The sequence below is a fragment of the Calonectris borealis genome, chromosome 21 (assembly GCF_964195595.1).
Source record: "Calonectris borealis chromosome 21, bCalBor7.hap1.2, whole genome shotgun sequence".
NCBI lineage: Eukaryota > Metazoa > Chordata > Aves > Procellariiformes > Procellariidae > Calonectris > Calonectris borealis.
The window spans coordinates 1752598-1888348 of NC_134332.1; the positions used below are offsets into that span (position 1 = coordinate 1752598).

Here is a 135751-nt window from a genome sequence, read left to right on the forward strand (position 1 = left end):
GGCCATGACACACTGAGAAAACTGCTCAGGCTCCCTTCTAGAAACCTGGAACAGCTCAATGAAACTTCAGGTACCTCCCTTGCCAGTTACTTTCATCGCAAAGGTAGTCATGAACAGTCATGAGACAAACTCGGCTGAAACTGGGTAAATGAAACATGAAGTCTTTGTAAGCAGAGACTGAAAGGAGCAGGCGCCCTCCTCTGAACGAGCGCAGTACGACTTGGTGGACTTGGGCTACCGAAGCTCGCGGCTGCTCAGAAGCATCTGTCGCTGCAAGGCCTCTCGGCAGCAGGAAGTTTGGAATTTTTTTTCTTTTTTTTAAATTTTTCTCTTTCTTCATTAACACCGTACGCTCCCTGGAAGCTGTCAGAGCCTCTGGCCACGCACAGCAGGCAGCAAGTCATGCAACTTGTTGAATGCACATGTATTTATTGTAACACCTTTTCATCACAAAGTATAACACTTAAGCACAGGAGTGTTATTACAATCTGTACAGCATCCTCTGAACGGCACGGACAACACAGACATGCAGCCCTACAGGCTCTGCAGCAGATTTTAAGGTGGCTGCAGTGGCTAACGACAGCTTAAAACAATGAGAAATCCCAACAGTGGCTCATTCTCTGACCTCCCCTCGGGCCTGGCTGGGTACATACAAGCATCCAATAAACAGGATAGTAAAATGAACATGCTGAACCATTTACAGACACCTTTTTAAAGAAGAAGTTGCTGTTTGCAGCAAACATTTGGTCTAAAAAAAAAATCTGAAGGCCACATTTTTCTTTCCAAATTCTCCTGTCCTACACCTTTTTCCACTTTCTATCATCTCTTAAGTCTAAGAGTAGTCCTTCCCTTCCCCCTCCTTTACATGAGGAGCCCCATGCTGAGCCTGGTACCGCCGAGGCCAGACCTGATGCTGTGGAATCATTCAGGTTCCAGCACCATGAACACACAGGTTGGTTCCCCAGCCCATGAGAAGCCACCTCTGCCTCGCTCTGCTTCCATTCAGTTGCAGTGAAACGCTTGCAAAGTTGCACAAGATTTCACTATTGTCTTTCTGGCTTACGAGATGAACAAAGAACTTTTAAGAATAGCCCTGCTGCGAAAAGTAGTGTTTACTGTTTTTTGTCTTCTCCACTGCCTGCTATCGGATGCTCCCTGGCTGCAAGTTGTTTCTGTTCATTAAATCAGCCACTGTGTACGCAAATGACACCTGAGAAGCTGGAATGACCTCAGCACGCAGGTGGGGGCTTGGCTGCAGAAAGCAGCTCATTCCTAAGAAGCTGCTTCAACAGCCCGGGGGCTGCTCAGCCAGGCCCCTTCCCCAGCACTGAATTACCGCCCTGTCCAAGGGTGACCCCTCTGAGCAGGCTCTGTGCGCACAATCGGGCTCCTCCTCGTCCTTCACGCACCCTTTGCTTCTCGTGACAGATGAGGGGACAGATCGAGGCTTACAGCAGGGTCAGTCTGAGAATGGGGTTATGAACGCTGCATCAGAGCTGCTCTCTGTGTCCCGCTCCAGCGAAGCCTGCCCAATAACAGCTCTGAGTTTAAGCTGCTCGTGTACCACCCCTGTGAGCTAAACACCTGGAAGGCTGCATCCCATAGCTAAAAGCTGCCAGGAGCTTTAGCGGAAAGAGTACAGTGGGAAGCCTTTGGGAGGAGGACTCATCTTCTCCCTTTGTTCTCTGAAAACGTGCTGAACACATGACATCAGATACAAGGAGAAAAAAATTCTGCAGGACCATGAAGGTGTGGCTTTAGGGGCTAGGAGAGAAAGAAACGGCCTCTTTCAAAATTTCTTAATTGATTGCGACTGAATTTGCAAGAAGTAGATAAAGAGCAAAACTAGGAAGTTGTGACAGCTGTGCACCACCAGCACAAAACTACTGGGAGACCTTGTGGCTTTAGTCAGCTTCAAATAACAGGTTTCTCTAGTTGCACCACTGCCCGCTGGAAACATAAGTAATGTTTCATTATCTTTACACATTTGATTTAAAAAGAAAAGTGCCAAAAGCAAAACCTGCGAAGGAGCAGAGACTCAGTTCACTGGGAGCAAGCTGGGTGTGCTGGTTTCTTGTAAGCAAACAAAAGGGAGAGGGCTCAGGTCAAAACATATCCTAGTGAAGTCTGGCTGCAGTCTCAGACCACAGCTTTACCCAGATACGAATTACAGAGAAGCTGGTTGTCTCCCAGTCTTGCCCAGCACCACCCCTACATTCAAAGCCACACGAAAGGACGGCGGAGGAAACCTGCCTTCCCCGGCAGTGGTGGTGGGAGCTGCACGCGCCTTTGAGTACTAGACAATGAAGAGGTTTGACTCCTCAGGATTCCCCAGCCTTCCATCCCCACATGGACGTATCTGTGCCATACTTTCCCTGCCCCATCCTGCGCAGATCACACAGCCCGCGTCTCTGCTTCAATCTTCTGCTCCCCATGTAGGTTTTCCAGTTCTTGGACCTGGGCCACATTCTGTCTGATAGCAATCTCTGGGCCCCCTCCGTACAGTGTGCTTAAATAAATCCACGTCTCCTCGGAAATCTGCCCATAGTCAGCACCTGAAAGGGACGACAGCAGTCATCAGACGTGCAGCCAGTAGGCCCTTGGGCTGCGCAGCCGTTGGAGGGAAGGGTTGGCGCACCACAACACGAGGATGTCCTCTCCAGCCACCTCCCCCCTGCACAGGCCCACCCCTAGGAAAAGCGAGGCATGAGTGGTTCCTACAGCGGCACGGTCCAGACCCACCGAAGCCCCCGCCCCGCTGGCAGCTCTGCATTGCACAGCCGTAGCCACACCGGTCCCCACCAGCCCTCCGCAGTGCCGCGTGCTGCTGGAAGCCACCAGGGCTCCAGGGCAGCGTAGCCGACCGCTGTGGGGTCGCTTCTTCCTTTCCCCGAGAAGAAACGAGCAGCGACAGCCCACGTACCAGGGCCTGCCTGACCCCCTCTCATGCACGGCAGTGAATGAGCTCTGAGAGCCCCGGAGGCCACAAACACGCGCAGGACACACCAGTCCCAGGCAGTTGGGGTTGCGCTGCCTGGGAGAGACTGAAAATACTCCTCCAAGCTGTCCTAGCAGGGACGACTTAAGGCCGTCAAAGCACAAAGCAGGAAAAGCAGAGAACTTTGCCATAAAGGTTACGGAGGAGGAATGCAAAACGGGTTGCTTTGAGAGATACGCAAGATACAAATGCAATCTTTATCTGCTTGGCAGGAGAGCCCAGCGAGGGCAGCACAAGCACTCTTATTGCACAAGCTGGACCACAGCAGATGCTGAGTAAAGACAAATCGGGAGCAAGACAAGATCAAAGCTACAAGCTGGGCAAAGGCGAGTGGTGGAAGGGGTCTGGGGAACAGCAGGAGATGAGGGACCGCAGGCAAGTCACATCAGCAAGCTGGTCATGCAGGAGCTGCCAATGGAGAACTGAGATGGCTCACGCAGGGCAGTCAGCACAGGGACGTGCAGAGAACTGTCATCCTCTGCAACACCATCTTGCTCTGTGACTGCTCCACTACGGACAGCTAGATCCAGTGGAACATTCTCCTTCACCTTCTAGGAACACTACGAGACAGCAAGCGCAAGCCTTACCCTGCTTAACTTGCACGTGGCCACCTGCTTTTGTGAGTGCAATCTTGCTGTTGTCAATTGGTCCAGGAGGCTCTGTAAGAGGAGACCAAACACGTCAAAACCCATTCTGCTTTCCGTGTTGCCACCAGATTCAGCTTCTTTCCCGAGCTAGTTCTCTTATTTCTGCCCTGCCCTTGGGGACCTCGGGCAGTCTGCGTGGCTGGCTCAGCCTCAAGCCATACAGTCAGGTGCAGTGCCCACTGAGGAGGTGCACCTAGCAAACAGACTTGTTTCCATTCTACCTCTCACTCCTGACAGGCTCCAGAGGTCTCTGGCTTCTTACCGTTGTCCTTCCCCTTGACAAAGGCTTCCCACTCACGGAACCACTGCATGCTGATACAGTAGATGACACTTGGAGACTCCTCTGCCTGGAAAGCCTTGTTCAGCTGGGAGAGCAGAGAACAGAGACATGCAGGAAGGATTCAGTCACTCCTGAGATCTGGGGGAGCCCCTTCCATTAATTGTAAGGCAGCCTTGCCATTCTTCAGAAGAACCCCACGTAATTCCACCACCTTCCTCACAACCTGTTCCTGCTCACTAGAGCAGGCAAGAGTCTATGATGGTTTCAACCTTTGTGTCTGCAGGCAGCCACACACAGCATTATCATGTTCCTGCTGCCCCTCCCTGTGCTGCTAGCTCTGGGGAACCCCACGATCAATCTCCTGGCCACGCTGTAGATCATGTTCTGGAAAACAGGGGCAAGAGTTTTCCACTAACTGTCTGTGACAGGTCTCCATTTCCCACCTCTGCCCTTTGTCGTTGCTTCCAGATGCTTCCCATACGAACCTTGATGAAGGTGTCGATTTCAATTCTCCTGCGTTTGGCAAGCGCTTCAATCTCCACTTGGCAAATTGAGCACACGTACAGATGGTTCACAGCAGGGCCACCCCCAAACCTGAGCACAGGACGAGAGGGAAGGGAATGGAGAACTGCAGGAGAACAGAAGTGCTTCCCAGCCCTGAATCCCACAGAGATGGATTTTTATACTACTCCAGACGCTGGTGAAGGAGGTGCAACTGCAGCCCTTTTCTGAATGGAGAGTACTGCCTTTACGCAACACAGTGAGGGTCACGATATGGCTCTGGGACAACGGCATTGATACAGCTCGTTTTGGTTTAGATGAGGAGACTCCACCAGATACAAGTCTTTGCCAGTCCACACCAAGTACTGCATGGCCTGGGAAGGGACTGGTCACTGCCCAAGGTGTGAAACAAAAAACGAAACTCATTGGGAGGAAGAATGAAGTGGCCATATTCACCTGTTATAGAGGTATTCCCACACGTTCTGGGGCAGAATCACAACCAGGTCATCGATGTAGTGGTACTTATTAGGAGGGATCCCTGTGGAGGAAAGGCAAGAGGGAGAGTTAACCAGGGAACTCATTATTGCTGGGTAAAGACACGAATGAAAAAAGGCAGATCTTCCTTGCTGAAAACTCCCTGATTCCAGAATCTGCCCCCTCTGCTAATGGAAGACAGTCAAGAGTTCATTAATTGTGGAGGTTTCTCAATTCATGGCCTCAATTTCTAATCAAGTGCTTCATTTCCAATTGGTGATTTATAAACACAAGGGCTCCCAAACACGACAGATAAAGAAGCAGAGCGGTAAAATGCAGTATCAGCTCTCTTCAGTAGCACGTGCCCCATTCTCCAAACAAACACTGAAGGCCAACCTTGCTGATAGGGTAACACTGATAAATGCTGCCTTATCTGCTTTCTACAGGTTTGTTTTTAAAAACAAACAGAGAACTGAAAACTGTTGTTTCCAGCAGTACACATCCCTCCGGGCCTCTGATCAGCAGGACAATGGGGCAATTGTCTCATCTCTCCCTGAGCAGGCTGGAGTTTCTGCCAAAGAAGCGGATCCTACTGCAGCGTACGCTGTATCGGGACGACAGCTGGAGCTTTTTTTCTGAAGCATAAAAGGTATAGCTGGGAGTTGCTATTCCCAGGTCCAGCGGCACTGCCTTACCTCCATGAGAGCACAGAAAGGTGTGATTGGTGATGGGACCAGGCTCAGCAAAGGTGTTGAATTTATTGAGCCACTCTCGAGAGATGTAGAACTGCAGTAAACTGTGCTCCTTCATGCTGGCAAGGGACACAACTTTCTGCCGCTCTCGCACAGCCTCTTCGCTGCTTTTCCTTAAGTAGGGAAAGGAAGAGAAAATAAGCGATTCCTGAAAACTTAGTTTTCCAAACACATTTCTAGGTATTCTGCAACTAGCAAGGGACCGCTGCATCCAGGGCACTGCTCACCTGTAGAACAAGACATAGGCTTCTGCATTCTGTACCACGGTCTCGTGGACTTCAGTGACATACTGGTCATCAAACTCGTACCACTGGCCGTTGATCACGTTCTGGCAGTAGGCTATGTAATGCCCACCTGTAACAGAGAAAACACGGCACTGCTGGGGTTCGGAATGCAGACAGAAGTCAGGCCTGGGCTAACATCACCAGCACAAACAGGATTAGCTTCTGGCAGAGAATGGAGAGACAGAAAAAAAAAGGCATAATTCCTGTTCAGGCAAGCTTTGCAGGGGAGCCCAGCACCGTCACCCTGATTTGCCTTCCTTGGAAAGGGCCTCTCAGTGAGACTGAACATCGGGAAAGGGTTTGAGCCAACCCAGTGGTGAGGCTGAAATAGCTGCTGGGTTCACTTTTCAAAGGGCAGAGGCTGAGGAGGCCTGGGAATGGAGGGGGCAGGTCTTACACTGCACTTCACCCCAGAAGAGGTTTGGCTAGCCCTGGAACACGCTTCTGCTTTGCTCGTGCTCATCTTCTTCCTGTTCACCTCTGTACTCACAGAAGAAGGACTTACTGCCTGCTGTGCCATGGTGACAGATGACCGACAGGAGATCGTAGGTGGTGATCTGGGAGACACACTCCTTGGCTAGGAAAGGTCGCAGATCCAGCCCTTCCAAGGGGAAGGAGACATGACTGTTGATCTTGAAGGAATACATCACCTCATGCCGGAACCGTTTCAAGTGGATGCAAAGAATCTGAAAGACCAAAGACAGATAACACCAAAGTGCAGTTTTGCCGTGGGTATTCTGATCTGACAGCACATCTCTGTGCATCTGATCTTTGCAAGAGTTCTTTGTCTGTTAGCCATGAATCCTGGTGGCTCATCACCTTAGAATGGGGAAGTGTCTTCTGGTCCAGATACAGAAGAATTTCTGTTCTACCTCTAGCCTCCTTACCTTCTCAGTGGCTGCTGAAAGAAAACTAGGAAACAAGGTGCTTTTACTCACCTCTGGTAGCCGGAGGACTTTGCAGTACTTTACTCCATTCCGCAGTCTGAGGAAGAAAAAGAAACTAGCTGTGAGAAATCTCTAACACAAAGGGGATGCCAAAATGCAAGACAGGGTCTTGCTCACTTTGAAATTCAAGACAAATCCTGAATTCCAGCAGCAACAAATTCAGGCTCTTTGCAGCATCCTTCCCAAATGAAGCACAGCATGAGCAGTTTGTCATGCCTCTTCTTTCTAATACAATTGTTCCATTACTGCCATGCCACATCCCTGTTCATATCCTTCTTCCCTTCTTTTCCCCGCAGAGCCAGCACTTTTCCTATCTGCGATCAGTGACCTCTCAAGACCAGAACTCTAATTTAAGGCAAGGCAGATTTTACATGCCACTCAGCAGAAGAAATGTCCAGGCAGAGGGCATAGCAAAATGTTTGACAGCAGTGCAGAGAAATAAAGTTCCAGAAATACAACAGAATACAGATAATGCAAACTTACTTTTTACACCGTTCACAACTGTACATGTTGTCCCCTGTAGACGAAGAGAAGAAAGCCATTATGCAGTTACCCAGAGCACACAACGCTGATATGGCTACATTTCCATCCAGTGCAGAGAAACCAAGTTAAGTGACCTCTTGGGGAAGCCAGGGTGAGAACAGATCAAAAACAGCACTTCTCTCAGTGAGCGTAGGCAAAAAGAGAATGCAGTCAACTAGCAGAAAAGTATATAATTGCCCACCGCCACAGGTGAATACAGCAAATTGTTTAAGTCCTCTAGAGCTTACGGAGTGAATGGAGAAAGCGAAGAAACTAAGAAGGCTAAGGAGCCACCAGCACTCACAAACAACCAACATCCACGTCTGCTCCTCGCTGAAGACACTCTCACCCAGACTCAGAATGAGAAAGCAGCACCCCTGAGCAGGTGGGAACACCCGCTTCTGCTCAGAGATGCTGAACTGCCAACTTTTGGTACTGCCAGTCTCTAAGTGAAATACTGAGGCAGGATTTCCAGGAGATTTAATCCGCCTCCAAAATGCACGTGAAATACTCCTCCATGCGGTTTTTCTTGTTTTGTACTGTCAGACCCCACTGAGGAAAACTCACCTTTCAACTCATCTGCTGCAAAAAAGGCAGCAAGGCAATCCTCCAGCGTCACAACAGGACCCCAAAACCAGCTAGGGATACAGGATACCACAAATCTGCAGAAGAGAGGGGATTAAGAGAAAGAGTTATACATAAAATAGCTGGACGCTTTGGCGTACAAAACCCCAATGGATGATGGTTTTCCTTGTAGCTGTAGGTCCTAAGCTCATCACACATCCCAGAGGAACAGAGAAAGCATGATTTCTCTCAGCTGATGTTCCTACTGCGATTGCTCAAACTGGAAATTACTTGGAAAACTACGCCAGGAATTAATTTGCTCTGGAGGGCAAGACTGAGCTAAAGGCAGAATTGAGGGATCACCAGCTGCATAAGAGATCTCAAGGTGTATGACAGAACTAGAGGAACAGTAGCAACTGGTTTACATTAAAAGGCTCAAAGACCTGTGAGGTACCACATACTGTCGTCCAAGGAATGGTTACAATTGACGTTCTCCTGTAAACACCACTGGTTAAAGACAGCTGCCTTCCAGCACTGCAGGGCAAATCACAGAAAAAAAGAGGTTCTGCATAGGGAACACACCTCCGGATATACTCCATGATGAAAGCAATCCAGCCTTGTGAGGCATAGTTGTCCCCACATGCCCCTGTCTTAGCTGGCACGTTTTGGTAGATGGCAGAGTGCAGCTTGGCCAAGTCCTCCTTCCCTGGGATCGGGAGTGACAGGTCCTGGAATGTCTCCACTGTCGTAGAAACCTGGAAATATCCAAGAGGAAGAGGTCTGAGTTTCCTGTGGATGTAATGGAGCTGGGACCTGACCTTCATCACCTTTTATCACTGCTTGGATTTTGTCTAGGCTAGAAACCTGAGCTGGCAGTAAGAGCAACTCGCTCTGGCTAATTATTCTTCATTGCTGTCAGCAGGATGACTTTTGTCATGGTTTTTGTAGCACTGGAATCAGTTTTCTAATGTGAATATGATATTGCTAGACCAACTCCGTAACACGGATAAGCAAACAGACCCCTACAGAGAAATACGACTTCTTGGCATGGCAGGTTTCTCACACTTCCCCCACCATCCACCTACTGCCATTTTAGCAGGCCCACTGCATCCCACAGTGTTTGGAAATAGGAGCACCGTTTCCTAAGAGGAGATCTACAAGCCAGAAGACTCTGCTCTTTGACTGACAGCCACCAGAAGACTCACTCTGTCGCAGGTGAGGCACTGCACCAGGCTGAGAATGGAGCCATCGAAGATGTCAGAAATCACACTGCGATAACGAAGTTCTTTCTTCTTTTTCCCAGAAGCCTGCATCTGGGCTGAAAGACAGACAAAGAAGCCTCATCATGTAGCAACTCCTTCCCAGTCTCTTACCATGCAGCCACACAAGAACAGAGGACAAGTGCTGTCCTGCATGTCCAGATGCCACTTGCATGCCAGTGAGATAGTGGAGCCCCTTGTAAACTGACATGAAGAACACTGCTGCTTTGGGTGGTACAAGAAAGGGGGAGGTAGCCAACTGAACCAACACAAACGTGCCAGCTCTCAGCAGGCAGAAATTGTCTTACTGGAAATCCTGTTTCCATCCTCTTACTGCATGTTTAGAAGCCTCCCCCTGCCACAGAGAGTCCCTGCTTTTCTGAGGTCTTGCAACATTTTGCTCTAAGCTTGACGCTGTACTTCCTCTCCCCCCTCACCTGCCTGTACTTTGTCCTTTGTTTTCCCTCTGACATTTACCATGTGTTCCCCAGGTGTCTTGCATTGGAGAGGACTCTCCACAGCAGGGACTGGCCAAACACACAGTTTTGTTTAATAACAAACCCTTTTCCCCACGCACACGTGCATGGAGACAGAGTGCTTTTTATCCGGCCAGAACATCTGTGGCTGTGCTGACCTCAGCCAAGGGGCTGGGACACAGTTGAGGAAAGAATGCCTTTATTGAACAGCTGTAGGGACAGTGGTATAAGCACATGCCATTGTGTTTTCAGACTATGCAATGCTGAGGGATTTCGATTTGCAATTTGCTTGGGATGAAGAGACCAGTTTGATAACAACAGAAGCCAGGCTCCATTCTGAAGCCTAACAATGCTTCCAGCACTGGATTGACATCTGCAGCCTTAATTCTGTTATTGTGAGGCCAAGATGTCTAAGAGGCAGGAAGCTCTCTCTCGGTAACATCATCTTACAGTGCTTTGGCCCACATGCTATGAAATTCAAGTCTGGCAGACAAATGTTAACGCATCTCTACACTCCCCTAAAGGGACAGAGCTTGTGCCTGGGACTTCATAGCCATTTTATTAATAACAAACACAGCATGCAGATGCAAACATGGAAATCATTTCAGGCTCCAATATAAGAGCCTACTAGAACATCTGTTGCGCCCAGAGCTTGACTTTACCTGCAGGTTTACTGTAGTCTTTGCCTAGTACTATTTTAGAAAGCACTGATGTCCATGGGAATTAGCACTTTTTACAACTGTTAATCAAGAATCATGATGGATTCCTTCTCTCTTCTGTAAATGAACCCCTCCTCCTCTACATGCCCTTTGCCCTTGCCTCCCAGCATACACGCTTTGCACTACCTTTCTTGAGTACATAGGAAGGTCCAAGCCTGGCAGGACTGGAGCGAGGAGGACTGCTAGAGAGCTTGGAGTGCATTTCATGATGGACTGGACTGCAGGGGCGTGAAGAGCAGCGCACGTAGGCATCATTGTCAGGTTCTGTTTGGGAAAATGGAGAGGGGGAAGAGCACTGCTGAAAACCCCAGTTATGAAAGGCAACCCTACTGCAGTCAGTGTCAGCCCAGCTCTGTGTTCCAGCACAGAATCTTTCCCAATATGCACAGTTCAGTGTCTATTAATTGTCCTGCTTGCACAGGTTGGCAGATAGAGCTTCCTCAGTGCATGGATAAGAGTGCACACAGAGCTATACTGAACAGTTAATAATTATATATTAAAAAAACAACCCAACCCACCATTTTTTCACACTTATGACTAATTAGGTTTTACAGCTTGCTCCTGTATCCCTAATCCACATAAACAGCATTGCTGTCTTCAGTGCCAGTTGGCAGAGTAAGACACTTATATAAAGAAGTGTTGAAAGATCGGATATGTTCAGTTTGAGGTGACTCCACACCTACGTCTTAACTGCTGCTCTTTTCTTTTCCCTAAGACACAAAAATGCACAAACTGTGCATCTCCCTTTTCTCTCCCCAAAGCCCACAGTCCAACATTAACAAACACCTTCTTCCACGCCTTTTCCACAGCTAATATTTCCCCAGGCCAGCCTATCAGATAAAGCAACGTACACACAAAAAACCTTTTTCTTAAGTTAGGAAAAGGCAAAGTACAGCGTTTGTAGGTTTGGCAGAGGCAGCTATCACTGCCTTCAGGATGTAGTTTTTACTCAGTTCCGTAGCACTTTAGCCTGGCTAAGCACCTCTCTGGCTCACACATTACTTTTCTTACAGAAGCAATTGTGCACAAAGACAGAACTACTGCCAGGGACACTGAAGAAAGTCTTGGATGCAAAACCTTTTGAAACCCATAGAAGGAAGAGTCACCTTATGTTTTGTTTGCCACTGCACTACAACACTGTCCCTGCATAGGATGATAACATGTCTTCTCACAAATAACACAACTGGAAGAGGTTTATACCTGGTGTCCTACATGGGCTGGCAGGACGGGGAGCTGGCAGCATCTCAGGTGAGGCTCTACCATCAACTGCCATCATAGTAGTATCAACATCTGCATCCTCATCCACCTGCTCCGAGTTGCTGCGCCGATGGCCACAGGAGAACTTTCTGTCTTTCATCCTCTCTTTCTCAGAGATTCCTCTCCCTGCTTCATCCTGGATCAACAACTCTGTTTCTGCCAAGGAGCTGCTGCCCATGCCCCCTGTGGTCCGACTCTGACCGTCTCCTTCACCCCTGTCACTGCTTGAGTCACAGGAGAGGAACTCATCCTCCGAAGGACTTCGGTCACCCTCTCGCTTGTCGTCCTGGTCACTGGTATCCAAATCCCTCGTCTCTGCAACAATTGGTTCCTTCAGTTCTTCATGAAGCTGATCCATCAGGCACCGCAGGAACTCCTGAGTGTCCTGAAAACCAGCAATAATTCCATGTTAGTATCCATCCAGAAATGGGGCAAATGAGAGGGACAAAAGAGGAGATAGCTCCATTCACAGCCTCTTTCAATGCTGCCCACAAAGATCAGCCACCTCTGCAGCACAAGGAGATCCTACTAAAGCAGAGGGAGTACCGTGGCAATGTACCAAGAAGCCTGTCTGCTACATAAATGTTTTTAACTCCCAAATGATAAAAGGCCCAATTTTTATCTGAACATCTTCAGCTGAAAGACACTGAAAAGCCAGAGAGCAGCCGTAAATGCAAACCATGAGCTTATTTATCAGAGGTTTACCACTGATAAGAGGGGAGAGACAAGGAGAAACCTAATGAAGACAGCAGGCCATAGAGAATAGACTCTTACCCACAAAACAAATTTCATGAACACTGACTTCTGCTCATGGCAATCCCTCTCTTAGAGAGGGCAGATTAAAATCTTTAATAAATAGAGAATGGAACCAGAAACCAAAGACTATGCAGTCGAGGTGCAAGCTCCTACATTCATAATACATGGTAAAAGAGCTGATTCATTGGCTTCAAAGGACCTGCTGGAAAACGACTTGGTATTTTGACAACTCCAGAAAGTTAATTATGATGTTTCTGTTATTTTATGGAAGTTTGGCTTTTAGCGTGCCCTGTCTTCCTTTTAACTTTATCTCCTTACAGCTGAGAGTCTTCCAATCCAATGTACTTCACATCAAAGATAAATACAGAAGTTCTTTCACTAATCATTATTTTTATCCTCTGTTTTGATTTCCTGTCAGTATCACAGTTTAGATGTACTGTCACTTCTCTTGTAAATTTTCTAATCATAGTTTGATATTTACATTTTATTCTGAAGAATAAACACAAGAGACATACTGATAAAAACTTCAAAGAAAAAAAAGGATACTATCTTTAAATAAGATTTAGTTTGCTGTAATTCCCCAGAAAAAGAATATAGAGCATTCATATCGAACTTTTTAGTACAGATTTATCCAGGTTTCTCTGCTCTGACATGAATAAATAATACCTTACTCTCATATAGCATGTATCAATAGATCTCAAAGCCCTTTATAAAAGAGGTGACCATCATAATTTCAGAGTTGAGAAAGCTGACACAGGAGATGCACTGATTTGGTACCAGCAAGCCAGAGGCAGGGCCTGGAAGAGAACCCAGGTCTCCTAAATCCCATCCAAGGGCTCTATCAGATCACCAATACTGACACAAAATGGGCATGACCCCTGAGCTCAAGCTCTTCCTTCTGAACACAAGCACCACCACTGCAGGAAAAAAAATCCCACCATCTTTGGAATAATGGCATGTTATTCCCCACCTGCTGTGCATAGCCTCGGAACATGGGATTGACGAGTTTAATTCCATGGGATAGACTGCTTGGAACAACATAACTCGGGCTGTTTAGATATGAAGGGGGGGAAAAAAAAAAGTTAGTTTGCTTATCAGGCCTGGAGCCAGTTTGTCTAATAAGCCATAGAACAGGGTGTGGTAACTAGTTACAGAGGACAAAAGATAATTATTTACCTGCAAAGCCTGGGCATATATTTCTCTATTAGCTGGATGACATACAAATTAAGAGACAGAAAACATCTCGCAGTCATTTCAGTCTATCATTCCAGAGAGACTCTTCCCTAGAGCACATTTAACTTAAAGCTCTGTCCACACTTTGAATTATCTCAAGTGCTTCTTTCCAGAGCAGGGTTTTGCAATTAGTTACTTGGTTTGATTTTGCAGCACCATGTCTGTCTCAAAATCTGGGTGGGCTGGCCACCCAGTAAATGAGGTAAATCAAAACCAATAATAAAATGACATTATATTGCTTCAAAGTCTACAGCCTTCTATTCCAGACACAGTTCACTTTTGCTCTGTATTTTACTTATCCCTTGTTAACAACTAACATGAAACAAACATGCAATGCCATTTAAATTCCTAGTTTGATTTTTTTCAATTGATTGCACAGAGCAGACATCTTCAGATTTAAACAGGGCTGCATTATTTTACACTGTCCTTTGAACTGGTCTAGAATTTGAACCAATATTGAACATTTCCCAAAACATCACCTGCATTTTCCACTCTCTTCGGTAAAAATCTCTGTATCACTTTTTCCATCCAAATCATCAATCCCTCTGCTAATCAAGAACCGTGCAATTAAGTGCTGGTCAGACCATGCAAAATACTAAAAAATGGCCAAAAGTATTCCCTTACTCCATCATTTTTTCTTCACTGCCAACAGAGAAGCTATATAAAAAAAGTCTCTTCCTTTTAAATGTTATGACATTAAGTATGTATCTTTTCAGTGACATCAATATGCCCATTTTATCACCACTATCAGGATATGGGATCTCCTCGATATGGGAATCCTCAAACCCATCTACGTAGGGTTTGAACTGACTGCCTTAGACAATGCACTTATTCCTGAAGATCAGATTTCCTCTTTGCTGATGCCAGACTTCAGAACTAACATAACTATGAAACCTGCCCAGATTAGATTAGGGAGTAACCACTCACCGTTTTTTATGCCAAACCTCAGACACCAACTTCTGGTAACTTTTGCACAGTGCTGGTTTCTTATCTGTACGGACCAGTCCACCACATTCCAGAAAAAACTGTGTGAGAGGTGGGCTACAAGAAGAAAAGAGAAGAATTCAGTGCACAGAAATTTCTCCTCTGCTTCTATTTAGGGGTTTATCAAAACTTAAATGCATGCCTTTTCAAAAGCATGCTTAAGATACTGGTTTTTAAATCGAGGGAAGAAGTGATTCCAGATGCAGACTTGTCTCCTAACTTGAAACAAATGAAAAAGGCTGATCTGAATCTGTTGCCAGTATAGAGAAGAGATCCTGGAATTAGTTCTCAGCAGGATGGCTAGAGAATATTTTAGGATATGGGTTGTTAGAAAGATATCACTGGGGAGAATAAAGAGATGTGATGTGCCTTCCCATGTGATAAATACATTTCTGTCGCAATAGAAATTATGAAGTTTTACTTCCAGCACTCATCTAAACATGAGTCTTGTATATAGCCACAAGTTGGCTATTCGCTCAGTTTCCTACTGTAAAACTTGTTGCCCTAAACCAACACTAATGTTTTCTGCACCTAGCCTGTCTGATTTCTCTTTGCAAGACCCATGAAGATCTCAGATCAGAGGCGCCACTTTTGATATTTAGTGAAGTCTAGTAAAGACCCTACTGAAAAGCCCTAATGCCTACCAGTTAGAGAGAGCCTGAAGTGCTGCATTCATGTAGCAGGAGTTCCCAAGATTTTTCATTCCAGTAAGGCCTAAAGCACAAACAAGAGAGGCATGAAACACTTTCCAGACGTGCTGCTTTCTACATTCCTCCCCAAAGGAGAGGGAATTCAGCCCCTTCTAGGCAGTCTCCACACTCTGCTCCTAGGAACCTCTCAGTGCAGGTCCTACAGATTGCAGAGTTACCCTCACAGCCCTTTCATCAACAAGATGCAGAGCTACCTCTTGGTTTCAAATCATCATCCTCTGACTCAGATTCGCCTTCATCAGCCACTGCAATTGGAACAGCTTTCAAAGGGTGAGCAGGCAATGGAGAATCCTAGATTAAAGACAGAGAAATAAGCATCAGTGAGAGGCCTGCTTTAAAAGATGAGTTGTGAGAGATATTATCTTACACATAAATCGAGCCAGCCTTTAAAAAAAGCACACTGGAGAGAGAAGAACCAGTTGCACTGTCTGCCCTTCTCACTAATGCAAGGAGGGAGTGGAAATAGTACCATTACTGCTTCCAATACACATGGTAAGAGAGGCATCAGGAATATGAAGCAGTGTCACAAGTACATGTGTTTCTGGTCTGACAGCTAAAATTCCCATGGGCCGTACATTGAAAATGTAGATGTGACAGCTGTTGTGGTTCCTCCCAGAAACAGACGCCCCATGGAAGAGGCTAGGAAAGGTTAAAAATAAAGTCAGAATGGATATTCAAGTCATCTGGAAGTCTTTGCTGGCAAAGTCCTCTAGCTACAGGTAGCCACTTTCAGTGAAAGAGTTCCTATCACAACAAAAGCCTGGACAACAGTGGAAACCTCTTGGCTAATTGTACAACAGATAAACAAAAACCCTGCCACGTTGTGACACAGACCCACCGGTTCAGTGAACTTTACTGGCAGTGACTGCGTGTGCGTTGCCAGCCGCTGGTCTAAGAACACCTCCTTTTCACAAGCGTAACACCAGACGCGGAAAGTGGTCAGATTCACCGTCAGATTGTGCTTTTTGGCCTAAAAATTAAAAGGTGAAATAATGAATCTGATTTGACAGCTGGCTCAAGTTGAAACACTGGACTACCAGAATAGGGTAGAGGAGGATTAGGTAATGGGAAAAATCCAACTCTGTCTGTCTTAAGATGGACAACAGAGAAAAGCTCACCTGTGCATGAAGTGTGCTGTGGTCAGCAAAGGACTCCCCACAACCAACATAAGGACAACCAATCTAGTGAGAGAAAAGAGCAAAAGTACAATGGGCACACCAAATTAGACCCTTCACAAAATAGCCTGCAACTCCAGTCCCACCAGCAGCTGCAACTTCAGAATTGATCTTGCCAGTTTTCTAACCCGCTTTTTATTCAGGGCCCAGAATAAGACAGAAAATTGGAATTGTTTGATTTAAGAAAGAAAACTTGCAACCAGGTTTGCACCCATGTAAAGGCTCCATTCCAAGGCAACTGCTCCAATGGGCAGCTCATTTGAGCAGTGTCAAAACGTCTGGGCATTCCAGTGTAAAAATAAACTGCCCCTGCCTGCCCGCATGCCCCTTGTCATTCCTTTCCACCTCGCTGCCCTGAGCAACGTCTTCTGAGGTCTCACACTTGCAGCCTCCCTTCCCAGTTGCCAGCAGAGGCGGGACCCAGCCAACAGTCAATGCTGGGCATTTTACTCATTCCTATTGGGACTACCAGGGGGCAATCACCTCTGAGGAGTGAACTGTTACATCCTGGCATATTCTGACAGCGTTAGCCTTTAGTCTAGGGAGTCTTTTCCTTGGAATCCATCAAAAAACAGTGGATAGTTCTACTGAGAACCCCCTCTTTGCTTCCTGCTCTTTTTTTTTCAGTACAATACTTTCTTTTTTTTTTTAATTATATTAAAGAGAAGTCCCACCATATCATGCACACAAATAGCAAGCCATTTTTACCTGAAGACAAGCCCAGAGATTTGGTCCCACAGCTCCACAAGACTGGCAAGTTCCCTGCATATTCATGATAAAAGAAGGTTTGTTTGCTTGTTTGATTTTTAAGTAACCTAGTCCTTCAAGAGTGGGAAACTTCTCTATTAAGACAGGCCTCGCCCACCTGCAGCTCACAGTATTTCATTTCTTAATATCACACTTCCAATTAAATACACGCTTTGCAGTGTTTTAGCTAAGTGACACATCTGAGCAGGATAAAATGACAGTGAGAAACAGATCAGATGGGGCCGGCAAAGGCTTACTTTATGGGACCTGTGCAGGGTACATCAGCATTGGAAGAAGAGTTTCTGCCTCTCCTCTATGCAGATAGGCAGCATTTTCTTTGAAAAGCAAACATGCTAACTCATGCACAATAGCTACAAGGGAAAGGACTGACAACCAGAACACCCTGTACCTTGGATTTGAGCAGCAGATCATCCCTGGTCACCTCTCCTATGGAATCCAGGTGAGGACAAATGTCTCTTGTATCCCCCATTTTCACCAGCGCTCACCTGCAGGGGGGTGCTTTCCTAGGATAAGAAAGGATAGCTCCTTTCAGCTACATGTCAGATTTGCTGTCACAGTAAGACGATAAATTAGCATGTTTTGTATACTAGAGATTACGATATCCACCTTTAAGGTTCAGAGATCAAAAATGTAAATCTGGAGTCAGTCATATTAGCTAGCACAGTTCTGACCCTTGTTGAGTGGCTGCATTGTGGTATCGTAGGTAAGCAAGCAAGGCAATGGGGAGGAGAAGGAAACATGTAAATAAAGCTAATAATCTGTACAATGAGAAATGTGCATTCAGAAATGTAGGGAGGTGCCCAGTACACAGGCATAGCTTCAGCAGCACAGCTGCCGACTCGGTTTCAGGTATGGGGGTGGATTTGCTGTAGCCTCACAATGAAAACAGCAGTACAGTGACCTGCTGACCACCCTCTTAAACTCCCAGACTGCCTGGATCACATAGCATCTCTGAATGATGCAGTGTCCTATAGCAATAAAAACACCCATTAACTCATATATGCTTCACATACATTACATAACTGGTCTTACATACCATGAATACTCTGTACCCCATGAACCTGACCAGACTGATAAGCTACGCTTTCCCCCCTAGAAACTGGGTATTATGTGCTAGCTGAGCAGGTAGGGTGGGAAAACAAATGTGGTGATCTGAACTGACTTCCTCTTGCCAAACACAAACACGGAGCATGAAAAGATACAAATCTAATTAGCTTGTTTGCATGAAACTTAGATTAAAAGTGAAAGGGCGCTGCAGCCCAAGACACGAGTATTTAGCATATGGTGTCTAGGGTCTTCACACTCCCCATGCTGTGCTGATCTGAAGCTAACATTTAGTTATTATACTACTTTATCAAACATTAAAAATATGATTACTGTTGTAAACGAAGCTGGGCAAGAGGGAATTAGACTTAAATGATCTGTAACATAGATAACCAGTCTTCAGTCTCTGAGGAATTTACCATTTCATAGCTAGATTTTTAACCATGTGAGCCACATAACTCTCAAAGACTGTACAAAATGTAACAACACACTGTTCCACCCAGCTTATACATCCAAGCACCACAAGTACAGAGGATTTCATAGCTGCATGCTATGAAAGAGCACAAGAAACACTTTCATGGTGGTCCATGGATATGTAAAAGACTTGAAACTTGTCTTGGTAACATGCAGCTATAAAAAAAAAAAGAAAAGAGTTTGTGTTTCTTAAGCGTAGTTTAAGTAACCTCACTTGTAGCTGTTAAAGAAAAAAGACGACAAGTGATACTAATAACACAGATCAGGATCCAAAATATTATTATTGGCTGGAAACGAAGCAGATATGAAAAGCCCACATCATTACAAAAAAGAAGTGGAAAAATCTGATGAACTTGAAGTTAACGACTCCAGCAGCATGGTTGCTACACTCTGTTGTTTTCACATTTTGAGGACATTTGAAAGAATTCCCAGTGCTATCTGGTTTGCATCACTGACAGTGGAGAGAAAAGAAAAAAAAAGAAAAAGAAGATAAACAAATAAGCCATATCAGCAACACTTATCTTGGGAGCTGAAAAGCTTGCCTAGCAGCTTGCCTTGGCAGAAAACAAACATCAAGGATAATTTTATAACAATGGTTTTCCAGCACTTTTTGGAACTGAATAAACTGAACTGGAGGAGCAAAGCAAAACTGGAGAGGGAAGGAATCATATTTGTATGCCGGAAAACGCAACCGTGGTTGTAACCAGGATCTCAGTAATCTGTGAAGAGATGCTTAACAAACAATTGAGCAATTTCATGCAGCTTCACCAAGAAGCAAAATAGTATCATGTAACATATGTTGATTTAAAAAACAAGTGACAAGAACGCAGCATCTTTGACTAACACATTCACGCTCTGAGTTCCTTCCCCAAAACCGACCCCTTTTCCCAAATGCATCGGCTGGTCCAATTTTAAAAAAAAAAAAAAGTATCAATGCCATGTTTGCTAGTTCACTTTCCTTGATCTCTTATCCCTTTCCCAGAAAACTAATGAACAAAATATTGTTTTAAAATTAACTCCAGACCCCTCCATCTTCAGCTAACTGGGAACTGGTTTTGGAGCACACTATGTTAAGTACAGTCTTGTGGCTGTGGATGGTTTTAGCGCATTCCATGGGACCACCCCTCTACTCAAAATTAAAACCATGCCTTTAACTTTTCTGGCACGGGGATGCTGATCTTCCCACCTAGAGCTTCCCTTTTGAACAAAATAGGGAAAACCTCATTTTCGCCTCTCAGCCCTGACTGAACGCATCAGAAAAGGTTCGAGTCCTAACTGTTCAGAAGGAAGTATTCAATCCCTGCCCTCCCACAATTCTGCCCTAGGAGCTTTAGCTGGCGCACACAGCTCCCTAATGCTGCTCAGGAATTTAATAAAAGCACTGCCAGAAAGCTTAACTGCGCTTGTCAAAATGTACTGTGTATGATGGGAAAAGAAGTTACCTTAAAACAAGTCCTTCAGCCTGTCTTTCTCAAGCACCACTGTAGAAGAACAGTACACGAACATGTCAGAACAATTCCACGGTAACTGCAGCCTACTTTCAGTTGCTTAAATTCCTGCCAAACCTAGTGCCTCTGCCTTCTACAGTAACACATTTCTCAGGGTTGGGTTTTTTTTTTTGCTTAAAACAACTATGTGGTTTTGTACCAAAGCTAGAGCCAGCTGTCAGAATTTCAGATACATGCAGATTCACGGTCTGCGGAGTAACTATTTGTACAAATAAAAGAAATCCTAGCACTGTTCATCCACAAAACAACTACTAATTCCGCTCACTAATCTTGCATAACCTACCAAGATAAAGGCGTATCTATAGTTGTTCTTAGCGACATTTTATACTTGAAATACTGAAGAAAGAAATATTTACTGAACTACCCTACTGACAAGGAAGAACCACAAACCAGGCGCTTCTGACTCTTGGCTGAACGTTTGCATCACAACACATATTGGAAAGCCAGGTATTTTATGTAGAACAGGCAAAGGAGACCAGGTTTTAACACAGATTTATTACTGGAGGTCACAATACGACGGCGCACTTCGAGATTTAGCTTTTAAGAAAAAATCACCTTCGGGAACTCCCCTCCCTCACCCCACTACATCGCTCCTCAAGCGCAGCAGACCCCCAAAATACTAGTGCTCTCCTAACAGACGCTGCAGCTGTTAAGCATGAGTTAAGTTTAATATAAATATCCCTGCACGCCGCTGGATTCGGGCAGGACGAGCCACCGGCAGAGCCCCGCAGGGTCCCACTCCGAGGGTCGCGGGGGCGCAGAGGCCGCTGTCGCGCCGGGGAAGGCACCAGGCCCTGGGGGCTGCAGGGCCGCCCCGCAGCCCGGGCACCGCAGGACCTCGGGGGGGCCGGGCCGGAGCCGCCGGGCCGGAGCCCCCCCCGGCCGCTGCTGCTGCTGCATCATCCCGGCGCGGCGCGGCCGTCCTCCCCGCCACACCGCGGCCGAGGCAGAGCGGCCGCGACGGGCCCCGGCCCGAGGCCCAACCGCCCCCCGGTCCCGCCACCGCCCCCAGCCCGCGGCCCCTCTCACCTGCGGGATGCTCGGGGCGCCGCCGCCCCCGCCCCGCCGCGGGGCTGCGCCTCAGGCCGGGCCGGCGGGTAGGCCGCGCCCTGCGGCCCGGCGCGGGGAAGGGCCGCGGCGCCCCGAGCAGCGCGGGGAGGCGGCGGCGGAGCGGCGGGCGCCGCGCAGGCCGGGGGAGGGGCGGGGGCCGGGCCGCGGCGGGGCGGGGAGGAGGCGGGCCGCGGGGAGCCGTTCCCGAGGGCTCCCCAAGCAGAGGGCGCGGCCGCCGCCCGCGTTACCCGAGCGGTCGGAGCTCGACGCCGGCCGCAGCCCGTGGCAGGGCGTCTGCTGCGGCAGGTGCTTCTGGAGGGGCGAGGCCTGGCTCCCCTCAGCCGGGGGACCCTCGTGCTGGGTCCCAGCTGGACGTGGTGCAGCCGGGCGCGGAGCAGCCACGTCCTGCTCGAAAGGACGGGTTTTAAAACACGAGTGTGAGACAAGCGCTTCCGAAGGCACCTTTTCCCTTCGGCGCCCCTGACAGACGCCCGCGCACGGGCTCTGCGGGACTGCGATAAACAAAGCGACCCTCGTGACTTACGCGGGATCTCCTCGGTAAAGACAATCCGTGGCCTATTTCCCCGTTTTTTCCACGGAGCTCCCCCGGTACGCCTCCCACCGTGCCCCGCGGAGGCTGACGGTGCGTGGGAGGTGGCAGAGCCACCAGAGAAGCTCCAGCATTTCACCAGAACCGCGTTGCTCGGCACACCTCACGCGAACTGCCCCACCGCAGGGCAGGCGGCAGGACGGCGGCTTCGGAAATAAGCCCCGGGGTGCATTTGGGGGCCGTAAGGGTGGCACTGGCGGCAGAGACAGCCCGGCAGGGCACGGAGGGGTCTCAGCCCAACCGGCGGAGCGAAGGACGCGCTGCTGCAGCCGCGAGCCCCGCTCCCGCCTGTCCCGGCGAGCGGCGTCTCGTCCCGCGGCTCCTGCCCGGCCGCGGTGCTGGCGACGGGTGGCGCCGCCCGGCTTCGTCGCGGGGCTGTGGCGTCATTGCCGCGCGACGCGCCCGGCGCGGAGTTGCGGGGTGGGGGGGGCGGCGGGCACTGTGGCGGCCGTTCCGGAGCGCAGCAGCCGGTGCCATGCCGGCCAAGAAGTCGTTCCGCCGGCGGAGGGAGGACTCCGAGGAGGAGGAGGAGGACGAGCAGGTCGCTGAGGAGGTCAGGTGGGTTGGGAGCCGGCGGAGAGCCCAGCTGGGCCCAGCGGTCCCGGGCCGTACGGGCCCGCCCGGCCCCGCGACGGTCGGGGTCGGGGTCGGGGACGGGACCCCGGCCCTGCGTTAGTCCGGCAGTGCTGTGTCCGGTCGTGTCATGCCATCGTGTCATGTCGTCATATCGTCACGTAACTCTGTCGCGTTGCAGCGTTGCGTCACATCACATCGTCGTGTTGCACCACTATGTTATGGCTTCGTCGCGTCACACCGTCATGTCACAGCAGCGCGTCACACCGTTATGTTGTCACGTTGCCGTTGCTGCGTTGCTGCGTCACGTTGCCTCCTATTGTGACGTCCCCCCGTCATAGGCTGCACCGCCGTGCCCGGCCGCAGCCTCACGCAGGCCCGTGGCACAGCCGCCCGAGCGGAGCCCTCTGCTGCGGCCATGGGGGGGTCGCCACCCGGGTACGGGGGCGGGCGGGGGCGGTTGGGAAGCTGGCTCGTCCCCGCGGGTGTGGCGGGGGTGTCTGACCCTGCCGGGAGCTCCGGCCGCGCTGGGAAGGCGGGGGGGTCTGTTCCACGGGGACTTCTCGTCCGACGCCTGCCTTCCTCCGGGACGTGCCGGCCGGAGGAGCCGGGGCAGCCCGAGGAGCCGTGCGCTGAAGGACCGGGAGCCACCGAGAGCAGCACTCGGTCACAGCGGACCCACGCAGGCCCTCTCTTCCTGCGTGGCACCAGCCCTCTTGCTGGCGTCACACGCGATTCCTAACGTTTACTGCTCCTCCACTTCTGCCTTTTGGGAATCGGCACTCGCAGATGCTCTGTGTTGTTTTCAGCTCCTTGCTTTCCAAGCAAGATCTTTCTTGTTATCATTTTATCTCTGAAAAATATTTTATGATGCATCGTTCATGGCAGATATTGAAAGACGTGCATAATTAGGAAAAGTCCAAGAAATTAAGAGTGCATGTCAGTCTGTATAAGGAGACTTGATATTGCAATTTTGCAGTTTATTGCAATAAACCTTCTCCCGAGTCACTCGTGCACTGATGTATCTTGACAACCATTCAGCTGTGTTACATTCACTTGAGAGCTGCTGCTAATTTTGCTGTAAATCGAGTGCTTTGTTAATTCCCCCTTCTCCTGAGAAGTGACTGTATTATTTTATTATCTAGTGTCAACTGTTGAAGGAGTAAAGGTGCCCCGCATTAGTTCATGTTACTTAGTGACCCCCTATTTTACTGCATGGAGAATATTGTCTGGAGATCTTAATGAACTAGAACCAGTGATCCCTGGCTCATTCTTCCCATACTGGTTCTTATCAAAGCCTTTCAACGTTTGGGTGCTTCTTTCCTCAGCTGAGGGAAGACTTGTTGAAGGGGCATATCCAGCAGATGCCATCCAGGCTTTTGCTGATTGCTTAAATAAATGGAATTGCTTAAATAAAGTAAAATAGAAAATACCTATCTAATCTGTAACCAGAAAAGTGGACACTGATATGCAGAAGCTTAGGGCAAAGTCTGTCTAGAAGATTCCATGTTAACTGCAGAAAATCAAATTAAGTTAATTAATTAATTAAAACCAAAGCATCAAGTACTAAGTCAAATGTTTTTTTCTTCAGATTAAAAGTCGAGGAAGCCAAAGAAGTTCAGAGCCTCAGAAAGCGACCCAATGGGGTGAGGTAAGGGATGTAGCACCAAGGATGTGAAGTTGTGCTTTGTTTGACGGTGTAACGTAAGAGTAAATTTCTCCCTTGTCATGTGCCTCCTTTCAGTAGAAACCGTTCCATGTCAGATAGTGCCAAAACCATGTTCTTGATAGGGGAGTTTCTACATTAAAACCCGAGGATGGAAAAGGGGGCAGCCGCACAGTGTCAGTTCACAGCGAGCAAAGTCTGTTCGGTATCCCAGCCATGAAGAAAAAGATTAAGATTGGGATTTACCGCGAAATGTATTTTCACCAAAATACTTTTGTACTGCACACGTGGTTTAAACTGGGCACTTTCACACCTTCTCCATCTTAATTCCCCTCTCCCCTCTCATCTAGTGCTGTTGATTAGCTGATGAGCTAGTTGAAATGTGCACCAGCAATGAACTGTATTCCTTATTTTGGTGACTCACTGTAAGGCACTAAAATCTGCCTTAACTTTCCATCTCCCCAAAGCAGTAATAGTTCCTCTACCCATGTGGAGGGATTAAGAAGATTGACAATTTACTGTTAATACAGTGTGTGAGGCCATCTACTAGATTTAGAGAAGGATAAAGAAATGCAGTGTTGTTGGTAATATGGTTCGTTCCACTGAATTTTATTTACTTTCTTTATCTGCTTGACTAGCGCTGTAGCTCTGCTTGTGGGAGAGAAGTTGCAAGAAGAAGCAACACTTGTGGTAAGTGCTAGACATTTTCATCACCTCGGCGCTAAGAGGTAAAGATGTGAACACATCACTGTGGTCCAGCGGATCACTGCGGGAGTCTGGCCTGGGGTAGGACTGATGTCACAGCGCAATCCTTGAATGTTCTCTGTGTTTTTATCCAGATTTCGAAGACTAGCATTAAACTAGAGGAAAGCTTCAGGGTTTCTCATTATTTCTTATTTTACAGGATGACCCATTTAAGATAAAATCTGGGGGAATGGTGGACATGAAGAAGCTGAAAGAAAGAGGCAAGGACAGGTGGGTGCATATGAGCTCTGAAGATCTCCCCCTGGACTAGTTTGAAATGACTGCTAGTAATGAAGTAACCAGATGTTGTGTTGCTTTGAAGAGCTTAATATAATGCAGTTTGGCCAGTTACTGTTACCCTAACTTCTCAAATTAGTTTTAAAAAAAAAAAAAAAAAAAGAAACAACCACCCCAAAACCGTAAACATTGTGGTTTCCATTTAGGATTAATGAAGAGGAAGATCTAAACTTGGGAACTTCCTTCTCAGCTGAAACCAACAGGCGGGATGAAGATGCTGACATGTAAGTTGTGCTGTGTTGTGTCTGGGATGTTGAATTTGAGGTTGGGTGTACCCTCACAATTTATTTTTTTCCTGTCTTGTGTACTGAGTAGTCCCAGAACATCTTCCCAGTTCTCACTGAAACTTTGACTTGCTCTTTCACCTTCTGGCTGCCAGACTTGAGAAGGCTTTTTCATGGACAAAGATGGGAGGTGCCAACCAATAGCTTGGCATTAAGTACCAGTGGGAGCCTTCCCTGCTGGTTGTGAAAAAGCTTGGAGGATCTGATCATTTCCCGGACGATTGCTTCTTGCAACTGATGTTGGCTGAGTTGTTTTGGAGAGACTATTCATTCCTCTCTCCTAGCTGTAGGGACAGTGATGCAGCTGTGCTCATCAGTGCTGGGACAGAGTACAGAAAACAGAATTAAATACTGTGTGTCCCTCGTGTGCTGCTGTTTAGGATGAAGTACATTGAGACTGAGCTGAAGAAGAGAAAGGGGATTGTGGAGAACGAGGAGCAGAAGGTGAAGCTTAAGAATGCCGAGGACTCTCTGTACGAGCTGCCAGAGAACATCCGTGTCTCCTCTGCCAAGAAAACTGAGGAGATGCTGTCCAACCAGATGCTGAGCGGCATTCCTGAAGTGGACCTGGGAATTGAGTATGTTGTTCGCAGATCTGTTGGTTATGGCCTGAATTGCCAGAATGAGCAACTGTTGATTGGCAGAGCAGCAGTATGGCTGGATTATACAGCCCCGGTTTGGCTCTCGATGGGATTGAGCCTTGTTCTGGATTAGCGCTGGATCTAGCACAGCATGTTGTACACAGTGATAGGGCTCCAGTGCAGCTCCATCGTATGACTTCTGGGAAAAGGCTCTTAATTTTTGTGACTTGAATCTAGCAGCTTTCTGGAGGATCAGTTTATGCCCTGCACTGAAAGAGAATGCACTAAAGATGCGAGCTTCCCTTTTGCCTTTGAAACAAAGCGCCTGTTTCTGTAGCGCTGCCTCCTCTCTCAAAAAACGCATCGAATACCACAGCAGTGCTATTACTCTCCCCAAAATTCATCCACTTAGCACTTCTATGCCTACTACCCTTTTTAAATATGAATTAGTATTTTTTTCTTTGTTTTTCTTCTAGTGCAAAAATAAAAAACATCATCTCAACTGAAGAGGCCAAGGCCAAGCTGCTGGCAGAGCAGCAGAACAAGAAGAAAGACAGTGAAACTTCCTTTGTTCCCACCAACATGGCTGTTAACTATGTCCAGCACAACAGATGTAAGTCTCGCGTAGGTCTCCTGACCCAGGTGTGACCCTCTGCTGAAGAAAAGCAGTCTGTTGGGACAGAGCCTGATGCAGGAGAAATTAGTTCATGTGTCAGCACAATCAGCTGTCTGATTCCTTTTTCTGGGATGTTCATACAGACCCCGTCTGGCTTGGTCCTTTTTTTCCATCTGTCAGCAAGGAGAGGGACGTATTACTCATGGCTTGACTTTCTGCTCTTGAATTCCCAGCTGACACTGCCTCATAAATTTCCAAACTTTTTCTTTAAGTTGTGTCTTGAGCGTGTGCTGGAAATGCCTGCATCGTCTGCGATTATAAATGATGGTTTGTAATTGAGAGAATCCAGTTTGTAGGCTGCCAAAGCAGACAGGTGGTCAAGCAAACATAGACCTTACTAGACAGGAGATGGGAATTAATTTCCGGGGGAGCCTCTCATGCTGCAGCCATCTGGAGGACAGGCAGCCTTCTGCTGTGTGTAACCATGCTTACAGGGGTGATTTGGAGTCAGTTTTGTGTGTTCCGAAGGAAATGAAGAGTCTTTGGGCCACTTTTGATGAAACAGTGCTACTGAAATTTGCTGTATCCCATCTTACGTGTATTGATTATCCATCGAAACCAATTACAAGAATGCTTGTTCTGAGGTTCTGTTGGTTCTGCTAAAGATCAGTTGTAACAAATGCCATAGAAATATGTTCGTCTGAATAACACTGCTCCAGATAATATTCCTTATCTGATGTTTTCCTTCTTTCAGTTTATCACGAGGAGCTAAATGCACCAGTGCGAAGGAACAAAGAAGAGCCAAAGCCCCGACCGCTGAGAGTGGGGGATACGGAGAGGCCAGAACCTGAGCGTAAGTTCCTCATCTGAAATCTCATAAGGCGAGACACCGAAACTCTTCAGGGGTCTTGCAGAGAAATGATCGAGCTCTTCTTACCTCCTCTTCTCTGGGTGCCCTGAGGGAGTGGGGAAATGGAGCAATCTAAGTCCATGAGAGGCTATTGCACTTGATGTACCCCTACTAGGTCACACATGAAGCGCTCTGGGTGGGGGATGTCTTCAGAGATGCCCAAGGGTGGAGTAGCAAAGGTCACAACTGCCAAAGCTGTCTGACAAGGGTTTGATAAAAGCTGGAATAGCAAGGGGTGCAAGGCTGGGGAGCACTGACAGCTAAAGCAATAACCTTTCACATAGCAAGGGGCTCTATAAGGGAAGTGGTGGAGTTAAGGAAATGTCTCCTGAAAAAGGGCAGTGAAATAGTATTTCCTTCTCTTTCTTTTGAAGGGTCTCCTCCAAATCGCAAACGACCACTCAACGAAAAAGCAACAGATGATTATCACTATGAGAAATTCAAGAAGATGAATAGGCGATACTGATGAACGTGGACTGAAGTCTTTGCAGTTGTTCTTATTTTCCAATAATAAAAGGATTTTGTGTCAGTGACCTGAAATGGAGTTGGGGAGAGTCACTACCTTCACATGCTGGTGTTACCTACAAAGCTTTTCTTGTGATCTTGTAGTGAATCAGTTTGCAGTGAACTCTTTGGTCGGTGTGATTGTGAACTCTTTGGTCGGTAAAATCTTGTATATAACTTATTTTCAGTTATAAAACTTCTTTTATATGAACATGAGCTTTCATGGTTGGCATTTTTTGGTGAGAAAACAAACTTGCTTTTACAGATTCTTTCACCCTCTTAAAAAATACGAAAAAAAGAGATCCTTTATAAAAGCAGCAGTGCTGTTTGCCTTGTAAATATAAAGGGAAGGTTTAAAGCCTGTTTGCTTGAATGTAACTTTGTAAGAGACTTCTTGTTTGTTCCCAAAGGCCTGGAGCGTGTAAGGCTGAGATCCTGCAGCAGCGTGTTCGGTGCCGCTGCTCCTCAGAAGTGCTCCGGGAGAAACCACAGTGCTGACTGTGCCTGGTGCTGCCTCACTGGGTCTGTCATCAGCGCAAGAAATGACAGCAGATACACAGCACCGGGGATTTTATATCAGATCCGTGTTGTTTTGTATCTTTCCCTGTAGAGTTCTTTCTGTAGCAGTTCACTGCATTTTATTTTAGCTGCAAAGAAGAAAATTGGACCAGGTTGTGACTGTTGAATTGGAGGAAAATCTCGTTTTCAGCCCTTAGGACAGGGTTGATATGGCAGCAGGTGAAGAAGCCAGAGGCCCCACAGCTACAGCCTGTCAGCCACGTCTTCCCCAGATGTGACGTGCGGGTACTCGAAGCCAAGATTTGGAACTCGGAAATAATGGAAGTGTGTTTAAGTGATCGTAAATGACATTTTTCCTTCTGGGATACAAGCTGATGGTTTGCGGGTGCTGGTGGTCTTGATGGCCAGGGTGTCCCATGGCTGTGCAGGTGTCCATGTCCCATCACTCAGGAGCAGAAAGTCCAGGGAGGGATGGGGGACAGGCACAGATTTTACTTTTTTTCAGAAAAGCGGAGGAGTCTCTGGGCCAGATAACTCTGCGAGCTTGTCTCTGAGCCTGTGCCCCCGTGCAGGTCTGGGGTGGCATCTCCCTTGAATACCTGCGAACACAGCACTGCTAATCTAACGTTCGAGCGTGAGCGCGGTATTTCACCCAGTGTACCACGCGAGGCCGCCATTTAGCTACTTACAGCCGCGGGCGGCGCCGCGGGCGCCCATCCAACATGGCGGCCGCCCTCAGCGCCAGCCCCGCCTCTGCCCGCACCCAAGATGGCGGCGGCGGAAGCGGCGTTGTGGGGCGGAAGCGGCAGCGGCGGCGGCGGCGGCGGGGCCGGGCCGGGCCGGGCGGGCCATGAAGCTGCGGCGGGACGCGCTGCGGGCGGCCCTGGGGCTGGCGCTGCTGCCGCTCCTCAGGCCAGCGAGCGCCGTGGAGCCCATCAGCCTGGGGTTGGCGATCGCGGGCGCCGCCGCCTCGGCCCTTACCGGCTTCATCTCCTACCCGCGGCTCTACTGCTACTTCAGGGAGTGCTGCCTCCAGCGGCACGACCAGCGCGCCGCCGCCGGTGCGGGGCCGGGGCGGGCGGAGGGGGCGCGGGGGGCCGGGGCGGGCTGAGGGGACATTGCGGGGGCGGCAGGCAGGCGTTGGGGGGTGCAGAGGCCCCGGGAGCCGGGCAGGGCCTCCCCGTGGGGCCTGCGTGGGCCGCAGGGCGCTGCTCCAGCTCGGCCGGCCCTTTGCTCCCGGCCTGGGGCTCGCAGCCTTCCCGCCGGGGTGGGCGCTGCACCCTCCTCGAAGGAGGCAGAGGCCGGCGGGACCCCGTGCCCGTCTGCCTCCTCGCCGTTGACGGTGTGGTCTCTCCGTCCAGCTCTGCAGGAGAATTTGGACAGGAAACTGTTTGGGCAGCACCTGGTGAACAAGGTGATTGTAAAGGCCGTGAAGGGCTTCTTGAACAACGCCAACGCCAAAAAGCCCCTTGCCCTTTCCTTGCACGGGTGGACTGGAACTGGCAAAAACTTTGTCAGTAAGTTAGTCGCCGAAAGCATTTATAAAAGAGGTCTGCAGAGTGAATACGTCCATCAGTTCGTGGCAACTTTACACTTTCCTCACGCTCACGACATCGATCTCTACAAGGTAAGAGTGTGCTGTGGAGGCTGTGGTGGTGGGGCACGGCTCTGCTGCAGTGACTGCTGGATTGAATTACAAATGTTATGGCACAGTCGGTACTAGAGACCTCGATGTTAGTTTATGCAGTAAAATGTAGCCTGTGCCAGTGTGGAATCTTCTGTACAGGACTGGTTAAATCCTAACATCCATCAGGACTGGTTTTCCCATGAATGTAAAGTTTTTTGCATGTGTTTTGAGCCTCTCTTGGGGAAGAATGAGATGGTTAATTTTTGTTCTATACTTTGCTTGGAGATGTGACTGACCTAAGGATAAGCGTGATTCAGCAGGTTCCGTGATTAGGTGATATGCTGGTGGGTGCTGCAGGTTATATAGTTTTTCTATGCATCCATTTCCCAGCTCTAAAACAAAATCACAGACTAGTCTGTTGTCAGAAAGGTACAAATAAATGTATTTGGAATTGTTCTGCCAGTCTGCTAAGTGTCAATGCAGTTCTGTAGGTAGGTGGGTATCATGTGGAGCGGTAGCTCAGATGCATGTTTTCTGGGGTTTTTTTGTTCTAACCAACTTTGTTAACAGCAGAGTTTGAATGAGTACCACTGTCTTTTGAGGTACTGAATGTTTACATTCAGTCTGCATGTGTTAAAAATGGGAATGGGATGGTCTGCAACTCTGATTTCTAAATGGAGGAAATACCTGCTTCCTCTTTTACAGCTTACTTTTGCCCCTTCTTGCAACTGAGCTGTTTTAAAATAAAATGGACCCTTTTCTGCTTTTGTTTCGAGGTGAATACACTTTGGAAACTTGCTGCCCAAGGCAGTAGGAGGAACTATCGCTTCTTATCCACAATACACCCAATGCTACCTTCTTGCGCTGCCTCTGCAGTTCAGGGACTGAGTAAACAGTGAATATAAAAAAAATGATGAATCATTGCAAATGGTCAGAACAGTTACTTCTCATTCATCTGCCAGCAGATCAACCCTTTTTTTTCCAATTACTTCATTATTGATCTCAAATGTAGCACTTAAGTGAGAGAAAAATGCAACACTGAAGAGAGAGAATCTTTAAATCCAGTAAAGCGTTAGTCCTTCTGAACAATATTGTGTTTTCCGAAGGGCTTGTAATTGTCTTCATTTAACTTCTGAGTGATTAAAACACAGGGCTGAGAATTGAATTCTCTTTCTACTTCTGCCGGTGACTGCAGGTGCAATTTGTCACGGGTGCTGTTCAGGTAGCAAATATACTATTGTTCATAGCTTTGACACCTAAGGATGTTTAGACCGAAGTGCTGCCGAAAGTAATCATCTTGCTTGTCAGGGCTTTGCCTGGTGTTGCTGTTCCTTGGTGGTACCCGTCCTTTGTCCTACCGTGCGCTTTCATTTTTGCTACGTTTACAGGAATATCTGTCTCACGAGGAGTTTTCCCGTTTGTCCTATCCTGTCTCTTGGAGTCTTAAAATTTTTCAGAACCACCAGAAGATTGTGTTAAAATTTTATTTACAGCTTTTAACCATGTTTTAGTCAAGAAGCCAAAGCTATTAAATGACACAATTGATATGACTCTTTCAGGACAAAGGTCAATAAGCAGAAATGCTATTTTCTGTCTTTTCAACACAAACTCTTTCAGCATCTTTTATTTTTATGCCACTCAGGACCAGTTGCAGTCGTGGATTCGGGGAAACGTGAGCATCTGTCCCAGATCACTCTTCATATTTGATGAAATGGATAAAATGCATGCAGGACTCATTGACTCCATCAAGCCATTCCTGGACTACTATGAGCTTCTGGATGGGGTGTCTTACCGACAAGCCATCTTCATATTCCTCAGGTAAGAAGTGGCTCCTCAGGTTTGCTGTTCTGTACACTCGATGCCTTTTAAAACTACCTCCATCTACAATCTTTGTTTTCTCTTTACTTAGCAATGCAGGAGCTGAAAAGATAACAGAGGTGGCACTAGATTTCTGGAGAAACGGGAGGACAAGGGAAGATATACAGCTCACAGATATCCAAAATTCACTGTCTGTGTCCGTCTTCAATAACAAAAATAGTGAGTAAAACTGTGATTGCTTTTGAGGTGGTAAAAGTTCCACAGAAGGGATGGGCTGCATTTAGCTGCATTTTTACAGCTATGGTTTCTACTTGATGTGGCCTCCAGTTTTCGGCTAGCAAGGAGCCACGATGCAGTTTTGGGACCTACGGTCGGTTCTTGAGATGAAATGAAGGTTAAGGAGCTCTGTGTGCACCATGGCTCCCAGCATGTTTGCTGTCCATTGAATTGCGTACGTTGGGGGAAGTCTACACTGTGCATTTATTGACATACTAATGGGCTAAAGGGAAAGCAAACAGAAATCCTGACAGTAAGGCTAGATATTGCAGTAACCAATAAAACCAACAAACTGTTTTATTAAAACCAATAAAATGTTTTATTATGGGGAAGCACTCCCTTGGCCCCCAACCCACTTGGCCTGTCTTGCCTATTAAAAGCCTCCAGGCAGCTGTTGAGGAGAACAAGCTGACATGCCAGTCCTGCTGTGGGCAGTCCAGTGCTTCCTAGTTTCCTCGCCCAGGACTTCTGGTGAAAAGGGGTTTTAACATAACTGTGCTCTAAAATGAGCATTGGAAGCAAACTCACTGTACTTTTTAAAAAGGTTAGATGCAAGCTCCAAAAAAAGGAGCAAGCAAGCTGGTCTGGGAGAGCTGATGAGAGAGAAAATCTGTTCTTCTCTAGGTGAGAGAGGGGAAGCTATGAGACTAGCACCTGGGGAGCAAGGCTTAAACTCATTCAGTCAGAATTCATTTATTCTGCTCCAATGGACCACATTTATGTGTCTGTCCAAAACTTTATGCACAAAGTACCATGAGACGGGGCTTAGATTTGGACTCACTTATACGCCCCTTATAGGGCCCCTTATAGGGCCCTAAAAGCACAGGTGAATTCTTACTGGTATGTAGCAGAGGGCTGTGATATGCCTCTTGCTCCCGTTCAGCCCAAGGTAGTGTTTAACTAGAGGAGCAGTAACAAACCCCTTCTCTTTCCCTCTGTAGGTGGATTTTGGCACAGCACCTTGATTGATAGGAATCTCATTGATTACTTTGTTCCCTTCCTGCCTCTGGAATACAAACATGTGAAAATGTGTGTCAGGGTTGAGATTGAATCACGTGGCTATGCTGTGGATGAAGACATTTTAACCAGAATAGCCGACGAGATGACCTACTTCCCCAGAGAGGAGAGAATTTATTCAGATAAAGGATGTAAAACTGTGGATGCAAAGCTGGATTATTACTATGACTTCTAACGCTTTATTGCTACAACCTGCAAAGAAGCAAATTTAACTTAATCACAAAGTGGAGAACCCGAGACATTTCATTTTTAAGCACTTTTTAAGGAAAGGACATTTTTTTTAACTGGTGTGTAAATAAGCGGCAGTGCCTCTGCATTTTTGTTCTGTCACTAGTCATGGCTCCCAAGTACTTCGGCCTTGTGTTGCCAAGGTAAGAACGAACTGCGTTGTGAATGCGGAGGTTTGTGTCTGACAGTGCCGAAGACTCCTCTCCGATCGCGTGTCGATCGTCAGAACCGTTTGGCAGACTGTTGGCCCGTATAGAAGGACTGAGACTACGACCTAGTTTTAATTGGATTGTGGTTTGATGGGGATGATCTCTAGATAATATTGGGAATTTTAATCAAAGTTCCTATGTCTGTGAAAGCCTTCATGGCGCTTATGTAGGAATATTCCTATAACTGTATTAAAGTAGGATATGTGTCTTTTCCCCTTTAACAGCTTCGTTCCAGTAGAGATAAGGAGGGGATTCTGTAATTAAAAAAAAATCCAGAGTCTTCTATCCAACATTGTGCAGTACCGTTGTCTTTCTCAAAACAGTGGTATGAACTGGCCTCCTGCGTGTCAAACCAACAATATGAAACTTTTTGGTATGAATAATGTTCAAAGGGTGGACTTAATATTACAAGGACGTGAGTTAAAATCCTTGACTACCACTTCAGTGTAGTTGGTTCCTATTTTTGGTTATTTTTTATGTATAAAGTTGCCCACAGTGTGCTCTCCCAGGAGCGATCTTCTCAGGAAAGAGAAAAGTGTGCTTTCTGGCTGGTGAGTCAGCTTCATGGAAAGAGTGTAACTTAATGGGAAACATACACAGGTTAAATTTTACGCCAAGGAAATGGAAAAGACTTTTCTCCTCTTCACCTACGTGTAGAATTCAGGAGCCAGCTTGCAGGGTTTCCCTTTTTCATCTTCTCACAATACTGTATGCCTTTGAGGCAGGGATGAAGACAGATCCAAAGGCATTTGAAAAAAAATGTGAAATGTGTCAACTGAAGTTACTGCGAAGAGTGTCAGACTTGTTTCTGAATGTGAGTACTGCAGAGGCTTTTTTTCACTCCAGTTTTTCTATTCAAAATAAACTTTTCTCATCGGAAATGTATTTCTTAGCTACCTTCTGGTGTTCTTTGCGTTGAGCCATTTGGTGTTAATTTTGCACAAACTTACTACTTGTTGAGGAAGAGCATACTACGTTTCTGGCTGAAGTGTTCACCTGTGCGTGAATACAAGTATCTCCCTTCCTGAGTTCAAAGGGAATAGAGATGAGGAGGAGCTGTGAAAGGGACACAAATAGGGTTGGGAGTGGAAACTGCACTTCTAGACTGTCGGTACTAATTACACTCGCATAGTTTTTGTTGAGGCAGACTTTCTAGATGTGTACGTGCTCAACAGTATCATAAGGATGGACTTGTCTTCAGAGACTAGTTAAAACCCTGCTTCTCGTCTCCTCCTCTTACTGTGGTACTACTGACTGAACACCCTGCAGGCTCTCATTGAAGCCACCCACGATTTCAGTGGCAGCATCTTGGAAGTTTTTGCTACAAGGGGAAAAAAAGGGCCAGTAAGACTTAGCTGTCCAGTTCTGCTCTGAAGTTGTGTAATGTACAAATTATGGGTCCTAGTATTTGTCGGCAAAAGAGTGCTTTGAACTCGGGTATTCACCTGTTTCTTTGACCTCCCGATTATAGCAAATGACTGGCTAATGGAAAAAAGCAGACGTGAAAATGATAAACTTTTACTACTGTCTGATACCTTCTCAACAAAAGCAGCAGTTCAAACCAAGCAGTAGTGTGGCTCTCCCAGCATCAAATACACTCTTAGTTCTGCTTTGTGTGCTTTGCACCATCAGTACTAGCATTTGACATACATTGGTAGCAAGTATTTCATTATATCATAGCCTAGATGGCTTAGGGTAGATGGAAGCTTCCTTGAGAGCATGTAGAAATGATGTTCAAAGGGTGGAGACTGCCTCTGTTAGTCTCTCTTCTGTTCTTGAAAACAGCAGACCTGGCTAGGTCATCTCCTGCATCTGGGTGAAAGAAATGCATGTGCCCGAAATCGCTGCCAGACTTCACCCTTACAATCCTGTCGTCATTCCTCCCCTTTAGACTGCATGGTTTCAAAGCTGAGATCCTCACTCTGTCTTTCCTGCTGTGACTGGGTAACTTTGGCCATTAATCTTTTTAATAGGCCACTTGAAACTGGATCAGACAACTGAAGGGAAAATGTCAAATGGGGGGAAAGGTCTGATCCCCAGAGAAACAGTCCGTTGGCCAGGTGAGGGGAGCTGAGCAGCCACCGAGACTGAATTTTGTTTGCTCTTACCAAAGTCCAGTACAAGCAACTGCTACTTTAATTCAACCTGCAGGGAATGTTCCAAGATCTCATGCTGTGCTCATAAAATTAGAGGCTATGGTTAAAATTCAGCAATGTTTTAAGTGCTGCTTTTGATAGAAAGAGGCAGCCTAGCCCTAGAGCTCCGTCTGCCTGATGCCCGGGGCCAAACAGCCAAGCTTTTGTGTGTGCAGAGCGGCGCAGGCATAGTGCAAAGTCCTGGTGAAGAAGACAGCTTACGCTTCCCATATATGCTCCGTAATGAGTTTCCTTGTGCATCCTTACAGCACAACACATGGTTCACAACAGTGTGAACAACTGACTGTTCAGTGAGGTGCGAGTTGTTGCCAAGAGCTGTACCTCAGTTGAATTAGGCCGTTAGTTACACACTGGCTTTTTTTCCAGGCTAGAGAGGCCGCAGATGCTCTGGCCCATGGAGATATGACGAAAGCCTGTAGTACTGTCATGCCTTTGTCAGCTAGAGGAGAAGTGAAAAGCTGCCTTGAATGACAGCTTTCCAGGTACAGCACAGAGAGGAGGAAGAGTTAAACAAGCTACCTGAGCCTTGTTTGTCCTGCAGTGCCTGGCAGCGTGGTAGGAGATAGCTGTTGTTAACCATGAAGCAGAGCAGGCAGACTTTAAGGCTTTTTCATAGGTGTTTGTTTCTACTGAGCTGTATTTAACTGTTGAATGCCTTACTGTGCTGTTGGATGACTCAACATGTTTTAATATCAACAGGCTACTTAATCTGCTTATCTATTGTTATAAACAAATTTTTAAGAGTAAAGGAAGCTTAATAGAAAGCTGCAGTGCAGCTGGTTCAAATCTACATAAACTAGTACTTTCCTATAGCTGAAAATTATTAAACCAAGAGAGAAAAGTGACTTCAGATTTATTCTAACTGCAGTACAGTAGTAATATTTAGTGTTTTGAAATTGCACAAGCATTTTGTATTTGGAGTAGCTGAAACTGGATGCAGCATTTACACCTGTGAATCAGTCAGTCAATAGGCATAAAAACATATATATAGATGACAAGCAACAATCCAGTGTCCCAAGATTAATGGTTAGCTAGCATTTGGCTCTGGAGATTGCATCAGCATGAACAGTTTGCTAACATTTGACAAATTCCACATGCGGTTGTAAAAGACAATTGACACTTTTAGTTTAGAACTTAACATAGATGCTAAGCTCTCTGTTATAATTTGAATTAACATAATAGTGTTGAGACCTATAAGTTTTGCTTCACATCTTAAAGCAAGTTTAAGTACAAGTGAAGGAGTAGATGGTGCAGCACAAAAATAGCCCAATCCCTCTGTTGCAAATGAGTGGTTCAGAGGCCGCTTACAGAATCTCTGTCAAAGGTCTTAGCAGAAAGTGATTTTAATAGAAATTTATAAAAGCGCGACTTAACAGAGTTCAATGGCAAGGTTCACTCTACCACTTACTACACGGATGAAGCACACAAAGGAAAAGAGCTTGGGGAGCTGTAAAGTCCTTGACTAGTGTAAACACTACGTAGCAACAACTAAAACATCAGTGTGTTAGCAACATTCTTCTCATACTAAATCCAAAACACAGCACTATACCAGCTACTAGGAAGAAAATTGACTCTATCCCAGCTGAAACCAGAACATCGTGTTAGAACATTGAGTTGGAATGATTTATGCAGAAGCTGAGGACAAAAGGTTAAGGGAGACCCTTCTGTTGATTCATGAGGTTCAGAGAAGACCCAACGGGTCTAGATCCAATCTTAGTCTCAGACTTGGACAACGGTTTATGTCTAAAGGATTACATGCGTTTAGCAGTAGTCTAAGGTTCATTCCCAATCTTAAGACAGATCATAAGATTTTAGCAGACTACATTTGCTAGCGGGTACCTCCATCAATTCACACACACACGCACTCAGACAAGAAAAATAGACAACTATACAAAGGTATAGCTGTTAAAAATTCCCCTCCAGTGAAATACTCACATCAGATGTCTTGGCATTTCTCAACAGGCAAAGGGCTGAGCCTCGAGGAGTGTTTCGGTTGTGGAGTGTTGTATCCCAGGTCCCGTGCCAGTCAGCGACGGTCCTCCAAACATCGCAAACTCAAGAGTTCGCGGACTCTGAGAAGTGTTCCACTCAGAGGGAGATTCTGGGCGCAGCCTGCTGTGGTCCAGGAGAGCTCAAAGGGCCTCGCTTGGGACCGCTGTTTATAGGGTCGCAAGATGATTGACTTTAGTCATCTGTCAAAACTCTCAAGATTTCAGTAACAATGGCATCGTTCCACTTGAGTTACAACTCAGATAAGAGTATCAGGGGATGACAATTATCCCCGCTCTCGTCCTCCACTGGGGCCAGGCAGCGGAAGTTTCTGGTGCGATCGGTACATTCTCCAACGTCAGCTACTCAAGAGTTCCTGATACGGTAAAGGGACGCTTCACCGCCTGACTCGATACACCAAGGCCAAGGTTTAACGGGAGTTTCTGAGATCGTGGAGTGACCCAGTAGCATGGAGGGGGGCGGATGCACCACCACACCCTCATACCAGTTTAAAAAACACACTGCAGTCAAGCAAGTGATAGGCATTTCTGTCTTGCACTACAGTATGTGAGCCACAAGTGATGGATGATGGAATTAAAGCTTGTAAGAGAGTTTTAAACCACAGCCTTACCAAGTGGGTGAAGGTAAATCCCAGCTTCTGAACTACTCATTCACCCTTCCACGCAGACATTCTTTAATGTTAAGAGCTACTATGAGACATACTTACCTAGTGAGGTACGGGGTTGTTGTTGATTGCTCCCATTTCCCATACTCCCTAGTATTAACTAGTATTAACTAGTATTAACTAGTTAATCTGTTGATATCTCAACCCTTCATGCCCCACATTGGGTGCCAATAAAGGACAATTGTGGTTTAACCCCAGCCAGCAACTGAACCCCACGCAGCTGCTCGCTCAACCCCCCATCTCCGGTAGGATGGGGGACAGAGTCGGGAAGGCACAAGTAGGAAAACTCACAGGTTGAGATAAAAACAGTTTAATAATGGAAATAAAGTAGAATAGTAATAACAACGTACTTTTACAACCAAGTTCTCTACCGGGGCAGCGGTATCTTGCCACAATGCAGCAGCCCAGATGGGTTTACCTCTGCGCTGCCAGTTCTGCTTCCACTGCTGCAACCACCCCCACAGGACATTTGCCACCATCCATGAGTCAGTATAGAGAGAAAGTACTGGCCATTTTTCTCGTTCAGCAATGTCCAAGGCCAGCTGGATGGCTTTCACTTCCACAAACTGACTCGATTCACCTTCTCCTTCAGCAATTTCTGCAACTTGGTGTATATATGTCATGAATGTATTGCAGGTGTTCCAGCACCTCACCCTGTTGCAGTGTGGTGTGGATCAGTCCGGAGCCTCTGGGCCAGTCACAATGGGGTGCTTCTGCCACTCATTCCCGGTTAGGCTCACTTCGGCCTCCAACAGAATTAGCTCTTGGGATCCCCCTGTCACTCCAGAAATACAAATGGGTTCTGCCCCTTTATATCCTGATGGCATCAGGGTACACTGTGCACCGGTGTCTGCGAGAGCCTTATACTCCTGTGGGTCTGATGTGCCAGGCCATCAAATCCACACAGTCCAGTAAACCCGGTTGTCCCTTTCCTCCACCTGGCTGGAGGCAGGGCCCCTCTAGTCCTGGTCATCGTAGTTGCTACCCACTTCTTGTAAGTACGAGTCAGAAGTCCCTTTATTAAGATTGGAAGTGGAATCAGCCCTTCTACTCTGTCTGGGGAACTGCTCACTGGAGACTGGAGCAGCGGTTTTCCTGGAAGAACCCCCTTTTGTGGTTGTTTTTCCTTGCAACTCATGTACCCGTGCCTGTAGGGCTTAGGTAGATTTTCCATCCCACTTCCTCATGTCCTCTCCGTGGTCATGCAGGTAAAACCACAGGGTGCCCCGGGGTGTGTACCCACGATGTCTCCTCTCTTGAGCAGAGGGACGCTTGCTCCTAATGGCTGAGACACTGGCCCATGCAGGTGGGGAGCAGGACATATCCTCTTTGAGTTGCTGGACCTCCCAAGACAGTTTCTCCACAGCAGGCCCGTAGGGAGGAAGAGAGACTTTCTTCATATTGCCAGAGTTGGCCAGCCAATTCATTCACCGTTTGTTCCTCTCCATCTCTCCAGGTCATTACTGCCAATGAGTTTGCATGTGACGCTGGTGCGCTCCGTACAAACTTCCACCACATGGGTCAGGTGCATTTGACCTCATCTGGGTCTTTGGATAACTGCTCGTTGTTCAGGTCATCATAAATCACTTCCAGCACGGCTAATTCCCTCAGGTACTGGATACCTCTCTCCATGGTGGTCCACTTGCCTGGGTGGCATATAACATCTTCCTTGAAGGGATACCTTTCCTTCACGCCTGACAGGAGTCACCTCCAGAGGCTGAGGACTTGTGCCCCTTGTCCAATCGCTTTGTCAATGCCCCCTTCCCTAGAAAGGGATCCCAGCTGCTTGGCTTCCCTACCCTCTAATTCCAGGCTACTGGCCCCGTTATCCCAGCATCCGAGCAGCCAGGTGACGATGCGCTCGCCTGGACGAGGACTGAAATCTTTTCGCATATCTCGCAGCTCACCCAGAGATAGGGATCGGGTGGTCACCATCTTATTTACGGGTTCTGCCTCCTCCTCCTCCTGTTCTTGTGATGGCCCTCGTTCATTTTCATCCCTTACTAAACGAGCTGATTTTCTTGTGTATTTTCTTTCTTGTATAGGGGCGACTGGTACCGGCATGGGTTGGTTCTCTGTCGCAGGGGGCGGAGTAGCTGCTGTGCCTGCCATAGGAGTTGGGGTAGCCGCAGGGCCTGTTGTTTTGTCATCGCCTGCAGAGACCTTTTCTTCCCCTTGGGGGTTCTGGGTGGTGTTAAACAGGGCTTGGTAGGCATGGGCCAGGCCCCAGCACATTGCAGTGATTTGTGTCTCCCTAGAATTGCCAGGGTGACAGCATACTTTTTCCAAATATTCAACTTTTTCAGGATTCTGCACTTGTTCAGGAGTGAAGTTCCAAAACCCGGGGTGCCCACCATCCTAGGCGTTTGCCTATGCTGTCCCACTCACCCTGCCACTCATAACTATCCAGCCTTGGGGCAGATCTCTGGATGATATTCTTAAATTGCTTATTAACCTTGGACAAAATTGAAACAATATTCTCAAGGAATACCAATAGATGTATCTTAACTACCCAGGGATGTTCCAGGTACTGACAAGTTACTTTAACAAAGACGATGACATCATAGAGAAAGGTATTGAAGGTGCCATTCTCTATTTCATCCATATAAAACCTCTCAGAGTAAGGGGTATAATTGCTAATCGTCTCCATGAGGTGGTATCCAAAATACAGTAATGGCTTCATTACAAATCCCAAGTACCAAATAACCCCCAATGCCAGCGTTTTAATAACAAATCTACCAGGCAAAACATCATTAATCACTGTGGAGCACAGCAGACTACAAAACCCAACACCAATCTTTAACAGGTACAGCAAAAACAAGAGCGTGGTGCAGATCAGATAAATTAATATCGAGAACAGATGAATCAATATTGTGACTGGCAACTGTTAACGGATATAAATTCCTATATATTAACTAGTTAATCTGTTGATATCTCAACCCTTCATGCCCCACATTGGGTGCCAAAAAAGGACAATTGTGGTTTAGCCCCAGCCAGCAACTGAACCCCACGCAGCTGCTCGCTCAACCCCCCATCTCCGGTAGGATGGGGGACAGAGTCGGGAAGGCACAAGTAGGAAAACTCACAGGTTGAGATAAAAACAGTTTAATAATGGAAATAAAACAAAGTAGAATAGTAATAACAACAATGATAACAACAACAATAATAGAATATACAAAGCAGGCGATACACAATGCAACCGCTCACCAACTTGACCACCGCATGTCGCGAACGGGGGGAGAACCCCATTTTTTATACTGAGCATGACGTCACATGGTATAGAATACCCCATTGGTCAGCTGGGTCAACCACCCCGGCTATGCTCCCGCCCCCCGGTTCCCCTGCACTTGGCAGAGTATGGAGGGCCGAAAGGTCCCCGGTGCAAGCACCACCCAGCAACAACCAAAACAATGGGCCATCAACACTCCTCTCATACCAAACCCAAAACACAGCACCCCTGACCCCAGCTACTGGGAAGAAAGTTAACTCCGTCCCACCTAGAACCAGGACGGACGCCACAGCTCAGACATAAACTATAACCATGCCCTTCTGTCCCCGAACAGCTGACGCTCGCCTGTAGAGGCCACAACAGCATCAATCTGCTGTGAAGGGCAGGAAGCCTTCCACCATACCATCTTCTTTCTTATTCTTGAATACAAAGGTATTCACCCTTGCAGACACTATCACAGTCCCGGACACACCACACATTTCACTAGCCCAGGAACGAGACCGTGTACAAGGAAGGGAATGTGACCGCCTGGAAGAATTCTTCTGATCTCCTTTGCTCTAGTCTAGTTTTTGTGGAAAGAAGAATTAAAAGAATTAAATACTTAATAATCCCAGCACCTGGAAGAATAAAGCAGGAGACTATATATGTCACACTCAGAAATCCTCTACAGGTTAAAAGAAAAATAAAGGGGGCAACATGTGGATACCAGCCAGTTAGAGATGAACAATGGGATAAGTTTAAAAACCAAAAAAAAGTTAAAAAGGCCACACAGCTCACTGGTATTTTCACCATATTCCCTGCAACAGTAAAAAAGCTTAACTGCAAATACTCAGATTTCCAAAAGCTCTGAAAGTGCTTTGGAGACCTGAAGGGTAATCAACCCTTGGCTTTCGTATCTCTCATCGCAACGTCTTGGTGAAAATCCAGCTTGGCCTGTACAGTCTTGCAGCCTTTGTCAGAGTAGATTTGCTGCTCTCTTGGGAAGAACGTCATCTCATCAGCCACTGCTTGAACCACCTTCTCATCGACGGCGTAGCCCCGGGCTACCATTTCAGCCCTGACGCACATCTTCACGTGCTTGTGCTCCAGGGGTAGGAAGGGGACAAAGTAGTCAATGAGGTTCCTGTCGATGAGGCTGCTGTGCCACAGTCCACCTGGAGGAGTTGGGAGACAGGGAAAAGCAGGGCAGGGTCAAGAGCTGAACCCTGCATTATGAAGCAAAAGGCATTTCCCATTTTCTGGGGAAAGTGACTTACTATTCTTGTTATTGAAGACGCCTACAGATAGCATGGGCTCCAGGTCTTTCAGCTGAATCTCTTCCCTGCGCTTTCCACTTGTCCAGAAGTCAAGAGCTGCTTTATTAATTAAGTCACCACCTGCATTGCTGTTCGTAAAAGAAAAATGTACAGTGGTGAATACGGACACAGCTGAACCAGAATTTCTTTTCTAGCTGGTTACACGTATTGCTAATCTTCTTGATGGCAAACAGATCACCAAAACAGAAACCTGTAAGCCAAAATGTAGGGAAAGTCTCCAGTTCTTTAAATAGCCATCAGTGTGTGGTGGGTTGACCCCGGCCAGCAGCCAAGCACCTACGCAGCCGCTCACTTACTGCCTCCCGCCTCAGCGGGATGGAAAGAGAAAACAGGAAGAACAAAAGAGAGAAGACTTGTGGGTCAAGATAAAGACAGTTTAACAGGTAATGAAAAGAGGAGAAAAAAACCCCGAGGAAGGCTAAGGAAATCACTCACCACCCCCACCGTCAGACCAACGCCCAGGCAGTCTCCGAAGAACCATCACCTTGGAAGCTGAAACCCCCCCTTCTTTCTCTACCCCAGGTTTTATGGCTGAGCATGACATTACATGGTACTGAATACTCCCCTGGCCAGTTCGGGTCAGCTGTCCCAGCTGTGTCCCCTCCCATCCCATTGCCCACCCCAGCCTTCTCGCTGGGGGTAGCGTGGGAAAAAGAGAAAGCCTTGGGGCTTTGCAAGCACCGTCCCGAAACAGCCAAAACATCAGTGTGTTACCAACACTGTTTTGGCCACCAATCCAAAACACGGCACCAAACCGGCTGCTGTGAAGACAGTTAATTCCATCCCAGCCAGAGCCAGTACACGGTGCACCCATGCCAGACAGCTTCCCCAACGTGTGAACTCGCATGCGATCTGTGCTCTGGGCCAGGCTCGTGAGCTCAGCACGCTGCAGTGGTCTGCTGCACGGCATCAGACCTGCTCCACTACAGCCACAGGCCACGTGAGAGCTCATAGTGCTCCCCTCTGTCTTTAGAGAGGATCTTCCCTCCAGAGAGGTGTTCTTTGCTGTTCTTTGAATGAGGTCCCATAGGAACATCGTTATCACCATAAACACAAATTTATCTCAGTATCTCAAAATGACTGAAATAGGTGCTACAGACCTGAGGAAGATGAAGATGGCTCTCCTGTAGGACACCCCATCAACCTGCTCGTAATAGTCTAAGAACGGCTTGATGGCATCAATGAGACCCGGGTGCATTTTGTCCATCTCATCAAAAATGAAGACGGAGTGGGGACAGGCACTGACGTTGCCCCGAATCCAGTTCTGCAGCTGTTCCTGGAACAAGAGGTTGAAAAACGCTGGAAAACTAGGTCTCTTGGGGACGTACGGCAAGATATTTGTATGTGGCAGCCTCTGGGGACACCCTCTCAAATGCCAGCATCCCACACTCACTGGTTATACTTTTTCCTGAAGACAGGACCATAAACACTGTGGCTGATCCCTTTAACATGTGACACTGAATTGAAATGTGAATTCTTTTCCTGCTCACAGATGAGAGACTTTCTCATTCTTTCTGCTTAGTCTACAGATAAGGCACAAAAAACAGGCTGAGATGGGAAGTCTCGGTGAAGAGAGCGCTTCTTTTTGTTTGTTTTTTAAAAAAAAAAAAAATCAGTGTTTCCTCTTTCATACAGAAACCACATCTATCAGAACATGAGTTCTGGGTACCTTCAAACATTAAAACATGAAGATCAGAATTCTGCAATGTCACGGAATGAAGTCGCTTGAAAAATCTCTCACGTAGGCTACACTTTCTCATTGCATAGTGCATGGTGGGTTGACTTGGCCAGCAGCCAAGCACCCCAGCAGGATGGGGGAGAGAGGACAAAGAATAAAAGTGAGAAAAGTAATGGGTCAAGATAAAGACAGTTTGATAGAAAATGGAAAGAGGAAAAAACCAAGGAAAGGGGATCACTCACCCCCCCGACACATGCAGACCAACGCCCAGCCAGTGTTAGAGCAACAACCACCTTGGAAGCCAACACCCCCCACTTTTTCCTTCTTCTGCCCCCATTTTTATGGTTGAGCATGACATCATATGGTACGGAATATCCCTGTGGCCGATTGGGGTCAGCTGTCCCGGCTGTGTCCCCCCCCAATCTCTTGCCCACCCCAGCCTGCTCACTATGAGTCGGGGAAAAAAAGCACGTTTTGAGGCTGTGCGAGCACTGCTCAGTAACAGCCAAAACACTGGTGCGTTACCAACACTGGTTTAGCCACAAATGCAAAACCCGGCACCGCAGGCGCCGCTATGGAGAAAGTTACCTCCATCCCAGCCAACCAGCAAGCGCAGTTTTAATGACGGGATTCTTTCCTAACAGCAAGCACCGCAGGAATCAGCAGATGGCATCAGTGAGAGGACAGCACTAGGAAGTTACTCTCACTTTACGTTTCTTGCCGTTTTGGCGCCTTTCTCTTTCACTTTCTGCGTGCGTTTCCCCCTCCCTCTCTCCTAAGCACCAACTTTGAAGGCACCCAGCTGCACACCTCCAGTTGCCAGGTATCTGGGGGACACGCGCAGCACGAACAGCCAAACCCCCGTAATAGGGGGTTGAGGGACTCGCGGTAACTGGATCGCCTTGTGTCCCTCCTCACCTTGTAGAGCCTGACTTGGTCGTGGTGGGGGAAGTGCAGGGTGGCCAGGAAGAGATGGACGAACTTGCTGCGCAGGCCGGCGGGGTGGACCTGCTCCGCCAGGATCTGGCTGAGGAAGTTCTTGCCGGTGCCGGCCCAGCCGTGGAGCGAGAGCGTCAGCGGCTTCTTGGGGCTGGCGTTGCTGCTGAAGCCCATCACCGCCTTCAGCACCATGTCCTTGGCCAGGTGCTGCCCAAAGAGCTTGGCGTCCAGCTGCACCTTCAGCGCTGCGGGGAGAGGGAGAGGGAGAGCTCAGCATCGCACGGCCACCAACGGGTGCTGCTCACCGGCCACGCGCCATGCATGCTGGTCACCAGCCACGCTCCAGGCAAGCTTGGCATGGTTAGCATGGCCACCCATGGGTGCTGGCCACCGGCCACCACCGGGCGAGCTCAGTGTGGCCACTACTGAGTGCCAGTCACTGGCCACGTACTGGGTGAGCTCAGCGTAGCCACCCATGGGTGCCGGCCACCGGCCACCACCGGGCGAGCTCCGTGTGGCCACTGCCAGGCACGGGGCTCAGCATGGCACGGCCACTGCCGGGCCCACCGGGGGCTGCCCCGGGTAGTGACCGGCTACCGGCCGAGCCCCGGGGCAGGCTTGGGGAGCCCAGCGCGGCCCGCGCCCCCCCGGCCCCGCCGTACCGGTGGCGTTGAGGCGTTGCCCGGCGCTGGGGCAGCACTCCACGTAGCTGCAGTAGAAGCTGGGGTGCGACAGGTAGCCGCTGAGGGCCCAGGCGACGCCGATGGCCAGGCCCACGCTGAGCGGCTCCAGCGCCGCCAGCCCCGGCAGCAGCAGCCAGAGCAGCGCGGCCGCCCGCGGCATGGCGGCTCCCCAACGGGCAACGGGCAACGGGCCCCGCCTCCGCGCGCCGCCGGCTGCGGGCGGGCACACCGCCGCCCCGCCCCGCCCCGCCCCGCCCCGCCCGTAGCCGCCGCCGCCGCCGCCGCCATCTTCGTGAAGGGCACGGGCGGCGTTCGGTGCCGTGCTGATGACGTCGGCGGGCCGGGACGTGCCGGCGGGGGGCTGACGCTGGGGGCGCTGCGAGGCAGCGTTGGCGGCCGCGGGCAGGGAGGTGGAGAGGGGCGGGGGAGCTCGGGCGCCCTCACGGCCTCCACCGCCTCGGGGCGAGCTGGGCGCCCCCGCTCCCCTCAGAGAGAGCCAGGCCGCGTCCCTGGCGCCACCGCTCAGAGCGGCCCAGGCGCCATCGTCTGCCACCGGCCCTGCCCTCCGCCCCACGGGGTTTCGCTGCCGCACACGCGTGCGGATGCCGCTTCCCATCCCGCCCCACAAGCATGAGCCTCCTCTCCCTCTTTCCCCTCCGGCGGTTGGGGTTGATGCGCCAGCGCGGCGGCCGGGAGCGCACCGCTAAGCGTGGGTGGTTGCGTTGGACCGAGCAAACGGCGGAGGAGCTGCCCACAGCCTGCAGGAGAAGCGGTGCGGGGACATGGTGTGGCGAGAAGGAGGGCTCTTCTGTCTCCTTTTCGTTTGCCGGCTGGCGCACAGCGTTCCCCAACGCAAAGAGTTCGGCCAGGATGGGGCAACCGCGTCGGCGCGAGGCGGCAGTGCCGCGCGATGGGCTGCTGAACCAGGACAATCTGGAAAACTCGGTCTCCTGCTTCGGGCTTGGGTTTCCACGCCTGTAAAGCAGGAACCGTGGTGCTGATCTCCTGTGTGATTTCTGTGAGGTACGCGGGCGGCAGCCAGTATGAAACAGACTGATACTAGTACTGAGAATGTTATTTATTAATAGATTTTATTAATTAGGGCAGTGCTAGGACTGAAGGTGCAAACACCCTTCCCACAAAAGTGGGAGATGTTCCTCTTCAAAATACTTTTGTGTGGGAGTGTTTCTGTGGCAAGGAGAGCAAACCTCATCATCCACGTATGTCCCTCTTCTGCTTACTCTATACCACGATTGTTGTTGTGTGCTGTGTGTTTATTCAAGAGCTCTACAAAAGGTGCCCCTGGTATGGGACAGCCTGAATCCCTTCAAGGAAGAGTGTGTAGACTGAGCTGCAGGGAGAGGAAAGGGAGTTACTGGTTCTCCCATCTGCTGTGGTCTCATAACCAGAAGACGAGTCATTTGGCCTTGTAGTGCCCAGATGCTCAGAGTCACTCCAGAGGCTGCAGTCTTCCAGCCTTTGCTGGAGAAGTGTCTTTCTTTGCTGGGGTGGTCCATCATTGCCAAGGCAATCTCTGCGATGAGGTCTTCATCCTCGGGATGCCGTTGCACACGCAGCTCCTCCTGGACATAATCTCTCTCACATGTTTATAGAGAGGAAGGAAAGGGATGAAATAGTCGATCAGGTTCTTCTGGATCAGTTGACTGTGAAAGAGCCTGGAAGAGAGAATAGGGAGCTCTACCATCAGAGTGCTGCAGAGACCAGTGTGTTGCTGCATGCTTCATGGATCATTTTGCAGAAGACATCAGCAGTCCTGGGCCTGAGCCCTGAGCCCAGAGGTACTCACTGTTTCTGTTCCTGAAGATTTCCTCAGAGCAGAAACTGGAGCTGCATCACAGGAATGTCTTCTCTTCTCTTCAGCCTTCTCCAGTAATCAAGAGCAATGTCTGTTATCTTATCTCCGCTTGCATTGCTGCTAGGAAAGAGATTCACTGGCTCATTAGAGCTGTATCTTTGCCACCTGTATTGCTCAGATCGAGGCAGTGGTTTAAGTCACTCGTGTGAATGTGCACTGGAGTGGAGGTGAGATGTCCCACACATATGGGTGTTGCCCAGAGATGGGGAGTGACAAGTACCACACTATCTCCCAAATGACAGCAGTGTCTGATGTGATGAGCACTCCGCTGGCACAGTGGCCTGAACTACTGCATTTGTCATTGCAGCAGAGCAGGGGGATTGGTCATACTGGCAGGTGTTACTGAGAGGCTGTTCTGGTTCTGGCTGGGACAGAGTTAACTTTCTTCCCAGTAGCTGGCAGAGGGGTGGGGGGGGTGTGTGTGCTGTGATTTGGGTTTGGTATGAGAAGAACGTTGATGGCCCATTGATGTTTTGGTTGTTGCTGGGTGGTGCTTGCTCCGGGGACTTTTCAGCTTCCCATGCTCTGCCAGGTGCATGGGAAGCTGGCCGGGGGGAGCATAGCCAGGGCGGCTGACCCAGCTGGCCAATGGGGTATTCCATAACATGTGACATCATGCTCGGTATATAATTAGAAGGCGTGGTCCAGGAAAAGGGGGCCTCTCATGGTTAGGGACATGGGGGGCATCGGTCGGCGGTGGTGAGCAGTTGCATTGTGCATCACCTGCTTTGTATATTCTATTATTGTTGTTATCATTGTTATTATTACTGTTCTACTTTGTTTTATTTCCATTATTAAACTGTTTTTATCTCAACCCACGAGTTTTCCTACTTGTGCCCTCCCGATTCTCTTCCCCATCCTACCAGCGGGGGCCGGGGGGGTGTAAGCGAGCGGCTGCGTGGTGTTTAATTGCTGGCTAGGGTTAAATCATGACAGAGGCTCTCTAACAAGCTGCTCCTCACGGTGGTTATTGCTGCCTCAAGCTGAAATAGGTAGTTGGCCACGTGTTTGAATGCAAAGGCAACCTAAGAGGTACACCAGCCCAAAGCCTGGGGTTCGGGCTTGTTTCAGTCATGTCATATGAAAAGAGCTGGGATGACCCTCAGCAAAGGGATTTCCCAGGAATAATACATGGAGGAATTGTGCTCCCTTGATCTGTGTGTGCAGGTGGCCTTCAATAGGTGAGTTCTCCCCTCTCTGCATCTGAAGAGCTCCCTAGGGGAGTCCCACCCATCTTACAAAGCACTTTCTGCCTAACGGTGGTGTTATAGAGCTGGAGAAAACATATTTACTGACCACTGTGGAAGTGGCATCTCCAGTACTTTTGGAAGCCACCATAGCTGCTTGTCCACTTCCCATTCACTTGAGGAATGGGAGCCTTTTCAGCCCTGGGACAGCTCACTTCTCTTTATAGTGCTCAATAGCTCATATCTTCCGGCTGACACGATGGCTGGGCATGTTCATTGACAACATGCTGTAAAAACACAGCAAGGGACCTTGAGCTGCTCAGCCACGCTGCAGTCAGCTACAAACCTATCAGCAATTGTTACTCCCTTTGTCTCTGCAGCTTCTGTGGGACTGTAATTCCCTTATCGCCTTTGGCTTTCCTTGCCCCAGAAAGAGGAAGATGGCCTTGCCGTAATAAACACCATCAATCTCTGCACGGTAGCCAAGGAATGGCATGATAGAGTCTATCAGGCCATGTGGCATCTGATCCATTTCAGAGAAGATGAAAAGGGACCTTGGACAGGCACTGATGTTGCCCCAAATCCAATTCTGCAGGTGCTCCTGTGAGAAGGGGCAAAATTACCTGGGATTTGCACTCACAATTGCAGATAAATTGAGGAAAGTAAGATAAAGCTGGAAGTACCTTACAGAGATGGACATGTGAAAGGTGTGGGAAACAGTACTGTGCCGACATGGTGCACAAACCTCCTTCTTGTTATATTAAGCTGATAAGAGGTTTTCTGCAATGATACTGCTGACAAATGATTTGCCCGTTCCAGTCCAGCCGTGGAAGGACATCACCAGGGGCTTCCTGGGCCATGTGGAGACATATGTGTGCTCAGAGCTCTCAGAACTATGTGGATAGCAAGATGCTGGCCAAAGACTTTTCATTCCAAACCCATCTTTATAGCTGAAGGAATGAGGGGAGAGAAGAGTCAGAAAATGCCATATTATTCCTCCCTTTTTTTGTTTTGTTGCAGCTGAATGATGATCAGGGAGAACAAATGTTCGCTGCGCTCCGGCCATGACAAGATTGTGAATCAGCAGAGAATCCACCTGAGGAGCAGACTCATGAATCAGACTCTTGATGGCATTTATGGGAAACAAGCAGTTTGCATGAGATAGGCAGGAGTCCCAGCGGTATTGTGGCTACTGCCTTCTATAAAGTCCTGAGATGGAATCTAATGTATTTGCAGAGACTTCACTGCATGTGCTGAATTCTCATTAACTGTTTTTGTGACATCTATCATACCTCACATTTATAGAAGAATGTGCTTCTGTTGCTATATGAAGTTCTTTTAAAAAAGTACCACAACTGGTGTTTCGGTGGCTAAAATTCTAGAAAACAGCCTGTTTGTAAGCAGCCGAATCCAGAGCTGGTAGGAAGTGGCATATGGAAGTACCTGGAGGCACACAACTGTCTCCAACAGTTGAGGATTTATTTTGAAATCTGCATCCCAGCTCTGAAACGAAGCAATATTTGTAATCCCACGACAAAGGGAAGGGAGATTTCCAGGTGGCAGGATCAGGAGTTTATGGTTAAAAGGTTGCATAAGCTCTTTTTCAGACCATGCACTAGTTCCCTGCAGGCAGGGTGAAACAACTCTTTCTTCCCTTTTCATTGAGGACTGACAGCCTGCTTGTCTCGTGGAAGTGAAGCAGCGTGTTTTGAATCTAAACCTACCACTAATTGCTGCTCATTTGACATGTATTACAGGCAACCACCAACTGGGGTGTGGGATACCACTGGGGTGTCCGTCTCAAGAAGATGTGGGATTATTTTGTTAGCTCTTAGCTTTCAATTCACCTCTAGAATTTTGCCTGCTTCTGCTAATATAAACCAAGAACCCAGCAAGGAAAATGCTCCAGTACTGCCACGAGAAGCAGGGTACATGACCACCTGTGAGATAAGCAATATTAGGCTAGTACAGCCTTTGCCTTCTAGAGCCACTGTGGGTGGTAACTCTTATCTTTCCACAACCACCCCAAAGGAAGCTGGCATTAAAAAGGAAGCGCTCACCACCCTGGTCCCGCTGACCACTTGGCTCAAGGTGCCCTTGCCTGATACGTTCAGCGTGTCCTTCATATTGCAGCGCTCCAGGAGACTGCACTTGAGCCAGGAATGGGGGGAGAGGAGCTCCCAAGCAACAGCAGCACCGCCCGTGAAGATTGAAGTGCTGAGAGGGTCCAAAGCGGGCTTCAAAGTGGGCACAAGAATAAAGAATGCAGCAGCATTCAGAAGCTTCGTGGTGGGAACTGAAAGCCAGCCTGGCTCAGCAGGAAAGGAAAGCAAAACAGAAATTGCAGAATAATTTACTGGACTGTGGGGCCCGAGGCTGTTCTAGAGGATGGAAGCCAAGTCTCCTGTAAGCTGGAGGTGTTAATGAGTTAACAGACTTATCACACTGCTCCTTGAGAAATGAAAGTGTTATGAGCAGGGTGTCGCCACATGGGTACAGTGAGAGTTTCATCAGAACAATCCCAGCTCTGAGGGGAGCAGAGCTGGAGCCTCACTGCATCTTAACCAAGGTGCTAATTGGTCTGGTGATTAACCAGGAATATAGTGATGCTTGTTTTGGGCTTAGTTCAGAGTGGGTTGTGCACCTAGCATCGCAGAGCCCGAAGATTTCCATAGCAGTGGCTGGAGCTCTGCAACTCACAGGTCTGAACACGTCAGAAAGCTGCTTTATTAAAACCAAGTTCTCAGCACAGATACTTTGTCCTGACAACTTCGTGACCCCCACCACCACCAAAGAAGTGTGTTTGCAAAGGGGAAGGACAGACACTGAAACAGCTTTCATTTTCTCAGCGAACACTTCCTTTTTAAATGAAAAAAATGCGAAAAGCACTTTTAAGTAATTCTCATTTTATTTTAAAAATCTCATTGGACAAACATTGAGCAGCATTATTTAGTATTCAAAATACATGCTCAAGATTTGACGTCTCTCTTGAAAGGAGTGCCCTGTGCTGCTGACTGCCGAGCACCTGGGAAGCCCCGTTGTTCCCTGTTTTGAGAGAGTCCTCATTGTCAGCTGCCGTCGAGTCTTGAGGTGTGTACAGCTTAGGCTCTTGGCTCGTTATTCCAAGGTAGTTTGCCCAGATGACTCACCTACAGCGGGGTGTCCTCAAAGCCCCAGGGTTGGCTGCCAAGGAGCTAACACCTGAGGAGCAGGGCTTGCTGGGCTTTCCGGCTGCGATCTCTCCATTAGGACATCTGGAGGCTGCATAGAGGCCAGAAGAAGGAATTGGCAGTGGCATATGCAGGTTTCCATGTTGCCTGGAGTCTGTCAGAGTTCTCCTGGAGACAACTCAAATGATAGTTTTAGGTGATTTAATACCCCTGAAAAAATGCTGGGAAGTCAACCGCGTTTACTTGATGCACCGGTCCTCTGCATTTGTCTGTGCTGAACACTAGATGGGGTGTCAGACAAAGGTTTCAGTCCAGGATTTACAGGGTAGAGCAACTTTAGCAGAAAACTGAGTCATGCCTGAGAAAAACAGAAGAGAGAGGAGTACACATATGCAGAGCTCACCACTTGTGTTATGAAACGTGATTTCTTGGGGTACCACACAACCCAGCCCTCATGGCTGCTGAGGGTTCATGGAGAGCAAAAGCCTCCTAGGCAATTTCAGCAGGGGACCAAGAACAGCAAAAGTCATCCTATAAAGGAAGATGGAGAGTTTGAATAAAGAAATGAGGCTGTTTAGCTGGGATCTGTGGATTCTCATCTGTACGTCTGAATTAAAAGTGCAAGCAGGTTGCATTGCTCACCTCACAGGCTTCAGCAGATATTTCACCGTTCCTCTGTAGAAACGGAGCGTGGTGCCATGAATACTGAAATGGACTGTCACCCCTGAATGTCTCTGGGATAAAGTGTAGTGCCCAGTTGTGTCTTGCAAACGGTGAATCAGTTTCACAGTTTATGGTCCACCCTTTCAAACCTGGATGGTGTGGAGCCTCTTCTGACTGATGTGTGAAGAGGGCGATGAAACGATTTTTCATTGTGGTCTTGTGTCCTTTCACAAGGTCTCACCAGCCTGGAAAGGACTGCATCTCCCAAAACACAGACAGGAAATGCAAAGTGATATGCTAGAAACACACAGAGAAGGAGAATTACCTCATCTATGCAAAAAGAAGGGGTAGCATGGGACACATCTATAGATCGTCTCCTTTCCATGTGGGAGGGAGGTGGCATATATTTCCTATACAACAATAGGATGTATGCTGCATAACAGGTACCAGATGGGTGTTTAAATAACCTTCAGCTGCAACATGTCATGCTGTTATCTCATTATCCCTTACAAGTTAAATGGGTTCAAGCTGGGCCCGGACATGGATGAGATATCTAATAGCGGTGGTGAGGCTGACATTGATGGCAATTTCCTTGAACAGCTGTCTAGAAGCTCTAAGTGGAGCACAGACCCTGCAACACACAGTCCGCAGTGCAACGTCTTGTTGCCTGTTGTGTTGTGCTGATGAGCACGTTGTTCTTCCCTCTCAAGGCCCTCCTGTGCCCTGGGCACAGAATTGGCATCCTGTCATGTATTCACACTGCCCTCCCAACCAGCATAGGGGGTGGTGGTGGTCAGCCAGCAGTGGGTCATCTTGAATCAGGTGCCACAAGCTGAAGGTACTGAAAATTTTTAGCAGAGAAGAACTTTCAAAAGTGTTTGGTTGCAATAGTTGGCTTGGGGTGTCTGTGATTTGCGGTGATCAGCAGTGGAAGTGGTGTGGTAGGAAGGTGAGGGTATAGGAGACATGGCGGGGATTACAGGAAGAGAGAAGGTAGGGATTTGGGGAGCAGTGGTATGAGCTGGAGGATATGGGGTGTTTGCAGTGAGTAATTTGGAGTGCTAAAGCTGTTGTGACAGGAGAGGTAGTGGAGATGGGGTGGGTGTGTTGCAAAGGGAGAAATAAGGGATGCAGAGATGGAGTACTTAAGGCCAAGGATGAGGAGAGAAGAAAGTCCCTGAGCTTTGCCTGGCCTTACTCTGCTTTCGGTGTGTTGAAATTTTCTGTCACCCACCCGCAGTTTGATTTGTATGTTGTTGGTTTAATGTCAGCATTCTCAGGACTTTGGGCTCGCAGCTCCATGGCAGAGAGCCTAGAGAATTTGGGTTATGGCTGGTTAGCGTGGCTTCTGATCACGAGGCAGCATACCTCACAATTGGCTGGTGAGCCAAGAAACATAATGTCTCCAGCCAGGGGACAGGGTGCTAGGAATTGGTGTTCCAGCCCTGCCTTGAGATCATGGAGTGCAAGAGGTTTCCAGGTAAGAATTGTAGGGTCAGTGAATCAATGCTTTTTCCAGAAAAAGTCTGTATTTTTGTTGGAGAATGTATAAGGTCCTCAATATTTCCAACTGCTTTATGAAAGAGGTTTGGTAACATGACTGCTGTTTTGCATGAGGTGCTGGGTTGGCAAGAGGTTCTTGCTGAAGGTTTCTAATTGGAGAAGAAGAAGTGGGAGACTCATTTTTCCCTACGTTCAGTTTAATTTCTATCTAAACACATATCTTCTCTCCCTGCCTTCTGACTCTGGCTAGACGCTCTCTAATGCTCTGAGTTTTTCTGAGGGGAGCTTGGTTTATTTTTATCCTTCCCCCCCCCCCCCCCCCCGTATATGTGGTTTGGGTTTGTTTTCTTTCCCTGCTTCAATTTCAGCATCATCTTCCAAGTGCTCCTTATCTTAAACATAGCGATGAGGCAGTGACAGGAAAGGGCTGCCACTCTGACGTACATTGGGATCTTTTAAAGGTGGGATTGTGGTGGGCTTTATCCAAATACAGAGCCTGGCTAAGCTCTGAGGACTACACAGACACTGTGGAAAGGCTCTGACTCACTGGACTGTGTTCGTTGACCTTTCTATAATGTGACACTAGCAATAACACAAGACACCAAAATCCACATTAATGTTGAGCAAACTAGCAACAATCCTAGCAACACCCGGGGAGTCAAGAGACTATCATCCTTCTCTTGCAGGTAGGAAAATTGAGGTTTGCAGATGATGAAAGTTCTTCTTAACATGGTAGTTCATAGCAAAGGGTTTAGCAATTCTGTTCTGTCTTTGAAATCTTTACTCAAGAGCTTGAGCCATGATTTGCCTTGGGCAGGCTTAAAAATCCTTGTCTTGAGTACAAAATCACAGATTCCCTTGGGTCAGTGTGTGCTGCTGTGCTGTGTGAAGAGGGAAGGCCAACAAGAAAAGATATGGATGAGCTTGGGATTTGGGTGAAGTGGAACATCATATACCTGTCCAAATAAATCTGCCCATGTGAAATAATTCCTTTGAACATGTCTGAACCCTTGTAAAATTCTGATGTACCGGTAGGGTTTTTTTTTTTTCTGGTTGCTATCTCTAGAAAATGCAACTGAGATGTTCTTCCCTACAACAAGAGGAAAGGATTTCCCCTCCGGATGCCCAACCTTCAAGCCTTTTCGCCTGAGCCTGTATTGCAGTCAGAGACCAGAGTCTCACCATGCTGTACAAACAAAATGAATAACCAGCCCTAAGGACCTTACAGTGTTTGGATGCAATGGTGGTCCAGACCAGAGCTTTACCTGGTCTGCACTGGTAAGCACCTACCCAGAGCAACGTTCAGCAGCTGAGGATCAAGCAAGGTTGTCAGTGCTGCTGATGCCCTTTGGCTGTGGTGAATGCTGACAGTCTCTGCAGAGGGAGACAAATGTGATTTTTAATTTGATATCAAGTGGTTTTCAGCAGGTGGAGCTACACAGGTCATGTTACCTGGTAGGGATAGGAATGAAAGGTAGGGGAGAGGAGGTGTTTAAATCCATGCTTATCTACAGCATTGGTGTGGGTGAGGGAAGCTGCCATCTCACATTTCTTGCCTCCCATGGGAACTTCCTTGAAAGGTAATGTTTTATAGATAAGTGCAAGGTGGCAAGCTGGCAGGGCACTTCTCTGCTCTTTATAGGGTGAGACCTGGTGCTGAAACCCATTTGATCTTTCAGTCATAGCAACTCCATCAAGCAGTGATGGATGGAGAAGGTCTTTCTCAGAACAAACACAGGGAGTTATTTAAGTGCCTGGCAGCCAAACTGGCTCTGCTCCTCCACAGACCGCTGCGTGCTCCAGAGGGAGAAGGGATGGAGGGAGGCAGCCCTTTGGCTTTGGAAAAAATGAGAGGTTTCTGTTCATATGAACAGGAGATGCCAAGACTGCCATAGTGACAGGCTTTGAGGAGAACAGCTTTTTAATCTGTAGCTGGGTGATCCTAACAGGTGTCCATCTCTAAAATGGACTTTCATTGCATAGACACGCTCCAAGCTCATGTAGGTTTTGGTGCCAGGACTGGAGAGGTTAAGGTATAGCTTGGAGAAAATTGCTGATAAGAGTTTAAATACCAGTGCTGCAAGGACACTGGGGCTCAGGTGGGTGTTTTATGTGCTGGCTTGGGTGTCTGCTGTTGCAGGGCAGGAGGATACACCAGCTCAGGGTCTCATGGTACCACCCAAAGCCAGGTGCAAATAAGCAGCAGTCACCTATGGACTATGCAAATCCACCTGGGCCGGCAGCTGAGAGAGGCACCCTCGGGGTGGGAACTGAGGAAAGCAAAGCAGGGTGCGGGACGCTGTTTTACCAACCTCGCCTTTTCACCCCTTGCTGCTGCAGAGCTGGCTCTGCTCCTGCCTAATTGCCTCTGGGTTCTGATTTCAAGGCCTGTGTTGTGCAAGATTGAGATGAATAATGTATGAAGTGGTAGCAATAGACCCTTGCATGCTGGCAGTTAGACTCTGTTTTGACATGTAAACTACACTCCTGGTGCAGACATCCTCTGTGGTTTAGTGATTAGATCTGGGGACTGCATTTGGACTCCAGGGGTCAAGCCGAGGTGCTGTCACCCAGCTCCGAGCAACACTGGGTAAGTCACATCATCTGTTCTTCCTAATTCCCCATGTGTCTCTCCGTGACATGAACAAGAGGCGAAGGAGATCCCATAAAATGATTATTATTATCATCTTAATTTAAATTGTGTTTCATTATGGAACTTATTGTCCCAGGAAGTAATTTAATTTCAACAGTTTGGACAGTGGACTTGACGCGTGTAATTATCAAGCATTACTGTAATTTATGGCAACAAATTTGCAAGAAAGAGAATTAAACCTTGTGCTATAGGTTCCTCATTGGTAAGATGGGGATGTTGTGAGAGTTGGATTTCACCTCAATCCTGCCTTTGGTTTTTTCCCTTCTTTTTAAAATTGAGCCCAGAATATGAAACTGGAGACTGTTCCTGTTTGGCTTTTACTGGGCTCCAGTCTGGGTCTGGGACCTGCTTTCTGGTTTTGTTCTCCAGGCTGGCTTGGAAGCAGCTGGAGCGGAGTAGCTCTTGCATGAGCCTGTCTGCTGTGTGTAGCAATAGCTCTCATTGAGAGAAAAATAAATAATAGGAAAACTTTAGCCTATATTCTAAAATTCTAAGTCTTAAAACTTGAATTTGTTGCAAATAATAATTTAGGGGTAAAAACTGTGTGAAAGGGATGAAACTTGAACTTGATGAAATAAGAAAACACTATGCTTACATGGCGGGGGAGGATTGCTACAGGAAGAGGATTATAGGGCATGAGTAATGCTGTGCCCTCGCTCTGGTCATGGGCTCTGATGTGGCGAGCGGCTTGTATTTCATCCAAAGTACATAAGGTGGTGGTGTTATTAAGCAGACATCCTCATCCAACGCTTTGGGACCCTGAGGTGAAATAGGATTTAAAAGTGCTCAATAGGTTTTGGGTTGGACCAGAATCAGAGGCTGTGTTTGGCTTGGGATTTGCAAAACTAAACACCCTGCTCTTTCACTCATCTCCTGTGGAAGAGCTGTAAATATAGGTCACTAAAATTAGTCTTGCAGAGCAGCTATTCTGAGTGGCGTCTCTGTTATTCCTGCTCCTCTGTCTCCAACTTATGCTTGAATAAAGACCTCTGCCTGGTTTTAATCAGCTTTAGCAGTTGGCATTGAGAAACAAGCAGGTTCGCTGGGAGAAAGCAACTATTTGCTGCTGTAATGGTTTCCCTATTTGTTCAGACAGGCCAGGTGTGGCTGCCCTTGGAGGGTTGTGGAGGTTATGGGCTCAGTACTTACCAGCTGGTTGCAAGGCAAGGGAAGAGCGCCAGGTAGTTTGCCAGTGAAGGCTAAAGGACAGCAGTGCATCTGCAGGCTCCTGGTTTGTCAGAGAGCCTCAGAGGGGATCTGTAACCAGAGAACAACAGGCACCAGCAGCCAGCAAACCTTGGCACCAGCGGTGAGGTCTCCTGAGCAAGGAGGGATGTGGTGATTTCTCTGGAGACCGCAGTGAGGAGGCTTCCTGGAAATTGCACCAGGTCTGTCCATCTCTGTGGTTTGGACATCCGGCTGTTGTTGCGGGACAGCCAAGGCGTCTCTCCTGTTTGGTGACTTGCCAACTGGAGCTTTCCAGTCCATCTGACCTGTGTGCTGTCTCTTCTGCCTCTGGTGCTGAGACCAACTGTGAAGAAATCACCCAGGGTAGCATCTCTTAGATCAGGACTCCAATGCAGAGTGAAACCCTGAGACGACAAACTATTGTGCAGCTGTTTCTGCTAAACAATAGCGGACTTAAGCAGCCAGCTGGAGAAAAATGGCTTTGTAGGGCCTGAGGTGGTCCTGTTGCATGTGGCCGTCTGGAGTTGACAGTCATCTCGGGCCCGTTTTCCAGGGAGGACTGTGTTCTCTACAGCCTGCCTGTGTTTGTCCTTTACACCCAGGGTAGAGCTCTGCCCTACCTATGCTGTGCACTCCTGTCCTGCAGGTGTAACTTTGACTCCGCACTAGCTTGATGCAAAATGAATTCACTCAACCGCTCTGTTCAGCTGATAGAAAAAATGTCATCTTGTTTTTTTCTACGTTCTTTCTGGACTGGTTGGTTTGTATTACTGAAAGAGAAAAAATAAAATCCAGGAGCAAATTCTGAAATTATCTACATGTACTGAGAGTTTGGGGAGGATCTTGTAGCTTAGGAGCATGAACTTGAGTGACTGCAAACAGACACTTACCGAAGTCCACTTACTCAACTGACTTGAGTGCTGCAGTGCGAGGGGAAAAGCATCACACCGTACAGGAGCTCCTTTTGGTGGTTCTGTAGGTTGGACATGAAAGAGCTCTTGGGCAGGTAAATCTCACAGAAAGGCTGTAGCCACCAGCTCTGCTCTCATCCCTTCGTGGTGTGCGCCATCAAGCATGCTGGGTGGCTTTCCCAGTCCCCTCGCTCCAGCTCCCAGGCTTGTCCGGCCACATACAGGTTGTTCCTCCTGTGCGCTGGAGGAGGCACGTCTGTATTTGTTCCTGCGGAGGGACAAGTGACACACTTACTGAAAACAGATCAATGGGCAGTTGTCACTAGGTCTCAGTGTTCAGAAATGTGTCCCTCTATTTAAGCAGGACCAGCTGAGAGGTATTTAATACTTTCACTTCTGCAATGTCCAGCTGAAGTGCTCTGTGAGGACCTGTTAATTTATGCCTCACATCTTCCTCTGAACAACCTGGAAAGTATCATTCCCATACAGATTCATCGATGTTAAATAAGGATGGAGGGTCAGGAAGGGATCTGAAAATGTTAGGTTCTTTTTCCAGGAGATACGTTATCTAACAGGAAGAAAAATGTACTCTGCTAAAATAAAAGATTGCGTGCAGGACTTTAGTTTCCGGCTATTGTTAAAATGTGTGTTTGCGAGCTGGGAACACTGTGGCCAACAGTGAGCTGGAATGAGTTGAAAACAGGAGAATGGACATGCTCTACAATGAATGAACAAGAACAATGTTAAGTCCATGCTAATAGCACAGTGAGAGAGGAGGTTGTGCCGGAGGATACAGAAAGGCCCCGAAGGAACAGAGATAAGCAAGCCAGATCTATTGCCGGCTGGCTGCAGAGTGAGTGTCCCAGATCTGTCTTCTGTAAAAACATAGTTGGAATTCCTTCCGTTTGGGAGTAACCCCTCCAGAGTACTAAATAACTCGGTGTGGAGTCATCCTAGACCCCTCATGAGGACTCGTGGAGTTTAAAAGGAAAATGAGCTATTAGGAGGCTGAAGGACAGTTGGAGTGCAAGGGGTGAAATGAGTTGACAGTCATGTGCTGGTCATCTGCTTGCTTCAGCATTGGAGGGAAATAAGAAAGTATGACCGGCATGATCAAAAGCATGGAGGAATCTCCTTTGAAGAGAGATGAAAGCGAATGGGGCTGTGGTAAAGCTGAGTAAGAGGTGATTTCAGAGACATGTATCAAAGGAGGAGTATGCTAGACAAGGCTGAGCAAGAACTGCTGTACCTCCTAACCTCCCTATGTCTTTCTGTGACACGAACAAGAGGGGAAGGAGATCCGATAAAAAGTTTATTATTATCATCATCACAATTTAAACTGTGTTTCATTATGGAACTTATTGTCCCAGGAAGTAATTTAATTTTAACCATTTGGACAGTGACTTGACATATGTAATTATCAAGCATTACCGTCATGTATGACAACAAATTTGCAAGAAAGGGAATTAAACCTTGTGATTCAGAGCTTAAGTTAATCTCTGACTTCTGAAGACCGGGTGTATGGGGCCAGAGAGCCTCAGTCCATTGCTGGCTACCACAGGGGCTTGTCCTGCCTTGAAACCACAGTGAGCTTCAGGGCTGGTACAACCCAGCAAGCTCCCTGCTCCTGTTGAAGAGCAGCGCTCCCTTCCACCAGCGAACACGTACACAAACTTCTCCCGGCATGGTATGGTGCAGCACAGCTCCCTACCCCTTTCTGTTGCCTCACTCTCCTTGTGGGACAGCTCTAGCCCTGCTAATGTGGCCATAGCATCTCATAGCCTCCTGTCCCTACACCCTTTCCACAGCTGCCTTCCCACCTGGATCCAGCTTCTCTCCTGCTAATGGGGGAGCACTTCGTGTTCAGTTTTGGCTGAGTTGGTGGCACTGTCAACAGAAACGTGCTGTGCTAGACAGATGCATTCTACTGCTTTATAAATATTTGTAATGAGCGCATATCTCCTCGTGGAGGGCTGCGTAGAGCACTCAGGGCTGGATATACACAGGGTAGAGCATATTTCTGGGCACATATCATGGATGCGAGGAGTCAGCCTGCAAGTCAGGAGAGTAATCAAAGCGTAAGACCCAGGCAGGTTTCTGGAGTCCTGTTAATGGATCATTCCGGAGAGGAAGAAATATTAGGACAGTCAGCATGGGTAGCATGGAGAGGTTTCTCTACTTCCTTGCATCATTGAGGCCAAATTCTGGTCTTGATAAAGTCAGGGAATCACTCTGGGAGGTTCTATGGTCCTACATCCCTTTCCCTTTCCTCACTGTGGTTTGGGAAATAAGCGCTGACTGTTTTTAACTTTGAAGTGCAGGGTACGTAATCCCTGCTCTGACGTCCAGGCAGGGGCCTGTGAGCTTCATTCCCTTCTCCTTATCTCCTGCTCTGCTGCTTCGGGATGTGACTCCAGTCTGGGTCATGCCCTGTGAGTGCTCCCACCACTGTGAGCAAGAGGGCAGCTGAGACAACAATGCAATAAAAAGCTTCCAGGCAATGGGGGCTGTAAATAATACAGCTAAATTACTCCCTGCGTTCCAGGCTGATTATGGGGAGAGTGTTTTTAGCATTGCATGTGGGGCGTGTTTATTAATAACGTCAGAGTTGAGACCTCGACCACCTTTCTCCTGGCTGCTGAGATGCTGAAGCAAGCCCAAAAGACACGTTGTGCATCACCCAGTGCGGGGAAAAGAAAGGGAAAGTTTTAACATGCATCTGGAGCATAGCTACAGGCTGACAAGTGACTCAACTCAAAAAACCTCAAACTGCCGAGAAGCTCTGACTTCTGCCTGAGTCAGGTCTCGTGAGAAGGAAGCCCTGGTCTGCTGCTCTAGGAAGCCCAGCCACCCTCCTGCTGCCGAGGGCCTTGCTCTGAGAAGTGAGAGCATTTAGGAGATCAGCATGTGTGATAAAAGGATTTAGAAAATATGACCTATAAGGAAGAGTGGGAGGAATTGCTGCTGTTTAGTCTAGGGGTGATGGAGGGGACGCAGAGAACTCGGGGTTTAAAAATAAGCTCTGTGTTTTGGAAAGCTTTGTGGTGGGTGAAGCTCTACGGTAAGACCATGAAGGAAGGCTCTCCCCAGTCACTCTCACCAGGATGGTGTAGCCGCTCTCAGCTGGGGTCAGGGACAGGCAATGAAGCGCTGACCTTCCCATTCCCTCTTGTCCTACGTTTCCATGTCTCTGTGACAAATGGAAAATGCCTTTCTGTCGAAAACAGGACTTAAAAGGCTTTAAAATCGGTGAGCTCTGAAGCCTGCTGTTCTTCCTGGGTTTCAGGGCAGGGTTAACAGCCCCGGAGCTAAGAGGTACCCACCTGCCAGAAAAGGTCCCTGCTCTTAAGCTGGGCACCCCATTGTGCTTCTGAGGGTGAGCAGAGCCCTGCGGATCAACAGCAGGAGATCACAGTCCTTGGTCAGGCACTGAAGAAGAGAAAGGCTGTCTTGGTTTGTTTTCTACTTTTCTCCTTGAAGCTCCTCATCTGCTGTTGAATGTCAGGTCTCCATAAGGATGAAATCTGGAATCACATCTGCTTTCTCTCCCAGCCCTGTTAGTGAGCCAGTGCTCTTAAGGCTGTAAAACATGCCCTGATTCCCATTTCTCCATAACACAGCGTGTGGAGGCAGGACCATGCAGCATCCTTTACCTTTGCTCTTGCTCAAGAGCATCCACCAGGGAATCTGTATTTACTTTGTAGTTTTGCAAATGCTTGAAGCCTAGGAAATGTTTCCCAATTCTGAAATTTTTGGCAGCAGGATTTGTTTCTCTTCTCTCCCAGCCTGACGGGGAAACTCCCTCCTTTTGGGCAATAACATAAGTGGGTTTTGCCTGTTGTTTACAGCTGATGGGATCTGGCTCTTGGGAAGAGAAACACATCATGAGTTGCTGCGATGTGGCTAAGTGAGAGAGATGCTGGCTTCACGCACAGCCCAAGCCCTGACCCCTGTCTCCCACCTTTGCCCGTGGCAGCAATGGCAGGTGCAGCTCTACCTAAAGCAGCTTTTAAACCAGCTGGGTCAGAGGGAGAAAGCAGTGGAGAGGAGAAATAACTTCCCTCAGCCCCTCTCCCAGCTGGATTGCATCCCTGAAAGCACAGAGCAGCGTAGCCAAGGAATTCTTTCCTCTAAGAGAAAGCCCAGGCATGAATCCATGGGAGACTCAGAATAAGGGAAAATAATCTGCCTCCCACATGCTCACAGCCTGATGGCCGCTCTTCCAGCGTCTCCTTGCTGTCACAGCAGCAGGGGACATAGTGACTCCCTGCAGCCAGGGTGGGTATGACAGTTTGGGGCAGGAGAGGGGTTGAGAGCAAGGCAGCAGTCCGCGAGCAGGCAGGAAGGGATGGTGGATGGAGCTGGAAGGAGAAGGCAGGAGGACATGCCACTGCCTCTCACTTGGCCCTTGGCCTGATCCCTGTCCCGGGGCTGGCTGAGGAACAGCAGCTTCCTCTGCTCCTCTTTGCCTGAGACCCAAAGCTGCCGCACCCCTGCCCCTTCCCCGGGCCTCTCCTGCTGGCTTTCTGCTGCTGCAGGCATCTGGTCTTCTGAGTGTGAAGGACTATTTGGGAGAGTCTGATCCTACATTCCTCATGCCTGAGGCCTCTCAGATCGCTCCAGCCAGTACAGTCACTTTAAAATGCAAAACAGACAAAAGCTGCCCGAGTTTGCCAAAGACTGAAACATGAAATTTGTTTCGGGAGATGCTAATGCTGGTGGCTTTGCTGCTGAGTGACTTTGCAGCATCTTCTGCCGTCCTGCACGCTGCAAAGAGCCCAGGAGCTGGGGGTGAAGCAACGGGTTTTCATTCATCTGGGGGAGAAGGTGCGTCACGGTGATGTGACTTTTCATGCAGGCTAAGGAGGGAATGCAGGTGGAGTGCCTTTCTCTTTCATAAATAGCTAAACTGCTCATGCCTTTACTTGAAAACGTAGCTGTGTTTGATGAGCCAGTGCAACCTCCCGTGGGCAGCCGGATTTCCCAGGGCTGGGTGCAGCCAAGGGCAAGTGATCACTGGCTCCGAGGCTTTGTGCTGGGAGAAGCAGGAAGAAATGGCAGAGAAGGAGGGCACCGGCACCCACAGCAGCGTCGGAACAAGCCGGGAATGTGGCTCAGCACTGCTTGGAGCTGTGGGCTGAGCTGCTGAGCCCCAGGCAGGCAAGATCCCAGCTGGGTTCTGCACCTTCTCCACCAGCACGTGGGAGCACGCTGGAGAAGTGCCACCCGTCTGCCTGTCTCCTCCAGGCTGGAGCGGTCCCCTCGGGCTCTTTGCCTGGCCAAACTGTGGGATGTAATTGCTCATTTGGGAAAATTTTGGGGAATCTGAGCTGTAATTGCCCGAAGCATCTGCTGCCCTTTGAGATCAGGTTGGAGCCCAGGCCGTACCACCCTGGCATACGTGCCTGTGCTCCGTTGACACGGATTGTTACACAACCAACCCTCTCATGTAGCTGCCACCAGGAAATTCCCCAGCATAGCAATAGTGGAAAAACATGTACTTATAATACTGTAGTGTAATTCAGTTGGTCAAATAAATAACAACCCGTGTGGGAACTGAGGGTGATTTTTATTCCATAATCTTTCCAAAGCAGGATTGTTATTAGAGGCTTCTATTTTTAAGTACTTTTCTCAAGCATCTCCCATGAATTTTTCATTCCTCCTGCCTGCTCTTCAGTCCTTCCTCCAGCAAAACCCTCCACCTTTTCCCCACAGCTCCTGGGGTCAGCCTAGCCTGATGACTACATCTTTCAAAGCCTGACCCTGATTCTTATTAATCACTTCTCAAAAAAATGCAGTGTTTTTTGCTAGCAGTGTTGGTTTTGGGTAGGTCTTGTCCTGGGCTGAGACCTCTTGTGCTAAAGACTTTAAGGCACAGCTTGTAGTTTAAAGACATACTGCCCTTAGGACCTGGTCCCGTTCAAACAATGGCTCTGTCCTAGCAGGATGTGATCCGTGGAGGAGGATCAGACCGTTGACATTGACAGCCTGCTTCCGCCCGCATTAATGGGATGGTTGAACATACTCCTGGCAGCTGTGTCGCCTTGGGTCAGGAAGGCCAGGAAGGTGTGACTGCGCAGTGGATGTGTCCAGCATGAGACCCCTAAACTTGAGACATCAAGCGGGAGCTGGGATTCCAGGAGCATTACACCTGCCTTCACAGGCAGCTTCTGCCCCTCGTCCTCATCCACGTGGGTGCTGTGCTGATGGACACCAGCCCTCCCCACTGGGTTTCAGCTCTGTGTAATGGTGAAAGGGTCTGAAATGCATAAACGTGGAAAAAACAACTTGCTTTGCCCACGTGGTTTTTAAACACCACCCAGCACATACAATACCCACGCCTAAGTCTGCCCCAGGGACCTACGCCTAAACAAACTGTGCTTCTTGATCACTCCATTCAATTTAATTTTGTGCCAGTTGCCGGTGCAAATTGTCCAGGGCTTCCTGCCAGTGCTTGAATAATGCTGAGGAGGAGAAAGTCTGTCTGGCTAGCAGGAGAAGTCCTGGCTTGTCTGCAGGTGGTACCAAGCTTGTGCGTATTCCTGCTGCTCAGTGAGGCGTGCTGACTGCCTTGGGAGGGGAAGAAGGTGCATGAAGGAAAAAGGTCTCGGTGCCGAAGAGCCTGCGGGCTGGATCTTCAGCTGGTAAACACACTGGAGCAGCTCCATGGAGGGTGTAATGTGTTGGTGAAGGGTCTGGCTGCGTGCCCTAGCCCCACTGGGGAAGGGGCTGCTGGAGAAAGTCTCGTCCCTGCTGCAGGGCTGGTCTGGCTCTTGCATCACCCCAGTCCTTGGGCATTAAGGTCTTCAGTGCTATGGGTTTGCTCCCTATCAGCTATGGAGAGAGGAGATGGGAGGGAGCAGTGTTTGGGATGTGGCTTTGCTTATGCTTGGCATTATAGCGTTTATAATACTCTGCCGAGCTCCAGGGAGACGTGAGTGGGGTTGGATGCAGCTTGGTGGCAGCACAGGGCTGGGGTCCGGGGTGAACACCCCGGCCCTCACCGCAGTGTTTGAATCCACATGGCTGCTGCGTGTCCTGGTGTCCCCATGCCCACCCCCGGGGAAGCAGCCCGTCGGAGGCATTCACTGCCGGGCTGTGGAGCTCCATGCCGGGCTGTGCCGGGATTTGTTCTGCAGCTGCCCTGACGCCAGGGTGGTGATGACCAGCTGCAAGTACCTCTCCCTTGAAACCAAGTGTTTGGGGTTTTCAAAGGCGCTCTGCACACTCGGATGACATGGGGCTGAGCCAGTGCATCGCAGTGAGCGGTGTGGCATCTTTGGGTCTGCAGCATCAGGGCAGAACAGCCGTGGCGAGGGAGATGCAGAGGCAAACGCAAAGAATTTGCAGATCTCCGTGCCAGGAGGGAGATCGTGTGCTTGAAGGGTCTTTCTGGCTCTGAGCGGAGACAGAGAGGTGACTGTTTTCCATCTTGGCTTGCTCCCTGAGCAGGAGCCGACCTTTCGGATCTGCCCATATAACCTGATTCATGCTCGCATGGACAATACTTCTGTATCACCTGGGCCCAGGGCCGCTGTGCCCAGGGTACGAGGCAGCCTTAAATTCACACCGGCACCCCAGGAAAAAGGCTCCTGTAGCCCGTTCTCCCCGGGAGTGGGGTGCCACCAGCGTCCCATTGCTGGGAACAAACCTGACCTTGTGCAACGGGGTCTGTGCTGACGGGACCGGAGCCCGGTCCTGGGCTAAGTGCAATGCTCCTCTTGGGTTACTCTGGACCCTCTTGGAAAGGACAGGATTAGTTTTGCTCAATGGCAGTTAAAAAGTTAAACAGCCCTGAAGAACAAAACCAGTCCTAGAGGCACTAACGCTTCGATAGATGGTTTTGTAAATGACAAACTGTTGTACTCCGTTCGTTGTTTTTTGAGGCTTTTTTGTGGCTTGAAACAAATTTTTTTATCCCAACATGTCAGTTAATTAAAAAACTGTTTGCATCCTCAAAGCATTCATTTTCCACTCAGTCTCCAAAAGTTTCCATTTTCCTGAAATAAGTCTTTTTTTTTTTTTTTTCCTGTGTAAAGGAACCGAACCCCAAATCCAGTCCTTCAACACTAATAAACTTGGAGAGCTCCTATCAGCCCCCACGCTGCCGGCTCACCCGGGGTTTGCTGCTGCCAGCACTGGGGCCAGGGCTGGGGAAGAAGGAGTTAAAGGTTTGCATTGGAAGAGCAGCCCAGCTGCCTGCAGAGGCTTAAATCCCACTCTTTCTTCACCGGTGTTTGATGGCTGGGGAAAAGCCAGCTCCAAATTCAAATGCCACTTGCTAGACCGAGGACGAAATTACACCCAACTGCCCTGATTCACTCTCTTGGAGAAAAGCAGGACGAGCCGTCTTTGGGGCTGGGCAGGCTGGTGTTTATTTCTATTTGCAGGTTTGGGGCTTTGCGGTCCGCGACTTGCCTGGCTGTGCTTCCAGGCTGGTCACTCTGGGAGCTCCCCCGCAGCCGGGGGGCAGAGGGGCAGCCCAGGCCCCCGGGTGATGGGCGCTGGTGGGGCACGGGACGGTTCCGTCCCCTGTGCCCCATCCCTCGGCAGGTGGCTGTGTAGGGGAGCGCTGGCTGCCTCTGCCTCGGGAGCGCTCAGCCCGCATGGGCGGGAGACTGGGGGGAGTACTGGGAGCGCTGCCACGGAGGGGTGGGCTGTGGGATCGGGCACGGAGGGAGCGCAGGAGCACAGGGCTGGAGGCGGCCTGTGCCTACCTTCTTCCTAACTCCTCCTTCTTCCCAGGGCTGATCAGCTCATGTCCCTGGGTGAGCAGTGCCTGGCTGGGCGAGGGATGCTCTCTGCGGCTCCGTCCCTCTGGGCACGAACAGGAGGGGAGGTGGGGCGGGGGGATCGTGGTGGGCTGTTTTAGGGAGGCAAGAGGTCGAGCTGTGGCCAGGCTGATCTTGCTGTGGCCCACACGGGCGAGGGGGCTGTATCCCAGCGTGGGGCATCGCATCCCTGCGGAGCTGGTGGTGGCAGGGAGCGAGGAGCAGAAGCAGCTTGCGGCAGGGAGCGACGTGGGCAGCCTGCTCCGTGTCCCTGTCTGGGGTTCGCTCACCGGCAGCTCTGCTGCATCATTTACTCCTGTCTGGCCCAAAGGGGTCTACGGGGGAGGTGGGCTTTCACCGAAGAAACAGTGGTGACTTCTGTTGTCTTTAAACGTGGCTGTTCCTGCCGCCTCTCCTGCAGAGCCCTCTTGCAGCTCAAGCAAAATCTCCGCTGGCTTTGAGTGCTACAGGCGACCGAGCGGCACCTTCCCCAAAATGATGGAAAACACAGTGTTTATGTCATTTACGTTCTACAGCACGATCTTGATTTTAAAAATGTATGTCGTCGCCATCATTACGGGACAAGTGAGGCTCAGAAAGAAGGTAAGTTCCAGTTTCCTTTACCTTTTTCTCCCTTTCTGGCTTTTTCCTTGGGTTTCTGTGGTTTTTCTTTCTTTTTTTTATTCCTGTAAAGGCCAACAAAGTTTTCCTGAAGCAAGTTGAGTTTTTTTTGACTTAAGTTGAAAGCAAAACATGTTTCATAGCTGCGGCAGATAAATATCTTGCTTCTCTTTGGCTCTTTTTGTTTGTTTCTACCATCTGTAGCTTGATGTTTATAATTTCTGAATCCTCATCTAAATAGTAATTTCAGATCTAAAATGCCATGCAGGTGAGCTGCTTCTGGAAAGAGACTGTTTATAGTTAATTTGCCATGTCTCGAAGAAAAGGAGGGGGAAAAAAAAAAGGTTTAAGAACAAAACATTGCAATGGTCTTTTTTCTTGCAAAGTAGCAGAAAGCTTTCCTGCTTTTGGAGGCTGAATCACTATGTGAATGCTGCAGGAGAGCAGAAAGTCATGGGGAATAAAAACAATAGCTGGAGGAAATGGTTCTTGGACACAGGGGAAAATACAGGGAGGACCGGGAGCTCTAGCTGCCGTCAGGAGACGGGGTTAACTGGACCTTTTATCGCCCGCAACCCAAATTGAACTCGTGGCAAAACTCAGCTGTCTGTAAAATCTGTTTTAAAGTATTTGAGAAGGTTCCAACTGCATCAATGGAGTGGGAGGGAGGGATTTCTGCTCTCAGATAAAATACAAAGATAGATACTCGTGTGCTGTAGCATCATTGTAATGGATGATTTGGCTTCTCACCTTGTGTTTCTGAATGGGAACAGTCTGGGCTTGTAACATCATTAAAGAAAGCACCAGGTCCTTTCCAGGCTGCAAAGTGAAGCTGTTGTGTGTAACCAGGTCCCTGAGGAACAGCTTCTGAGCATAGGTGGGGAGCTCATATAAATCATTTTTATTTGTAAGTTTATTAGTGTAGGATCTGATTTTCCCGGGGCTGGTTTCAGTCACACGGTATCACTGCTAAAAAGCCAGGCAGGGAATATTCTTTCTCGGTAAGGTGAACTAATCTGGCAGTCCTCGTTATCTTTTGGATGCCACATTCAGCGACTGCAAGCTCTGTGCCAGCAGTGATCTCATTTGGTGGTTGGCAAAGTCTCCTTTAAATGGCTTTCACTGGGAGAAGTGGACTGGGATCAGGCCGGAGCTCCCTTGAAGCCCCCGGTTTGGGACCTGCTCGCTGGGCAGAGTTGGGTTTTTCAGAGGATAAGGAAAACCGGTGGGGAGGTGCAGGGCTTAACCCCCAGGACCGTGCACATGGAAGGGCAGCGACTCTTGTGTTTTGAAGCGTGGTGAGAAACTGGGGCTGAAAGGTCCCCTTGGGCAGGAAGAAATCCCCACGGGTCTTAAGGATTGGGGCAAAGCTTCTACCTGTAAAGTTCCTGAAAATATTATGAGCATTTATATCATGGGGACTCTCTCTTGCAGGCGTTTGCAAACCCGGAGGACGCACTGCGCAACGGGGGGCTGCAGTACTACCGCGAGGACCCCGACGTGGAGCGGTGCCGCAGGCGAGTACGCGGCGGTGCTGGCATTTCCCCTGCGCCGCAGGGCGATCCCTGGCAGCTGCTGGCAAAGAGGCAGTGGGAAGCTAAAGGGCTCATTAATTAAGTAATTACCTAGATGGGTTGAATGCCTCGAGCTCGGGTGCAGGACCCTGTACACTGGGGCAGCTTAATATTTAATGGCAGCATGGTGTGCACTGGTGCAAGGACACGTGGAAGGACCCGGGTTTGGGGTCTGACTCTGACACAATTAAACTCCTTCCTAGATGCTCAAAGTCCTGCAAGTCCCCAAGGGCTTGTCCTGTTCCCACACCCACAGGCTCCTCATGCCCTGCTCCAAAAGGACCCCAGACCCCGCCAGATCCCTGCACAGCTGGAACAGTACAAGCGGGCCATGACTGGGAACTGCGTGACTGGTCCCAGTGCTGTATGCTGCCCTGTTTGGGGATCTGGGAAGAGGCTGGACAGGATGGCAATAATTTTTGTCTCCCTAATTGGGCAAACCCTGTATCAGGTGTTCAGCCCCGGGCTTGCTTTGCCATCCCCCTTATCCAGGAGGTGCCCCGAGTGTTGGGCTGGATCGCTGCGTGGGCTGGTGACGTGCAGGAAAGGGGCTGGAGCCGTGCCCTGCTGTCACTGAGCCCTCGGCCGCCAGCTCCGCGCCTCTTGCCGCCTGCAAGATTTGCTTTAAAAAATATCCAGTGCCACCTAATCCCCAGGCTTCCAGAGGGAGGACGAGGGAAACAAGCTGTTCCCTTGCTAGGAAAAAGAAAATAATAGTAGTAATAATAATCATAATCCTCTTTTGATTAGTCAGAAAAGGCAAACTTCCATAAAAATAAATAAGCAGAGCTGCAGCAAAGACCTGGGGAAGCCTGGGATCTGACTTGTGCAGTTAAAGCACTCAGGGCCAGTCCTTGCTGATCTGTTCGCAGCCCTGGGGAAGACCAATTAAACCCAAGGTGTTTCCCCTGAACAAGGGGGATGTCAGGTTTTCTTCTCGGGCGTTATCGGGATAGGAGCAGAGCCTGTCGGGCTGCTGGGGTCTGTGCAGGGCAGGGGCACAGCAGGGGAGAGCAAGCGGCAGCGGGAGGTTTCCCCCTCACCTCTTAGAGAGGCCCCCGGCTGCATCTTGGCCTTGGAACGACAGTTTGCCTCTTCTTTCCTTTCTCCTCCCCGATCTCCCGTGTGTCCTTCCAGCCCTGCTGAACCCCCGAGTCCTCGGGGGCTTGTTCGGAAGGGTCCGCCGCGGGGCAAGGCGGTGGGTGTCCGGCAGCTGTCGTCCCCGGGCACGGCTGACCCCAGGAGCAAACCGTGCTCCTCGCCGCGGCCCTGGCTGGGCTGCGGGAGGGTTTGTGGCAGCACGCGCAGAGGCGATGCTGGCTCGGGAGGGCGAGCGGGGCCCTGGGCTGGGAAGGGAAGGGGCTGTGAGCGGGCAGACAGCAGCCCATCCTCGTGTAGGGGAAGGGGCTGGCTCTGCCCAGGGACCGTCTGGCCAGGAGGAGCAGAGGGCTTCCTGCAGCTCCCCACATCGCTCCCGGGTTTGGCAGGGAATACGTCTCCTCCGTGTCCGGGTTCTGATCAGCTCATCCTCACCGAGTCCTCCTGGCACCACTGCTACAACAGCAGGACTCGTTTTAGTGTCTTCTCCAGGCCGTCTCCTCCATGCTGTCCCAAAATCACACCCAGAGAGCAGCTGAAATAGGGTTTCCAGCAGGCTCCTTGCCATGCTCGTCCCCTGCTTTGCTTGGGGACATGGCCCTTAAGCTAGGGACTGCTCCCCATGGAGGTGAAAGACCAGGTAGGAGAAAGCCCCTTGCTCTGGTGCCTCTTATGGGGATAACGGGGTGCTGAAAGCCCTCGGGGTAGCTCTTCTCTGGGTACAACAGGGTGTGCATCCCCCTCATGCTCCAGCAAAGCGGGGCTGGAAACGGCTCAGGTGCAATATTCACCTGCAGGTGCCCTGGCCCTGCTGAGCTGGTGCCTGGCCTGGGCTCTGGTGCGGGGAGGGGGCAGCGAGGGGCGCTGGCGGGGGCTGGCGTTCAGCACACGGGTCATTTCGTGTGATGTGGTGATGGGAACCAGCTGCTGGACCCAGAGCCTCTGCCCACGTCCCCGTCCCCAGGCATCACAGCGAGGGGGAGGAGGTTGGGGCAAGCTGGGTGACCAGAGCCCTTCCCCGCGGCTCCCGCTCCGTCTCCCTGCTCAGAGACCGATCCTGCCTGGGAGCAGTCACCCTCCAAAAAACCGGGGCACTTGGTGGTGAAAATTTCTGATGGAGAAGCTTTTGGCAAACCTTGGCCTGAGGAAATTGGTGTGTTTGGTGGGGCCGTTGTCAAGGCGGACACGGGGGCGTCTCCTGCTACACAGACCCGGAGAGGGGGCTTAAAACACAGCCCTCTTTCTTTTCCAAAGTCAGTTTTCAGCCAGGTCTATCCCAGCCTGTGTCTGCACTAATGAGCTGTGACTGAGCATCCTAAAACTTCCCGGCCACTTCTCAGCTTGTGCGGAAGAGCAGCACAGGCATCTTGGCCTTTGTTTCAGGGAAGAAATTGCTTAAAATTTTCTCTTGGCTTTGTGAACATTCAAATATCCCGTGACACAGGAATGGGGAAGCAAGGGCAGCTCTTATCAAGGTTTCATCTCTGCCTCTCAAACCTTCAGATATATGGGGAAAAGGCAACTGAGCCTTGTGCCTGGGTCACTCTCCAGCCCAGATCTGTCCCCACCGACCAGAGCATGACCTGAGAGTCCCCCCGTCGAAGCATGGGGACGGGCCTCTGTGCTGCAAAAAGCAGCTCTTGCATCGCAAAGGAACGAAAGAAGGAGAGGCGGAGGCGGTGGGAGGGTGAGGACAGCCTCGCTGCTTTGGGGACCCGTTTCCCTCCTTCGAAGGATGGTACCTGGGGGAGAAGGAACACAGCCTGCGCTCACGGCACGATCCACTCCTGTTTTGGTAGTGGCGTGGTGCGGGTGGTGGCAAGTGACGTTGTGACACCCAGGCGGGCGTACGTTCAGATGGAGTGCAGGGTTTGGCCCCATCAGTGCCAATGTGTCATGGCCACAGCGGTCCCTCCAGCCTGACTACGGTGCAATCAAGCAGGTGCTGCTGGCACAGCGCAGGGGTGCAGGGAGGGCTCGGGGCGCTCATCCCTGGTCCCCTTTGGATGCACTTACAGAGGGGCGAAGCCACTGAACCCTCCCATCCGGGGAGTTTCTCCTCTGGAGAAACCGCAGTCTGGAAACCACCTCGTTATTGTGTAACGTGGCCACATCTGGGGCTGCGCCGTGCTGGAGCCGCACCAGCTTTGAGCTTTTCGCAGCTTTGCAGGGTCTTTGTTTTGCTTTGTTTATTTAAAAGCTCTAACCCTGGAGCTGTCATCCATAGCGGCAAAGGTGTCCTAGTCACGGAGGGCAAGCTTCAGGAGCGCAGCATCCCAGGGGAGAGACACTGGGTGCGAAATCCTGCTGCCTGCATGTGTAGGGGGGATCTGACTTCTTCGGGGGCTGTGTCCGCCCTGCCTGACAGAGCTGCACCCTGGGCTGGGTGCTCTGGCTAAAAGGGATGGGAGATGGCAGGGATGGGAGACGGCAGGGAAGCCTGGTGGGAAGGAGCAACCTTATCTCCCTTTTCAGGGCCCACCGCAATGACATGGAGAACATCTTTCCCTTCCTCTTCCTTGGAGCCATCTACTCCCTGCTGGATCCCAGTCCCGCAGTGGCCAGGATCCACTTCTTCATATTCTGCGTGGGGCGCATTGTCCACACCGTCGCCTACCTCCTGCGGCTGAAGGCACCCACGCGCTCCGTGGCCTATGGCGTGGCGCAGCTGCCCTGCTTCTCCATGGCTCTGCAGATCCTCCTCGCCACCACCCCGTACTGGTAACGCCCGGCGAGACCGACCATCCAAACCCCCTCGTCCTGCGCTCTGCTGGTTTCCCCAGCTGGACCGGGTGGTGCGTGTGCGAGTGTGAGTGTGCACGTGTGTGTGCGCGCACGTGGTGTGTTGCCAGGGAGGCCACCTGCACCCCAGGGATGTGCAATGCAGCCTTGATAAAGTCCCCGTGCTACTGAATTGGGCAGGGAAGTCACCAGAGAGAAGGGGCACGTCTCCCCTTGGAGCAGGAAGGGGACGCGGAGGCAGGTTTCCCTCGCTCCTGCTAAGGGTGGGAGGGGGAAAGCAGCTGGGCTACCCCTCAAGGAAGGGGTTCATTGAAGGAAAGAAGATTTTCTGGCCCAGCCACATTCGGGACTGGGAAGGGGAAGGTGTGCCCTTTCCCCTTGGTCACGAGTACCCCGTGAATCAGGAAGGGAAAGCCACCAGGGTCCCATGAAATCTCTCAGTCGGCAGAGGTGGGGGGCTATAATACAGCCGCCCCCCTCCTGCCTGGCCCTGTGGGTCTGCAGGGAGGGGGGGTCCCGTAGTTTCCCTCTCCCGCGAGGAGGAGGACAGGAGGCAGGTGCCTGCCAGGCAGCGTAATGTGGAAGCTGAAATCTCGGGGGTGACGTTGTGAACCCACCGAAGCATTCAGGGCTCCCAGCGCCGCCTCGTCTCACGCCACGGGGCGCAGCTCCCTGCCGAGGAGCCTTGCTGCAGGCAGGAGCCTGCCTGTCCCAGCACGGACGCCCTGCGGCCGGAGTTCGGCAGCTCCCAGCCAGCAGCAGCCGTGGCTTTTCCATCTCAGTCTCGCCGTGGCAAGATGCAGCAGGGACGTGGCTGGAGCAGCCGGCAGGAATCGCTTATCCCATAGAGCCAGACCCTTGCACAAAGCTCTGGAACTTCTGGAAAGACTGAGACGCTCACACAAAACGATTTTGCAGTTTGCAGCCAGCTCTCTCCGAAGGGCGGTATCTGCATTCCCATGCCGCTGATGCCTGAAAACGCTCCCAGGGCAGCAAACTGATTTTCTCCCTCTTTGTTTGCAGCCTTTCTCTGGCCACAGAATGGCCGTTGCTATTTGGGGAATGTGCCGTGACCGCTTTGGGGGTGTTTTCTTTCAGCTGTTTCCTGCTGTCCACTGCTGCCGAGCTGTGCGCAGCCTGGATTAGCTGGTGTTTGCAGAAAGCTCTGGAAATGAGCAGAGCGGCTTTGAACCGCCTGGCAGGAGGAGAATACCACCGCTCTGCGGTGTCGCCTGAAAGCCGTCGTCTCGGAGAGGAGAGGCTGGGACCAGGGTTTCGCAGGATGACAAACCCGTCGTGAGCTCCTCTGCCATGCAGCTGTCCCGAAGTGCCGAGGGCTGGTCCAGGCAACAGCAGGACGCGATGGAGCACCCCTATGGTGGACAAGGCAGGAGGAAGGCTCTGGTCTTCAGTGTCTCCTCCCTCCTCTGAGGGCAAAGCAGGGTTTCACTAAGATCACAGGGGGAAACCAGAATGAGCAGAAAGTAAATTCCCCTTCCACGTGTCCTAAGCACTAAAGCTGGTCCCTTAACCCCGCTATCCTCAGAGTTGCTCTTACTGACACTCGCTGAGCGCCTGCGTGCACGAAGCACGGCGTGAAGCACCAGCTCAGACTGATCCTCTGAGTCCTTGCCCGGCTTGGGTAGCAGCTGCCGTACCAGTAACTCCTGACCCCAGTGCAGATTGGCCTTAGGCTAAGCTGCTTGGTGAGGTTTGGAGCAGAGTGCTCGGCTTTCCTGCGGGGGACGCAGGGCCCACCGCACGTGGAAGGTGGGCAGGACTGCAGGTTCAGCAGTTTGCTCTTGGCTACTTCTCATTTACGCAGCCTCAACAGATGTCTGGGTAATCCATACCCCTCTCAACAAGGCTTTTCTGCCTCACATGATGCACAAGGTCTCGAACCCCTGTACATTTCTCTGCTGCTGCACATGCATCCTGGTGGCAGGAAGCAAATATTCCCAATAAAAACAAATCATTGTGCTCTGATACATCCTTCCTTCGGGAGCAGCAGATGCAGCTGGGTAGCAGCTGGGTCCAGCTTCAGCAGGATGGCTCCCCAGCTGCAAAGCGCTTTGCTAAACCCCGCTGCAGAGCCTGGAGTGCCCTGGGACTCCTAAAGAGACGTCCCCTTCCTCTGGGCTCACCTGCCCTGCAGAGGAAGCTCTTTTCCAGGTGTGCATTATTTGTGGTGATCCTTTAAATTCAGCAGAGCTGGGGCTGCAAAGAAGTCCTGCTCGGTTTTCCTTCCCAGAGTAGCAGGTTGCTACAAAGCTTGGTGTTCACCCGAACCTCCTCCATCCCAGCTCTCCCAAAGCAGGCTAGCGGTATGAGATGCTTTGTCCCAGCAAGCTTTCTTCGCACCCTGCCTGTGCTCAGCTGGGCGCTTCTCGCCTGCGGAGCCAAGCTGGTGCTTAAATCCTGGAGGGCTGGAGAAGTTCAGGTGAGATGTGGTTGCTCTCATTTCGATGCTTATGACTTGCAGAGAAGCTGCCTGTATTTTTCAAGCTCAGTAGCACCCCCTTTTTGCCGGTGGGTTGCTGGGCAGCAAATGCCTTATTTCCCCGGTTTTCCCCTATTTTCTTAAACTGTTGGTGTTTGGGAGGTGCTGCTCCATTGGTGTCTGCATTAGCTGGTTGAGATGGACAAAATGGCTCCATTTGGTAGCTTTTTCTTTCCCTCGTACTTTTTGCTTTCAAACAAGAAAGGCAGCGGCTTTATAAAATGGACTCTCTCCAATACACGTTGCTGTGGTTAGAGATGTAGCTGGGACTGAGATTTTTGGTGTGGAAAGGAAGAAGTGAGGCTGCAAAACCTCCCCAGCCCCCAGAGCTGCCAGCTCCTTCAGCCTCTTCTAAACTGCCTGTTCGGTGCCTGGGGCTGATGCCCTGCTCAGGGAAGCCGAGGTTACACGCAGAGCTCTACTTTCTTCTTTTTTATTAAAAAAAAAAAAATAAACTCTGCTGTACTGGCTGCAGGGAAAAGCTTGGGAACGTGAACTCTCCTGGCTCCAAAAAAACAAACAGAAAAAGCCCACAAGGCAAACTTCAGAGAGGCCCAACCATTGCACTTATTTCGAAATGCTGCGGAGGTTTGCGGGAGGCAGGACAGAGCCAGGCTCTCAGCTGCCCGGTCAGCCCAAGCCCCATCAGGGCTCTCCCAGGACCGAGGCGGTTGGAGCCCCTGGCTCTCCCCTGGGCACAGCCGGTGGTGTTCGCTGCGTGCGGGTTTAGTGATGAGCTAAAGCTTCCCCTGCCTTCTCCCAAATAATATCCTAAAGCCCAGCGCTCCCAGGTTCCTGCTCCGGCATCGGTGTGGGCGAAGGATGTCTCCCGCAGGGTCTCCCACAGCTCCAGGAGAGCAGGGATGGTGGTTGCATCTACCCAGTCTCTGGGGTTTGGTGTGTGCGTTGTATGTGCCAACAATTTGGTTTTCACACCTGGCTCAAACTTGAAAGGGTAACAGTGCAAAACCCACCTGAGACTGCAGAACAACAGAGTCTGGTGCTCAAATATTTGAATATGATTCGCACTATCAGTACGTGTCTTCCCTCTGCCCTGCTGAGCCCAAGGTGCCTGCAGGTGGGGGAAAAGCAAGCGGAGACCCAGCACAAGCCACTTCCCCTCCCACACACTTCCAGCCGGTTCAGCCCCAGGATCCCTCCTACCCCTGAGCTTTGGGCTTACCCCTTCCTTACCCGCCTGTGCCGCTACCCGGGCCTCCCCTGTTCATCCAGGCCTTCCCCCAGTGGGGTCTGGCACCGAGATCCCCCCTCGGGCACCTCTCCTGTGACACGGGTCACTCTGCCTTCCCAAAATCTCCCATTTCCTCTAGCAGACGTGAGGCTCTTCCGTCTCGTGCTGTAGGGTTTTGCCATGCAAATTCCCTTATTCCTCTTGAGGAATTGGGATTCCCTCGGCTCGAAGGGAGAGCGAGAAGAGGCAGCTCTGCAGGTATGGACACCCCCGAGGTGAGTCCCCTGGAGAAGCTGACGGTGTTTCCCTGCTCCTCTCTGGCATACGCGAGGGTGAAGTTGGCACAAGGAAAACTTTATCCACCGGGTTTTTCCCTACCCGGCTCCGGAGCTGAGCTGTGGGATGTCCCCTGTTTGCGACGTGGGTGCCATGCAGGTGCCAGCCCCAGCTCCAGGCAGGGAAGAAGGAGCCGGAGAGGGGTCCCTGGCCCCGTGTGGGGAGGGGTGTGGAGCACAGCAGCACCACGGGGGGCTTCGCTCCGCACCCCCGACCCCGCTGCGCTACCACCGCGGGCTGCGCTGCGCGGGGCTGTAGCACCCTCGTGTGGCTGCGAGCACCCGCTGCGGGGGGACCCTGCTCCCCCCACTCTGCCCTGGTGCCACGGAGAGCCTCGCCCACGGAGACCCCAGCTTGGGTGCTGGCTGGCCAGGGAGCTGTGGGCAAGCCCCGCGGGGGGCCTGAGGTGTTTGGGGTGGAGGGAGGGAGGGATGGATGGATGCTGGGTGCCATTCCTTGGGGAGTGGGTTGAGGAGGAGGCTCATGTCTGTTCCTGCGCCCGTCAGCCTCTCCAGAGCCGGCAGACGCGGTGCTCTGCCTCACTCCTGGCCATGCTGCGCGTCTGCATGCAATAATTCTTCCTTGCATGCAATAACTCTTCCTTGGCTTTGTAACACCCACTACAAAGGGAACCTTTGCTTCCTCCCTCCTTCCCAAGTTGTTACAGAGCGTTACACCCCCAGCAGATAGCTACCATCCAGCTTCCCGAAAGCTTCTCTGCTGCCTTGGTTGCTTCCTTTTGGGGTTTGGAAAGAAGCAGCAGTGAGCAAAATATCAGCTGCAGGGAGGAGATGCTCCTTCCAAATGGAGCACAGAGTTTGGGGTGACTATCGCATCCCCCGGGACAGGAGGGGCTCAGCTGCTGGGAGATGACATGTTGCTGTCATATGTACATATGTTTCTGCAGCTCGGAGGTGATGTCAGCAGGACTTGGAGGGTCTCCGGACCTTCCCGTTGCCACCAGAGGGAGAAGGGCTCGGCGCAAGGGTAGCGGGAGAGGAGGGTGCTGTAACCGCTAGATGTCTGTACAATTCATCCTGGATGGGGATAACCAGGCTGGCACCCCTGCGAGCTGGAAAATGTGAGCTCTGTTTTGTCTCGCTGCCGTGGCAGCCAATGCTGATGACAATACAAAATTGTTCTCATTAAAATATCGCAGGGGCAAACTTCAACTTTTCATCGGTCGGAAAGCCATGCACAAGTGTCGGGCTGTGGGGGTCAGAAACAAGGAAAGGGGGTACAGGGAGGTCCTCCCATCAGCTGAGATTTGCCCTTTGGGAGTCAGCTGGTTGAAAACCAACTGCTTCGAGCAAGGAAACGCTATTTGCAAATAATGACCTTGCAACCTTCCCCCCTCACCTGAAATTGTGGTGTATGGAGGGAGACCAGCTCTCCTGCAGAAATCGGTTCTGGTGATGGATGTGTCCATGACAGACTGCTTCCTAGGAGGAAAAATCCCCCTGTCCTGGAACAGGAGGAGAGGTAGCACAATGCCTTTGAGCTCCTCTTCATTGGCAGCCTTCCCCCTGGTACATTCCCTCCCCTGGGGAGTGCAGATCCTGCCAGGTAAGTCGCAGCTCTCCATGCTTATCTTGGTTTGCAGACCCCTCAGAAGTAGTCCATCAGCTCCTGGGAGCCAGCAGACCACGGGTTGAGACCTTCTGCTCTACCGGGAGCTGAACTGAAGTTGGGACAGTTCAGGCAGGAAATAAGTGACATATTTCCAGCGGTTAACAGTAATGAGTCACTGGAAGAATCTGCCCTGGGATCTGCAAGCTCTTCGCTTCCAAGGGTCTTTTGACTTGGGGCTGGATGCCCTCCAAAGGGATGCTCTGCATTGGCCACATGCGGAGGACGTGAGGATGCTGCTTGGGTGATACTCTCTGCCTGGGGCTAGGCAGGAGGTTGGACAAATGACCTTAATGATCTACAAGTCACTTATTCAATAAATAAGTGGTTACAAAGCGGTAGCAGAGCAGTTTGATAGGGATGGTTAAGCTGCTGGTGTGTGGGACTGTGGCTGCTGGCGTGGGCTGGTATGGCTTTGTGGGCTGCACATCCCACAGATCAGATCTGTAAATCGTGTGTGGGGTGCCCTGAGTCCCGGTGGCCAGTCGTGGCCAGTGGCCTCAGCACCAGCACGGCTCCAGGTGCTGAGATAAGAGCTCTGTGCTGTCCATGGAGTTGCCCACTGCCCCCGGGATGGCACAAGGGGCTCTGTGGCTGCATTGTGGAAGATTCATGCTCCTTTCAAGCCTTTCACTGTGTGGTCACCCCCTGGTTTTCCTCTCCTAGAACTGAAAACAGGGTGGGAAGACATGAAAGCTCAGGCAGTTAGTGGGCTTGGGGTGATGTCCCACACAGGGACTTGCTCCCTTTCTACTGGGTGTTGCACTGAAGTGCTGGGATGAAACGGGGTGAGCCTCGTTCCCCTCTGGGGAAAGCTGCAATGTGTTGCTGTAGGGGTCCTTCCTCAACCTGGCAGTCCCACGGGGTCCGTGTGTCATGAAGGCCACTGGTGATGGGGGACACGGGTGGCTGCTGGGAGCGAGCTGATCCTGTGGGCTCTCATGGAGCTGAGCTCCTCTAGGTGCGTGGGAGAGAGCTGCAGTCCCCGTGGCTGTGTAGGGGGGATTGGGGCTGGCTTGGGGGGAGGAGGAGGTGGCACAGGCATCCCGTAAGCAAAACCGGAGCTGGCTTGAGAGGAGCCTGCTGCAATCCTGCAGATTAAGGCAGGTAAAAGAAACAAGGCAAACCCAGGGTGTCCCTTCTCCACCCAGCCCTCCCCGCTCCTGGAATTCAGCAGAGCAGCAGTTTTCTGCACCGGCAGTTGAATCTCTGCCACGTTGCACCAACACAGACTCACCCACCATTAACTTTCTAACCTTCTCTGAATACACTTTATACCTTTGACCTCCGCAATATCTTGGGACGATTGATGTCAGGCTTCAGTTGTGCTGCGGGTTTCTACGACAGCCGTGAGGACACTTTCTGCCTTGTTTTCTAATCCTTTCGTAGCAATTCCTGCCACTTCACTTGCCGCTTTCCAGTCTGAGCGTGCGCTGGGCCGTTTCCCCTGGGCACACCTTCGCACCCCTTGGCACCGCATTACCTCTGCTGCTTCGTAGTTCAGCACTGTGAGCTCCTGGAGCTCTTTTTGGCTTTGGCTGCCCCAGACTGTTCGGTATCGCCTTTGCCTGGCCACCGCTTCCGCCTGCTTTTGGGTGCTCTCTGCCTGCTCTGCACCTGTGGGCCTTTGCTCCCTGGGAAGCAATCTGAGAGCTTACTCCTACTTTTGTTTCTTATCTTTTAGCTAGTTGTCCGTGCAGAATCTGACTCTTCTCCTTACTGCCTCTTAGCTCAATTTCTGTAGACCTGGAGGAGAAAACCCCCAGGGCGGCACGTGCTGCTCTGGTCCCTGTGTGCATCCTCCCCGGCTCCCCTGCTGCGGGCTGGTTGGGGGCTCTCCCCAGGAGCCAGCCTGCTCGCAGCATCGCTTACTGATCCTGGCTCCTAGCAGATCCACTCGACTGAGGCTCTGCTGAGCCCCCCACGAGGCTGGGCTGTCCTTCAGGTCCCACATCTTCTCGCCCCCTCAGCCTGGCCCTCTGCCCGTGTCCCCTGTCAGCGCTCAGCCTGCAGCTCACCAGGTTAGTGCCCTCCTTGGTGCGAGGACGGACACTGGAAGAGCTGGATTTGGTGCTGGTTTGGGCTCCCAGTGCTTGTGCTGCCCAGCCCTTACTGAGTCTGTGCACTTGACAGAGCAGCATCTGTCTGAATGCCTGGATGTGCCTGCAGTGACGGTGTAGGAGACAATCTCCTCATTTCTCCGATGCCTCCAATTCTCCGAGCAGGTCCAGACCTCCACGTTGCCTGTTTCCAGCTTCCAGGGCTGTGCCATAACTTTCTGGTGGTCTCTGCTGGGACCCTTGATGAACGTTCCTCCCAGGAGGACAGGACATCTGTAACAGATGCTCATTCCTGACGTCTGTGGAGCATCAATTAGTATTTACAGGTTTCCATCCCCATTTACGATGCTGGATTTGACCTGATAACCTAGCAGTAAGGAGCTCTGCTGCCTGCTCCTGGCCCCATCCCATCTCAGCCCGTTCCCTTGCTGCTGGGGGGAAACGTGGGTGCTGCTCCCAAGGCCGTGGGTGTGAACCGGGGCCAGCATTAACGTGAGCTGCTGCCTTGTGGGGAATTTGCAAGCTGACCAGGGCAAACCCTGTAAGCTCCGCCACTCCTAGGGGGGTTTTGAAGGGGAAAAGCAAACTGAGCCCTCTTCCCTGACACCCTTCCTCAGTAGCCCACACTCGTTATCCCCAAATGAAATAAGATGGATCTGGCAAGGCCGTGCAATTAACTGTTACACAGGGACCTTCGTTAGGCTGTTTTCCCTTGAGTTTCCACCATCTCCAGGCACCAGCTCGAGGGTGCCCAAGCCAGAGGGAAGCCCAAGCAGCTCTGCTGCGGGAGAGTGGTCCCCCTGCCCCGTCCCAGCTCCGTGGGGCCTCAACAAGCTCCCCCCTTGCTCCTGCCCCTCTCCTGGGGCTTGTGGACCACTTGCTGTTTGGGAGCCTGGGATGAAATCCAGGTCTCGGGGAGAAGCTGTGAGATGCCACCATCGCGCAAGGTGAAGGTGGCTGGATCATGGCTCTTGTCCCCTTGCCCAAGGCAATCGGTCTCCTGCCCGTGCTGCTTGTCCAGGGCAGGTGGGGAAACCGCAGTGGCTGGTGAGGAAAGAGCCACCTCCCCGTCGAGTGCGTGGACACGTCTCTACTCAGTAAAATATTTATTCCTCCATTATTTCACAAGAGTTGTTTTTACAAAAACCTTACAAAAATTTCCAAAACACAGACATGCAGAAGAAAAAAAAAAAAAAATCCACAGTGGATCTTGTTACAAGTAACTGAAATGTACAAATAGAAAGGGTGAGAGGGAGCTTAGATTACAATAATCCCTCCATCCTGCTACCCCTCCGTGGGTGCAATTTGTATCTCGTCTCAGTGAGGCTTCAGCATTGACTGACAAGCTGCGATAAGCTGCCAAGAGCACGGCGAAGGAGGGGCCCTAAGATTAGGGGCGAATGTTTTCAAATATATATATACATATAGATATTTAGTGAAGAAATATTTATTCCCTGCTTTTTTTAGGTTTACAGAAACAGCATCTGCAAACTATTAAATGGGTTTATTTTCATTAATGCTCTCAAAGAGGCAGCGACATTTATATCCCTGTGGTTTCATCTTGTATAACCGAAAAAAGAGCCCTGTGCTTTCCATGGGAATAGGACCCCCCCGGCCCCCTCCTCCTGCCCCAAGCGGCGTTTCTCATGGCGGATGATTTGATCCGCCGTGGATCCGTCTTCCCTCCCGGCCTGGCATGTCTCGGCTTTTGTCAGGTCTCTGTGCGGTGTCTCGCTGCGGTCTGGGGGAGCTGTGTGCTCCCCTGCTGGCACGGCAAATGGGGGGATACCAGCCCTGGAAATAGGGGTGGGGGCACAGGTGGGTATTTAGGATGACTTTGCTCCCTGGATGAGGTGGGCAGTGTCGGTCAGGCTGTGCCCCCTCCCTGCCCGCCGTGCTTGAGGAGGAGGAGGAGGAGGAGGCGGCTGTTCCCAACCAGGGGCTGCGTTGGGTGGAGCAGAGAAAGCCAGGGCAGGATGGAGGGGCCAGTTCATCCCCAACCAGAGGAGATGTTCTGCTCTCCTGGTTCTCCCATCAGGTCTCCAGCTCCGGGTGCTGGGTGAGTCCCCCCCAGCAGGCGCTGCCTGGGGTGAAGCTGAGGGTCCTGGTGTCGCAGCCGCTGGGTACCGCGCGTGGCTGCAGTGAAAGCCCCAGTGGGAAAGGGAGAGGCTGCTCCTGGGAGCGGTGGGGACTCGGGTGGGCACGTGTGTAGGTGGGACACTTTCAGCCTTGGTGTCGCGCAGCGGAGGATGTTTATCTGGAAGAAGCACCTTAGCAATTGCTGTGTTCGTCCTCAGACCTACTCTACGGTCCCCAGCGGGGCTAAGCTCTTCTAGGCAAGTATGGCTGGTGCTTTCTCCGTCCAGGCCACCCGTTCTGAGCCGGTGGTGTCCCCACGCTTGGCTGGTGGCTCTTTGCAGCGGGTGAGGAAAGGGTGGTCCGGTTTCCAGAGGGCTTTGTCCACAGGGTAAAACCTTCGTCACTCCAGCTCGTCCCCCGTTGCTGCGGTATTGGCAGGGGAAGGTGGAGGGTGCGTCTCTGCGGCTCAGTCCCACAGGCGAAGGACTGGGGTGGCGTAAGCCTGGGGCAAGGTTGCCCACCCGGTGTCCATCCCCCTGCACATCCCACCTTGCAACCTCATTAGGCTGCACGGCAGGGGGGGATGAGGGGGAAACCATTTCCTTTCTGCAAAACCAAAAAAGCCCACCCCCACGGAGTCGCCAGCCCCAGACCCCCGCACACATCTGCGGAGCTGCCGACAGGGAGGCTGTGCCTCCGGAAGGCGAAGCCTGCTTTGCCGTTGGCACGAAGCGCTGGGAGCCGCCTACTCAGCTGAAACCCAACAGCTTTTTCCAATTTTCTCTTTCCCTGGGACGGTTCAATGACCTGGGGCTCTGCAGAATCGCTGGCAAACCCACCGAGGCAGGGCAGCGGTGCCTGCTTGGGGACCGGCGATGCTCCCCCCAGGCTCGCAGGAGAGCTCACAGGCTCTGAGCGAGTCTGTCGAGATGCTCCAGCCCCTCCTCGCCCCTCTGGGAAGGGTCAAAGCCTGATGCCATCGACATAGGCAGCTTCTAAATGCAGGCAGTGCGGTGCAGGGGGCTGGCCGGGACCAGCCGCGGCAGGGTCGAGCCGTCGGCTTCCCAAAGTCTCTCCCAAGCACCGCGGCTGGGGATGCACAAAGAGGCGAACACGCGGGTCAGCTTCGGCACGCGCGGTTGAACGCCACGAGTCGCAGCCCGGCGGAAAGGGGGGCTCGTGATCCTCCCACCGCTGCATGCTGTCCCTGCGGGAGGAGAAGACCCAATAACTCTTTGGCTCTCTGGGCGAGATACCCAAATTGGTCAAATCCAATAGTCCAAGATCCTTCCATGTTTGGAAGCAAATTCTTGTTCCCTTGGCAAGTCTGTTTGTCCTTGAAGAGCGCGTGGGGGGTATGTGTGTGTATATATAGCCTTTATTATAAGGGTGTGCGGAAAAGCAAGTTTCTAACCAAGTTTGCTCCATATGTGGCTATAATTATGTGCCACTTCAGCCTGGGACTGACTCTACCTTCAAAAGGGAAGAGAAGAAGAGAGGAGAGGTGCTGAGACGTGTTGGATGAGTGGCATGTGGGTTGGGCGGGCAGCGGATTTGTCCTGGATCGGCACAGGAGCTCCACGCTGTATCCTGGATGAGGCCACGGGGTGGGCTTTGCCCTGGTCAGTTCACGGTTGGCACCTGGTTCTGATGGAGGCTGAACTCTTTGGCTTTGAGGCGCAGGCTGGCGATGCTGTTGGCCATGTTCACCCCTTGGGTGGGCGTCGCGGTCCCGCTGGAGCTGTAGGAGGGCACAGTGCTGCGGGGAGGGAGCAGGGGAGGAATGAGGCATGGCCCACGGAGGAGTCCCCGTGCCCCGCACGGTCCTGCCGGCTTCCCAGGCCAGGCTGGCTGTTCCCTCTTAGACATCTCCCACAAGAGCAGTCAAGGCTTCAGCATTTTTATGTGGCTGGATGCATGTGGGAAGCCCTCAAACTATGCACCAGGAGGCCCTGCCTTGAGCTTTTGGACGAGATGGCTGGACGCGGAGAGCTGGGAACCAGAAGGGACCCATGCCACCTCCCGTGCCGAGATGTGGGAAGGGTCAGCATGAGGCCAAGCGAATCCCTTGCGAGGACCAGGGCCCCCGCTCCGGCCCCGAAATGCATGGAGGCAGGGAAGCCTGCTCAGTGGCGGGCAGGGGATGCTCAGACGGGGATGAAAGCAAAGCCGGACGAGCTCCTTTAGGCCCCGTAAAACTCCCCGCGTCCTCAGCAGCTGCACAGGGCTGCACTCCCACGGCGGTGGGGCGGTCCCCAGGCAGCCTGTCCCACGGCCACCTCTTCCCCAGCTCCTCCAGCGCCTGCACCTACCTGTACGGGGAGGTGCTGGTCCAGGAGAGATACTCCGGGGTCAGTGCGGTGGGCCGCGGCGCCATGGGCTGCTCAATGGCTGCCTCTTGGCTGTAGGATTTGAGGAGCGATGCCGATCTGTTGGCCAGCATCGCCCTCTCATTACGGCGAAACTTGGCCCTCCGGTTCTGAAACCAGACCTGCGCGGGGGGGGAAGGTGGTCAGTGGGGAGCCGGTGGGAGCAGGGATGTCCCAAGCATCCGACCTACGGATCATGGTCATGTGCAGGATGAAACGAGAGAGGGGACAGTCCCTGCTCCCGCCTGGGGACAAGGCAGAAGGTGTTGTTTTCTCCCACACAAACCTTTGCTCACCTGGACTCTCGCCTCGCTGAGGTTCACCCTTCTCGCCAGCTCCTCCCGCACGAAGGCGTCAGGGTAGTGCGTCCTCTCGAAGACCCTCTCCAGAGCCTGCAGCTGGCTGCTGTTGAAGGTGGTGCGGTTCCTCCTCTGCTTCTTCTTCCTCTTGGCCGCCCCGCGGCTCGGGCTCAGGCTCTCGCCTGTGGGGAAAGCACAGAAGAGGCCACATGAGAGCCAGACCCCTGCGAGACCCCACAGACCCCACATGGGGACCTGGCTGGGTTCGAGCCCTCCTGGGGGTCTGCGCTGTCCTGCTCCATACCAGCCGTGCTCCCTGCGGGCACCTGGGACTCTGCGGGCAGCAGCATACGTGCAAGCCTGCGGTCTCCATGAGAATCAAAACCTATTGCAGGACCTGCTGGAGCTTAGGGTTAAACCCGACATTTGCAAAGACCTGTGGTGGTTTCACCATCTGGCTAAAACCACCTGGACCTGATTTTAATACCAGTCTCAGTGGATTCTGGGGCAGCACTTGACCCAAACTGCTGGGACTGCATCTCACAGCCCCCCCAAAATGGGGACACATCCACAGGGTGTATTGGGCTTGGCTCTTGCTAAGGTTTTAGGTCAAGTGCTAATGGACGGCGATGGAAATTCAGCACCAAAACATTTCTGAGATGTGGGTCTCAGCTCCCACCTCCAGCACCCCCCTGAAGCCCTGGCTGTGGCCTGTCCCCAAGGTGACACAGGACCGCAGCCGAGCATCTGCTCATCCAACCCTGGTCTTCAGAGCTACGAACGAACGCCACCACGTCTCACAGAGCTCAGCCTCCGCAGTGTTTATTTCTGGCTTTGCTGGCTCATGGAAACATGAAGCTGAGGGTGTAGTTTGGTTTCTCAGTATTGATCTTGGGCTTTCAGCCAGGCTGAGATTAATCTCCTCTTTGTCACTAATATCATCAGGTTTAGGCAAGTTTATGAAGTCTTTTTCTGAGATACCCAGTCAGCTGCCTGTAAAGGCTTCCTGGGGAACACGTCTCGCTGTCGTTCTTCCTTATGGAGGTACTGGTTAATTATTCTTTCTGTTAATAAAGCATCTGGATCCAATCTGTACCTACTGGTGGGAAAGTATTTTGGAATTATTTGAAATGTTAATAGTTTTATTACATTCTGATTCATAGCAGGGTTATATTGGGGTTTTCTGCTCTGTATCATTGCGGAGGCCATGATGGCAGGAATTACCACTCCCTGAATATGCTCAAGAAATAAATACTTGCTAATAAGCTATTTTGATACTTATTGAATAGATGTGCAGCGTTTTCAGATGATACTTGAGCAAGTAACAAAACCTACTGGAACGGATATTAACTCTCCTGCTTGAAGACACCACCAAGCTGTTGAGCAGGAGGAAACTACGGGTTCCAAGATCTTTAAGGCCAGAAAAACTTGCTTGGACCTTAATTCTGAATAATTCAAGCCATGAAACCAACAAGTTCTCCATCAAGTCCCTAAGGTCCCTTTGTGCCCGAGTATACCACTCTCAAGGGTTGTCCCATCCTGACATGAGCCATGAGGACCACAGAAACCCCAATATCTGATGGCAGGTTGTCCCTGGGACTAATCACCTTCTGCCCAAAGCAGGGTCCAAACTTAGAGCTACTGCAGAGTTTCCTTGCACCCTTCTCTGAAAACCATCCTGCTGGCTGATGCCACCAACAGCATCCCGGTGCCAAACGCGAGCCACGCCAGGGGATGAGGCAGAGGAGGAAGGGTTAAATTTATTTCCATTGCTGGCAGTGGCCTCCTGGAAAAGCAGATGGCTTCTCTGGCGCTTTGCTATAGCGAGGACCAGTGCCAGGGCCTGGGAGTGCTGGGTGCCTCCAACACCCTGACCCGTTCAGGGATGGGCTGGGAGGAGATGCAGGGATGCAGAGGTGGGACCTGGGCACCACCACCGGCCCTGTTCCCTGCCTCCCAGACACATGCAGGGATGCTGCATCATTTTGATCATGATGGGGCCAAACTGCTGGGACCATGGGGAGAGGAGAGCATCCCTGGATGGGAAGGGGAGGAAAAGGAGCTCTGTCCACCTCCCAGGGCCTCACTGCAGCCACCAGCATTTCTCTGGGTCTTTTATTGTGTTCTAGGTGCATTTGGACCTTGGTTGACCATCCCTTGGGCTGGAAACAGCCCGTGCTCTTGTATTTGGGACACGGTCTTCTTGGTTGGGTAAAGACATGATGGACGGCGCTGTGCCTGAAATACGTGCAGGTTTGAGGCCCTTTCCCTGGCCAGGAAACCACAGGCTGCCCTTCGCCGCCGTTCATGTTTAAAGGCTCACAAATAAAATTCTCTAGATTCCCTCCAGCCCTTGTTCCTGCAGCTTCAAATGTTCTGCCAGTCTCTGCTTTCCAGTTGCCCCTTTTAGTTAAACTCCTTTTTTGGTCCTGTTTTCCTTCAGCGAGCTAACGAGCCGCTGGATTAAAATACATGAAGTCCAGCCATGGTTGTCCCCGAGCTTTCCGGGAGCCTGGGACCGAAACGGGAACCATCAGTCTGGGAAGGAGCTACAGGATGTAACAGGGCGAGAGACGTTTCCTTGCGGGTTTATGGCCAACCCGTAGGGCTTCTGGGGAAATTATAGACCCGAGCTTGGTTCAAAAAGTGCCGTCACCAAGGGCACCCACTGCCCCCCACCGAACAGGCAATGATTTCAACAGAACCCTAGTAAATGTATAAATAAAATTTATAAGCCCCCTTCGGTTTCGTCCCCAATTTAAAATCTGGCTATAGGATTTTTCCGTAAGTGATGGCTTCTCTCACCCACTCTAATTTGGCTGAAAGCAAGGAGGAGGAGGAAAGGTTTCTTAAATTAACTCTCGAACCAGCTCTGTAGGATCTGGCCCCATTTCTGGCTGGTTTCTATCTCCCCAAATCCGTGGAGGCAAGAGCTAAACGGCAGCAGGAGCCGAGCGGTGCTGAGCAATTCCCGTACGGGGCTGGCAGGCGTGCTGGGATGGAGATTTAAGACCGGAGTTGGGTCAGGATGCGTCTGGGTGCTGGTGGTTCCTGGGTGGTTGGAGAGCTGCAAGCCCTGGACCGTGCCTGGGTTGGGGCATTTTGTTCAGACCCTATTGCTGGTTTTAATGGAGGGACCTTCTCCTGCACCACAAAACCCCGTGGGATGCTCCAGGGAGCTTCTCGGAGGATACTGATGGCCAAAACCCTTTCCCCACCTACTCACACCTCCCCTAAAACACACTGCACCCCAGCGTAGCTCAGAGCTCCCCAATCCCCCGCAGAAACCTTTGCTTTCCAACTAAATTCTCTGCTATGTTCATTTTCTCCCCCATTTTCCACCCCGTCTCCGTACCGCAGGGAGGCAGCTCCACGCCCGGGGCGCCTGCCTGGGTCCTTGCTCCGCTCAAGGATGAGCCTTGGTAACGGACCAACATCTTTTCCCCATTAGCTCAGGCATCGCAGGCTTGTGGGACCAGATAAATGCCACCCTAATTGCTGGCGGCGTGCGTCTGACAGGTTTACAGCGTGCAAAGTCAGGCTGGATCGCTTCTATCAAAGATGCTTTAATAACCCCAAATCAGCTTTCCAAAAATGAACATCGCTAAGCGCTCTGCAGCACTGGAGAAGGAACGGGGAAGGGGATGGGTTGGGTCCGCTGAAGACCCCCTGCCATCTCGTGCCACCCATCCGCCGGAATCGGATTTAACCAGATTCACTGACACCTTCATGGAGGAATTGGAAACGGGTTCCTCGCCCCAGTGCGCTTCCAGGAATAGGAGTTTGTAATCGCACAAAGTTAAAAACCAGCTCACCGCCATCTTTCTTTTGCCCCAAAGCAGTGCTTGGGGAGGTTACGGAGAAAGCCGAACCCTTGCCTTTGTCAGTTATAATTTGGGGGTTCATTTGGGGCACGGCTGGAGGCATCAGCTTGATTGTCCAGCCCCGAGGTCAGAGGGGACTCCTGAGCCACCCCGCAGCCACCTTCGCCTTCGGTGTATTTATCTTCCACTGATTACAATTTCCACTAAAGGGAAAAAAATGCAGGGGAAGGGGGAAAACGGGGGGGATAATGTTACCGAATAATGAAAGATGACATGGCGGGGAGGATGGGGAGAGGGAGGCGCAGGGGCTTTGTGCAGAGCAGGATGGGCCCGGTGTGTTCCACAAAAAAAGCCTTAAATTGCCCCAGTGTGTTAGAAAAGACACGGGTCTTTTCACCCGTGACGTGGATGAGTTTTGGGGTGCTGGATGTGGCCTGGGTAACCTCCAGCCTCCCCTCCGCAATGCCCAACCTCAGGCAATGCTGCCCGCCCGAGAGCTGCGGGCAGCCCTGGGGTTGCCATGGGGTGCTGGGGGTCACCCCAAAACCCTTCTCCACGTGGGAGCACCGACGCTGGCAAGCTGCGGGCAGCCCTGCGGATGCCATGGGGTGCTGGGGGTCACCCCAAAACCCTTCTCCACGCGGGAGCACCGACGCTGGCAAGCCTGGACCGCGCCGTGCCGGCGAGCCGCCCTGCCGGCGAGCCGCCCTGCCGCCGGGAACTGGGGAGCGACTGGTCCTGCCCCATTTGCAAAGGCAACGGCCCCAGCGCCGCCGGGTCAGAGCCGTGCTGGTTCAGCTGAGCGCCGACCAAGCCCACTTTTCCGGCTCTTGCCTTTTCCCACTGTGCTTCCATGAGTTTTCCATAAGAAGGACTCGGCGGCTTTCAGCCGCCGAAGCCTGGGCGCTGGGGCTTGCCAAGGGGGGGCCCCACGCTGGCAGGGCCCCCAGCCTCCCGCGCAGCAGCCGCCGAATGCTGTAAAGAGGTAATTTTCACTAGATTTCCACCGAGGCTTCGGCTTTGACTTACGACCTCCATTAGCGAGCGATAAACGACCTCCGTGCAGCTGTGATCCAGACCTAACCAACATTTAAAATCCCAACCGCTCGCACGCCTGAGCCCCGGGGACCGCGACGTCCCCAGGCAGGGATGCTCCGACAGGGCAGCTCATCCCTCGGGATGGCTTTCGGTGATGGGCTCCGTTGCCAATCGTGCTCAGTTTGGGGGGGTTTCTTTGCAAAATGCTCATCCCAGAGCGCGGTGTTCGCCCAGCACTGTCCCTGCGACCCGGGATGGTCAGCTTGGCCGGCTGCGAGCCTCCCTTTCCCCCTGGATGATGCTGCAAAACCCCCCGCGTGCACCGTCACGTCCTGGGACAGGTTTTGCTGGCTCCAGCTCTGCCACTTGGCTTTGGGGTGCAAATACCCCCCTTTTTTGGGGGCCGTGCCAGGAGGGAGCGAGTTCAACCCTCTCCTGCAAAAAACTTAGGCTACATCTCCTCCAACGTGTTTCATTTTCCATTGCGCCGCAAACCCCCGAGCCCCGAACAGTTTTCTGCCGTTAAATTATTTCACGCGTTCCATTTATTCGCGAGCAGTTTGCCAAAGACCTTTTAAGCTTTAAATTTTTCACCCCCCGCCCCAGCCAAATGATCAAATCTGCCGTACCATTTACTTCCCTTCTCTGCCTGGAACAGCATTTTTTTTCTCTTTCTTCTTCTCGGGTATAATTTAAGGGTTGAAATAGCCTGGAGGGAATTAGCTGTAAATTCTTCCTAAGACAAATAAATTCAGCCCTCTAAGTTTCTACGTTTTTCAAACTGTTGAGAGACGTTTTGGGTTTGTTTTACTTGAAATAATGATCGTGGCATATCTGACCCTCAGGCTGCGGCCGGCTTTAACCAAATAAATAGCTTCTATTAATTAAGGTTTATCCTTAACAAATAAAACCCCAATTTGATCTCGGCCGGCTGAATTAGCAAAAATAAACAACGGGTTCTCCGGGCACTTGATGTGGATTTAACAAATTAACGCTGGGCCTTCATCAGGGAAGCCGCAGGGTGGTGGAGGCCTTTTACAGCCAAGAAATCCTTTGGAAAAACAATGTCTTTCGTTTCTCCCATGGTCTCTCTCGGTAAACATGTGGACTCCCTTCATCCCTTTATATACTCCGGGGAAGCGAGGAGAGCTCCGGCGATGACGTCCGCCCAAGTTTCATGTGCAATTGTTTAACTTGTTCCTCTAAATCATGCGATGGGGAGGAAGCGTTTCCCTTCGGATCGCGGCGAGCAGCGCCGGAGCAAAGCTCTCGGCTTTGGGAATTGCCCCTCCGCGGTGTCCGCCCGCTCCAGCTCCTTTTTATCCCATAACCTTCAGCTGAGACACCCAAAGCTGGGGGGTGATTCGGGGGTGCACGGGCAGCCGAGCGCCGCTGAACCCCCTTTCCAGCAGCTACTGCCAGCGCTGCCCTGTCTTGGGACGTGGCTGGGGACAGCCCGGGAGCCCCCGGGGGGTTCTACCTGCCCACCCTGGGGCTGTGCGGCGAGGAGGGACGGCAGGAGGGATGCTCCGCAGGCCAAAGGGGCTCGGTCCCGCTCGCGGGCGCAGGCGGCACAGGGTTTGTCGCAGAAGTGACGGTGGGAGCTGCCTACGCTGCTCTTTAATCTCCCCAAATCATCTCGGGAAGCCGGGGGGGGGCTGAGAAGCAGCCAGGCAGCGGCCCCTCCATGTGTGCTGGGTCACCCAACTGCGGTGCCGTTCCTGCACCCACCAGTGAGCCCAGCCTGGGTGCGCGGGACCAACTCGGCGTCCTAGCTCGGGGACAAACCCGTATCGGTGTAACTCCATTTTCTGCGTGGTTTCACCCCGGTACCTGGGGGAGAAGCCCCTTGGGGCCACCAACCCCTGCCCGCAGGGTGCCGGTCCTGGCTTTGCTCGGCACAATGCTGTAATGTCCAAACCCATCCCGGGAACAACCTGCGGGCACGGGGGACCGGGTATCCCTGGGGAACGGGGGCTGCCAGCCCCTGCCCGGGCTCCCCCGCTGCCGGGAGCGGGCTCCGACCTCCTCGTCCCGACCCACCGCCGCTCCCTGCTCCCCCTCCAGCCCAGCCCCAGCCTCGCGAAGACCCCGGGAATGCCGGAGGCTCTGGGGGGGCGATTGAAGCCGGGGGGGTCCAAATGTGCTGAGTCCGAAGGAAACTTTCTCGGCTCAAGTGGCGTACATGAAAAATTTAAGAGAGGGGCAAGCCTCAGCTACTGGAGAAACATTACAGCGAAATGTTTCCGAGGATGTTTCACCTCATTAATTGTGAAAAAACTGAAACGCTGACACGTTTTTACAGGCTGCCAGTTTTGCTGGGGGAAAAGTGTCTCCGTTAAAAAGGAGCAGCAAAAGCCTGGACCAAGAAAGAGGCCAAGGCTGTCCCGGGAGGGCCTTAGCCTGCGCTCACTGACAGGCAGCAGCAGACTGTTTTATGGTTATAGAGCTGCTGCTGCACCAGCCAGAAACCACCCAGCGCCGCGGTTCGCTGCCCCCGGCCGCACCGACACCCGATTTTTGGGAGGATCCTGCCCGGCGGTGCTACGACCCCGGGGGATGCTCCGTGCACAGCCTGCACCCCCCGAGCCCGGGAGGCTTTCCCCCGTGCACCCCCAGAAGCTGCAATTGCTGCTCGGTGGCGATGCCAGGGATGGCGTGCGGTGCCCGAGCACCCATCATGGCGTGTCCGACCAAAACCCTGAGCAAGCCGGGAAGGTCCTGGAGAGCTGGCCGAGCCAGTAGCACCCCTGCATCCCAGCAGGGATGTGTCCAACCTGTGCTGGCAACCCCACTGCAGCATCGCAGCCTTTTTTCGACTCATCCTCATCTTTAGTGCAGCAAACACGGCGGGAACGTGATGCTTAGCTGGGTTTCGGGACCAGAAGGAACTGGAAAGGAGGAGCCCCGTGCTGCGGGATGCTGCCTCTCTTAGGGACGGTCCCAGCCCAGCAGCAGCCACCGAATTCACGGGTGAGAGCCGTGAGCGGATTCAAAGCCGGCTCTCCAGCAAGGGCGGCAGTGATTTATCCGCTGCAAAACCCGAGCGCACAAGAGGGACAAGATCGGGAGGTGTTAGAGCGAGGAGGGGAGGGAGAGAGGGGATGAAGGGGATGAAGGAAGAAGGGGATGAAGAGAGGGGAACCAGCTGCTGGAGAGGCCAGGTGAGGAGCTGGCCAGCCGAGTCATGCTCTGTGATTTAGAGAGGACACGCTGAAAGCTGAAAGCTGGTGAAATCCATGGGGATTTTGTCTGCCGCAGGTAAAGCCCCGAGGCTTTGATGTGCCCAGCCCTCCACGAACACTTCACAGCCTTTCCAACCACACCAAAGGCTCCTGCCCCGGCCGGAGGCTCGTGCGCAGCCCGGCGCGGTGCTCGCCCAGCTGGGGCCAGGCCCTGGGAACGGTGTTTTGGCACGGCCGGCTCCTGCGTCAGCGGAAGTGTTTAATGAATTAATTGCAGCCACGTTCCCCGAAGGAGGAGGCAGGGTCGGTGGGATGCTGTCAAGACTCAGGAAGGGGCTCGGGAACATCTTTGGCCACGAAGCTCCGGTGGGAGAGAGCTGAGCAGCCCGAGGAATTCCCCCCCTGCTCTCCCGGGCGGCTGGGGGAGATGGTGCCGTCACCTGCCTTTTACCCGGGGTGGGAACCGCCTGCCTGTGGACAGACCTTTGGAGAAGGGGACGTGGACAGACCCTGCTGCCGGGCTCACCGGCTCCGGCACGGACCCCAGCATCCCGGCCCCGGCCCCAACCCTGCGGCAGGATCCAGACCACAGAGCCTGGCACTATCAGCATCCCCTGAAACAACTGCTCCAGAAACAGCCTTTAAAGTCAGGCGACGGCGTTGGCGCACGGCGCAGGGCTCGGCGAAGCCTCTCGCTGCGCTTTCCCAGCCGCCTGGCTCCTGCGCGCCCCGGGAGCCGGGGCCGGGGCCATTGTGCAGGGCCGCAGGGCTCAGACTGCCTGGCTGCGCCCGTCGACGGGTGGCACCGGCCCAGGGCATCCAGCCGGGACCCGGGGCGCCGAGCGCATCCCTCGGGCTCGGTGATCTGCAAGAGAAAAATTCCCTCCCAGGGCCGTGCCCGCGCGGGGCGGCGAGTGACCCCAGCCTGGCAAAGGGCTTTCAGGAGCTGCCAAGAGCATCCCGTGCGCTCGGAGGAGGCTGCAACCGCAGCCCGACACAATGGGCTGTCCCGGCTCCAGCGCCGCCATCGCCTCCATTGTGTCAGGTCTCCGTGGGGATGGAGCCGCAGAGGATCCAAGCGGGGGATGAGCCGGGGTGCTGCTCCCCCCCAGATACCCCGGTTTTCACCCTGAGGAGAAAAGCCTCTCGGGAAAGGTTCATCGTCTGCGCGAGTTTGCCGGGGACGGTGGCACTGCGGCAGTCACCGTCGGGTGCCCCGCTCGGCTTTGCGTGGTTGGGATCTGGCCAGGGACTGGCATCTTCCCCGCTCATGGGGGGGGAACGTGCAGCTTAAGGGGGTTCACTCCCCTCTGGGGTGCCCCTTTGCCTAGATGGGGCTGGGGCCACGCAGAGCCTCCAAAAACTCATCCGCAATGGTGCCGGTCTGGGGTGTCCCCCGCAAATGCCCAAGAGGGAGAAGGGGAGACAGGAGAGATACAGGGATGTGGCGCGTGTTGTGCCGCGGCTCCGGCTTTGCCCAGGGATGCTCCGGGAGGCTCTGTCAGCCCAAGGGGCTCCGCGGGTGGATGCTCCTGGCCGCGGGGCCAGGGGTGGCAGGAGCTGCTCGGCCGGGTGAGCCGAAGCCCTCGCGGCACAGCCAAGCGCCTCGGGAAAAGGCACCGCGGTGGGTTTGAAGCGCCGAGCCGGGCCAAGTACAGAGCAGCACCGACCGACGGGGGATCAGGAATTTTAATTTTGTTCTCCCACAAATCTGCCAGCCCCCGCGGTGGAGGCCTGGGGACCAACAAAAGGCGCTGGCTCTCCCCCAGCCGCCGGCGGCCGGGAGCCTCCCCGGCGAGGAGGCATTCACCAGGGGGGGTTTGCTTTCATCTCCCGGCCAGGAGACCTTCTCGTGGTGGGACGAGACCAGCGCTCGGGCTGTCCTGTGCCTCGCACCGCTGCAGCACCCCAAGATGCCCCTGGGGACGAAGCCCCCAGGCACCCACCCGGGACGCAGCCTCCCCGCTTTGCCATCATCGTTTATGCCGTGCATTAAAATAGCTGAGCGCGGAGAGTGGCAGCGCTGGTGATGGTTAACAGATGTGTGAACGGGCTTCTGCGGCGCAGGGAAACGGCCGGCCCGGGCCTCCCTGCCAAAACGCTGGGGTTTGGGTCAGCCCCGGGCACCGCAGCGAGGGGGTCCGGGCAGAGGGGACGGCCACGGTGGCCATCAGCGAGGGAGATACCGGGATGGACGATGCCAGGACGGACGATGCCAGGACAGACGGACCCCACCATCCTGCGTCGGGGCTCAGCATTGGCAGATGCTGCTTCTCTCCCCATCCCGCAAATGTTTTAGGCACCGTTTGGTGCATCCATGATGCAGCCGCAGAGGTGCCAACATCGCTCACACGCGGCCGCCTGACATAACAGGTTACACAGTTTCCCAGCAGGGCACGGGGCATGTGTAAGTAATTAACGCTAATGAGACTTGTGCAAGCGCCGGCCCTGAGAGCAGCACCCGCCTGCGCATGCAAAGCTCCACCAAAAACTCAGCTTTAACTGCAAAATGGTTTTCCCCAGGGGGCTGGGAAGGGGACGGGATGGAGGGTGCCTCGGACCATCACGGTGTCAAGAGCTCGCTGGGACTTTTGCGTGGTGTTTAAAAAAAATAAAACTAATCAGCCCGGGCTGCATAGCAGGAACGCTGTGTAGAGGGCTGGCTCCCAGCCAGGGACCCCTGGCATGGTGATCCCAGCCTTCCTCTCCCCTCCCCACCCCAAAAAAAGTGGTTTCTTGAAATTTAATAAGCAAAAGCCCATAGCAAGCCAGCCTCAATGGCATCTGGCACTGAAACCCAACACCAGCCCGGCAGGTTAAAGCACAGACCCCATTGCATCAGGGTCATTGCCAAGAGGGAGGGAAGAGGACGGGCAGGGACGGGGGGGAACGGTGGGAACCCCCACAGTGTCCCCTCCTGCCGCCTCCTTCCACCGACCCGACTCCTCTCTCGCTTTTGAGGCCAATTGGGCGTTTTTCACACCCAGGCCAAGATGCCACCGAGCACCCATTTTATCAGCGAGTGCCGGCACCTGCCGAGAGCCTGTCCTGCGACCGCCGGCTGCGTCCCTGGCCGGGGGACCCCAAAACAATCGGCTGGGGTGCGGGACGGGTGCGAGCCCCTGGCCAGGACCCCATCCCACCGCCACCCCGAGGAGGACCCTCGTGGGCGCGTGCACGCACAGACGTCCCGGAAACCCTCGCCAGCGAGCAGCATCGCTTGTCCTCCGGTCTGGTTTTCATTTGAGGTCGGTGGCCTCTCGCCAAATTTATTGTAAAACATTCATTTTAATAAGTGGCTCATATCTTTTTTTTTTTTTTTTTTTAAAAACCCAGCCCGGTTAACTGTTTCCAGGTTAAAACGGAGCCGTGCGCAGGGACGGCAGGGATGGCAGGGACGGCGGGGATGGCAGGGACGGCAGGGATGGCAGGGACGGTGGGGACGGTGGGGATGGCAGGGACGGCGGGGACGATGGGGACAGCAGGCAGGTTGCTGGAGGCAGGTGCCAGACGTGGGGAGGACACCAGGGGACACCTCGGGGATGCCAGGGTGGGGGCAGCTGCATCGAGGTCCTGCTTCTGCAAAGCCCAGCGGCGCTGAGACCCTCACCCTCATCACCCCAAGCCTTCATCCGCCCCAGGTCCCTGGGGAGCCCAAGTACCATTTTCCCGTGCTGGGGACCCCAATCCCAGCAACAGACTGGCTGAGGCCCCAAAACCCAGCCAGGAGTAAAGTGGGGGACACACTGGCACCAGTGTTTGGGGTCTTAGGGTGCGGGTTGGGGACCTCCAGGCACTCTCATACAAGTCTCATTAAAACTTAACCCCCGATGGGTAACGGGTTGTGCTGGAGATGCGAAGGGCTTTGCGAAGTGGACGGTGCCTGGTAGTTTAGTTTCGACATTTGTTTTAAGTTTTATAAACCTCTAATACTAATAGAAATGCTTCAGTGTCTTTTAATTTAAATGAAAACAGTTATTTTTTTAATTTAAAAATTCCCCTGAGGTATTTACAACCCCCCAAATTACAGCCATGTGGCCGGCCCAGCCAAGAAAGTGAAATCGGTGAGGAAGGAGTGTGGCGGCCGCCCCAGCCCCAGCCGACCCGGCACGGCCCCAAGCAGCACCACGCCGGTGGCCGTCCCCATGTCACCCATGTCCCCTCCACAGCACCCCATGGATGCTTTGCACCTTTGCTGGGGATGTGGGATCCCAATCCACGGGGCAACCAGCCCCCCAGAGCTGCCAGCCACGGCTGTCCCTGGCAGGATGGCACCCTTGAGGACAGCCCCTGCAATGCCCTGCATGGCTCAGGGTGCAGTGCAACCCCCCCCACGCACTGCAGTGCACTGTCGAGCTTGGGGTGCGATGGAAGCCTCCCCCATCACTGCCCCGTGTGAGCTGGGATGCGATGTGATCCAGCCCCCATTAATTCCCTGCACAAAGGGGCTGCAATGCAATATCCCTGCCCCTGCTGCAGTGCTCTGCACAGCTCGGGATGCAATGCAATCCCGCCCCCGCCCCAGGGAATGCCCTGCATGACCTGGGGTACAATGCAATTCCCCTGCATGACTCAGGGTACAATGCAACACTCCCTCCCCCTGCAATGCCCTGTACAGCTTGGGGTGCAATGCAACCCCCACACACAATTGCAATGCCCTGTACAAGTTGGGGTGCAAGGTAATCCCCACCCAACCAATGCGCTGCATGAACAGAGGTACGATGCAACCCCCCCTGCACAACCCAGGGTGTAATGCAACCCCCCCATACACACATTGCTTTGCCCTGTACAACTCGGGGTGCAATGCAATCCCCACCCCACCAAGCAATGCGCTGCATGACCTGTGGTACAACGCAGTTCCCCTGCATGACTTGGGGTGCAATGCAACCCCCCCACACACACACTGCAATGTCCTGTACAGCTCAGGGTGCAACGCAACCCCCCCCCCAATGCCCTGCACGACTCGGGGTGCAGCCCACAGCCCGGGCCGGCACGACCCGCTCCACCAACACCTCTGCTCCAGCTCTGTACCTGGGCTGCTCCCCCCCCACAACCCCCCAGGCTCGGCACCCGGGCTCAGCCCCCTCCCCAACGCCCAGCTCGCGCCAGCGCTGCCATGTGCTCCCCGGCGCTCCCCCGGCTCCCCTGCCATGTGCACTCCAGTTTCCTTGCGTGTGAAGCCTGCAGCCTCTCAGATTCAGTGGCTGGAAAGGATGGCGCCTCTCCACATCTGGTTCAGTGCGCGAGCCTGGCGCCTGGCTTAGCCACAGTCTCCATTCAGAGACACACAGACTTTAATAGACTCATACAATTCTTCCTGATCTATCACTGCAGCCGCAGCTGAAAAGCTACTTTATTATATGCACTCCAAAGGGGGATGAGGAGGGAAGGGGAGGGGGCTGGCGGCTGGCGCTGCCGTTCTCTGAAGGCTCCCAGCCCGCCCCGGCATCCCCCCAGGACCTGAGCTGCCCACCTCCCCCCCAACCCCAGCCCTGCCCTGGCTCCTGGGGGCCGTTTGTCCCCCAGCCCCGGGGTGAAGGAGCAGCGCCGCGGCCTCGTTACGCCTCCTGCTCAATTAACGCCTGCGGCCTCCCGAGCTGCTGTTTGCACCCCGGCAGCGTGCACAGATGGGGCAATCCCCAGCAGAGGGGGGAAGGGTGGCAAAGGGGACCCCGTCTGTCCCCACAATGTCCCCAGAGGGGTGTCACTCCCCCCCAAGCTGGGACAATTTCCCCCAACCCCTCCAACATCAGCGTCCCATTTACGCCCCAACTCCCTGCTAGGGGATCCGCAGCCGGAGCTGCGGGCATGGGCTGCCCGTGGGCGAGGGGCTGCCCCGTAGGCAGGCACCGGACCCCCTCCCCGCAATGCCCCCGGCAGGTCCCAGTGCGGGGGCTGGTTTTCCCTGGGGAAGCGCAGGGCAGGGAAGCATCCGGCAAGGGATGCTGAGCACGGACGGGGCGTTTCGTTACGCCGTGGGAAGGCTGGAAAACATCGCCCGCAGCCATGTGTCCCTCGGGCGAACGCGAATGTTGGGAATGCCTGAAGGGGAAGGGTGGGATTTTTTTTTTAATTCTTGGAAATTTGGGGGTGTCTAGTGAAAAACAACCCGGTTCTGCCGTGGCAGCGCTGGCCAACAGGCATCAGAAAACCACCTTGAAACCCCAAATCAGTCCTTCCTCACCACGAGGGTTTGTTTTCCCCATCCTCCCTGCCCCGGCTGGGCATCGCTGGCCCCACACAGGCACCGGGACCGGGCAGGGGACGCTGCCTCTGCCCACTGCGCTTTCACCCTCTCCCCAGTTGCTTTTTCCAGCCAGGAAAAAAACTGATCTGCATTAACCCTGGTCTAAATCCCTGCCTGGTCCCAGCTCAGCCCGGCCACAACGCGCTGCCCCGGCATTATAAAGGATGCTCTGAGCCTGCCCGGTGGCTCAGGACCCCATCCTGGGAGGATAACTCCTTCCAGCTGCTGCTCGTGCCACAGGGAGGGGACAGGGTGCCAGCCTGGGGACACCAAGCCTCTGACAGCCCCAAAGCACCCGGGTCCCATTCTGCTTCAAACCTCATCCCTTCGGCTCAATGATTTTACAGCTCTGAGGGGGATAATTCCCCGTGGCCGAAGGAGATCAGCCCCGGGAGAAGGGGTGATCGGCCTCGCTCCCTGGGAGAGAAGAAGGGTTTCTAACGAGGCAGCCTCAAAGCCCCAAATCATTTCATCAGCCTCCCAGCTACAGACACACGCCCAGGCTCTCTTAAAATGCTGATTCGTTGAAATTCGCCCATCTTGGCTGCGCGGAGTCAAAATTTCATATTTTTCCTGTGAATCAGCCCCGTTCCCTGAAATAACAGCCCAAAAGGAGAGGGGAAATAGTCTCGCACTGAGCTGTTCCTGGTCGAGCTAGACATAACAGCCCGGGGGGGGACGGGCAAGGTGTCCCCGCGCCCCGGCACCCTCCTGGGCTGGGCACAGCTGTGCCACAGGGTGATGGGAGCTGCTGCTGGGGCTCCCAAGGGAGGGAGGCAAAGCCCCGTGTCCCCATCGCACATGGGATCCCCCCCCGTCCCCTCCGGACCCTGTCGAGCGGTGGCTTTTGCAGCTCTGCCCCACTCTCCTGCACCCTTTCCCTGCTGGAAAGGGGGGTGGGAACGAGCATCCCCCATGGCGGTGCCCTCCGAAAACCTGGCTTGCTGGGAGTGCCGAGGGCAGAAAAAAAACAGCGATGAGAATTGGGGGGTAAAAAGTGATTTTCCTGCCCTCCTGGCCCAGCCAAGGCTGCTCCGGTTCTCGGGCTCCCCCAGCAAGGGGGGACCCATCTCCCCACACCCTGGGTTTGGGGTTTTTTCTTTTCTCCCTCTGGCACCGGCTCCCCCGGCACAGATGCGAGTGTGTGCGGGGACCTGGTAGAGCCCTGCAAACGCTGCAGAAAACGTGCTGGTAGGTATTTCCCTGTGCCCCTGGAGAGGGCTCCGAGCAAGCAGGGCTGCTTCCCGGGGCTGCAAAAGCCCCCGCTCCAACCCAGAGCCACCCTGAGCAGGGGTGGTGGGAGCCTGGAGCCCAGGTGGGGGGGTCAGCCCATTTAGGGGCAAATTTTCCCCAAATTGGAGCCCAGGTGCCACCAGTCAGTAAGAGCCTGACTGCACCCCGGGGCGCAGAGCATCCTCCCAGCGCACGGGGAGGAGCGGGGTGACGAGCGGGTGTCACCGCGGGAGCAGTGGGGTGGCGAGCGGGTGTCACCGCAGGAGCAGCGGGGTGGCGAGCGGGTGTCACCGTGCGAGGAGGGGGTGGCGAGCGGGTGTCACCGCGGGAGGAGCGGGGTGGCGAGCGGGTGTCACCGCGGGAGGAGCGGGGTGGTGAGCGGGTGTCACCGCGGGAGGAGTGGGGTGGCGAGCGGGTGTCACCGCGGGAGGAGCGGGGTGGTGAGCGGGTGTCACCGCGCGAGGAGCGGGGTGGCGAGCGGGTGTCACCCTTTGAGGCTGGAGGGGACAGGGAAGCACAGAGCAGTGGTACCAGGGTGGGCCCCATGCCAGAAGCCCCATTAGACCCGGGGGTCTCCCAGCCGTGACCCCCACCCCAGGGTTCCTCCCTGTCTGCGCCTGGCAGCGGTTTGTGCTGCTCTGCCTGGTTTTGGCAGGGCTGTGACCTAACTCAGCCTCTTGCCCTGCCCGCGCCATGGGAAAAGCATCGCTCCCACCCACCCCGTGGTTTTTGGATGGGCGAGACCTGGGGAACCAGTTTCCCCCCATCCATGGGACAGGGGACCCCCAGGCAGCCCACGTGCAGGACAGCGGGTCCCGTGGCAGTGACGCAGGGTGAGAGCCATGGTGGGGGGGTCCCCAGTTAGGGATGGGAAGCCTGGCTGGAGGGGTCACCCTGCAGGTTGAGGCTGTCCCTTGTCCCCTGCAGCAGCCCAGGGGGGTCCCTCCCCATAGCTTTTTTTTTCCTGACTGGGATACACTGGGCTCCCTGCGAGCGGCTGGAAACCGTCTGGGCGAGCCAGGACACGTCAGGCTCCCCATCCATCCCTCGCCTGTCGCCAGCCTCGCACTAAGCGCAAACAAATGTGGAGGGCCGGGAGGCGGGCCGGGGCGGGGAGCTCCCGCCTGGATTAATTGGCGCTTACTCAATACGCGTTGATGGATGCTGCACCGGGGACCTGCCAGCATCGGGCACCAGACAAGTGCTGGTCTTGGGCACAAGGCCCAGCTGTGCTGTCCCCTCCCTGGGGACCGTCCCGCTCCAGCAGCCTCGTGGGCACCGTCCCTGCAAGGAGAAAAACCCCTTGTCTTGGGGTCTGCAGCCCTCAAAGCCCTCCAGGGAGGGAGATGTTCCCAAGCAGGCGCTGGGGACGGTGAAGGTGACGTCTGGTCTCTGAGAGTCACGGCCGTGCAAGGATGGCTCCTGTCCCGGTGCCACCCAGCCCGGCTGCACTGGCCTTACAAGGATCGAGACGGCTCGCCTCACCCCCGGCTGCGGATGCCACCGTTCCCGGCTCTGCCACACAGGGACCGTCCCCACCAAGGGCCCTGCAGGAGGTTTGCCAGCTCGGGGGGATGCCATGGACAGGGGATCCTCTGCCCAGGCACCCTCAGCTGATGCTGTTCTGGGGAGCAGTGAGGGACCACGGGTGCTGTAAACCCCACGCCCCAGCCTTGCTGTCCGCCGGCGGGTCGTGTCCCACCCCAGTGCACCCCAACCTCATCCCCCAGGCCGGGGCAAGCAGGTCGTGGTGCCACCCCGAGCAGCCAGGACCCCTGCCGTCCCCTCCTTTGGGGGACAAAAGCACGAGAGCCTCTCCTTGAAGAGCTGCAGCCACGTCCATCAGACACTTCTTTAAGCCTCTTCCCCCTGCGGGGGCTGAGTCGGGGTCCCGACACCCCCGTCCCTCCCTGAGCAGAAACCACAGAAAGCCTCCCAGCAGAGGGGCTCGGGGGATTTCCAACACTTTCGGGGCCGTGGAAAGCAAATGGGTGCTGGAGAGAGGGGTCTGACGGGTCTGGGGTTACGGGGCAGGGGGTCCTTGGCTGGTTCCCTATGCCCGCGGCCCTATCCTGCTGGCCCCAGGGGTCTGTCTTGCCCAGGGGGTCGGCCACGAGTTAATGACGTTGGGTTTTATTGCAGCTGAGCCGCGTACGTGCAGGGATGTCCCAGGGAAGGCAGATCCCCATGGGCACAGCCCGGCCCTTTTCCAGCAGCGTTATGTTACAGGGCTGCCTCCTGCCCGTGCAGCCCGAGGGGCCGAGGTGTCCCCGAGCTGTGCCCCCCCCGTCCGGCGGGGACAAGTGCCATTTAGGAAGGGAGAGATGCGCAGCCGAAATGTGTTCTGTGAGCCAGGACCAGCACTGCCCCTGGGCTGGGCCACCATGGGGACATCGGCCGGGACATGGCTCTGCCTCGGGGAGCAGCTCGGGGCTGCTTGGGGCAATCAGCCAACGCTTGACCCCAAAAGCAAGCCCCTTCCCCTTTTCCTGCCCCTCCCTGCCTCGCTTCTCCCTTTTCAACTCCCCTTGTTTACGTAATTAAAACCAATTTACTGTAACATCATCTTAATCCCCTCCGCCCCCTTGGGTGCAGCCTCTCCTCTCGTTTCATCACTGCTCTGCTCAGCATCCGCACAGCCCCAGCGCGGGTCGGAGGGTCCCTGCCGCCCCAGGGGTGAGGAAGGGGCCCCAGGAGCTGCTCTGCAAATGGGGTGCCCAGTGGCCACCACATCCCCCATCCCATCACCCAGTCCCACCGGCTGCAGCCCAACGGGCAATGTGTGCCTGCCCCATGCCGGAGGATCCCCTCAGAGGGGCTGTAGCCTTTCCTCCGAGCCCGGCCGCGACAAAAGTGGCTCTTTCTGAGTTTTCAGCCCCGAAGCGACCGCCAGAGCCAGCGCCCGACTCTCTCTCCCATCCCCAGGCGGCACCAAAAGTAAGTTCATTGTTTGAAAAGCCATCAGTCAAGGCCTGCTGGCTAAAATTACCCTCCTGCTTTATCATCTTGAGAACATTAAGGGCTGTTGTTAACAGATGTTTCGCGTTACACATTATTTGTTAGTCTAATGAAAGGAGGTGAACAAGCTTTCAAGACCTCAGAAGTTGTGCGGAAGGTTTTCGATGGGAGGCTGCCGCACCGCTCCGGGGGAGGATGAAGATGAAGATGATGGGGATGAGCCCTCGCCATCCTGTTGGCATTTCCTTGCTCTTGCCTGGCTTGTGGGATTTCTACCTCTTAATTTTTGGGTGCCGTGAGAGCAATGTGTTGCACAGATACTGGTAGTCGTCCTCCCAAGAGGATGAGCTGGGTGCCCTCAGGGCCAGTTTGGGGCCAGGGCCAAGGCAGCCCCCTTGGCTGGAGAGGGAGGTGGGGATGGCTCTGGTCCTCGGTGCCAGCGGGAAGGGATGTGCCAGCCCTGCAAGGGACTGACGGAGGGAGCAGAGATGTGCCCAGGGCCCCGGACATGGGGCTGCCCCCAGCCGCCCCCCCCAGCTGGGAGAGCTGCGGGACCAGGGGTGGTAGGTGAGGCCAGGGAGGAGTTGAATCCCTCTCTGCAAAGAATAAAACCCTGCCCTGAGCTTCTCCGGCTCTGCCAGGCTCGGGAACAGAAGCCTCCTCCTGCTGTGGCCGCCTGGGGAAGGGGAGAGGGTTTCGTCGAGGTCGCAGTGTGCTGAGCACAACCCGGGGCTGCCTAAAGCATCCCCGTGCCAGCTCTGCCAGCGCGGCCCCCCGGACCTCGGCGAGCCCAGCCCAGCGGAGGGGCTGCTCTTCCTCCCACCCGCGATGACCCTGATAACGGCTTCCCGGCCGGAGCGCAGAGCCGCATCCTGCAGAGAGACTCAGGTACCGGGCTCTGTTTGCATTGATAATAAACCCGCTGCCACCGACCTGCGGGGCTCCAAACTTGCATCTGGTGGAAAAAACCCACGATGGTGAAGAGGAAGACGGGAGAAAACACTGAGAGGCTGTTTTACTTTAGGATGCCAATAAAAGATAACGTTACCAGTAAAAGTTCCTCTGCTGTCATCACGCTGATGCCGAAAGCATCGCAGATGTGTAGCGAAAGGCTGATGCTCGCAAAGGCAGGGCATTTGCTTGGTATCTAGAGTCTCCCCATCTCGATTAGGAAATTGCATCCCAGTTTAGGCAGCGGCAGTGGGTAACGGGTCTCACAGGTTGGTGTTTGCACGCACACAGGTTTTCATCTCTGTTTCCTTGTTCTCTTCTTGCTCACTGCTCTCAGCTCCCATCGCTCAGGTATTTCTCTCTCCAGGTGGAATCAGGGGGAGAAATGCTTCCACTCCTGGATGGGTTGTTGGAGCATCCCAGATGCTGACAGAGTCTTCATCCCTGCAACCTCGCCGAAGCAGGTGCTAGTGGGAAACATCCACATCCCCCGTGGTCCAGTGGTGCTGGGATCAGTGGGCCAAACCCCACAGGGCCTCTGCCCCAGGAGGAATGGGCTTTTAGGGTGAAAAATGGGCTTGTGGGGATCAGCCAGCCCCCTGGTTCTCTCTCTGGTATTTGCATCACCCCTGGTCCCCACTGAGCCTCTTTGGGGTGTGTTAGGAGCTCAGCAGGGTGGTAGTTTCTCTGCTGTTTTGCAAATAGCCCTGTGAGACGAGCCGGCTGCTGCAGGCTGGGCCGGGTTTCCAATAGCTGCGCTGATCCCACACGGCATACTGTCCCCCTGTATGGTCCCAGCAGCAGGCGAAAACCTCCCCGCAGTCCCAAAGGCAATGCGAGAAGTCCAAACAAAACCCAAGGGAAGGGGAGGGAGGATGGAAAATAACGCCAAAAATACCAGATACCATCCCAGAAAGCAGCGCCCAGCCTCACCCAGCCCTCAGCATCCCAAGCAAAGGCAGGTTGGGGGGGTTCAGGGGGGCTCCTCCATGGAGGACGGAGGTTGTGCAGGGAGTGAAATGTGGGTGGGAGAAAGATGCTTCAGACCTGCACGCAATGCGGGAGCTGCAGGAGGGGACAGAGGGAGCACCCTGCATGGGGGGGATTCCCACTGGGGGCCCCTCACCGCAGGTTTGGGCAGCCTCCGGAGTGGGCTGAGCCCCCTTCACTGGCACAGCTTCCCGAGTGGGCTGTGCACCCCTGGCCAGGCGCAGGTCAGGCCCTCAGCAGGACCGTCAGCACCCCAGGGCTGCACTCCGGGGGCCGCAGAAAACAAGCCCAGGGTACTAAAACCCAGCCGGGGGGCAGGTTTGGGGGATGTCACCCCCAAGGTCCCCTCGGGGTGGGCACCACAGCCCGGGCCGTTGAGCAGTGGCGGGGCTGCACCTCCACCCCACGCTCTGCCTCCCCTCTCCTTCTCCATCCCCGCCTTCCCTCCGCCACCTCTGCGCCCCGAGGGGACCCCCAGCTCCGGGGGGGCTCTAGGGGCTGTCGGGTGCCTCCGGACCGGGGCTTTGCTGCAGGGACGGGGCGAATCCTCCTCGCCCCCGGCCCGGGCACCGGAGCCGGGATGCGCCGGGGCCGGCGGAGCGGTGCGGAGGCATGTGCGCTGCCCAGTGCGGGCGGCAGCCCCGGAGCACCCGGGCAGGCGGGGTTGTCCCGTTAAAAACGCGCCTCCTGCCAGGACCTAGCGCCACGAAGCCGGGTCCCGGATCGGTCCCTGTCCCCTCTCCCAGCCCCGGCTCTGTCCCACCGTTGCTGTCGGTGCTACCGGCCCGGAGACGCGCTGCGGCGGGCCCTGGGAGAGGACCCGCTGCGTCCCGGTCCCCGTGGTCCCGCCGGGCCGCCTCCGCTCCCCGGGCCCGGACACCGAGGCGGGGAGCCCCGGGGGAGGGGGAAACCCCGCAGGCCCTGCAGCTCCGGGACGCACCGGCTGCCCGGGACCGTCCCGTACCCGGCACCTCCGCTGGCGGCGGGGAGACAGCCGCTGCGGGGTCCCTCCCCTCGGTGCGGGGTCCCTGTGCCCCCCGTCCCCGGTACGATGTCCCTCTCCCCCGGTGCGGGGTCCCTGTCCCCCGGTGCGATGTCCCTCTGCCCCAGCCGTCGGGGTGTCGGCAGCCCCGCAGCTCGCCCCGACGGGGGTCACCCCTCGCCTCCACCCGCTCCCCCGGTCCCCCCCACCCCGTAGCGGGGAGACACCGACCCCCTTTGTCCGCGGTGCCCGACTCCGCAGCTCGGCCCGTGGCGGGGCGCGGGGCGGGGTGGGGGGGGACGGCGGGGACACCCCGTCCCTAAGGCTGCCCCAAACCGGGGGGGCCCGTCCCGGGGCGGCGGGACTCACCGTCCTGGGGCGCTGCCTCGCTGCCGCTGCTGCCTCCCGACGGCTCCGGCATGGCCTTGCCGCCACCGGCGGGCGGGGGACCGGCCGGGGGGGTCCCGTTCATACCGGCCGCTACCTCCTCCAGGTCGAGGAGGTGGCTCACGCTGAAGTTTTTCCGGCTTTGAGGGTTTTCGGGCGGCTCCGGGCCGCGCACGGCGCTGGGGGCGAACGGCTTGTCCATGGCGAAGGCTGGCGCCGAGTCCATGGCTCCCACCCCCAGCCCGCAGCCCACCCCGAGGTGCCGGGCCGCTCCCCGGCCCCCTTCCCCTTCCCCACCCCCACAAAAAAAAAAGAAAAACAACAACACAAAAACAAAAAAAAAGAGAAAAAAAATGATTATTAAAAAAAAAAGGGAAAAAAATCACGGCTGCCCTGTGAGTCCGGCTCCCTCCCCAGCCCCTGTTCCGCCTTGTGCTGACGTCTGGGGAAAAAACCACGCTCCCAGCCCAAACTTTCTTCCCCTGCTCTTTGCTCTGGAGCTGTTCAAACAAACGCCCCTGCTCCGAGCCGAGCGGGGCGGCCCCTCGCCCCCCCCGGCACCGCGACCTGCCCCCCTGCCAGGGGCCGAGCGCCGCCGGCAGCCAAGCCGCGGAATAAGGGGGGGGGGGGACACACAGAGAGGGAGGGAGACCCGCTTTTCCCCCCCTCTTACCCCATCCACATCATCCCCCCCCAGCCCTGCTTTAAGTGCTTCTATCAACAAGTGTAAGTGGCTGCGCTCCGTGGGGAGGATTGGGGGGGGGGAGAGGGGCCGGGTTTCCCCAGCCCCAAATGGGGCTGGAGGGAGAGGTGACCCGCAGGTTAGAGGGGGACACGGCCCCCTCCACCTCCAGCCCCCCCCCCCGGGTCCCCATCAACCCCGGAGCAAGGTCACCTCTCCTGGGAAAAGCCTGGCTCTCTCGCCTTAATGAGATAATTACGTCCTGCACCACAGTTAAAAACTCATAGGCTGTTTCCCTTGGGGTTAGAAAGAAACCTCCCTAATGAAAACCAGCCACCGGGAGAGGAAAAGGGAGTTTTTCCTCTTAAAAATTATATATATATATATTTATATACACATACAGATATATGCAGGGAGGAGGCGGTGGGAGGGAGGGGGGCAGAGCCAGCGGCTGGGGCTGGTTGCTGGTGTCCGGCGAGGGCTGGGCTCGGGGCGATGAGCAGAAATCGAAGAGGTTAACGGTTATTATTTCTTCCCCTTGATTCCAGCGTGCTCTCCTGCCCGCTGCTGCAGGCACATATGGACGGGGTTGCGCGTACGCAGGGTTCGACGCGCAATCTCCGAGCGAGACCGGCCGCTGCAGCCCAGCTCTGAGCTCATAAACATCCCTGCTCCAGCGCAGCCGAGGGAGGCAAACCCCTGGCTGAGTTATTTTAACATTTGTCGAAAGCTTTTCTTGCGCTCTCTTCCCCTTCAAGTCGGAGGCGTGCAGATTTTTAAGCCAGCCAGTGCTGCCAAATCTGATCTTCCTGACGGGGAAGCAGCTTCCCAGAGCTCTCCAGCTTGGAAGGGGTGTAGCTGAAGGCAGATTTTGGCTCTCTCCGACTCCGCGGGGGGCTCCCCAAGTGTGCAAACAAGCCAGCCCAACCTCCCTTCCCCCCTCCTTTTTTTCTGGGCGTCCATTTATTGGCCCTATTGGCCCAATTTATTGGCCCTAGGGCCACTTTAGGAGTCAGCTCCCGTGTCTGCTCCTGCCCCCCTTGGCTGTGTAAATCACAGGCTGGTGTCACACCGCTTTCTGCTCCGGCTTCCCCGGGGGCTGCTCCCCAGGGGCGGGTGTTTCACCTCCGCCCAGCACCCAGCTGGATGGGTCCCCTGCGGCACGCGGTGCCAGGGTGATGCTGTGCGCTGCGGTTATGCACCAAATGTGTATATTAGAATATAGATCGCATATATTGCCATCAGCCCTCCTGGCTGCTCCGTGTTCTCGGGGGGGAGATGCCTGCATCACCCCTGGGACCACTGGGCCCTGGGGGACCCAGCGCAGCCCCGGGCCACCCCCCCTCGGCCAGGTACCCGCTTGACCCTGCTTTTTTCCATCATGGCTGCAGGGACAGACCCTTCCCAGGATGGGGGTGACACCATGTCCAGGAAAAACTGCTCGAGGACCAACCTGGGGGACAGAGGCGTCCCCTCGGAGGACAGTGACCCTTTGGCGATGTGCACTGGCCAGTTGGGGCTGGTGGGGGGGGGCAGGGCAGCGAGGACCCCCGTCCTTCCCCCAGCTTTTCCCCCTTGGCCCCGGAGGCTGGGAACATCTTGCTGTGATTATTTTGGGGGGGCTGTGGGGCGGCTGGTCTTGGCCCATGATGTGGCGAAGGCGGGAGGGGGGTCGGAGCAGCCCCAGCCCCATTTATAACCCTCTTCCTCCTCCTTGTTCGGGGCCAGACCTTCTTCTTGAACTGTCTGGCTTTTCCAGGGGAGACGGCTTTCCCTCAGTTCACGGCATTAAATAATTAAATGGAGGGAATAATCGTCGGTGAAACCCCCTTGGGTTCGCACTTCCTCGGGCCCTGTGATTGCTGATATTTTTTTGGGTGAAATATGACCTTTTTTATGATCAAAGGGGATCAGAGTTCCAAAGGAAAGTAAAAAAAAAAGAAAAAAAAAAGTAAAAAAAAAAGAGGGCAAGCATTTTCTTTTTTCCCGATCCTAGCGGTCTGGTAAAGTTTCTTTAGACATGCAAAGATTTACACACCTTTCTGCAGGGTGCCTTAAATTGCCCTCCGACTCTTTACACATTTCCATGAGCAGAGCAAGAACAGTAAGTCATTGAGAAATTAACTGGCCTTTCAGTAATATCCCCTGTCGGCCTTTCAGAAGGGGAATGTCTAATGACTTTTTTGAAGTAGAGGTCAGGGTTTGCTTTTTTTAAATAAAACAATCTGTATTAATGCAATTTCCTTTTTAGCTGTAGGATTTGCCTTTTTTTTTCCTTCCTTTTCAGCATCTTTTTTTTTTAACTCCGCCAGCCACACAAGGCATCTGAAGCGAGACCCGGTTGTTTGAAACCCACCCTCCTGGCATTTCCTAACTCTCCTGTGTAAGCTCTTCTCTTTTTTTTGGTAAAAAAATATGTTTTAAGTGATTAAAACTGGACCTTGGAGCTGGCAAGGTGACTCTCGGCCATGCTCAGAGCAAAGCACGGGTGGTTTGGAGAGGAAGCCAAGCAGGTTTGGTTTGCCTGACACCGAGCGCCTGGGTTTTGCTGAGCTGGGTGTGTGCTCAGAGTCCGGCTTTGCTGAGCCAGAGCGCTTGGGCTGAGGAACCAGAGCAGCACCGAACCGGCAGGGCCGAGCAAGGCTCAGGGTGAGGATCCGGCCAGAGCCTGCCAGGTTTGCAGTTTGCACTCCTTGGGATGAATGTGTTTCTGTTTGCCAGTCCTTCATCTTCCTCTCTTAAAAAAAAAAAAACCAACCCAAAAGACGATTTTTTTGGTAATCTGGTTTTGTGTCCTCCTAGGGGTTTCCTGACATTTCTCCCATGCTGTGATAACATCTCGTGCTTCCACAGCGCTCGCTGCGGCACGGATCCGGACGTGCTCTGCCAGCCCCAGCCCTCCTCCTCCTCACCCCCGCGCGGCGGTGCCTGGGGTGGGACGGTGCCGCATCCCTGGAGCATTGCTTGGGCTGGTGCTGCTCCCTTGGGTACCGGGGTGCTTGTTCTCCTTAATATTCCCAAAATCTTGCCCTTTGGATATTATCGAGAAACTGGGCTTGCCCACATCCCCCATTGGGTGGAAGGGTTTTTCTTACTGTGGAGCTGCACCTCTGCTACACCGTGCGGAGGACGTTCGGAGTAAGGAGTAGATGGTGGGAGATGGTGGGAGCCTGATGGTGCCCGGCCAGGACCCAGGGACCAGCTCTCGGGGGTCGGTCCCTTCCCGGTGCTGGGGGAGCGGGGCTCCCTGCCCCATCTGCTGTAGTCGGAGCCGTCCCCAGCCCTGCGTCCTGCCCGGGCCGCGGGACCGGAGCATCCCCGTCCTGCCCCCAGCACCCAGGGCATCAGGCCGGGCAGGGGTCAGGGCAGCGGGTGCCCGCAGGGGTGACGGCCGGGGGCTGCGGGGGCTCTTGCTGGAGGAGTCCCCCCGTGCCCGGCCCTGCTGCCCCCGGCAGGAGTGGTATTTCTCTATCCGCTGAGCAATTCCTCTTTCTCCCTCCATCCCTGCCAGACCCCGAAAGCGCGGCGTGCCCCGGGCTAGCTCCTCTCCTCCTCCTCTCCCCTCCAGCTTTCACAACTCCCCCCCGTTCCCTCCCAGCTCCTTGTCTCTGCGGTCGGTGGCATTATAAAACACCCTGGCCAGGCCCTCGGTGAAGGTTTTTCTCCCAGCTTTCTTATTCCCTCTGTTTCTGCCTCTTTCTTTTGCTCTTTCTTTCTCTCCCTCTCTTTCTTTCCCTGCCAGGAATCCCAGTCCCAGATGAACCAATACTCCGTGGCTCTGCTATTTCCCTTTTATTCCCCCCCTCCTCCTTCAACAGCGAGATGGGAAAAGAGTGAACTAAAAAAAAAAAAAAAAAAAAAAAAAAGAAAGAAAGAAAGAAAGAAAAAAATCAAAGCTGCACATATTGGATCCAGATGTGCTTACAGCCCTTTCCAGCAATTTAATTAAATTCCCCCAGACAGCCAGGAGGATTTCTTAATGATCAAATTTCCCTGGCTTTCCTCCTAAAATGCCCCTCTTTCTTCGGCTGGCTGTTGCTCTGTCTCCCTGATGGATAGCCAACTCGCATTCTTCCTAGTCCGCCCCGCCAAGGCGATGGGGAGGAAGGGGGCAGATCCCGACGCTGTTATTTTAGCCGGGCACTCGAACGCCCCGGCCGACCGCGCCAGCGACGTCCCTGTTTGCAAATAGGATTTTTTCGCCCAAGAAATGTGGGGATGGGGAGTCACCTCCCCGGAGGCCATGGCTCGTGGCATGGTCACGGCAGGACCATGGCAGGGATGCTCCGGAGAAGGGCTCCCGTGCGCCCAGCCTCCCGCCGGCCTCGCTGTGCTGATGGCCAGGGAGGGGCTTCAGCCCTTGGGTCTCTGGGCTTGACACCTCCCAGGGCTGGTTTTGAGCTGGGTTTGGCCCTACACTGCACCCCCAAAGGCTCCTTTCCAGCCCGGGGGGTTATTGGGGTGGGGGCAAAGCCTCTGCAGGGCTCGTGGGGGCACGGCCGGGCTGGTGGGGCCCTTTGGGGCAGCCCGGGGTCCCCCCCTCATCCCCAGGGCCAACATGGCTGGGGTCAGAGATGGCAATGGGGTGACCCACACTCACCAGCCCTCCTTTCCCAGCCAACGGTGGGGAGGGTGGGGGGCATTTCCCCCCAGAATGGTGTCCGAGGGAGGGCTGGACCTCCCCGTCATGCAGCTGGGGACAGTGACTGTGCCTGGTGCTGCCACCCCGACTGCGGAGGGTCCAGGGTTTTACTGGACCACGGAGGGTTTGGGGCTTACCCAGCCGCCGGCAGCAGCGAGGAGGCACTCGGGACCGGATCGAGGGTCTCGGCTGCCTGGGCCACCCGACATGGGGTCCCCCCTGGCCGGGCTGCGCTGGTTTGAAGGTGGCTCACAGGGGCATAAAGCATCCTCCATGCAGAGGGAGAAATCCTCGCTCCCCGTTACTCCTCCTGCTGTTTTTCCCCTCCGGTCCCTGCCCAGGGGGCTTGGATGGGGTTATTTCCACCCCCACTCAGGATGGCATGGGGATAATGCCCCCCAAACCCCACCCACGGGGGCTGCTGGGCTGCAAGGGGGGGGTCCACAGCAGCTGCCCAGCGAGGTGCCACCGTGTGGCACCGATTCCCCATGGCACCAGAGCCAGCAGCCGCTCTGCAAAGGGCTTGGGACCCCCTGCCCTGCCACAAAGGTGGGCTCGGGGCCAGGGGGCTGCAGGCAGCAGGGTTCCCCACCCCGGCATCCCACTTTGTGTGGGGAAAGGAAGGGTGGGAAACAGGGGGGAACGTGACGGCATGTCAGAAAAATGCCCAACCGGCACGGCCTCCTCGCCCCCTCTGCCCCCGGGCCACGGCTGCCTGCTGAAATCTGGAAGCGCTCCACCAGAATAAAATAAATACGTAAATAGGAAACCCAAGGCGGCTCCAGCTATTGCCGGCGCTCCAGAGCTCCCCGCGCCGGGCAATTCCACCAGCATAATAATAAAAATAATGATGATGAGAATAATACCAATAAATCCTGGGCTAACACTTCCCCTGGCAGCTCTTCCAGCAGGAGAGGGTCCGAGCGTGCTGTGGGCAGCAGCCCCCGAGCTCCCCGAGCCCCCCGAGCCCCGGGGAGGTGGCAGCCGCTCGGTGCCACCTCCCCAGCACCCTCAGCCCGTCCTGGGTGGGTGTGAGTAGCCCCGGTGGTGGGTGCTCCCGGGAGGGCAGGGTGCTGGTTGGGGAACTGGGTTGGTGCATGGGGTTGCACAACCACACCACACCCACACCCCCAAGCCCACACCCACCCGCACACCCACGCCCACCCACACCCACTCCCCGACGGGTGACAGAACTGGAGCTGAAGCCATCACAGGCGCTGGAGGGGGATGCGGGGGCGGGGGTGTGGGTGTGGGGGGGGTGGGTGGGTGTGCGTGCGCGTGCGCGTGTGCACACCTTGCCCGTGCACTGGCTCGTGCACTTGTGCGCGTGCCTGTGTGTGCGTGGGTGCGCACCGTGCGCGTGGGAGCAGCCGTGCGCGCCCAGGGTGTTTGTGGAGGGGTTGCGCTGGTGCGCCTGGGGCCGTTGTGTCTGTGCACGGGCCGGTGCCCGCCGGGGTGCCCGTGGGGTGGCGCAGGTTCGGGTGCGCTGCCGCGGGTGTGCGAACGCCCCGCGCGCACCTGCGCCCGGTGTGCGCCCACGGGGCGGAGCGTGCACCGCGGGGGTGCGCGAGGGGGTGCCCACACCCTGGGGGCAGCGCGGGGGGTGCCCGGGGGGTGCCCGAGGGGTACACGGGGGGTACACGGGGGGTGCCCCGGGGGTGCCCGGGCCCGTGTCCGCCGCGACCGCCCCGCCCACCTGCCGCGCGCGCCCCCGCGCGCTGCCGCCGCGCCGCTCCCGGCCGCGTACTGCCCCCTGCCGGCCGCGCCGCAGCCCCGCCCCCGTGAGACCCCGCCCCCGTGAGACCCCGCCCCGTGAGACCCCGCCCCCGAGCGAGGCCCCGCCCCACCCGGCACAACCGGCGACTTCCGCTTCCGGCGGCGGGGCCGGGGTAGGTGCGGGGCGGCGAGTCGTGGGGGTCTCAGCCCGGGGCGGCCCCCGTCAGGGGAGGGTGGTTGCTGGGGCCTCCGGTTCACTCACCCCGTGGAGCTTGGGGGACCCTGCGGGCACTCGGGGGCTCGTCGTGGGGCTCCGGGGACTCGCCCCATGGGGTGCGGCGGGGTTAGGGGCCGCTGGGGCCGTCTCGGTGGGGTCCCGGGGGCCCCTGGCGCCGGCCTCCTCCGGGGTGCTGGGGGTTTATGGCTTTCTCCCCCTCAGCGCTTGCCCCCGTGGGGTGTAGTGAGATTTACGGGCCTCGCGGGTCTCCCCCCAGGGTTGCCGCCCTGTGCGCTGGGGGGCTGGTGGCCTTGGGCTGGTTCCTGTGGGTCACAGGGGGGGTTGGTGGCCTCTGGGCTGGTTCCTGTGGGTCACAGGGGGGTTGGTGGCCTCTGGGCTGGTTCCTGTGGGTCACAGCGGGGGTTGGTGGCCTCTGGGCTGGTTCCTGTGGGTCACAGGGGGGGTTGGTGGCCTCTGGGCTGGTTTCTGTGGGTCACGGGAGGGTTGGTGGCCCCTGGACTGGTTCCTGTGGGTCACAGGGGGGGTTGGTGGTCCCTGGACTGGTTCCTGTGGGTCACGGAGTGGGGCGGGGGGAGTTGATGGCCCCTGGACTGGTTCCTGTGGGTCACAGGGGGTTATGGGGTCCCCAGCCTTGCGGGGGCTGCTCCAAACCTGCTCTCCCCCCAAAAAGCAGGCAGGGGTTTGCTGGTTGCAGGCACCTCAGAGCCCCTCTCCGCCCTGGCCACCCTCCCCCTGGCACCCCCAGCACATGGGGGCTTGTGGCAGAGCCTCTGCAAATGCAGTTTCCCCGGAGCCTGGGCTCCGCCTGGCGTGTTGTCTTCCTGCGCCCAGATAACTCCAATTTGCACCTCTGCGTGCAGGAGATAATTTGAATACACCTCTGTGGCGTGTGGGAGGAGATCCCTGCGCTGGTCTTTGTTGCCTTTGAGAAACACATAAGGAGGGAGGAAGGCTGTGGTTTTTTATAAATGCAAAACTGCTGGAAAGGCTCATTTGTTTTTGGAAAGCAGGCAGCGCTGAGGTCTGCCTGCCAGAGACCTGCGTGGGGGAAGACACCACTGCCATGCTGGAGGCCCCTGGACGGTCTGTGGGCGTAGCAGAGCACGATGCCTTTCCTGCACGGCTTCCGCAGGATCATCTTCGAGTATCAGCCCCTGGTAGACGAGATCTTGGGGTTGCTGGCGATACAGGATGCAGAAAGGCAGAGCGCCCTTGAGAGGTAACTAGACGGGGCTAAGCACCCACTTGATGTTTTAGGGGGCGATAGCTGGAGCTCAGTGACGCGGCCGAGGTCGGACACAGCACTGGCTGGGAACAAACCCCGGTCCCGGTGAGCAGCTCATCCCACGGACTCTCCTCTTGCTTCTGGAACGTGGGGGTGGAGCAGAGCAAACACAGGGACTCCGTGTGCTCCCCGGGACCAGCCCTTTCTGCCTGACCCATGGCAATAAAACCTAAACTGGGGGGGGGTCAGCTGTGACCCTGATGCTGCTACGTAACCCCACAGCCAACAGGTTGGAGACCCGGTGGTTACAAGAGAGGGGACCAGGGATTTTTCTTCTTCCCTGGTTCTACTTTGACCCGTACACACCCCTGAGAAGCGTGCCCTTCCGCTGAGTAACTGGTTGTTTTTGTGTGTTTAAGCCCTGCCTGTCTGGGCAGCGACAGGAGCCAGCTCTCAGCTGTGAGACGAGTCTTGGAAAGGGAGACCCACTCCCCGTTTTATCAGGAAGGCGTGAGCTATGCCCTGCTGAAGGTCACTGAGCTGGGGCTCGTCCCCGCCGCAGAAATCCTCCTGGAGTTTGGAGCTGACCTCAGCTTTGAAGGTGAGGCTGGTGAGGAGGGGGCTGGGCCTGGGTCTGTTCCTCGGGCTGGCCAGGAGGAACCAGCTGGTGAGAAGCTGCCCTGGGAGGCGGTGATAGCTGGGCAGAAAGAGGGGGTGCTGCCAGCTCAGACCCCCACTCTGCTGGGATAGCGTGGGTGTGTTTTGTGGCTCTTGTCCAGACCCAGCCGCAGGGATGGACTGGGGGATGGACTGGGGGATGGCCAGGGGCTTGGGGACCAGTCTGAACCTCTGAGGACTTTTGCCAGAGATGGAGTCATTGCAAAAGCAGGACCTGGGTGTCTGTGACAGCCCTGTTTTCACGGGCATCGCTGTGTTCTCAGGGCCCTCCCGAGCTGCCCCCTTCCACTTTTGGCAGGTGCCAGGGCCGCTCTGGGGAAGCCCTTAGTTCTCTCTGACTCTGTTTTTGTTCTCAGATCCGGTCACCTACTACACCCCCCTGCACATCGCAGTGCTCCGCAACCAGCCGGATATGGTGGAGCTCCTGGTGCGCCACGGGGCTGACATCAACCGCAGAGACCGGGTACGGGCTTAGCTGCCTGGGCACGGCCAAGCTCAGCCCCCGTGAGACTTAGCTGCAAGGGACTGGCGTGTGGGGACAGCCCTCCCTGCTCCCCCCTCCCGGGCTTCACTGCGTGCCGCTTCCCCTTGGCGACCTCCTGTGTCCGTGGTCCGTAGTGCTCCGACGCTGTGGCAGAAGTTCAGGTTGCCTTTGGCCGAGCTCTGCCGGGGAGCGATGGGTGGGAGGAGGCTGGGGTAGACAAACCTCTCCCTGTGGACACACCAGGGAAGGTTCACTTTGATTTTTGGGCATGGGTTGAAATATGCTCTTATGTTGGCCACAGCCCCAGCAGCGACTCTCCGGAGGCACTCACAAATAGTCTTTAATACTTACTAGTGTTTTTTTTTTCCTCTTGCTCTGTGCAGATCCATGAGAGCAGTCCCCTCGACCTGGCCAGCGAGGAGCCTGAGCGGTTGCCGTGTCTCCAGCGGCTGCTTCAGCTTGGGGCCGATGTCAACGCAGCTGACAAAAACGGTCCGTGTGCGCATCCCAGCCCGGATGCTCCCAGCAGTCAGCCCTCATGGGTGGGCTAGAGCAGGGCACGGGGTCCGGCTCCTTCCGTCCTGCTGCTGCAAATGCTCTCTGGTTGTAAACTAACTGGTTTGGAAGTTGGGTGCAGGCTGCAGAACCTCCCTGGTGCTCTGTGCTTTCTCCTTGTTCGTTGGCTGTGTCAGGTGCAGAAGGGGGCTGAAACCAGCCCTGTGCAGTCCGTGGGAGATGGGAGGGGGCTGTGCCTCCGTAGCCCTGTGGTGCCCACGCTGCCATGGCACATGTGCCCTCCGGGGCCACCACCAACCCTGCACGTGTGGCCTGTGACCCTGTCCCCACAGCTGTGCACCATCACGGGGACAGCGGGAGCCTGCCAGAAGGGGAGGGGCTGTTTCTCCCCGTGTTTGGCTGTCTGGTTGGTGGGGTGGATGGTTTTTCTTCCTGCCTTTTGGGGTGTCACCCTACTTTCATCTGTCTGACTGATTGCTCCACTGCAGGAAAGACAGCGCTGTTGCACGCCCTGGCCAGCAGTGACGGTGTCCAGATCCACAACACCGAGAGCATCCGTCTCTTGTTGGAAGGAGGTGAGGGCAACCTTCTCCCCTCTCCATGCACAATCCCTCCAGGCCTAGCGCTGGCTGGTTCTTTGTACAGCACCGGGCACTGCCCTCTCAACTCTTTTATGTTCCCACCTGAGCAAGAGTTAAGTCTAGCAGTGCCACAGTTGGTGCTGTCCTGGCCTCGCTGTCTGCAATGCCAGTTACGTTCTCTGTCCCTTCCTCCAGGTGCGGACGTCAGAGCCACCACCAAAGATGGTGACACTGTCTTCACCTACGTCATCTTCCTGCTGGGAGAGATGGTGTGCAGCAACGCTGAGGAGGCACAGGTGATCAATCGCTTCTGCTTTCGTGTCACGCAGCTGCTGCTGGCCCACGGTGCCAACCCCAGCGAGTGCCCGGCCCCCGAGTCCCTCACCCACCTCTGCTTCAAAAGCTTCAAACGCCATTTCCCGCTGCTGCGTTTCTTGCTGGAGTCGGGTGCTGCCTACAACTGCTCCCTCCACGGTCCCTCCTGCTGGTCAGGCTTCCACATTGTCTTCGAGTGCCTCTGCTCGCACCTCAGTGTCTCCGAAGATGACAGCTTCTCTACAGACCTCATCCAGAAGGGTCAGACTCTGCTGGAGCTCATGATGGCCAGTTCACAAGCCATCCAGCTGCCCAGCAACTTTGAGATCAACACCAGCAGCTGTAGGTACCACGGGGAGAAGATCAGGACTCTCTTCTGCTCTCTGAAGCAGCTGGAGCGCTCCCCACAGGCACTGAAACATCTCTGCAGGGTGTTTATCCGGCAGCGCCTTAAACCGTGGCCAGTAGATGTCAAAATCAAGGCTCTACCTCTTCCAGACAGGCTGAAGTGGTACCTCCTCATTGACCACGCTGCTGCTGGGCACGAGGACCTCTGAGCCTGGCTAAGGCCTCTCCGTCTCCCCGCCTCCGCGGTCGTGGTGTGCCTACAGCCACCAAATCTCTGCTCTGGGCCAGCTTTCTCCGCAAGAGGTGGACTGTCCCCGTGCTGTCCACGTGCCCACGGCTTGGCCAGTGCTGCCCACGATGTCCGTGTCTGCTGCGTTTTTGGGGGGGGGGGGGGTTTGAGCAGGACGCTGCACACACGCCTGTGGAGGCCTTGTTGCTCTGGGGCACATCGCGGGGAGGCAGGCGGAGCCCTGTGGCTCCCTGGGGGTGAAGAGAGCCCCGGGGCATCGGGGAGCCGGATACTGGGGCAGAGGGCTGGTTTGTGTGGATTTTAAGAAAAGGCCTGGCGGGCAGGACCAGTGGGGGGGGCGGTTGGGGTGGTGTGACTGGACAGGCAGCCTGTCCCCTCTCTTTCCAGCCCTGCCGGGTCCGGGGTGGGTGAAGCAGTGCCTTAGGCGAGCGGCGGAGTCGTGAGGTGCCTCGGGGTGCTGGGAGAAGAGCATCTCTATGCCAGGAGAGTGCTGGCATCTGTGTCCTGGTTTCCTGCCTTCGGTCCTGCTGGTGGGAGCAGCCGTGGTGGAGGCGGGTCCGGCATCTCCGCGTGGATGCGGATGCCTTCCTCGCTCACGCAGGCTTCTGAAACCAGGAGCGTGATGGGGGTGAGGGCAAGCGAGCCTGGCAGCGGTGGCCGGCTGCTCGGCACCCTCTGAGTTTCTGCTGGGAGCACCCCATCCTCCTGGCACAGAGGACCATCCACCAAGGACATCTCAGAGGTGCTGGGCTCCAGAACAAACAGACAAATGGATGTTTCTCGGCTTCGTGGTGTGTTCCCTTGCGAGGACAAGGAACGGGCGGCTAACTGCCGAGTGCCTTGTGCCTCCCTCCCTGTTCCTTGGCTCTTCCCCTTGCTGACTTGCTGGACGTTGGTCTCCAGTGCCTCCTTCCCAGGAACAAGAAATTGCAGTGGGACTCGGGGTTTTCTTTCCAACCTGCTACTGGAACCTGCAAACTGGGGCTGGACATGGAGGTCCCGTGTCCCAGCCTTGCCACAGCTCCCCCTTCTAGGCATCTGCTTCCTCCTGACGTGCCAAAGACTGGCCGCAAAGCTGAGCCCCCCACATTTCTGTTGTTTGTGTTTTGTTTGTCATGGGGGACAGATGCAGAAGAGGACGAAAAGAGGAAAAATTTATTCTGAGCAGGTGGAATTTATAGCAGGTGGATCTGGGATCCCTGGGCAGTTTGGCTGCAGAAGGGTTGTCTCCCCCCATTGCCCTCCCTGCAGCACCTGTGTTTTGCCTTCTCCCACCCCGCGGAACTGGAGCTGTGCATCTTGATGAATGGATGTTTAACAAAAAAATAATAATGTGATCAAATACTCCCCTGGTGTCCGGAATGGGAAATGAGCAATTAAACGAGGCCTTTTGTAATAACGACAAGGGGCTTGTTTCTTCTGCGGGAAAGACAGGGCAGAGGAGAGGGCTCTGCGGGGATGGGGGGAATCGCCTGTGAGCCCAGCTGGAGGGACGGGCTGTAACTGGGGTCTTCTCACCCACCTGGCAAGCTGTCGTGCCAGCGTTGGCCGCGTTGTGCTGCGTTAGGTTGGCACAAGCACGTGACCAGACTTGGGCAAAATGAAGTGGCTGTGGCCAAGGAGGAGACGGGGGTGTTCGAAGCCGGGTGATGGTGTTGGGGGAGCAGCTGTAGCGTTGCAGCGTTCGAGCGGGAGGTGCTGGGCATCACCGTGAGCCTGCGGTAACGGGCTGGGGGGTCCAGAGGCAGCTCAGAGCAGGTTCCCGTTAATGCCCAGAGCACACCAGCTCTCTCCCAGGGCTGCAGGGCTTTGTCTGCGTTACCCCTATCCCTGGAGGAGGTCATGGGGAACCCAGGATTACATCCACCTCCGTTTTTGCTGCACATGTGGGAGACCTGCTCATGGTTTAAAGGAGAGGCCCCACAAAACCCCAGAACCCGGTGTTACCTCCCCAACCCACCGCAGGGAAATGGCAGACTTCTCCCATTTGCCTCACCCAGCTTGTTGCTGTGAGCAGCAGCAAGCTCAAGAGTGGGAAAGAGTCAAACATCCAAGCGAGGAGGGGAGCCCAGACCCTCACAGAGGTGCTCCGAGCTCCTCTTCACTAACGGGAGCCCTGTGCGACTGTGGTCAGCACCCCGCTGGTGCCCACGGAGCACGACTCTTGCAGGGGAGACCCTCTTGCTCCCGTACGGAGCTGCCGAAGGTGGCATCAAGCCAACGCTGCGTCTGACAAAGCCCACGTGGAGAAGTGCAACAGCAGGAAAATGTATTTGGCGAACACCTCTTTTCACAAACAGCAGCAACTTGGAAGACAAAGCCCCATCCTTGTCACCAGCCCCGGAGAGAGGAAGTCACGACACCCTCGTCGCTGTCTGCCACCCCGCGGTAAAGGCACGGTCCTCGCCCACCCCGGCAGGAACCACCGTGCTGGCCCATGCTCCGAGCTGGCCCCAGAGAGACCTTCTCCCGCCACCGGCCGCCCTCATCTCATGGCAAAGGTGTAGACGTGGTAGATCTCATCGGGGAAGTTCTCCTGGCGCTCCTCGGCCAGGAGGTGCAGCCCAGCTCGGCGGATGATCTTACGGACGACGTCCAGGTCCCGGCAGACACTGCTGTCCACATCGTCCATGATCACTCCCTCCTGAGCCATGTTGTCCTTGATGACCACGATGCCGTTGGGCCGCAGGCCGGCACGGCAGCGCTTCAGGAAGTCGGAGAGGTCGTTGTCAGTGAGGTGTCCTGGAGGGGCAGAGCGGGTGTTAGAGGGCACGGGGTGACTGCGGCAGGACCCCCAGGCAGCACGCGATAAAAGGGGAAGAGACCAGGAGACTGCGGTTGGGATCCCTCCTGATCCGGGCAGCCAAATACTCGAGCCCTGAGGTGAAAGCTTTAGCTTGGGGGTGTCCAACTTGTGTCCCGCGGGCTCTATCCAACTCCATCCAACCCACACCTCTGCCCTGGCCTCCGAGGGCTTGGGGGAAAGAGACCCCACAGTAGTGCCCACGGAGGGCAGGTCCCCAACCCAGCCTCCCACCCACGCTGTGATGCTCATCCTTAACACAGACCTCACGCTCTCCTGCCCAAAGCTCTCCCCAGTGCGTGGGGCACCTGCCCCTCGGGGGAAGCCGGGTGGGGGACAGGCTGGTGAGACCCCCGCGAGCCGAATGACCCTCACCGATGACCCACTGGATCCAGATGACATCGTAGGAGTTTGGCTCGGGGCTGAAGTCCTGGAGGCCGCAGCAGAAGTAGTTGCGCACCCGCCTGCCCTCCTCTCCCAGGTAGCTCTTGGCCTTGGTGAGGAAGTTCTCCGTCACGTCCACCATGTCCACCGTCTTGAAGAGGGGCAGCAGCAGCCACTTGGTGATCCGGCCGATGCCTGCCCCGCAGTCCAGAGCACGGGATGTCCCCGTCCGGTTGGGGCCATCCTGGAACAATAACCATGAGGGGCTGAATCCCACTACGAGGTACCCACAGAGGAGAAATGGGGCAACCACGTGGGACAGGGCTGGGGTATGGGGGACCCATTGCAGGGCAAAGCTCTCCCAGCACGCACGCCACGGAGGATCCCATGGAGCAACTCAGAGGGAAGAGCCCAGCTCCGTGCTGGAAGAAGGATGGGGCTTTAGGAGCGTGACAGACCGTGCCACCTACCCGCAGAAACTTCTGCAGGAACTTCCTGGAGCTGTTGATGTCGATGCTGGAGATGTGGCCGTAGCCCCCCAGCATGCCGTCCACCGTGGCGGGCACGTCCTTCCAGTACTTCTCCGCCTTGGAGTAAAACTCGAACTCGTTCTCCACCACCTCGCTCGTCATGCTGGCCGAGGGGCACGCGCCCGCGCGGGACTCGCTGCTCCTCCGAGACGGGAGAAACCGCCAGTCAGGTCCGAAAGAGCCGCAGGCATAACGCCCCCCCGAACCAGGGAGGCAGGCGTCTGTGAGAACTCCAATTTCTATTTATCGCCCCTTTCCCCTCCCCAGGGCTAAAAACCTTCAGCTGAGAGCAAGAAGGAACAAAGACCTAAATCCTGGTATTTTCTGGAGACCAACAAGCCCAAAACCCCTTCCCGGGCAGGGATGCCTCAGCCAGACCAGGCACCCCGGAGCCTTGCTCAGCAATACACCCAATTATATTATTATTTTTTTAAGGCTGACCCTCCTTTTTCACCTATTCTGCCTTTTCTTTCCCTGTCTTAACGTTTTACAGATTACACGTTTATCTGTGGCGACAGCCCCATCAGTCACCTCCAATTACATCTGGAGTTGCTGAAAGTTATCCTAAGCACCTACCTGAGGATTGTAAATCTCAGCCATGACCATAAGTTAGATATTTGCAATATAATAAAGTCAAGGCATAATCAGCAATACAAGCTATAAATCCCCCCCAGACATCTCATAATTCAAACCACTGTGGATTTGATTAACTGCGCTGCGGATTAGAAACTAGATTTAAGGTGGCCAAAGGGTAAATTCAAGGACTTCAAACACCTTTACAAATAAAGAAATATATAGTGTTCGTGGCTTGAATTTGCTGGCAAATATCCCATTAGACACAAAACCTTTTCTATGGCAGCTTAGGCAGTTTCGGCGGCCCCGCGTGGTCTTGAACAGCCCGAGGACAGAGAGGGGGACGCAGCATCTCACCTTACAGATCACCGGTTGAAATCCAGTTTGGCTCGGTGGGGCCGGGAGCCGGTCTGCACTGTGATCTAGGGGAAGAAAAGACGGGATTTTAGTCCCAAATCACCCCTTTAGTCCCGCAACTGTGAGTGAGGCCGACCACAGCCCCAGGGAGCCAGAGGTAAGAGCCGTCCCGACCCCGTGGGCACCCTCCTGGGGCAGGAGCTGGAGTCCCCATAGCTCAGAGGCGTCGGGAGGCTGAGCCACAGGGGCAGCTGGTGCGTGGAGGGGTTTGGCCCCACTTCAGGCAGCGCCGCCGTCTGATCTCATGCGTTGGGACCCCGGTTCGCCCTCGCGGCAGTGTCACCCCTTCCTTGGCCCTGGGTTCAAATTGGTGACGCCCTGGCGATGTTTTTCAGGGTGTCGCAGGCCACCGGTCAACAGCACCCAAGCGAAAGAACTCTACCCACTAGCGTGCACCCCGGTGCCGGCGTCTCCCCTTCCCACAGAGCCCCCGAAACGTGGCAGCTCCCCAGCTGACGTGCGGGCAGGTGCAGGCAGGCACTCGCCCCGCAGACCCCCGCTGCCGTGGGGAGGCCACACCGGCCCTCTCTGCCTTCGGGGGGGGGAGATCACCCCAGTGTGGGGCCCCTTCCCCAACCCCCGGGGCCGTTTGCAGGCGGGGGGGGGGCGGCAGGGAAAGGGGGTGCGTGGGCGGAGGGGTCCTCAGGACGAACGGGGCGGGGGGGCACCGGGGTCCCATCCCCAGGGGCTGGGGGGGGGTTACACCAGCCCTGCCCGTGGGGGTGCGAGGGGGCGGTTCCTGGTTCAAGGCCTAAACCAGCCATTTCCCCGGTACCCCTGGCTCGGGGCTGGGGACCCCCCGCGCTCCAGGGCTGCGGCGTGGGCCCCCCCGGGGAGCCCCGCAGGCCGCCGGGCTGCAGCCCTGCCCGCCGGGGGGGGCGGATCCGGCCCCGGTAGCTCCCCCGGCCCCCCCCCACGGCGCTGCGGGCACGGGGCGGCGGAGCGGCCCCGGGGGCGGGGGGTGCCCGGTCCCGCCCGCTCCCTCGGGCCGGGCGGCCGCGACGCCCGGCTCCCCCCGGTTACCTCAGGCGGCGGCCGCGCTCTGTTCCCCCCCCTCTCCCGGCCCGCGCCGTGACGGGCGGCGGCGGGCACCAACCAGGCGGCGGCGCTCGCGGTGACGTCAGGGTGAGGTCTCCTCGGGGGGGCGGGCCCTCACCCGCTCTCCCACCGGCCGCCCGCGGGGGGGCGCCCCGGGAGGCGGGGCCCGCTCCGGGGCGGCCCGCGGCGGGGCCGGGGGCGGCGGCGGGTGGCGGCTGAGGGCGGGGGGCCCGTCCCGCCCCGCTGCGGGGCACCGTTGCCCCCGGCCTGTGCCCGCACCGTGCCACGAGCGGCCCCGGGGCTGCCCGCGGGCTCCAGCGGGGCTTCGTGCCCCCGTGTCCCCCCCGCCCGGGGGCTGCGCCCCAGGCCCCCTGCCACGGCCCTCAGCCTGGCACCGTGCGGCGGTCTGCGGGGCAGGGGCCCGGCGGCGGCGGCACCGGGATGGCAGGGCCCGGGGCTGCCGGTGGGGGCGGCGGGGCCCGGGGCAGGGCGGCGGGTGAGCAGGACAAGGACCACCCGGGCTTGGCAGCCGAGGGGGTGTCGGGGTCGGGCTGCCCCCGGCCCGGCCCTGCTGCTGCCCCGTCCCTGTCCCGCCGTTGCCCTTGTCCCGTCCCGGTCCCGTCCCGGTCCCGCCGTGTCCCGCCGCGGCCGCGCGGGGGCGCTGTTGTCCCGCCGTTGCGGCGCCGCCGCCGCGGGAACTTCGCTGCGTCCTGCGGGGGGGAGCCGGGCCCGCGCGTGCCCCTGCGCCCACCCCGGCGCTGACACCCGCACCCCCGCACCGGGCACCTGCGCCCCGGCACCCACCCGGCACTCACCCACCGCCCGCCCGCGCCCACCCGGCGCCCCGGCGGGTCCCAGGTGATGTCCCCGTCCCTCCCGCGCCCTGCCCCGCCCTGCGCCGTCCCGCCGGGCCAAGGCGGGGAGCTGAGGCCTGGCAGGCTCATCACAGCAGCGGCCCCCTCCCATTGCACCCTGCGCAGCCGAGCCCGTCCCCTCCGGGGAAGCTGCCGCCCCCCCTCCCTCCCCCGTGACGGTCTGCGGTCGAGGGCGAACATCCCACCCCATCGCCTCCCGTCTGCACCCCCACCCCACCTGGACGGGGTTGACCCCCCCACTCCCACGGGAGAGGAGGTGCGCGAGGCTTTCCCAAGGGGATCACTGTGGGGACAGTGACAAAACTGGGCTGGCTGCAGCCGTGTCCCTGAGGAAAGGAGGCTGCTGTGGATTCTCTGGTGTCTAATACGGTGTGAGCCCTTCCCTCAGCAGGGCACCGGGCCCTCCCTCGCCTTCCCCCGGACACCGACTTGCACAAACGCTGTAGGAACAAAATCTGCTTGAAATCACCCAAAGCGGTCGGAAGGTAATGGCAACGGGGACAACACTGCACGGGCACAGGGGGATTGGGGCCCATTCCCACCCAGCCAGCACCCACTTACACCCCACAATGCCCTAATGGCCCCAACAAGGACTTGCTGTCCCCAAAACAGAGCTGCTCACCCCACGGCCATCCAAAAATCCATGGCACAACCAGGATGCAGCCTCGGTGCCAGAGCCCCTTGCCATCCCCCATGGTGCCTGTGTGGAAAGGGAAGGGAGACCCCACCTTTGGGCAAGCAGCTGTCACCCCAGGACAGCTTTTGGGCACCCAGGTCCCCCAAGTCCCTGCGAAAGGGCCCACGGGTGCCAGGGATGGCAGCGACCCGAGGCGGAGGCTGATGGCAGGGGGTGCGTGTTTAGCCGGCTGCGGAGTTGGGGACTCAGCGAGAGCATCTCTAAGCACAGAAAGCTCTGCTTTTGCCCCATTTTGCTTTCCAGATTTTAAGGAAATGAGGCTATCTGTCACGGGGGAGGGGACACTGAGCACAGGGCAGCAGCGCCCGGTTGCTCCCGGCATGGGGTGGTGTTTGGGAAGGCTCATGGGGGTGAACTGGCACCGAGCGTCCCCCATGCACCGGCACCTTAATGACCAAAACCCACCAGTTTTCCCCTCACTGAAGCCGCCAGCGGCCATTGCATCGCTCTGGTCGTCACCTGCGTTTTCCAGCAGGTCATGGGGCATCTGCATCCCATCCATGCCACCTATTTCCCACGGGAGCCTGCAGTATTTGTTCCCCCTGCTTCCCAAAAGAGACATTTTTTCTCCTTTTTTTTCATCATACTGCACTGGGGCTCACGCAGACCCTTTCCATTCGGCCCCAGCCTCCCGCTCCATCCTTCCCCAACGCCAAAGCCCTTTGTGGTGGCAGGGAGGGGACAGTGCTCCCGTCCCCCCCCCCGGCGCTGGGGCTCCGCATCGGCCCTTCGGGTTTCAATGAGACCTTGAACTGGGGGCCAATCTCGCTTGCAAACGTTCCCTTTGATTTTATATTATTATTATTAAGACAACAGTGTGTGGCTGAAAATTAAGAGAGGAAAAAGAAATCCGTTGAGCGTCCCTTGTCTTGCCACACTCCTGAGCCCAGCAAAGGGCCAGGGCTGGGGACGAAGGTGCCACCATCGAGGACGCCCTATTGAGTCCCACTCTCTGCTGGAGCCGGGTCCAACCTTGGGGCCAGTTTGTGCAAAGCCAAGTCTGCGAAACGTGGCAGCACCGCGCTGCAGAGCCGCCCGCTCCCCTCCTCGGCTCAGCTGCCTCCCCGTGGCCGCTGCTGCCGGGAAATGCTTTTCCTCTGACCGGTTTCAATCTTGTCACTCGGTAATTCCTTGTGCGACGAGACAGAAAACACCCCCCAGACCCTCTTCTCCAGCCCATTTGTTTCCCTGCACACTCTCCTCCTGCTCCCGCTCACTTGCTGCCTTTCAAGGTAATCACCGGCGCTGCAATCGCTCTTCAGGAATATATATTTTTTTTTCTTTTCCCCAGGTGCTTAATCACCCTTATTACCCTTTTCTGATTAATTAATTCTAATTAATTTTGCACTATCATTTTTGAGAAGAAGTGACCAGGACGGCACATGTTGTTGCAGGTGATTTGCAAGGCAGGTCCTGCAGCGCTGGCACAGCCCTTCCCTCGTCGGCATTTAACCCGGGTCCGGGCGGGCGCCTGCTGCCCCGTTTGCTGCCATTAATGGCAATTAATAGAGCAACGAAGCCCTTCGAGGCCCTGGGAAGAGCCCGAGGTACTTTACTGGGAACCACGCAGGATGCTCCCACCTCCTGCGCTCTGCCGAGGCAGCGGGGTTTGACCCCGGCCGAGCCTGCCCCTGCGTCCACGTTTGCCCGGCTCCTTCAGCCGCCTCCGCCGTGCCGTGGCCAGGGCTTGGGAAGTCGGAATGAATTAGGTCAGGGCTTCTCCCCGCTCACCGAGAGCCGCCAAGGCGCTCGGAGGGGTGGCAGAGACGCGGGTCCCTTTGCGCCAGCCATGCTCCATCACCTCTCATCTTCCGGCACCGGTGCCAGCCCTTGGCACAGGCTTCACCCCCAGATCACCCCGGGGTCTTTGGAGCCGAAACCCGACGCGGTTTGGGTGATCCTGCCCTTACAATGCATACACGTGTCCTGGGGACAGAGGCCAGCGTCCCTTTGCTGCTTGTCCCGCAAGCAACCCCCGGTCCGCACCTCATCCCCTGCACCCAGCAAGGAGAGGGGACGCGGGCTGGGAGGCTGCGGCCGCGCTCCTGCGCAGGAGGCTTCCCGTGTCCCTGTCACCGGCCACCGGCCGCTGTCCCCAAAGAGAGCTGCTCGGGTGCTTCTGCTGGCCAGGCGGCCGCCTCGGGGCTGGGACCGTCCATCCCACCTCGCTCCCTCGGCCGCTGGCTCTCACCGGGAGGCTGAAGCATCACCACCGCCACTGCTGAAACCCCCAGCAGCCCGAAACGTATAAAATGTATTTATTGTATAGAGTGTAATGTATGCTATATACTATAAACTGTGTGCTATATGCTAGATAGTGAATAATAGGTATAGTGTATATATATACAAAAAAATTCTCTCTATACACTGTGGGTATAGTTTTGTGGGTATAATAACTGTGTATACGTGTGTGTATATATACACATATATACTGTAAATGGACCATTTATGCCTATATGTATATACATACATATACAGCATACTATATATACCATACATATATACACATATTTACACATCAGATAGATAGATATAGGTATTTGCATATAGATAGATGCACATGGATGTATGTGTATATATATGCACACACACAAATATATATATATATATAAAAGCCATATTTTTACGTACATATGGATGGTGTACATGGTATGGTGGGGGGAAAGAGGGAGAAAGAGAGTGTGTACGTGTGTGTAGTGCACAGTGAAGCTGCCCTGGCTCCGTGGCCGGTGCGGGGCAGCGGGGAGGAAGAGGAGGAAGAGGAGGGAGACGTGGAGGAAAGCGCACAGCAGGGAGAAAGAGAGAGAATACAAACTGCTCCGAGTTACAAAAGCTCCCCTCTTTGATTAATTGTACTTTCTGTTTGATAAATGTTACTCATGAGTGTAAAATATGCAAAGCACTTAGCAAGTTCACACTGTTTAAAGAACTCAACCAACTAAATTAAAATTCGATGATACGAACGGAGCCGCTGAAGAGCGGCGTGGCAGCGCGCTGTTCGGGGAGCCAGCCCGAGCAGGGAGCCTGCGCCACGGCCACGCATCGCGCCCGCGCGTCCCTCCCCGGCGAACCGAACCACGCCGGCCCCGCGCCCAGCCCACGGGAAGGCGCCTTGGGCCCGGCTGCAGCGAGGCTGGGGGTAGGAATTTCTCGTGTGGCCCCCAGCGCCCCGGCTGGGTCCCTGCGGGGTGGCGAGGGGCTGTGAGGGGCCAGCCCGGAGCATCCTCACCCCGCGACGCGGCTCTGCGGCGCTGCCTGCCCGGGAGCGCGCTGGCAGGGGTGACCCCGGCTACCTGCCGGCTTGGGTGGCGGGGGGGTGCTGAATAATTTGCTCTAATTCCCAAGCTCCCACTGTTGTGGGTGGCAGCAGCCAAGCACCCAGCTCCAGTGACCAGGGTGGCTCCAGAGGGTCCCCCAGACCCCCAGACCAGGGGTTTTCTGGCACTGCTGAGCCCCGACGCAGCACCCCAGCATCCCACCCCGTGACCCTCCCGCCTTGAACCACCGTCTCTCCCATCACACCCTGGCGAGCGTGACACCTCCCTGCGCGCTCGCAGCGCTGTGTCCTTCCAGCCCTTTGGAGAAAACCAACTCAGCCCTTTCTGGCTTTCCCGAAATGGCGACCGAGCACCCTCAGGTGAAGGGGAGCCCTCCTGGCATGGGAAGGATGGGGTGTCCGCAGTCCTGCCAGCTCCCACTTCTGCCCCAGCTCATGGCTGGGGGATGCAGCGAGCGCACTGGGGAGGACACAGCGTGCGCTGGGAGGATGCAGAGTGTGCACTGGGAGGATGCATTGTGTGCACTGGGAGGATGGATTATGTGCACTGGGAGGATGGATTATGTGCACTGGGAGGATGCAGTGTGTGCACTGGGAGGATGCAGAGTGTGCACTGGGAGGATGCAGTGTGTGCACTGGGAGGATGCAGAGTGTGCACTGGGAGGATGCAGTGCGTGCACTGGGAGGATGGAGAGCGTGCACTGGGAGGATGCAGAGTGTGCACTGGGAGGATGGAGAGCGTGCACTGGGAGGATGCAGAGTGTGCACTGGGAGGATGGAGTATGTGCACTGGGAGGATGCAGAGTGAGCACTGGGAGGATGGAGAGCGTGCACTGGGAGGATGCAGAGTGTGCACTGGGAGGATGGAGTATGTGCACTGGGAGGATGCAGAGTGTGCACTGGGAGGATGGAGTATGTGCACTGGGAGGATGCAGCATGAGCACTGGGAGCATGCAGTGTGTGCACTGGGAGGATGCAGAGTGAGCACTGGGAGCATGCAGTGTGTGCACTGGGAGGATGCAGTGTTCACACTGAGCAGTTTCCCCGGCTCCCAGTGCATGGCATGTGCCCAGCTTGCACTGGTCGCGTTCCTCAGCTTCCTGCACTCTGCCACCGCCACCGTCCCAGCTGAGCAGGGCTTGCTGGCGGCTTTGAGCAGCAGCAGCAGCAGCAGCAGCAGCAGCAGCAGGAGGTCAGGCAGGTAGCAGCTCCCTCCTGCATTTGAAAGGAGAAAGAAGGATGAAAACTTGGCCTGGATCCGGCCTGACTGAGCACCTGCCTCTCCGGAAAGGTCTAACAGCCCCGCTCGTGTCGTTAAGCGTGTCCCCAGAGCTGCCCCCGCGGGACCCCAAGCCACCCTCCCCCCGGCTCACAGCGCGGGGGCCACAGCCCACTGGAAACCTCCGACTTACCAAACCCCCTCGCAGCCAGGGTAAGCCCCCGGGCAGCCCCACTCCCTCCTCCTCCCACCCGCTGCCCTGCGCCCCAGCACCGGACCCCGCGCTCCCCCCGCGGGCAGGAGGTCTCCAGCCCTGGGCAAGCGCCGCAGGCACCGGCCCTTCGCATCCTCGTAACTCTACAGCCTGAATACTGACGGAGCTTCGAGTTCGTCATTTTTGGGATGCCACAAACCCAGCCAGCGTTTTGGTGCTGATGGGCCAAAACTCACCGGGTCTTGCTGCCCAGGGGTATTTCTTCACCTCCTCATTCTCCCGAGCCTCCTCCCAACCCTTCGGCCAAGCCGAGCTCTCGGGGCAAGAAGCCGCGGGCGGGGGCCGGGCAGGACAGAGGGACTTGACCGGGGGAAAAAGATTTTTTTTCCCAAAGTTAGTCTTCACTGGGTCGATAAATCCTTCTGCAAGGCGTGACTCCGCACCCACCCAGCCCCGACGGGGAGAGACTAAAATGACCCACACTTTGCAAAACCCTTTGCCCGGGAGGACTGTGCCGGCGTGGCATGGCAAGGCGCTGCCAGGGACCCATCCCCGAGCCCGGCCCCGAGCCCCCGGCACGGCCCCGAGCCCCCAGCACAGCCCATTGCGGCTCGGCCGAAGCAAGCCGGCTTATCCTTGCAGTTTGAGCAACGATTTAGCCCCTATGAACCCACCCGGCTGTAAATCCTGGCACAGACAAGTCCCAAACATTTGTTTCAGGCAACGCAGTTTGTGTCATCTCGGCATTAGCATTTACACTCTTATTAATTAATACTTGTTAAACTGAGACTAAAAATAAAGCGCTTGGCTCCTCGTCTCAGCTAACGCCTCTTTGCCCTCGCCCGGCAGCACGGCTGGGCTGTGGCAGGCTCAGCACCCGGCTGCTCCCTTCTCCATCGCCAGAAAGGAGGAAAAAAAAAGGGCAGTGTTGAAGGAGGAATCCTGCTAAAGCAAAATTCCCCCCTTTCTGCACAGCCTTGGTGGGACAAACCGACCGTCTCAGCTATTGCTAAGGGCGTGCGGCAGCCCGGGGCTCGCCCTCGCCTCCGCTCCTGCCTGGGACGCGCCGTGGGGTGACGGGGATGGCAGCGCATGCAGGGTTTAACCTTTCTTTTCCATTCCAGCTTCCGAACTTGTTTTTCTTTTGCTGCTTTTTTTTTTTTTTTCCCTGGGCTGGGCCGGCTCAGTTGCACTTCCCATTCGGAGCCGATTTCATTTCCCAGGCTGGACACCCCGGCAGGACTCGTGTCCAGGAAGGGAAGGGTTAAGCGCGGTGGGCGCAGGTGGGCTTTTGTGCCTGCACAGAGGCAGGCGCTGCCACCGCTGCCTTCAATTAAATCCGAAGGGCAGCGGTTGCTGCAAAAACCCCTTTTCCCTCCGCGGGGCTGCTGCTGCCCGTCAGCATCCCTTTGGATGCAAAGCCGGCGGCTGCAGGTCGGGTAGTGCTGCTGCTGGGGGAGCTGCGGAGGAGCGAAGGGTCTGAAACGGGGGTCAAAAGGGCTTTTGGGGAACCCCAGGGGTGAAACCCGGTGGGGTTTGGGCACGGGTGACGCCGCTCCCCCCCACACTCCAGCCAAGCGTTAAAGCCGTGAGGCTCCTTGTTTCTTCCCTTCCCCATTGCACAAGCTCTTGGGCCCCCTTCAGACCTCAGCTAAGCAAAGAAAGCAAAGCCTCAGCACAGGCTGCTTCCCATATAGATTACATACATTGCACATGGATCTATAGCACACAGACCTATAGTGCACACAGAGCCGAGGCGCAGAGCCGGCACGGTGCTGGCTGGATGAGGCTGCACCGACTGCGGCTCCCCGGTGCTATTGCCTGGTCTGCAATATTTCATAACATTAATAATATTAAATAATAATAATATTTAATAATAATAAGTTGTTTGTTAACTTTTATTAATGAAAACCCAAAGCCTGCAAATTTACGTGACTCTGGGAAAGCCCCGGGTTACCAACCTGCGTGACTTAAACCACCACATCTTGCAAGACTTGGCCGTGCTCTCGGCTTGGGTGCTCTTCCCAGAGCCCCTCGGCTTTCATTTTCTTGGAAAACCCACGCTCCAGCAGAGCAAAACTGGTGGCCAGGATCCCACCCGCCCTTGCTCTGCCGGGGCAGCCACCCTGGAGTCGGGGGGCGGAGGGGCTCTCCCAGCCCGGGCTGCGGGAGGGAGAAGCTGATGCCCAGGTGCCCTCCGAGCCGGGGTCGGGTACCGGAGCCGGCAGCACCGGCGGCGCTTGGTGATGCAGCGTGGCTCGCACGCGTCGGGAGTGAATGTTAATGGTGCCGAGCTCCGAGAAATGATCAAATTCTCTGTATAGAGTGGAGAGGAGAGGAAGGGGAGGGGGAGGAAGGGAAAATAACTCCACACATTAATTCTGGTGATGAAAATGAAAATCGGGCATCGCCAAACCAACCCCAGAAGGAGCTGCAGCTCAGCCCCAGCCTGGCCGCAGCCACCCTCCAGGGTGGGAGCTTTGCTCCTGCGTGTGCCCCGAAAGCCCCCAGCTGTGCTAAGCCAGCGGCTCCCTGCACGGGTGAATGTGCTGCAGCCTGTGGGGCAGGATCAGGCCCCAGGGCCAGGAGGGGGTGGGCTGGCCCGGTTGTGAGCATCCTGGCTCGAAGGGGGTTTATCTTCATCTCTGGTGCCTTTGCTTCACCCGGCTTTAGCTGCCCAGAGAGTAAGTCAGAGCACCCAGAACTGTGAGATTTGTTTCAATGCCAAAGATTAAAAAAATGAAATGTTGAGGGCTTTTTATTTATTTTTTATTAACTTCCTGGGTTTTGAGCCTTTAAACACTTATTTTTTTCCCCTGTGCTTTCTGGCGAGGATGGCTCCGAAGGTGCTCCTGGCCTGAACCAAAGGCAGAGACTCAGCAGTGGACTCCAGGACTCACAGGACTCCAGGAGCTGCTGCTTTAAAAAGAAATCCAGCTTTAAAAAGAAAATAAGGTAAGAGTTTGGGAGTGGGCCATGCCATGAGCCGCTGCAGGATCCGACCCTCCCAGCCGGCAGCTCCCTCCCGCTCTGCTCCTGTCGGAGCTGGAAAACCTCCTGCAGAGCCCGGGAAGTCCCGTGGGAGGGACGTGACTCCAGCATTCCTGGGGCGGCTCTGGGGGCACAAGGGGACTTTCCTTGGCTTGGACCACCGTGGGCACATTGGAAGGCACCGAGGAGGGTGCAGGACTCTGCGCCGGGGGACACAGCAAAGCCTCGAGGGTCCGTGCTGGGGTCGGGGCCGCAGCAATCCCGGGGGGGCACCCATGGGTGGGACCCCCCCCTGCATGCCCCGCT

The 135751-nt window shown here is 54.2% G+C and overlaps 8 protein-coding genes and 1 pseudogene across 18 annotated transcripts; 4 read left to right on the top strand and 5 right to left on the bottom strand.

Moving 5' to 3' along the window:
* Positions 1-405: 405 nt before the first annotated feature.
* Positions 406-22198, bottom strand: USP20 (ubiquitin specific peptidase 20). Of its 5 annotated transcripts, none has more exons than XM_075170248.1 (25): positions 21927-22016; positions 20267-20305; positions 17695-17809; positions 17247-17300; positions 16482-16544; positions 16202-16333; positions 15558-15654; positions 15298-15367; positions 14597-14710; positions 13407-13485; positions 11624-12065; positions 10550-10687; positions 9175-9287; positions 8552-8724; positions 7973-8067; positions 7367-7400; positions 6875-6920; positions 6442-6622; positions 5880-6006; positions 5596-5765; positions 4883-4964; positions 4411-4519; positions 3908-4010; positions 3586-3657; positions 406-2555 (listed from the first exon to the last, which is right to left on the bottom strand). In XM_075170248.1, exons 3-25 carry the CDS (start codon positions 17773-17775, stop codon positions 2395-2397), a joined length of 2736 nt encoding a protein of 911 aa, XP_075026349.1. In that variant the 5' UTR covers positions 17776-17809; positions 20267-20305; positions 21927-22016; the 3' UTR covers positions 406-2394. The 5 variants fall into 5 exon arrangements, with proteins under 5 accessions (XP_075026349.1, XP_075026350.1, XP_075026351.1 ...); XM_075170249.1 differs by lacking the exon at positions 21927-22016 and adding an exon at positions 21362-21436; XM_075170250.1 differs by lacking the exon at positions 20267-20305 and having other exon boundaries at positions 21927-22198.
* Positions 22199-22395: 197 nt separating this feature from the next.
* Positions 22396-28378, top strand: C21H9orf78 (chromosome 21 C9orf78 homolog). Of its 2 annotated transcripts, none has more exons than XM_075170285.1 (9): positions 22396-22550; positions 24157-24216; positions 24870-24921; positions 25136-25206; positions 25419-25496; positions 25937-26134; positions 26614-26750; positions 27508-27606; positions 28038-28378. In XM_075170285.1, exons 1-9 carry the CDS (start codon positions 22468-22470, stop codon positions 28127-28129), a joined length of 870 nt encoding a protein of 289 aa, XP_075026386.1. In that variant the 5' UTR covers positions 22396-22467; the 3' UTR covers positions 28130-28378. The 2 variants fall into 2 exon arrangements, with proteins under 2 accessions (XP_075026386.1, XP_075026387.1); XM_075170286.1 differs by lacking the exon at positions 22396-22550 and adding an exon at positions 22743-23003.
* A 1126-nt stretch (positions 28379-29504) lies between these two features.
* On the top strand, positions 29505-38799 carry LOC142091271 (torsin-1A-like). Of its 3 annotated transcripts, none has more exons than XR_012676741.1 (6): positions 29511-29747; positions 30048-30313; positions 31956-32131; positions 32223-32350; positions 33349-33795; positions 37980-38799. XR_012676741.1 is itself a non-coding variant. In XM_075170284.1 (5 exons), the coding sequence occupies exons 1-5, from the start codon at positions 29537-29539 to the stop codon at positions 33597-33599; spliced, it is 1032 nt and encodes a 343-aa protein (XP_075026385.1). In that variant the 5' UTR covers positions 29505-29536; the 3' UTR covers positions 33600-34746. The 3 variants fall into 3 exon arrangements, 1 of the variants encoding a protein (XP_075026385.1); XR_012676740.1 differs by lacking the exon at positions 37980-38799 and adding an exon at positions 34086-34746; XM_075170284.1 differs by lacking the exon at positions 37980-38799 and having other exon boundaries at positions 29505-29747; positions 33349-34746.
* A 2670-nt stretch (positions 38800-41469) lies between these two features.
* On the bottom strand, positions 41470-46764 carry LOC142091273 (torsin-1B-like). The gene is made up of 5 exons (XM_075170288.1): positions 46516-46764; positions 45833-46098; positions 44337-44512; positions 43177-43304; positions 41470-43074 (listed from the first exon to the last, which is right to left on the bottom strand). The coding sequence occupies exons 1-5, from the start codon at positions 46694-46696 to the stop codon at positions 42797-42799; spliced, it is 1029 nt and encodes a 342-aa protein (XP_075026389.1). The 5' UTR covers positions 46697-46764; the 3' UTR covers positions 41470-42796.
* A 212-nt stretch (positions 46765-46976) lies between these two features.
* Positions 46977-53642, bottom strand: LOC142091564 (torsin-1A-like; annotated as a pseudogene).
* Positions 53643-68760: 15118 nt separating this feature from the next.
* Positions 68761-76479, top strand: PTGES (prostaglandin E synthase). Its single transcript, XM_075170969.1, has 3 exons — positions 68761-69061; positions 70514-70596; positions 74227-76479. Exons 1-3 carry the CDS (start codon positions 68954-68956, stop codon positions 74474-74476), a joined length of 441 nt encoding a protein of 146 aa, XP_075027070.1. The 5' UTR covers positions 68761-68953; the 3' UTR covers positions 74477-76479.
* Positions 76480-85912: 9433 nt separating this feature from the next.
* PRRX2 (paired related homeobox 2) lies at positions 85913-109420 on the bottom strand. The gene is made up of 4 exons (XM_075170970.1): positions 108735-109420; positions 86955-87139; positions 86602-86780; positions 85913-86048 (listed from the first exon to the last, which is right to left on the bottom strand). The coding sequence occupies exons 1-4, from the start codon at positions 108976-108978 to the stop codon at positions 85913-85915; spliced, it is 744 nt and encodes a 247-aa protein (XP_075027071.1). The 5' UTR covers positions 108979-109420.
* Positions 109421-115922: 6502 nt separating this feature from the next.
* Positions 115923-121832, top strand: ASB6 (ankyrin repeat and SOCS box containing 6). 2 transcript variants are annotated; one of them, XM_075170290.1, is made up of 7 exons: positions 115923-115965; positions 117041-117249; positions 117675-117856; positions 118290-118396; positions 118801-118909; positions 119422-119508; positions 119710-121832. In XM_075170290.1, the coding sequence occupies exons 2-7, from the start codon at positions 117137-117139 to the stop codon at positions 120384-120386; spliced, it is 1275 nt and encodes a 424-aa protein (XP_075026391.1). In that variant the 5' UTR covers positions 115923-115965; positions 117041-117136; the 3' UTR covers positions 120387-121832. The 2 variants fall into 2 exon arrangements, with proteins under 2 accessions (XP_075026391.1, XP_075026390.1); XM_075170289.1 differs by lacking the exon at positions 115923-115965 and having other exon boundaries at positions 116622-117249.
* An 847-nt stretch (positions 121833-122679) lies between these two features.
* NTMT1 (N-terminal Xaa-Pro-Lys N-methyltransferase 1) lies at positions 122680-126264 on the bottom strand. Of its 3 annotated transcripts, none has more exons than XM_075170291.1 (5): positions 126158-126264; positions 125075-125139; positions 124085-124280; positions 123606-123858; positions 122680-123169 (listed from the first exon to the last, which is right to left on the bottom strand). In XM_075170291.1, the coding sequence occupies exons 3-5, from the start codon at positions 124244-124246 to the stop codon at positions 122913-122915; spliced, it is 672 nt and encodes a 223-aa protein (XP_075026392.1). In that variant the 5' UTR covers positions 124247-124280; positions 125075-125139; positions 126158-126264; the 3' UTR covers positions 122680-122912. The 3 variants fall into 3 exon arrangements, with proteins under 3 accessions (XP_075026392.1, XP_075026394.1, XP_075026393.1); XM_075170293.1 differs by having other exon boundaries at positions 124085-124286; XM_075170292.1 differs by having other exon boundaries at positions 124990-125139.
* Positions 126265-135751: the final 9487 nt, after the last annotated feature.

Excerpts from the sequence above, each read along its gene's own strand:
- USP20 (XM_075170250.1), bottom strand. The coding sequence starts at position 17,775 with ATGGGGGATACAAGAGACATTTGTCCTCACCTGGATTCCATAGGAGAG. Across the intron at positions 15,655-16,201 it reads CAGTAAAGTTCACTGAACCG|GATTCTCCATTGCCTGCTCA; the intron begins GTGGGTCTGTGT and ends TCTTTAATCTAG. Across the intron at positions 2,556-3,585 it reads CCACGTGCAAGTTAAGCAGG|GTGCTGACTATGGGCAGATT; the intron begins GTAAGGCTTGCG and ends CGTCCCTTTCAG.
- C21H9orf78 (XM_075170285.1), top strand. The coding sequence starts at position 22,468 with ATGCCGGCCAAGAAGTCGTTCCGCCGGCGGAGGGAGGACTCCGAGGAG. Across the intron at positions 25,497-25,936 it reads CGGGATGAAGATGCTGACAT|GATGAAGTACATTGAGACTG; the intron begins GTAAGTTGTGCT and ends GCTGCTGTTTAG. Across the intron at positions 26,135-26,613 it reads GAAGTGGACCTGGGAATTGA|TGCAAAAATAAAAAACATCA; the intron begins GTATGTTGTTCG and ends TTTTTCTTCTAG.
- LOC142091271 (XM_075170284.1), top strand. The coding sequence starts at position 29,537 with ATGAAGCTGCGGCGGGACGCGCTGCGGGCGGCCCTGGGGCTGGCGCTG. Across the intron at positions 32,132-32,222 it reads GCCATCTTCATATTCCTCAG|CAATGCAGGAGCTGAAAAGA; the intron begins GTAAGAAGTGGC and ends CTCTTTACTTAG. Across the intron at positions 32,351-33,348 it reads CGTCTTCAATAACAAAAATA|GTGGATTTTGGCACAGCACC; the intron begins GTGAGTAAAACT and ends TTCCCTCTGTAG.
- LOC142091273 (XM_075170288.1), bottom strand. The coding sequence starts at position 46,696 with ATGCCGCGGGCGGCCGCGCTGCTCTGGCTGCTGCTGCCGGGGCTGGCG. Across the intron at positions 44,513-45,832 it reads ACCAAGTCAGGCTCTACAAG|GAACAGCTGCAGAACTGGAT; the intron begins GTGAGGAGGGAC and ends CTCTTGTTCCAG. Across the intron at positions 43,075-43,176 it reads CGTCTTCAATAACAAGAATA|GTGGACTGTGGCACAGCAGC; the intron begins GTAAGTCACTTT and ends CAACTCCTCCAG.
- PTGES (XM_075170969.1), top strand. The coding sequence starts at position 68,954 with ATGATGGAAAACACAGTGTTTATGTCATTTACGTTCTACAGCACGATC. Across the intron at positions 69,062-70,513 it reads AAGTGAGGCTCAGAAAGAAG|GCGTTTGCAAACCCGGAGGA; the intron begins GTAAGTTCCAGT and ends TCTCTCTTGCAG. Across the intron at positions 70,597-74,226 it reads GACGTGGAGCGGTGCCGCAG|GGCCCACCGCAATGACATGG; the intron begins GCGAGTACGCGG and ends CTCCCTTTTCAG.
- PRRX2 (XM_075170970.1), bottom strand. The coding sequence starts at position 108,978 with ATGGACTCGGCGCCAGCCTTCGCCATGGACAAGCCGTTCGCCCCCAGC. Across the intron at positions 87,140-108,734 it reads CGAGGCAGCGCCCCAGGACG|GCGAGAGCCTGAGCCCGAGC; the intron begins GTGAGTCCCGCC and ends CTTTCCCCACAG. Across the intron at positions 86,781-86,954 it reads TCAGCGAGGCGAGAGTCCAG|GTCTGGTTTCAGAACCGGAG; the intron begins GTGAGCAAAGGT and ends CCCCCCGCGCAG.
- ASB6 (XM_075170290.1), top strand. The coding sequence starts at position 117,137 with ATGCCTTTCCTGCACGGCTTCCGCAGGATCATCTTCGAGTATCAGCCC. Across the intron at positions 117,250-117,674 it reads AGGCAGAGCGCCCTTGAGAG|CCCTGCCTGTCTGGGCAGCG; the intron begins GTAACTAGACGG and ends TGTGTGTTTAAG. Across the intron at positions 119,509-119,709 it reads CCGTCTCTTGTTGGAAGGAG|GTGCGGACGTCAGAGCCACC; the intron begins GTGAGGGCAACC and ends CCCTTCCTCCAG.
- NTMT1 (XM_075170291.1), bottom strand. The coding sequence starts at position 124,246 with ATGACGAGCGAGGTGGTGGAGAACGAGTTCGAGTTTTACTCCAAGGCG. Across the intron at positions 123,859-124,084 it reads TCCTGCAGAAGTTTCTGCGG|GATGGCCCCAACCGGACGGG; the intron begins GTAGGTGGCACG and ends TTATTGTTCCAG. Across the intron at positions 123,170-123,605 it reads CTGGATCCAGTGGGTCATCG|GACACCTCACTGACAACGAC; the intron begins GTGAGGGTCATT and ends CTGCCCCTCCAG.